This window comes from Dama dama, chromosome 3 (genome assembly GCF_033118175.1).
Source record: "Dama dama isolate Ldn47 chromosome 3, ASM3311817v1, whole genome shotgun sequence".
NCBI classification, from domain to species: domain Eukaryota; kingdom Metazoa; phylum Chordata; class Mammalia; order Artiodactyla; family Cervidae; genus Dama; species Dama dama.
The window spans coordinates 41,976,928-42,101,249 of NC_083683.1; the positions used below are offsets into that span (position 1 = coordinate 41,976,928).

General features: G+C 47.7%; 5 protein-coding genes and 1 pseudogene across 9 annotated transcripts; 4 read left to right on the forward strand and 2 right to left on the reverse strand.

The window, feature by feature from the left end:
* The first annotated feature begins 5,207 nt into the window (after positions 1 to 5,207).
* LOC133041546 (glycosylation-dependent cell adhesion molecule 1-like) lies at positions 5,208 to 7,758 on the forward strand. The gene is made up of 4 exons (XM_061122315.1): positions 5,208 to 5,271; positions 6,171 to 6,215; positions 7,006 to 7,230; positions 7,628 to 7,758. The coding sequence occupies exons 1-4, from the start codon at positions 5,208 to 5,210 to the stop codon at positions 7,756 to 7,758; spliced, it is 465 nt and encodes a 154-aa protein (XP_060978298.1).
* Positions 7,759 to 31,659: 23,901 nt separating this feature from the next.
* PPP1R1A (protein phosphatase 1 regulatory inhibitor subunit 1A) lies at positions 31,660 to 39,647 on the forward strand. Its single transcript, XM_061126223.1, has 7 exons — positions 31,660 to 31,817; positions 35,494 to 35,554; positions 36,534 to 36,571; positions 36,914 to 36,977; positions 37,575 to 37,730; positions 38,623 to 38,728; positions 39,515 to 39,647. Exons 1-6 carry the CDS (start codon positions 31,734 to 31,736, stop codon positions 38,697 to 38,699), a joined length of 480 nt encoding a protein of 159 aa, XP_060982206.1. The 5' UTR covers positions 31,660 to 31,733; the 3' UTR covers positions 38,700 to 38,728; positions 39,515 to 39,647.
* Positions 39,648 to 40,592: 945 nt separating this feature from the next.
* Positions 40,593 to 56,583, reverse strand: PDE1B (phosphodiesterase 1B). 5 transcript variants are annotated; one of them, XM_061126181.1, is made up of 16 exons: positions 55,617 to 55,793; positions 53,866 to 53,926; positions 51,159 to 51,272; positions 49,881 to 50,063; positions 49,633 to 49,699; positions 49,187 to 49,303; positions 46,720 to 46,860; positions 46,204 to 46,304; positions 45,992 to 46,117; positions 45,773 to 45,874; positions 44,650 to 44,770; positions 44,265 to 44,346; positions 43,841 to 43,949; positions 43,250 to 43,380; positions 42,444 to 42,562; positions 40,593 to 41,958 (listed from the first exon to the last, which is right to left on the reverse strand). In XM_061126181.1, exons 3-15 carry the CDS (start codon positions 51,260 to 51,262, stop codon positions 42,459 to 42,461), a joined length of 1,488 nt encoding a protein of 495 aa, XP_060982164.1. In that variant the 5' UTR covers positions 51,263 to 51,272; positions 53,866 to 53,926; positions 55,617 to 55,793; the 3' UTR covers positions 40,593 to 41,958; positions 42,444 to 42,458. The 5 variants fall into 5 exon arrangements, with proteins under 5 accessions (XP_060982164.1, XP_060982173.1, XP_060982194.1 ...); XM_061126190.1 differs by lacking the exon at positions 55,617 to 55,793 and adding an exon at positions 54,971 to 55,424; XM_061126211.1 differs by lacking the exons at positions 53,866 to 53,926; positions 55,617 to 55,793 and adding an exon at positions 56,456 to 56,583.
* Positions 56,584 to 59,177: 2,594 nt separating this feature from the next.
* On the forward strand, positions 59,178 to 59,933 carry LOC133041551 (protein phosphatase 1 regulatory subunit 14B-like; annotated as a pseudogene).
* Positions 59,934 to 73,250: 13,317 nt separating this feature from the next.
* Positions 73,251 to 120,004, reverse strand: NCKAP1L (NCK associated protein 1 like). The gene is made up of 31 exons (XM_061126234.1): positions 119,838 to 120,004; positions 118,663 to 118,773; positions 117,891 to 117,983; positions 113,069 to 113,125; positions 112,195 to 112,337; positions 111,196 to 111,286; positions 110,968 to 111,105; positions 110,090 to 110,138; positions 109,833 to 109,989; positions 103,684 to 103,740; positions 103,302 to 103,398; positions 102,608 to 102,717; positions 102,300 to 102,432; positions 101,829 to 101,910; positions 101,595 to 101,653; positions 100,916 to 101,061; positions 99,655 to 99,787; positions 99,222 to 99,341; positions 95,895 to 96,040; positions 95,455 to 95,586; positions 92,411 to 92,629; positions 90,478 to 90,608; positions 87,774 to 87,871; positions 87,553 to 87,646; positions 87,317 to 87,399; positions 86,937 to 87,017; positions 82,780 to 82,873; positions 81,797 to 81,913; positions 81,369 to 81,478; positions 79,353 to 79,442; positions 73,251 to 74,695 (listed from the first exon to the last, which is right to left on the reverse strand). The coding sequence occupies exons 1-31, from the start codon at positions 119,937 to 119,939 to the stop codon at positions 74,564 to 74,566; spliced, it is 3,405 nt and encodes a 1,134-aa protein (XP_060982217.1). The 5' UTR covers positions 119,940 to 120,004; the 3' UTR covers positions 73,251 to 74,563.
* LOC133044679 (large ribosomal subunit protein uL22-like) lies at positions 96,977 to 97,975 on the forward strand. Its single transcript, XM_061126246.1, has one exon. The coding sequence runs from the start codon at positions 96,990 to 96,992 to the stop codon at positions 97,542 to 97,544; it is 555 nt and encodes a 184-aa protein (XP_060982229.1). The 5' UTR covers positions 96,977 to 96,989; the 3' UTR covers positions 97,545 to 97,975.
* Positions 120,005 to 124,322: the final 4,318 nt, after the last annotated feature.

The window sequence follows — 124,322 nt, forward strand, 5'->3', positions numbered from 1 at the left end:
AGTAAAATCAGAAATTAATTAAATGGGACTTCTCTGGTGGTCCAGTGGCTAAGACTCTGCACTCCTAATGCAAGGGGCCCAGGTTCAACCTCTGGTCAGGGAACTAGATCCCACATACTGTAACTGAGACCTGGCACAGCCAAATAAATAAAAATAATGAATATTAAAAAGAATGGTTTAATAATAGGAAAAGTATGAATGTAATCATATAAACCAGTGATCAATAAAGGAAAGCATATGGCTATATCCCAAGAATTCTACATAGGAATTTGACAAAAATTCTACATTCATGCTTTTTAATGATGAGATTATCACTTAAATGATACTCATAATAAAATCACACTCAAAAATTTTGCCACAAAAATTTCTGCTTAGAAAGCAATCATTGAATTATTCAAATAATTCAATCTAAGATGAGTTAAGAGATATGGCAAATGAAAACCGTTAAGTAATTGTTTAAAGGATTAAGGAAAACTCAAAAAGAGTCTCATAGAACTAAATTTATAATATCATAGAACTAAAATTCAAGACAATATCAACATGGTGAGATGTGGGGAGAGAGCAAAGGGAGAGAGCAGCATGAAATATTTGTCTGATTAGACAGAAAAGATAGATCTTCAGCAGGCTTCCCCGGTGGCTCAGCAGTAAAGAATCCACCTGCAATGCAGGACCCCCAAGAGATGCAGGTTCAACCCCTGGATCAGGAAGATCCCCTGGAGGAGGGCATGGCAACTCACTCCAGTATTCTTGCCTGGAGAATCCCATGGACAAAGGAGCCTGGCGGGCTACAGTCCATGGGGTTGCAGAGAGAGTCAGACAAGACTTAGCACGCATACAAGCGTAGATCTTGAACACCTCATTCTACTCGTCAATGTTTCAGCAACTTCCCCACTTTCTTCCTCTGCTGGTGTTGAAGGGAGAGCTCGAAGTTGGGATGGAAAAGTGGAGAAAGTGAGTGCTGAACTGGACGTAGTATGGAACCCCTAATGCCCCAGGCCAGAAAAGTGAAGTCGCTCAGTCGTGTCTGACTCTTTTCAACCCCATGGACTGTAGCCTGCCAGGCTCTTCCATCGATGGGATTTTCCAAGCAAGGATGTTGGAGTGGGTTGCCATTTCCTTCTCCAGGGGATCTTCCTGGCCCAGGGATCAAACCCAGTCTCCCACACTGCAAGCAGACTCTTTACCATCTGAGGCCAGAAACCACCACAATAATAACAGATACATACACACATACACACACACACACACACACACACACGTACTCAAAAGAATAGGCTCTCTGCCTCCCAAAATTCTTATCAAAACAAAAGCTTGAGATTTGCTTGCAAGCTGTTGTCCTGTCTGCCAAAGAGCATCCTCAATGTCTCCAAGTCAGAATGGCCCTAGACACTGGCTTTAAAAATGTGATTTCCTGGGTTGCATCCCAGACTTATTAAATGCAGACCCTGTGTGCAATTCCCAGCGGACCGTGTGCCCTGAAGTTCAACGCTAAGCAACCTAATGCTGCTATCCTTCTAGAAATGGCAATCTCCAATAAGCCACTACCCCTGACCCAAGAGGGTGTCAGATCCTGAAAAACAGGAACCCTAGAGATCCTTGGAGATCCCTCAGGACCCTTCCTCTCCTTGCTGGAGAGGAGATCGAGGCCTACAGAGGGGGAGTGGCTGGCCAAGGTCCATACAATGAAGTCACAGCAGATTGACCCTTGGACTTGGGTGTCCCGACTAAAAGCTAAAATTTAAAAACAAAATAGGCTTCTCCAAGTTTATAAGATTCACTCCAGTTACATCAGCTGACACAGGCAGGAAGGGTGATCAGGAAAGCATCTCAGCAGGCCCTGTAGAGTGTGCAGGGAGCAACCGGCGGTGGGGGTGGTGGGGGCGCGGGGCTGTGAGCCCCTCCAACTGCCCTGGCGACACTCGTCCTGCCATGACATCAGCCCCAGGCCGCGTATGTCAACCTCCCTCTGTCTCATTGCATCTCTCTGCCTCCCCCTTCCTCCTCTGCAACTACCACTTTTACATCTCATTGAGTTCTCATTCTGTCTACCTCACATTCAGAATTCACTGAGAGGGATCTTGTTGACTTGGTTAGAGACCATTCTGTAAGGAGCACCAGAAGTGGACACGTCTCTCACCCAGGTGTCCTCATAAGCCACTGGTCTTCCTTATGTCCAGCCAGGTGATAGCTCTCTCTGGATAGGACCCAGGCTTCCTCACCAAACACGAGTGGCCAGAGGAACAGGGTCATCTGACGCAATCGGGAACTTGTGCGTTAAGAGCCACTGTGACCTCTTTTCTCAGAAGGAAGCTACAGGCCTGGCACCTGGACTCCACTTCGGTCCATTGTTCTCCTGCCTGTGAGCCCGTAGGCACACAGGACAAAGCTCCAGCTAGAAGGGGCAGGCGGCATAGAGTGGAGGCTGCTCTGGAGCCTTGGGGTAGGATTGCCAAGCTTGGCCAACAAAATACACAACACCCAGTTAAATGTGAATTTAAGAAAAATGATAAGCAACTTTTCAGTATGAGCAGGTCCCATGCAATATTTGAGTATATACTTACACTAAAAAAATTATTCACTGCTTATCTGAAATTTAACTGAGCAACTTGCATTTTATCTGGCAATCCTATCTAAGAGCGCAGGAATCCAATCTGTTTTGCTCACTGTTGAAGCTCAAGTACCTATCACATACAATTCTTGTTGGAATATTCAATTATTGAAGAAGACCTCTCAGAGGTCCCTCCCTCCCCACTAACAGTAAACATATCCCCCAGGGGCCAACTTTGAACAGAAAAATTGACTCATTCAATTTACCAAACTGGAGCACTTAGCAAGTGTCGGGATCTGTGCTAAATAAATTGAGATACAGAAATAAACTATGGCTCCTGTCCTCAAAAAGGTAATTGACCAGAGGGAGCAATCGATCAAAGCAGAGGATTACAATCAAGTGTGATAAATGCTAGACAACAAAGGCCATTGAGCCAAGGCCAGGCGATTTTACTCACCACCATATCACCAAAACGTATACCATAGCAGGCACTCAAGAAATAGTACCAGGATAAAATCACAAAAAGACGAAGATATGAACTTTATCATGGGGACCACAGAGGCATGGTGATTAACCGAGGGAATTGTCATGGCGAGAAGGTGGGGTTCACTCGAGGGAGGAGGCATCATTGATGTGGATTACGATACAGGAGCACAGCTGGCAGACAGAGAAGGAAGAGCATTCCTGACAGAGGGACAGCTCGAACAGGAAGAACACGCCAGTGAGCGAGGAGTAATTCAAAGGGCCAAGAGATAAAGTCAGAAAGGTGGAGCACCTCGAACACATGCCCAGCGAGTTTGGACTTTACCCTATGGATGGTGGATGGTCATTAGACACTTTTGAGTGGGGAAGATGGCTTAATTAATCCTCCAGCATTAGCACTAGAGTGGAGACAGACTGGAGGCCAGAAGGGCAGTGAGAAACAGTGAGAAATAGCCTAAGCTGGAGGTGATGGAGGCCCGAACCTTCGAATTATGAAGTGTGTTAGGAAACAAGCCTGCAGGGCTGCAAACATGTACTGGAGAACACTGTGAACACCCTCCTCTGTCCCTTCCCTGTTCCCAAGTGCCCTCTAAGAGGGGAGGTGGCCCATCAGTGGGGGAAACTGGGGAGGAAGGGGAAGTGGGAGGCAGCCCAAGACAGACTGCCTTCACTTCACAGCCCCGCTTAAGCGGAGAGCAGTGCCCAAGCCATTGGAGGGGGACTGCCAGCCCCCTGGGCTCTTCCCTCCTGCAGCCAGCGAGAGGAGAAGGGCCTGGTTGACACAGCTCACAGCCCTCTGTGGTCCAGAGGTGGGGCCTTACCCTCTGTGGGACCCCCACATGCCCAGCAAGCCATGCTTCCTGCTGAGGACAGGAAGCTCAGTCACAGGGACAGCAGCCCTCACCTTCCTGGAGATGGTCCAAAAAGAGGCTCCAGAGAGATCATCAGCTCCAGCCAAAGGAGGGCACAGGAGGTCAACCAGTTCAGTCTCAGGCCCAGGAACAGGCCTCAGGCCCTAGGTGCATCCCCCACCACCTCTCCAGATGCCTCTCTGGGTGTCCTGCTATTCTATCTTGTCTGCTTCTAGAACTACCAGCCCCTGTATGTATAAGACATAGGGTCTAGAGTTAGACTAACATGGGTTCAAATTCACCCAGATGTGTAACATTGTGTAAATTGCCTCACCTCCATGAACATGTTTTTTTTTGTTTGATAAATAGCATATATTTTAACAACCACCATGATTTAAATAAAAGATCCCACTTGCACAAACTCAAAGCAATGTCTGGCATATACTGGAATCCCTATAAAAGCCTGGCCCTGGGACTCCCCTGAAGGTCCAGTGGTTAAGAATTTGCCTTCCAATGCAAGGGATGTAGGTTCAATGCCTGGTGGGGGAACTAAGATCCCACATGCCATGGGGCAATTAGGCCCGTGCGCTGCAACCGGAGAGAGTCCACAACTGGAGAATCCACACATCTCAATGGAAAATCCCACAGGCAACAAAGGTCCTGCAACTAAGACCCAGTGCAGCAAATAAATAAATAAAAATAAATATTTTTGCCAAAAAAAATCCTGGCCCTTTCTTTCCTGAATGCCTGGGGAGTGTTCATCTATAGCCCCAGAGGATAGCCTAGCCCTTTCTTTATTCAGTCACTCTGCTTGTCTAATCTGTCCCTACTCTCCTGGGGGAGATAGATATTAATTTAATGATCACTTAAACAAAAGTAAAATTCTACCAGTAATAAGTACCATGAAGGAGGGAAACTCATACACTGGTAGTTACTGTGAACATGTTTTTTTGTTTGATTAAATTGCATATATTTTAACAACCATCATGATTTAAATAAAAGATTCCATATGCACAAACTCAAGACAATATCTGGCATATAGGGAGCCTGGGGCTGGCTCCCTTGGCACATTCCAGGCCAGGGGGAATGCTGGCTCCTTGCTTTCCTGTTAACTGCTTTCCCAGAAGTTCCAGTTCCCCAAAACAAATGTATACAGAATAGGGAAATGGGGAGGGGAAACCTGGTTTGTTCCCAGGTCCAATTCTGAACCAGATTCCAAGAGCCGATCCCTACCCTCAAATACATAAGGCCCCTGCCAGGCAGCAGCCTCCTCAGCAGCACCCAGCAGCCTCCCCGGGGAAAACAGATACTGCTGCAGCCCCACCATGAAAGTCCTCTGCGTCCTGCTTCTGGCCAGCTTGGCCGCCACCTCTCTCGCCATCCTTAAAGGTTAGTCTGGCTTCCATCAACCTCCCCCTGTCCCCTGGGGTCATTGAGCTGTGGCTGGAGAGACCTGAGTGCTCCAAAGGCCTTTCCTAAATCCTTGTGATGTGTTGTGTGAAGAGGTCAGGAGATGCAGTCAGAACCAAGCATTCACACCTGGATAAACTTAGGGACGGAGGCAGGGGGCTAGGACACATGACTCCAGGAATTCTGCACCCTAGAAAGCCTGCGGCTGGGATGAGAGGGGCCAAACTGAACCCAAATCAAGGCAGACTATGGGTCAACAGAGATTCAGATTAGACTCCTGGTTCAGATGATGCTGGAACCCCCGGTAGAGTCACTACCCCTATGTGGAGCTTTCTGCCTTCCTCTGTACAGTGAGGCCAAGAAATAGACACACATACATTCAACAGCTATTTATTGAGCACCTAATGTATGCCAGACACATAGTTCTAGATGCTTGGAATACACTCAAAATACAGAGATCTCGGTCATTATTGAGATTACAGCCTAGGGAAATAAACCAACAGTGAAGTGAAGTCACTCAGTCATGTCCTACTCTTTGCGACCCCATGGACTGTAGCTTACAAGGCTCCCCTGTCCATGGAATTTTCCAGGCAAGAGTACTGGAGTGGGTTGCCATTTCCTTCCCCAGGGGATCTTCCCGACCCAGGAATCAAACCCAGGTCTCCCACATTGCAGGCAGACACTTTACCGTCTGAGCCACCAGGGGGTAAACCAACAGTAAGCACATTAGATAAATGCCAACGTGTTAGAAGTGTGAAGGAAAAACATAAAACATGGTAAGGGAGAGGAGAATGCTGGGGCAGAAGGGGCTGCGTAAGAGCATCTCACATGTTAAATGTCTTCAGACCTTCGCAAAATTTAACCCTCTTATTTTTCAGAGCCAGAAGATGAAACCCACCTGGAGGCTCAGCCCACAGATACCTGTAAGTCTCACACTGGCATCCTTTAAAGTAAGTCAGTGGTGGTAAAAGATTGTTCAGTGAGTGATGAACAATGACGAATTCTCCATCTGAGAAAGAGGTGGAGCAAAGACAATCCTTTCTGATGTTGGATCTTAATCCTTCCTACAGCACTAACTGGCCAAGCTCTAGGGGCCAGAAGCTCTTTGAACCAGCACTTCATGCTGGTTAGTCATGGGAGATGGGTGTGGGGACCACATCTCACTCCTGAATGCTAGCAGGTGAGGAGTTTCAGCTCACCCTGATGTGAGGATGCTACTGGGGGCTCCTCAGTCCCAAGCTCCCTACCCCACAAAAACCTTGAACATTGCAGGATTCTGCTTTGTGAATTACCCATAAATATGGTTTAATCTCAGGCTAACTTCCTACACACACACACACACACAATTTACCTGGCAAAAGCCAGAGAAGGCAGACTCAAGCGATAGCCAAAATTCAGGAAAAAAAAAAAAGAACCAATATTTACTGAACCCCCTCCTATGTGCCAGACAATGGGACAGGTATTTGCATAGTTATTCTCTTTTTGTTAGGAAGGTAAATTTGCTAAAAGTGCAATTCCTAGTCAAAGGCATCCAAAACCAGGGGCTTGTGGATTTTGATGCCGGCATGGGACATCAACCCTGCTGTATGATAACTGGGCAATGACTCAACCCTGGTGGCCACCAGTGTTATGGGAGATAACACAGCCCTGACTGGCTGCTCCTCACCGTGAGCTCTTTCTCTGCCCTCATCTCCTCCATCATCTTGGTCCCAGCTGCTCAGTTCATCATCAGCAACCTCCAGATCTCCAATGAGGACCTTTCTAAGGAGCCTTCCATCTCCAGAGAAGAGTTGATTCCCAAAGAGCAAATTGTGATCAAATCTTCCAGGAGACCACAGAATCAGAATCCCAAGCTGCCTCTGTCCATACTCAAGGAAAAACATCTCAGAAATGCTGCCCTTGAATCAGAAGAGACTACAGAACACACTCCCAGTGCTGGTAGGAGCTAGGGGAAGGGGTTAGGGGCTGGGCAAACAGTAAGCAGCAAAAGAGGGTGAAAGTGGTTGGGTTAGAAAGAGAAAGCAAGCTGCAGCAAAAAGAAGTGAGAGAGGAATTCAAAGAATAGCATTGAAATATTACACTACCATACATATGTATACCTATGGCTGATTCATACTGATATATAGCAGAAGCCAATACAACCTTGTAAAGCAATTATCCTCCAATTAAAAATAAATGAAAAAAAATTTTTTAAGAAATGAGAGTTAAAAGCAAGTCAAAGGACCCGTTAGTTGCCTTTGCCAGTGCTGTGGAAAGCTGTCGCTAGAGTGTAGGGAAGCAGTGAGGGTGCAGGGGAATAGCTCTACCCTAACTTTTCTCTCCCGGTATTCCCCAGCATCCACCACAGAAGGAACACTGATGGAGCTCGGTCATAAAATCAGGAGGAATCTGGAAAACACAGTGGAAGAAATCATAAAATATCTGAAAAGCCTATTCCCTCATGCCTCTGAAGTCATGAAGCCGTAGTAATGGGGATGCCTACAGCCCAGGCGGGCCGCTGCAAGTACCTGTAGCACCCACACCGCTTGGACCATCACCACCATCTCTCAGCTCCTCAAGTCCTTTACTAAAGCATCACATCCCAAGCCTGGCTCTGTGCTGGCTTTGTAGCACCAGAAAGGAAGACCCAAGGCCCCCACTCTACTGGGATTCTTCCTTTAGTCACCCCATTCCTTTGATTTTAAACTCCTCCCCCTCCTCCTCCACCAGCTTCCCTGGTGGTTCAGTAGGTAAAGAATCTGTCTGCAATGCAGAAGACCTAGGTTCAGTCCCTGGGTGGGGAAGATCCCCTGGAGGAGGGCATGGCAACCCACTCCAGTATTCTTGCCTGGAGAATCCTCATGGACAGAGGAACCTGGCAGACTATAGTCCATGGGGTTGCAAAGAATCAGACACGACTGAGCAACTAACGCACACTTACTTACTTGCTTACTTCCTCCTCAGTTTACAAATGTGTTCAAATCTCCACATCCAAAAATATTCTTTGTGAAGTCTTGGCTCTTCTCTCCAGCTGCCCCTCCACCTCACACACCACTGCCCCCGGGCTCCCTCACCCACCATGCCCACCTCACTGGCCTGAAGTCTGCCTTGCCCACCCACCAGCCTGCAGCAACTGCTCTCCCAAAGCCCACTGAGCCCAGTGAACCCTGTGACTGTTTCACAGTGCTGACACTCTGCAATCTGTTTGTAGAACTGGATAGAACATTCTAGAATGTTCTTCTCAGGGAGATGCTGCACTGGCCTGGTTCTCCAAGCTCCAGGTTCAGGTCCCTGCACATTCTCTGACTGCATTCTGTGCTCCTAGGCCCCATCCAGTGCCTTCTCATTCCTTCTTCACTTTTCTTCCTCATCTATACCCTCATCTGCCAAGACTTCTGCTTCAACTTAGGGTGGGCGACTCCATCCATACACACAACAAACATTCACCAAGTGCTTCCTACGTGCCAGATTCATCTACAAATGTGTGCCAATCTCCCTCAACTGCAGCCAGTTTTCACTGTCAAGGCATATGGAACTCATTGTGGCGGAAAGAACATGGGAAAATAAAGTAATAAATCTCTTTTTTCTTGCAACTGGAGAGAAGACTCTTCACTCCAGGACAGATGGGATGACAGGAAGGGAGACGTGAGATAATAGAAAATGTGTATATTGGTCTCTGCCCCTGGTTCTTGGCACAGAGCTCCTAAAACCCTCATAACTTCCTAGGTGATGAGCACATTTAGGAGCATCTCTTATTCTAACATTTGGTCTTTGGCTCCATCTATGACACAGGGTCCCCAAAACCCTTGTAAATTCCTAAATGATAAGGGCACTAGGAACATCTTTCATTGTATTGAGGCAACTCTGGGTGAGCTCCTGGATGGCAAACCAGGGTTTGAAGCTGGGAATTTTCAGCCCCTCCCCCTACTTGTCCAAAGTGAGGGCAGGGCCTGGAAATGGAGTTAATAATTGATCATGCCTATGTAAGGAAGCCTCCATAAAATCCCGATAGTGCTGGATTCAGAGAATTTCCAGGTTGGGAACACATCCACAGACCAGGAGGGGGTGCAGCCCAACTCCACGGGGATGGAAGCTCCTGCCATCAGGACCCTCCCAGACCTCGCCCTGTGTATCTCTCCACCTGGCTGTTCATCAGTATCTTGTATCACCTCTTTTAATAAGCTGATAAATGTGTTTTCCTAAGTTCAGACATCAGGGCCATTATGTGTCCAGAATCTAGTGCATGGCTATTTGTAGGGGTTTTTTTCAGGGCTAGGGAGGAGGCCAAGAAACTCTTAGTGAGAGTTCAAGATACAAGAGAAAGATATTGTAGAAATGCCTCCTGAATGCATTCTCCACAGAGGCTCTCTAGTGCTGCTGCATGGGGAAGAGCCTGTCTGGTCGGTGCTCCTCTTAAATGTGATCTTCAGTCGTCCACTCATGGCAGGACAGGGGCAGAGAGCTAGCTTACTCAGTCAGGGCAGAATACAGTTGGAACACAAGAGGTGATGGCCAGGCATCTCCACGACAGTTTCCTCCTGACCGGTGGGGGCCCTGAGCTCAGCCAATCAAGTTACCAGTGCCTGCACCGCACCACACGAGAAACTCAGTGGTACCTGGGACAGTAGCACCTCACCAGAATGCTCTCAGTCCATGCCATCTCTCTCCCAACACGTGAATTTAAACTCTAACTGCGAGAAACCTCCAACTGTTACCGAGCCCAAGCTCTTTCTGCTAGCCACATGACAGGTGAATCGGAGACAAGGTGTGGAGTCAGCTCACCAAGAAGATGGCAGACTGATGTCTCAAAATAACCACCTTATCGGGGTCTGGATGCCAGGTTCTTTTGCAGATCAGAGATGGGGGGAGGTGAGGAAACAAACCATAAAGGTCATTAATCTTGTATATATCTCCTAGAATGGCAAGGGGAGGGTGTGGGGAGGGGAAAGGGACGGGTTAGCTTCTTCCTTCCTGCCGTCTACAGGTAGACAGGGTTCTGAAGAAAGGCACTTTAGTGTAACAGCCAGGCAGACTGGCTGGATTCTGAGGCAGACCACTATATGTGATGATAATAACAAAAGCAATGGAAAGCAAGTTAAAGAAACAGTTCCAACCTGGAGTCAGAATTGGCTTTTCTCTGCAACACAATGAAGGATTGATTTTGGTGTTAATTTTGTCATAGCGGGATGAGGGCATGCCTACTATGTCTTCTCTCAAAGAGGGGCACTTCAGACATTTTTGTCATCCTGCAATAAGTAGAAATTTAAAATAATTCTGCTGGTAGTCCCAATTTAACTCAGATGTGACTACATCTATTTCTTGCCTGCATGAATTCCCCTTTGAGTATGTTTCACCTTCTCAGTGACTATGTGTCCTGACTCCACAAATTCCTGGGTGTAGGCTTGGGCAATACACACACCACTCAAATACCCGTGTTCGTTTAAAGTTACCTACCTAATGACGCTCACACTGCTCCCACCAAACCACCTGGTCCTTCCTCCCTCTTGCTGGGCAACTGTCTACACTAGTTTCCTGGGTCCATGCTCCCTCTAGCGGTCTGACTCCACTTTGCATTGTCAAATCTGCCCATTCGTCCTCCTCGATCTAGAAATGAACACTGTGCTCTTTTCTAGTTCCGCCCTTAAAATCATTGATGTGTGAAAATATTCCCTTTTTCTCTTCATACATCTCAATCACGGTCTCTAAAAACTCAACATTTTTCTCAAGAAAATCCTCTTTTCCCCTAGTTTGAGCAATAGAACTTCCTTCTTTATCTCCTTCCCCTTACTTGCTGACTTTTCTCCCTACGAGACCAAGACTTGTATCTCACATGGACCCCATGCCTGCTTGATTTCCTGAATAAGTCTGATTTCTAGAGACAGGATGTTCCAGGTACAAGATTTGTTCATTTCTCTCTTATCTTTCAGTTTGTGATAATTCCAAATTGAGTTTTTTTCCACTTTCACACACATGGGCATTTCCTCCATGCGAAGTGTCCTGGTCTTCTTATCAGTATGAGGTCACCACGTCTGTGGTTAACCCCACACACGTTGTGTGTGGTTGCACAACGTCTGAATACACAGGGCTAACTTAATAAAGATACAACTCCAAGCCAAGTTGAAACAATGTACCAGGAAATAATTCTAGGAACCTGGGGACAGGTTCCTAAGCAAAACCCCTCCATGGTTCCTTCTGTGACCCTAAGTGAAATTCATAACAGCATAGATAATCACGATCTGGGACACCCAACAGAGCATCACTTACTAAAGATTAGCACAAATAATCTGAAGTAAAATTTTAAGTCTTGGGCTCTGTACCCACATGGAATTGTGATAATTTCTTTCCAGCTTCAACTGTACCTATAAAGCTTCAGGCCAGAGGTAACTTCCGAGCCTTTTGCCTTTTTGAATCCACTGTACTGGGTCCTCATGGGCTTCCCCGTGGCTCAGTTGTAAAGAACCCGCTTGCAATGAAGGAGACTGAAGAGATGGAGTTTGATCCCTGAGTCGGGAAGATCCCCTGGAGGAGGCCATGGCAACCTACTCCAGGATTCTTGCCTGGAGAATCCCATGGACAGAGGAGCCTGGCAGGCTACAGAGTCCATAGGGTCACCAAGAGTCGGACACGACTGATGTGACTGAACACACACGCGCGCAGGTACTGGGTCCCCAAAGGCCAGCCCTTGATTTTACCATCAGGGCCATAGGAAGGCCCACCATGTTGTCATCCCTCCCCACTCTGAATCTGGTCAGTGGAGAACACACCCAGAGAACAGAGGGCAGAAGGGAGACAAAGTATCAGTTTTTTTAAAGACTGTACCAGTGCCAGACATCCCACAGCACTCTGACCTCCCTGGCCAGCTGAGCTGGAGAGTGCAACTGAGACAGAAGAGGGAAAGGGGCCTCCTCTCCTTCCTGCCTGCCTGAGCCTCTGCACAGAGAGGAAAACAGCAGACATTCACAGGGAGAGGCGGGGTGGGGAAGCCTATCCGAGGGTGTATGTTTGCATTAGGAGAGGGCAGCAGAGAAAGAGACAGTGCTATTCAGGAACATTCCTGTTTCTGCATTAACTCCACTCCTGGGTGAAACATGGTCCGAGAAATGTTCTGCCTTACCAGCTGTCATAGAGTCTCATCCCACAGCCACCAAGAGAAAAATTTTTTCATCTTGTATTTGTTTTCTTTTTTGTTGAAGCATAGTTGATTTACAATGTTGTGTTAGTTTCTGGTGTGCAGCAAAGTGATTCAGGTTGATATCTGTAGATATGTATGTACGTATATACATACACACATATACAGCGGCTGCACTTTGCTGGAGCAGCTGTGAAGAGATAACCCCCGTCCAAGGTAAGAGAAACCCAAGTAAGACGGTAGGCACTGAGAGAGGGCATCAGAGGGCAGACAGACTGAAACCTCAATCACAGAAAGTTAGCCAGTCTGATCACATGGACCACAGCCTTGTCTAACTCAATGAAATTAGGCCAAGCCATGTGGGGCCACCCAAGACAAACGGGTCATAGTGGAGACGTCTGACAGAATGTGGTCCACTGGAGAAGGGAATGGAAAACCACTTCAGTATTCTTGCCTTGAGAACTCCATGAAGAGTATGAAAAGGCAAAAAGATAGGACACTGAAAGATGAACTTCCCAGGTCGGTAGATGCTCAATAGGCTACTGGAGATCAGTGAAGAAGTAACTTCAGAAAGAATGAAGGGATAGAGCCAAAGCAAAAACAAAACCCAGTTGTGAATGTGACTGGTGATAGAAGCAAGGTCCAATGCTGTAAAGAGCAATATTGCATAGGAACCTGGAATGTTAGGTCCATGAATCAAGGCAAATTGGAAGTGGTCAAACAGATGGCAAGAATGAATGTCGACATTCTAGGAATCAGCGAACTAAAATGGACTGGAATGGGTGAATTTAACTCAGATGACCATTATATCTACTACTCTGGGCAGGAATCCCTTAGAAGAAATGGAGTAGCCATCATGGTCAACAAAAGTCTGAAATGCAGTACTTGGATGCAATCTCAGAAATGACAGAATGATCTCTGTTCGTTTCCAAGGCAAACCATTCAATATCAGTAATCCAAGTCTATACCCTGACCACTAACACTGAAGAAGCTGAAGTTGAACGGTTCTATGAAGACCTTCAAGACCTTTTAGAACTAACACCCAAAAAAGATGTCCTTTTCATTATAGGGGACTGGAATGCAAAAGTAGGAAGTCAAAAAACACCTGGAGTAACAGGCAAATTTGGTCTTGGAGTACAGAATGAAACAGGGCAAAGGCGAATAGAGTTTTGCCAAGAGAATGCACTGGTCATAGCAAACACCCTCTTCCAACAACACAAGAGAAGACTCTACACATGGACATCACCAGATGGCCAACACCAAAATCAGATTGATTATATTCTTTGCAGCCAAAGATGGAGAAGCTCTATACAGTCAGCAAAAACAAGACCAGGAGCAGACTGTGGCTCAGATCATGAACTCCTTATTGCCAAATTCAGACTGAAATTGAAGAAAGTGGGGAGAACCACTAAACCATTCAGGTATGACCTAAATCAAATCCCTTATGATTATACAGTAGAAGTGAGAAATAGATTTGAGGGACTAGATCTGATAGTATGCCTGATGAACTATGGACAGAGGTTCATGACATTGTACAGGAGACAGGGATCAAGACCATCCTCAAGAAAAAGAAATGCAAAAAAGCAAAATGGCTGTCTGAGGAGGCTTTACAAATAACTGTGAAAAGAAGAGAAGCAAAAAGCAAAGGAGAAAAGGAAAGATATACCCATTTGAATGCAGAGTTCCAAAGAATAGCAAGGAGAGATAAGAAAGCCTTCCTTAGCGATCAATGCAAAGAAATAGAGGAAAACAATAGAATGGGAAAGACTAGAGATCTCTTCAAGAAAATTAGAGATACCAAGGGAAGATTTCATGCAAAGATGGGCTCAATAAAGGATAGAAATGGTGTGGACCTGAGAGAAGCAGAAGATATTGAGAATAGGTGGCAAGAATACATAGAAGAATTGTACAAAAAAGATCTTCACGACCCAGATAATCATGATGCTGTGATCACTCACCTAGAGCCAGACATCCTGGAATGTGAAGTAAAGTGGGCCTTAGGAAGCATCACTACAAGTAAAGCTAGTGGAGGTGAGGGAATTCCAGCTGGTCTACTTCAAATCCTAAAAGATGATGCTGTGAAAGTGTTTCACTCAATATGCCAGCAAATTTGGAAAACTCAGCCGTGGCCACAGGACTGGAAAATGTCAGTTTTCATTCCAATCCCAAAGAAAGGAAATGCCAAAGAATGCTCAAACTACTGCACAATTGCACTCATCTCACATGCTAGCAAAGTAATGCTCAAAATTCTCCAAGCCTGGCTTCAGCAATATGTGAACCGTGAACATCCAGATGTTCAAGCTGGTTTTAGAAAAGGCAGAGAAACCAGAGATCAAATTGCCAGCATACTTTGGACCATCAAAAAAGCAAGAGAGTTCCAGAAAAACATCTATTTCTGCTTTATTGACTATGCCAAAGCATTTGACTGTGTGGATCACGATAAACTGTGGAAAATTCTGAAAGAGATGGGAATACCAGACCACCTGACCTGCCTCTTGAGAAATCTGTATGCAGGTCAGGAAGCAACAGTTAGAACTGGACATGGAACAGACTGGTTCCAAATAGGAAAAGGAGTACGTCAAGGCTGTATACTGTCATGCTGCTTATTTAACTTATATGCAGAATATATCATGAGAAACACTGGGCTGGAAGAAGCACAAGCTGGAATCAAGATTGTCGGGAGAAATATCAATAACCTCATATATGCAGATGACACCACCCTTATGGCAGAAAGTGAAGAAGAACTAAAGAGCCTCTTGATGAAAGTGAAAGAGGAGAGTGAAAAAATTGGCTTAAAGCTCAACATTCAGAAAACTAAGATCATGGCATCCGGTCCCATCACTTCATGGGAAATAGATGGCGTAACAGTGGAAACAGTGGCTGACTTTATTTTTCTGGGCTCCAAAATCACTGCAGATGGTGATTGCAGCCATGAAATTAAAAAACGCTTACTCCTTGGAAGGAAAGTTATGACCAACCTAGATAGCATATTGAAAAGCCAAGACATTACTTTGCCAACAAAGGTCCACCTAATCAAAGCTATGGTTTTTCCAGTAGTCATGTGTGGATATGAGAGTTGTACTATAAAGAAAGCTGAGTGCCGAAAAATTGATGCATTTGAACTGTAGAGTTAGAGAAGACTCTTGAGAGTCCCATGGACTGCAAGGAGATCCACCCTAAAGGGGATCAGTCCTGGGTGTTCATTGGAAGGACTGATGTTGAAGCTGAAACTCCAATACTTTGGCCACCTGATATGAAGAGCTGACTCATTTGAAAAGACTCTGATGCTGGGAAAGATTGAGGGCAGGAGGAGAAGGGGACGACAGAGGATGAGATGGTTGTATGGCATCACCGACTCAATGGACATGAGTTTGGGTAGGCTCCGGGAGTTGGTGATGGACAGGAAGGCCTGGCGTGCTGCGGTTCATGGCGTCGTGAAGAGTCAGACACGACTGAGTGACTGCACTGAACTGACTGATATACATACGTGCATATCTGTTCTTTTTCACATTCCTTCCCATAACTGTTTATCAAAGGATGTTGAATATAGTCCCCTGTGCTTATACAGTAGGACTTTTTGTGTATCTAATATAGTATGCATCTGCTAATCCCAAACTCCTAATTTATCCCTCCACTACCCACTTTCCTGTTAAGTAATCATAAGTTTGTTTTTTATGTCTGTGAGTCTGTTTCTGTTTTGTAAATAAGTTCATTCATATCCTAATTTAGATTCTACATATAAGTGATACCATATGGTATTTGTCTTCCTCTTTCTGACTTATTTCACTAGGTCCATCCATGCTGCTGAAATGGCATTATTTCATTCTTTTTTATGGCTGGATAATATTTATTGAGTGTATGTACCACATCTTCTTTATCCATTCATCTGTTGGTGGATTGCTTCTGTGTTTTGGCTATTGTGAATAGTACTGTTATGAACATTGGGGTGCATATATTTTTTCAAATTAGAGTTTTCTCTGATGTATGCCTAAGAGTGGGGTTGCTGGATGGTATGGTAGCTCTATTTTTAGTTTTTCAAGGAATCTCCATACCATTTTCCATAGCAGTTGCACCAATTTACATTCCCACCAACAGTGTAGGAGGGTTCCCTTTTTTTGACACCTTCTTCAGCTTTTGTTATTTGTAGTTGACGGCCATTCTGACTGGTGTGAGGTGATACTTCATTGTAGTTTTGATTTGCATTTCTTGAATAATTAGTGATGATGAGCATCTTCTCATGTGCCTATTGGCCATCTGTATGTCTTCTTTGGAGAAATCTCTATTTAGACCTTCTGCTCATTTTTTGGTTGGGTTGTTGAACTTTTTTGTTACTGAGTTACAGGAATTGTTTGTATATTTTGGAAGTTAAGCCTTTGTCGGCCAATCACTTGCAGATGTTTTCTCCATTCTGTACATTATGTTTTCATTTCGTTTGATTTCCTTTGCTGTGGAAAAATGTATAAGTTTGATTAGGTGCCATTTGGTCTTGGGGTGTTTGTTTTTGGTTTTATTTTGGTTTTGATTTTTCTTCTATGGCTTTGGGAGACTGATCTGAGAAAACACTGGTACAATTTATGTCAGAGAAAGTTTTGCTGAGTTCTCTTCTAGGTGTTTATGGGGTCATCTTTTATATTTAGATCTTTAAGTCACTTTGAGTTCACTTTTGTGTATGGTGTGAGGGAGTTGTATCAGTTTTCTAATTACAAATTACCACAAATGTACTGGCTTAAAACAACACAAATTTATCATCTTATAATTCTGGAGTTCAGAGGTGCAAGATGGGTCTCACTCGGGCTAAAACCAAGATGTCAGCAGAGCCATTCCTTTTTGAAGGCTCCAAGGGAGAATCCACTTTTATGTCCTTTCCAGCTTCTGGAGATCACCCACATTGCTTGGGTCGTGGCCCCATTCTCTCACTTTCAAACCCAGCAACATTCAGCCAAGTTCTCACTTTGCTATCAACCTGTTTCTCTATTCTGAATCCCTCTTCCACACTTAAGGTGCCTTATGATTTCACTGGATCCACCCAGATAATCTAGGATAATTTCACTGTTTTAAAGCCAGTTGATCAGCAACTTTAATTCCATCTAAATCCTCATTTCCCCTTTGCCACATAATCTCATATATTCACAGGCTCTGAGAAATCTCCAGTTCAAGAATCCCACCCTCCATCTACAAACTGCTGGCCGTCCATCTCCTTTACTCTAGAAGTCTGCATGCATTCACCTTGTCCAGACCTCCAATCTACTGATTCTGCCATTATTTTCACGTAGCTAATGACTACATTTCCCAGACTTCCTTGCAGCCAGACGTCACCCTGTGACTAGACTGTGGCCAGTAGGATATGAGCAAATATGATAAAAGCAATTACGGGTGAGGCCCTTGACAAAAGAGGAGTGTGTTCGCCCCTTCTCTCATCTCCCTTTCCCAATGACTGGAGTGAGATGAAAGGTGGGAGTTGGAGCAGCCATCATAAACCACTAAATAGAAGCCACATTAAAAAAACAAACAAACAAACAAACAGTAGCAGAGACTTCTCTGGTGGTCCAGCAGTGAAGACTCAGAGCTCCCAATGCAGGGGACTCAGGTTTGATCACCAGTCAGGGAACTAGATCCCACATGCCACAACTAAAGATCCTGCGTGCAGCAACTAAGGCCTGGCACAGACAAATTGAAAAAAAAAAAAAGTTGCAAGACAGAAAGAGCCTGAGTCTTGACTATGGCAGAGCCACCATACTACCCCAGTTTAACTTTTGTTAAAGCTGCAGTATTATGACCTTATTACTGCGTCTGAACTAGTATCTTAATACACTTGTCCACTTCATCTTGCTAGCTCACTAAATATAACCTCCATATAATCAATTATTCAAGCCAAAAACCTGAGTCAGTTTTGATTCGTGCTTTTTCTTCAATCCTCACATCAATAAGGCTTTGAATTCTATCTCCAGGATATATCTTGACTTCCTCCCTCTCTCCCCTTCTCCTTAGCTGCACCACCGTGATTCATCACTTAGATGTCAGCAACAGCCTCCTGACTAAACCTCCCTACCTCCACCCTTACCTCTTCCAAGCCACCCTCCCTTCAGCATTTAGACAAGTGCTATTTTCAAGGTATATATCTAATCAGGTCAGCCAGTCTGCTGCTTAAACCCTTAAGTGTTCTCCGGTTGCACTTTGATGCAGAATCCAAACCCTTTCCCAGGGCCTACATGCACCCCCCAGCCCCACCTCATCCCGTTCCACTTTCCTCCTCAATACCACACAGCCATGCTGGCCTCCTTCATGGGACACACAGTTTTTGCCCAGCTCAGAGCTTTCATCCTCATGGCTGCTCCCTCTGCTTAGAACCCCATTCTTCTTGCTCTTTGCTCAGCTGACTCCTGCTCATCCTACAAATCTCAGCTCACACATCTCTTCTCAGGGAGAGCCTTCTCATCTACCCGACTCAGCGCCCAGCCCCATCTCCCTTTCCACCAGTTACTTCTGTCACCCCACCCTGTTTATTCCCTCATTGCACTTACTGTGCTCTGACATTATTTATACACTTGTGTACTTGTGTATATGGTTCCCACCTCAGAAAAATGTAAGCTCCATGAAGCCTGAGAACTTGTCAACCATTAGCATTCACCATTTTCTCCCTGGGGCCTTGAACAATAATAACTGGGCAAACAGTTGGAGTCCAACGAATGAAGCTCAAATGACTTCATGAGTGAACTGAATGAATGAATGACTGGATGAATGAGTGGTGAAATTAGCCACTCCTTTCCTAGGAAGGAGCAAGTAACAAACCAAGAGAAGCTAGAAGGGTTCACTCAGATCCTGTCTCCTGAGGAAGAAGGGAGCAAAGTCCTCTAATGGAAAAAGGTGCAGGGGGAGGGTTGCAGATAAGGGTGTCCCTCCCTGAGAGTGGTTGGGAAGAAAAGATCCAGGCAAGGGCTGAGACACTTTTGCTCAGAGGTCCAGTGCTCACTTCCCCAGCCTCTATAGGATTAAGGCAGAGATGAGACCACCTTCCCAGAGAATAAAATACAGCATCAAATGTGCAGGCACTGCAGTGCGGGAGCCTGAGGTTGTGTCTTAAGAAGGGCTTCTCCACACATGTACAGATAGTTGTTTAGTCTCTAAGTCAGGTCCAACCCTTTGTGACCCCTTGAACTGTAGCCCATCGGGCTCCTCTGTCCATGGGATTTCCCAGGCAAGAATACTGGAGTGGGTTACCATTTCCCACTCCAGGGTATCTTCCCTACCCAGGGATCAAACCCACATCTCCTGCATTGGCAGGGGAATTCTTTACCACTGAGCCACCAAGGAAACCTCTGTACAGGTAGGGGAACCCCAGAATCAGGACTTTCTATTACTGGGGGTGAGGGAAGGGTCTTTAAAAAGAATATCCCCCACTAGACTTCCTACATGGAATATGCAATTCCATCCCGGGGAGACAGGAGTGGGGACAGAACAACCTCCACAGAGCCTCCTGCCTGTACTCCCTCACCCAGTGAGACAGGAAAGCTAAGGTGGTGGTCTGGCCCAGAACCAGGACAGACACTGGTTCTCTCCACTGTGGGCTCCATCTCCCCTGTCCCAGGGGCCCTTCTCCTCCAAGGGGAATCACGGAAGCTTCCATTCATAGACTCCAATGCACAGTTTCAGAACAACCTAGGATCCCAGAGAGTCCTTAAAGGTCCAGCTCTGGGCCTAATGTAAGGAGCCTCCAGACAGCCTCTGGGTACTTAGAGGCTGAGATCTCCTTACACACATGCAGCTTCTTCCAGGTTTGGGCAGTTCTGCTTATAAGAGCTTCTTCCTCTGAGCCAGCTGAAATCTCTTTCTTTCACACCAGCATCACTAGCTCAGGCTGGTTGTTCCCACGTGACAACCTTTGAAACATCTGAAGGCAAGTATCATTCTAATAATAAATGCTGCCATTTAATGATGCTTACCAGGCACTGTGCTAAACATTTAATGTATATTATCTCATTCAATCCTTGCTGCATCCCTATCTTGGAGGAATTATTGGTCCCATTCTGGAGATTAGGGAAAAAGCTTGAGAAGTAATCAGCCCAGGGTCACCCGGGTATTGGAAGAATCGGGATTTGTTCCAAGACTGATCTGACTCCATCCAAAGCCCACGCCCCCACTTCTCCTGTTATGCAATGTCATCCATCCCTAACAGAATCATCTTTAGTCCTGGCTGGATGACACCAAATCCTTCAAAAATTTCTTCTCTGAGAAGCTCAGGGCACCCATCTCCCCATTTGCTCAGATAACTTCCAGGTTCAATAAAATCCTTGCATCATCTAGCCTCAGACTCTCTTTTGGAGACTGGAGAGTGAAAAGGGAAGCTCTGCTTCTGTGACAGCAGAAAATGGGAGTCTTCCCAAAGGTCCCCCACTGGGCCCCAGTGCCCCCTCAGTCCTCAAACAGCCCTGATGACCCACCAGTTCCCACTACTCCCACCTCCTTTATCACCTATCAACTCCCCTGTCTCCCAGGATTTGTCAGTCTGGCTCCTCCTTATCTCATGCCTCTTCTACCCCAAAGGTCCACTCATCTTTAAACAAACCCAACTCCAATTTCCTCTCCTCCATGAAGCCTTCTCCAGCTCCTTCCCCTTCCTCAGTGCTCCCAAAACCCTCATTTCTCCTGTTTCCAGCTTCCCTGAGATATAACTGACATATACCACTGCATACACTTAAGGTGTACAATGTAATGACTTGATATATATATATATTATGAAATAAGTACCACAATAAGTTTAGTTAGCACATCCATCACCTCACATTGTTACAACTGTGTGTGTGTGTGTGTGTGATAAGAACATCTAAAATCGATTATCTTAGCAACTTGCAAATACACAATACAGTATTGTGAACTGTAGTCACCAAGCCGTATGTTATATCCCAGAACTTTTTTATTTCACAGCTAGAAGATGGCACCTTTGGATCCCCTTCATCCATTTTCGCCTCCCCCACCCCTGGCAACCATTAGCCAACTCTCCGTTTCTATGGATTTGATACAAAGCGCTTGTTTCTGCCTCTACAGCAGCAGTTGCTCTTTTGCATTTCATCACGTCTCCTGCAGCTCTGGCTAGGCTCCTCCGGGGCAGAAAGTGTGGCTTTAATGACTAGGCCTGTTACACAGTAGGTGTTTGGTAACTGGATGCTACTGTCAAATGCAGACTGACATCTTTGATCCTTCAACTGGAAGAATGGTGGATAGACTGCAGAAAGTCAGAAAGCAGGGCCAACAGTAAAGAGCCAGTTAGATACCAGAAGAGTGAGCCCCTCCACATGGCCCAGCATCTGGGCATCACCTGGTCTCCCGGAATTGAATGAAAGAAGCCAGCCTCTGTGAGTCCAAGTAAGGAAACAAGGTTTCAAGCAGGATCTGCTTCTGCCTGATGACCATTCCACCTCAGGGCTATGTGCTTGGTATTCTTGCCTTTCTGACACAGAGAAGATGCTGGTATGAATTTAAAACCTAGTTCCCCCTTCTCCAGGCACAATCTTAACTGTCCCAAATGATTTTGTAACCGAATATTAAAATCAGAATTTCAACTAGCCACCAAGATACATTTCAATCATCATATGAAGAATTTCAAAGGAAATGTTCAACAACTAGTTTCTGACCCCCAGATCAAGGATACAGAAAGAATCAAGGATACTAAAAGGCATCATTTTAGGGAGAGGAGGTATTAGCGAGACAGTAACAAGGAAGCATGGTGTGCTTAGTCGCTCAGTCGTGTCTGACTCTTTGCAACCCCATGGATTGTAGCCCACTGGGCTCCTTTGTCCATGGGGATTCTCCAGACAAGAACACTGGAGTGGGTTGCCATGCTCTCCTCCAGGGGATCTTCCCGACCCAGGGATCGAACCCAGGTCTCCCACATTGCAGGTGGATTCTTTACCAGCTGAGACACCAGGGAAGCCCAAGAATACGGGAGTGGGTAGCCTATCTCTTCTCCAGCGGATCTTCCCAACCTAGGAATTGAACCAGGGTCTCCTGCATTGCAAGTGGATTCTTTACCAGCTGAGCTACCAGGAAGGGATTGGGTTAAACCAGAGTATGTCATATCCTACAGAAGTAGAATACCACGCAATAAGAGAAATTGTAACATGCACTGGACAAAGTTAAGAACCAGAGCACACATTTTAGAAACTTTCTCTGTTCTCTTTACTGATGCTTGGGAGAAAGGTGAACTATGACCTCCTAGGTCTTCAGGTGGAAAGAATAAGTCTCAGTAATTAATGATTTTAAAAAGAAAAAGAATGCAGAAACAAACAACTATTTTCAGGAAAAGAAGTAACCATAGGAAAGATAATAAATCAGTCTGAAAACATCCAGTTCAGAGACTTCCCCGGTGGTCCAGTGGTTAAGACTCTGCCTTCCAATGTAAAAGACATGGGTTCGATCCCCAGCTGGGGAACTAAGATCTCACATGCTGCTGGGCAATTCCTGAGCCCGGCAACACAACTAGAGAGGAGCCACGGCAGAAAACCCTGCATGCCGCAATGAAGAGCCCTCCAGGTGCAGCTAAGACCTGACACAGTCAAATAAATAAACACATTTTTGAATAATAGTAATAAAGGCACTCAGTTCTGTTTCAAAGGTAAAGATCGACCTGAAGCACATTCTTGAGCTATTCTGCAGGATCCAAAGCCCCTCAACCACTCAACCAGCAGATTCACTGGAGCCCAGGGAATGAGGGTGCTAACCTTGGCTGACCCTCGTGACTTCACTCAATAAGCTGCCTGGATTTTGTCAACCTAGAGTGCCCTGTGCCTCATTTTAATACTAAAATCTCCACTCCAAGGGCTGGGATTGCTGCCATTTTTTAACATGCAACCTATGTTTGAACATGTCACACTGCACATGCATGTCTGGAATTCCACGTCCACATGGATGATCACATTCACCCCTTCGTGAATATGCATGCATTTTAGCTTAAAACTTCCCTGATCCTGCTGTTATGGGAGATAACACTTTGAGAGCTATCTCTGTGTCTCCTGACCTGTCACAAGTAATAAATTCTTCTGCTTTAATCAAAAGTACTTGATGTGTTCATTGGCTAAGCACCCCAAGCAATGGACCCATCGCATCCAGTAACAAAGGGAGGATTTTGCAAGAAGGAAATGCATGGAGGAAGCTGTGCTGTGAACCCCACCCCCTCTCTCCCAGGGAAAGGGAGGGGACCTACCCTCTTACAGCAAACCTAGTGGATGCTGGCATGGTTATCCCAACAACAGAATATGTGGCCCCTAGAGTGGGGGGTTGGAAGTATCATAGGGCATGGATGCCTTCCAGAAGTTTAGAAGGAGAGACAAGGACAAGGGACCAGCCTGTGAGCAGGCTAGCCAAGCTGGTGCCTTGTGATAGCCTGGGCTCCCAGAGTTTGCCTGGCCAAGGAAGAACCAACTACGGGTCCTGGGAGAGAAACAGGTGTGTCCCCATCCATCCATCTTGGGTGCTGTCCAACATGGCTTCCTCAAGGGACAAAGAGACCCCAGCAGCTGAGGAAGGAGGCTCAAGTTCCCAGGATAAGGAAATACAGGTAGACAGGGCTGATCGCAAAGCTCTGAGGAGCCAGGAAAGCACCCATGAGAGAATGGTCAGCAGAGAACATCAGAGAGGAAGGGCAGGGACACTGCCAGCTGATAGAGAAGGAGGCTGAGTGCCAAAGGATGTAGAAACTCACCTACCCCTTCCTGTCTGCTCTGCACCACCCCACCAAACAGGGGTGGGGGGTGGGGGTGCAGGGGAGGAGGGAGAAGAGAAGCCAGCCACTGGCCTCTTCTCAGCCTCCAGCTGAAGCAAGGCCCAGCAGTCCACGGAAGAGCGGTGGTAAATAGAATATTATGCTTAGTGAAACGAGTCACAGAATGACAGATACCAAATGACATCACTCATGTGGAATCTAAAAAATAATAAAATGAATCTATATGCAAAACAGAAATAGACTCATAGACATTGAGAACAAATTCATGGTTACCAAAGGTGAGAGGAAAGGAGAGAGAGACAAATTACAAGCATGGGATTAACAGATACATACTACTATACATAGAACAGATAAGCGACAAAGATGTACTGTATAGTACAGAGAATTATATCTAATATCTTGTAACAACCTATAAGAGAATGTAATATGCAAAAAAACAAAAAAAAAAAAACAAAAACTGAATCACTATGTTGTACACCTGAAACTAATGCAATATTGCAAATCAATTGGACTTCAATTTAAGAAAAGACTAAAAGAATAGCAAGCCAAAAAAAAAAAAAATTAAAGTTTCAGGTTTTGGTTCATATATTGATTGGTGTGGTCATTGTAATTTCTGAATTGAGCCTGTCTCTTATCTGAGAGCAAGCAGAAGAGTTAAAAGGCTTTCCTGGGTTTTCTCCAAGGAGCAAGCAAAAAAATTCTCCCTGCCCACTGGCCCGATAAAGTATAAAGGATTGCATCATGAAATCAAACTCGTCAGATATTCAAAATGCAACTTTATTCTTTTTTTACATGACAAGTAGTGGTTTTCATATAATATATAGTTTATAACATGCACGGTAATACTTGTAATATAGAATATGTACAATGTATAATGTAATAGGGGTTACACTCTCCCCTCCAACGGGACTAAATTACAGGGACCCAGGATTTCCTTCTCTCCTCCAGTCTAGAGCACCCCTACTCCCATCCCTTTGTCTCTGTACCATCAGTAGCCTTTCTTTCTAGGCTTCTTGAGAGCCAGTCCAGCCCCACCCACGGGTCCTGAGCACCTCCTCTCCTCCTTGGGGAGGGAGAGAGACCTCCCGTACCAGCTCCAGCACAGCCTCCTGGAGCACTCACCACCTCCCTGCCCCGCCAGGCACTCTCACCATCTATAGTGGGTCGAAGAGAGTCTCAAAAAAGTTTGTATCTACCTAAAACCTCAGAATGTGAACATATTTGGAAATAGGGTCTTTGCAGATGTAGTTAATTAAGGATCTTGAGGGGAAATTATCCCGGATTTAGGGTGGGTCCTAAATCCAACAACTGATGTCTTTACAGGAAGAGGAGAGGATGCAGAAAGACATACAAGAGGGAAGAAGGCCATGTAAAGAGAGAGGGAGAGATTGGAGTTACTTGTTGCCACAAGCTCAGGAAAGCCTGGGGCCATCAGAAGCTGAGCGAGGCAAGGATTGTCTCTGAGAGACTTCAGAGGGAGCAGGGCCCAGCTGACACCTCAATTCCAGGCTCCTAGGCTCCAAAACTTAAGAGATTAAATCCCTACTGTTCTAAACCATCCAGTTAGTGGTACGTTGTGACAGCAGCCCGAACTAACACACCGTCTCCCCCTGTTCTTCCGGCTGGAGCCGCATTCAAGGGCCAACCCCTGGCAAGAGGAATGCCAAGGCTTGGGCTGGGGCCCAGTGACCTCTGCCAAGCCTGGGAGGAGTGGGGGAGGAGGATGGGCTGTGACTTTCAAATGACCCCCCGATTCCTGCTCCTGCTGAGCAGCCCCAGGAGAAACCAGGCATCTGTTCCCCAGCCACCTACCCTCAACAATGCACCCAGAGCCCAGGGGCCCCTTCCCTCCTACCGCTAGTAACCTACCTCAGTCCAGTCCTGTGGCTGGGGAATTTTCCATCCCACTCCCAAGTCAAAGTCATTAGATTTAATCATTAACAGGGCGGGTGTTAATTAGCAGGACAGGGTGATCATCCATCCTGATGAGGACACAGCTGGCCATCAAGAACAGCTGACCAGACAAGGGTGCTGAGAGCAGGCTCTGGCTAAAAAGGGGCAAGGGGTGTTCTGCAGACCCCTTCCCAAAACCTCCGTTTCTTTTTTTCTTTTTCTTTTTTTTAAATTTATTTTAATTGGAGGATAATTACTTTACACTATTGTGATGGTTTTTGCTATACACCAGTATGAATTGGCCATAGGTATACAGGTGTGCCCTGCACCCTGAATCCCCCTCCCACCTCACTCCCCACCCTATCCCTCCAGGTGGTCACAGAGCACCGACTTTGGGTGCCCTGTGAAGCTCCCATTTCTTCATCCCTGCCTTTTCCCGAGTCAAAGGAGAAAACATTAGCTAAGATGAGCTCCTTGCTACTCATGTTCATTTCTCAAGAGCTTAATGGGTTCCAGGCACTGAGCTAGGCACTCCTGTGGATCCCATCATCACTAGGATAATAGAGGCATTAATACCTATTATTTACAAATAAAGAAACTAAGGCTCAGAGAGGGTAAGCATCTTGCCCAACGTGGCAGAGCTGGGATCTGAATCCAGGAGACTGTTATCCGAGCAATCAGAGGTCATACTGACCTTCCTCCTTCCCCGGATGCACCTCATCCTTGTACTTTCACTTTACAATATCTATCATTTCTAATTACTTAGTTACCCTACTCCACCCAGAGCCCTGCTAGGGCGTAAGGTACCAGTGGACAGAGATTGTTCGTGTTTTGTGCTCCACTGTATCCCCAGCACTGAACACAATGCCTGGGACACATGAATACCTGATAACAATTTGTCGGAAATATAAATTCAACCTGTTAGAGAGTTGAGGTAGAAGGCGAGAGGTGACGATCACAGGGCTAAATCGCATCTCAGAAGGTCCTCGGGTTCATGCCTCTGCTTCAGGTCCAGCTGTGGCCCTGTCATAGCCTTCAAATCTGGGCAAAGTATGGCCTCAGGTTTGAGTCCCTGAGAGAGCTGCTGCGTCTCTCTTGGCCTCAGTTTCCCCTCTTGAGCTCAAGGGGGTGGATTTGGCTGATCTTTAAGTCTCTTCCATCTCTACCAGTCTTGTGGTTCAAGAGGCAAAGCACTTGGGAAATGAGCATCCCTCGGTTTGAATCACCAGCTCTGGCTCCATTCCCAAGAATGCCAGCTGCAAGGGGGTGTGCACCCAAGCCTGGCAGAATTGCAACGATGGGCTTTTTCACAGGCAAACTAGGACCCATGCAGCTGGAGGAGGCTGGGCCTTCTGAGTCATCCCCTGAGAGGCCACACATCTACCCCTGTGGTGCTACTGGGGCTCACAAGATGCTCTGGAAACTTCTCTTGTGGAGATGCCTTCTAGATGGGGCTTGGAGCCCAGGGGACAGATAGTCTCACCGCAGGGCACCCACACCTCGGCTCTAGGTCCAGTTCTGCTCCTCACCTGGTTCCCCTCCTTCTTCAAAAGGCACAACCCCTAAAGTCTCTCCCTCTTTTCCAGAAGAGCAGAGCCACCCCAAAGGAGAAACATTGGCTCCCCAGGAAGGATTTACAGAGCAGATGCCACACATTCTGAGCTTATTCCAAAAGAATTTCCAGAGATGTTTGAGAAACTGCAGCAAATTGGTGGGAACATATGGCTTCCCAGGGGGACCACTTGGCTAGGGTTCTTACTCCTACGGGTGTGTAAAGTCTCAGCTGAGTGTGTGCAAGTGTGCACACATCATGTTTTCAACAGGCAGGAATTCCGCCCTGCCACACTGGCCAGCAGGGAGACACAAAGATAGAGGTAAGGGCTCCACCTCCTGGGTTCTAACCCTAATTCGGAGACTTCCTGCCTGTGTGACAGTGTGCGTGTTCAGTCGCTTCAGGCATGTCCGGCTCTTTACAACCCTATTGGACTGTTGCCCACCAGGCTCCTCTGTCCATGGAATTCTCCAGGCAAGAATACTGGAGTGGGTTGCCATGTCCTTCTTCAGGGGATCTTCCCAACCCAGGGATCGAACCCAGGCCTCTCACACTGCAGGTGGATTCTTTACCATCGGAGCTACCTGGGAAGACCACCCATGTGATGGTAGCATCCCTAACTCAGAATGACAAAAATTAAAACAGGAAGAAACCTGCACAATCACCTGGTCTTCCTTGTTTTACAGATGAGTGTGTGTGTGTGTGTGTGTGTGTGTGTGTGTGTGTGTGTGTGTGTTGGGGAGAAGGGGGAGTGATTGCTCCAGGGTGGACCAGAGAGTTGGAAGCAGGGGGAGGAATTGAACTTTGACCTCCCAAATCCCAACCCAGATGGACCTTCCCAGCATCACCTCTCTACACGCCCTTGCTTTTGAAAAGTAAAATAAAGATCATAATTCTGCCCTCCTTCCTGGTTGGGTGTGGGGATTAGTGAATTAACATGGGAGAAGGTTAGTGAGGAATGAAGAAGACAGACAAATAAAAGCAGAAAGTGCTGAGAGCCACAAAGAGCAGCCCCCATTAAGCCTGAGTCCAGCTCCGGAGAGAGTCAAGAGTCGGAAGGGTGGGAGATGCAAAGTAATTGCATGGCCGCCACATCCCTGTAACCTTAAATATTTCATGGACCCAGAAGTACACCACGTGGAACAGCCACTGCTCCTCCAGTGGGCCAGGACTGCAGCAGGGACGTGAATGCTTGCACACACACAAGCACACCTTGCACAGACACGTGCAAGCGGGGAAGGGCTGGGACAGGGCAGGCTCTGACGCTCGCTCATTCTAGGAAGGGCTCCAAGAGCAGGCATGGCAACTCCCTGCCCCGTGTGTGAGCGACACATGTTGTCTTCTTCCACCCACGAGCAACAGACACCCACAGTCACCCACCCAGCTCTGGGCATTAGAAAGGTCAAGATGACATCACCCAACACCTTCACAGACAGACACCTTCCAGCTCGTGCGGCAACCCCAGCACCCAAGGCTGCAGCCAGCCACACTCCCCTCCCCGCTCCCCATCAGCGCTTGCCCCCGCCATCCGCAGCCTCCTCCCCGAGCCAGAAGCGAGAGCTGCCTCTCCTCCCTCCCCCTCTTGCCTCCTCTGCCTCTCCTCCCTCCCCCTCTTGCCTCCTCTGCCTCCACCCCAGCACCGGCTGCTCCCAGGACCCCTCGTCCCTTGCAACCCCCATCAGCCATCTCTTCAAAGCCTGAGCGCTCCGGGCACTCTCCTGACCTGAAGCTTCCAGGGAAGGCAGTCTGAGAATCTGAAGCTTGAGAAGGGAACATGAAGGGTGGGTGTGAGGTTTTGAGAGGAATCTCGACGGCCAAACCCAAGTTTGAAGGGCATGAAACAAATTGGGTGACAGGGGTGGGTATGCAGGGTCTTCTTATGAGAGCCTGGAGAGGTGACCCCCCTAATTCTGCTGTCTGCCAGGAGATAACACGACAGTAATGGGGTGTGTATGTGTGTGTGGTGTGTGTGTATGTGTGTGAAGTCGCTTCAGTGGTGTCCGACTCTGTGAGCAGTTATCAGTTAATTGAGGGCCTCCTGCATGCTAGGTACCTTACCTCCTATGATAGTCAATCCTATCGTAGGGAAAATTCTGCCCATTTTAAATGTGGAAATCAAGGCTCAGTGAGGGGCATCTGAGGGCCTAGATGTATTGTTGTTCAGTCGTTCAGCCACGTCCAACTCTTTGTGATCCCATGGAGGGCAGCACATTGGGCTTCTCTGTCGGGCTGTGGGGATCCTGACTTCAAGTTCTAGGTTCCAGGGTCCTTGTGGAATAGGCGAGGGGGAGGGAGGGACAAGTCACCTATTCAAAGGACACTTTGGCCCCGGTTCTGTGTATGTGTGGTTAGGAGAGAGGTGAGTGGAAGGAAAGCCAGAGAGCCTGTCCTGTTGAGCCCCTGTGTCTCCCACCCTATCCTATCCTCTTCACTTCAGTGCCCGTACATGTACTTCCACCACGGCCACTTGTGTGGAGGAGAGAAGCAACTGGAGGAGGGAGGTATCTGGGGTTCACAACCAGCTGGGCTAGTCCTGCTACATCAAAGAGAGCACAAAGGGACCATGCAGTCACAGGTTGGGTGTAGGGGGTCATTCCTGGAGCAACAGTGAAACAGAAGTTAGTTCACAGCAGACAGAGGTCTGGCTGGCCTACTGGGTCCCTTATAACCCCAGCCTTGCCCTGAGAAAACAGCCAGGCCTGTGGTGTGTAAAAGGATCCGGTTAGGGGGAAGGCCAGAGGTTATTTTGGTAGGTAAGAGGGAAAGGGGCAATGCGAAATCCAGGCCAGGGAAGGGCTGCCCGGGAGAGGAGGCAACCGAGGATTTAGACTGACTCCTTAGAGGGGAGGATGATCCCAGGGTCCCCAGAGGACCAGGCGTCAATGTGTATAGAAGGGGCCAGTTGTTCGGTTTGAGGTTAAAGAAACAGATCTCTGGCCCAGGCCCCTGCTCAGCCCCTCCCCCAGAACTCCCTGTCCCTGCTCCCTGGGCCCAGTTCTCCTCCTCCCCCAAAGAGGCATCATCCAGCCGTGCCCGGCCGCAGTGCCCAGCACCTCTCTTCCCTCCACTCAGAGGCCCCCAGCCCCTGGCAGAGTGCCCACCAGGTCTGGTGAATAGTCTGTCTCCCTCACTCACTAGTATTGGCATCTTGGTCCTACACCAAACTAGTAAGTTCTTCGCACGGTCTCACCTCCATCTCCTCAATTACGGCAGATCCTTTTCATTACTCTGCCAACAGTGGAACTAGAAACCAACCCCCATCTGTAAACAAGCCACCCCACCAAAGGCGTGTCCCTCTCCACCAGCAAGGAACACTCTCCGCTGGCAGGCCTTCCACCTGCTTTACATCCCCAGAATTTAGCAAGCAGAGAGAGAAACCTATTTCACAAGCATTACTAGCTCCCCACCCGTTTCTCCTCCCTACTAAGTCCCAGATGGTCCTCGCTCCCGGAGCCCTCCACCCACTGCCATCAAGACAGAGGCTCCGGAGACCCTCTAAGATCTTCGTTTCCCCCTCCCGCCTCAGAGTGAAACCAGACCTGTGCCCAGACCCCAGGCCTCCCCTCCAAGCGTTCACCTCCGAGCTAGCCTTCTCCTTTCAATGGAAAGTCCCTCTCCTAGTCTAACTTTAATCCCTCCTGCTGCAAGCCTAGATCCCCTTTCTTTTCTCTTTGAAGCGACCCCTTTAAGATCAGAAAGGAAACCTTCCTCTCGCGTTTGCAGCCTCCTCTCTCGCAGCGCCCCTCCACCTTCCCAGCCCCTCGATTTTGCCCCAGGTTGGAGAAGTTCTTCGTGACCGCTCCGCACCTCCACACCCCACCTCCCTCCACCCTACTAGAACTCAGGATTCCCCGCCCGAGCCGCGTCTACGGCGACCCGGGCCGGGCCACACCCGCCTCGCCCTTCCTCGAGGCGGTGACCCCCGGCAGCCGGCGGCGCGGCCACGACGGGGTTAAGGCTCCGGGCGGGGGGAGGCGGAGGGGGCCGGGAGGGGCGGGGGCCGAGCCAATCGGCGGCCGCGGAGTCCCCTGGGCCGCGAGCCGGGACCGCTGAGCCGGGAGCCGGGAGCCGAGCGCGCCGGGCTGGGGCTGGGCCGGAGCGGAGCGGAGAGGCAGCGCGCCCGCCCCAGCCCCGAGTCCGCCGCCTGGCCGCCCGCAGCCGCCGCCCCCGCCATGGAGCAAGACCACAGCCCCCGGAAGATCCAGTTCACCGTCCCGCTTCTGGAGCCGCACCTTGACCCCGAGGCGGCCGAGCAGGTGCGGAGCGGGGCGGGGCGGCAGGGGTCTCGCCCGGCGGAGGACGAGGGACCCCAGACTGTGCGATCCCAGACCCCCGCTCAGTCCTCCCTTAGCGGTGCGCCCCTGCGAGGGCCAGCGCGGTGTTGGGGGGGGGGGGTCTTCTCTCCCCTCCCCCACCGTGGGAGCCCCATCTCCCCGTCTGTGCTTCTCCGAGATGGACAGAAGGACGAACGCCTGCCCTCGAAGCCGGTCCCCACGAGAATCGCTCCCTTCCTCCCCCAGCCCTGGGGGAGGGGGCTTGCCTGAGGACACGACCCCTCCCCCCCTACACCAGTCTTGCATCGCCCACCCAGTCAAACCCCGCCAGAGTTTCTGAGCTTGGTGGGGACGCCCAAGGCTGTCGGAGGGGTTAAGGGAGACGGCAGGTAACCGAGGGAGTTGAAAGAGGGGAAAGAGCCCACCCCATCCCTGTCCTAACTGGGGGCGACCCTGCCGGGCTCCGGAGAGTGAGGACGCGAAGGGGTTGAGGAGAACTGCGAGGGCTGGGGCTTTGGAGAGAGGAGTGGTCGTGCGTGCAGGCTGGCTCCCCTCTCTGCAAGTCTGGACACGTGGGTCCTTGTTCCCAACTCCTGCCCTTTGGATCGGTAGTAGGGTGGGGGGGTGAGGAGGGCATGGAGAGAATGGCCTTGGGGAGGCCGAAGCGGGGGCTTTCTAGGGGCTAGGGTCCAAGCTGAGCGTAGACAGGGAGAAGCCCTGTGCTGGCCTGGGCTCAAGGGTGGGAGTCCAGGGCCCTGGCCCAGCCTCCCGTCCTGGCCTATTTTTAGCTCAGAGCAGCCTGGCAGAGGCGGCAGTGTATGAGAGTGTGTGAGCAACTGTGTGTGTCGGGGAGAGTGAGCATGTGTGTGGAGACGGTGACCACCCGTGGTGGCTACTACCACCCATTTGCCAAATATTTGCTCTTTGCTCCATCGTTTTTGGTGTTCTCTGTCCATTTGCTTAGACATCCCTGCTCCTAAAGAATATTCATTTCCCACAAGGTCTCTGCCCTGTTTCCCCACCTGACTGCAGGGTCTCCGGCTGGGCCGCCCCCCGCCCCCCAAAAAAGCTCTGAGCTCTTGGGATGGGCTGGAGAGCCTGTTCTTCCTGCTGCTCCAGCTGTTTGGGGAAATAAGGTCTGGATGTGAAGGTTCAGTACACTCCCTGTAACTTTAGCTTCCCAGAGTGTGGGGAGGGGTTAGGGATCTGCATCTTCATCCCCTCCCTAACCTGGTGGAAGCCGCATCTCCAGACCTCAAAGGTGTGACATCAGGGAGGGAGGGTGGGGAGACTGCAGACCTCCTGAGAATGAGTGTGGAGAGCCAGGAGCATGGGGAGCATTCCCTTGGGGTCAGGGAAAAGGCTGATTTGCCTGGAGGCAGGAGACTGGCTAAAATAACCTCAGATCCAGGGAGAGGGGCCCGAGAGTGTGAGTTAGCCAGGGTCTTAGGGGTGAGGTTCCAAACAGAAATGCCTGCCGCTGATGCAGCCAGTACCCGTGCCTGACACCTGCCTCTGTTTGGTGTTAGAGGAGACAGGTGGAGGTGTGTGTTGAGAGGAGGAAGGGGTAGGCCAGCTGGCCTAGAGGTTTAAGGGGACAGGGGAGGAAGAGGAGGCAGTGCTATAGAGCCAGAGAGAAAAAAGGCCTGGGACTTCAGCCTGCTTTTCTCTCCTCTTCAGAAATCTGTGTCTGCTTGGCCTGAAATTCTACCTGCAGTCCAACTTCAGCCCCTCTTGCTATCTTACCCATGTGTGTAGGCAAAAAGCTCCAGGCTTGGCAGGAGTACCTAAGCCAGATCGACCTGAGAGGGTGGCAGGGGTTGGAAACTCTGAGTTATGGAGACAGAGTGGCAGGGGATGGAGGGGTGCCCACAGCTACCAGGTCCTTGGCGTAACTGGTTTGGAAATAAATCAGAGGCAATGGCACCAAGCGTCCTTGAGAGCTAGAATTTGTGATAGGGGCAAGGAAAATGAAAGAGACCGACACTCGTTTCCTAGTAGTTCAGGGACCTGGGAGTACTTCCAGAAGTCTAACTTTCCTCCTCCTGTAGGACATCAAAATTCTCAAGGGCTCTGAACGCTTAGAAATCTTGTCCAAGGCAAGGGATTTGGTTATGGAAGGGACCTGTCCAAGGTCAGAGTCCTCCTGCCCTCTCAAGGCCCTTTCCTATCACACTTGCAGTGTCCTTCTCAGGCTCCCAACACCCTCTCATCCCCACCCACCACATCTTCTCCCTGCCTCAGCACCCCTCCCCCAGGGCGGGATGAGTTCTCTCCTATAAGAATGGCCTCACTCCACATGCAGGAAACACACTTGCCCACCTGAGGGCCCCCAGCACGTTTGCACCAGGAACAGCCAGAGGTGGACTCACAAATATTGTCTGTGCAGCGCATGCGTGTATGTGTGCATGATCACACACACACACACAACTGGTATTGCAGGGACCTTAAAATGTCACCCCAAAAAGACGCTGCTGGCTTCTCCTGAGAAAACAATGCCTACCCCAACCTACCCCTATTCTACACACCCATTTCTTCTTTGGGGAGCCCCTCAATAGACTAACCCTGCCCCCTGCTATGGCCGATACCCACTTTCTGGGCAAAGAAAAGGGCAGGCGTCTTTCTACTCCCACCCCCACCCCTTTACCCCACTCCGGTAATGATTCTAAATAATGGACACAGAGAGATAGGGATGTGATCATTCAGTGTCCTCAGCCTACTTCTCTCAGCCCTGAATAATTTTAGCCTCTTTCCTAGTCCCATTAGTCTTCCCTCCCCTCCTCTGCCCTGGAGGGAGTTGCAGGGACTCCAACCCCAAGGTTCCCTTCACTTCCAAACCTCCAGAGAAAGGGGAAAAACTACACGTCCCAAGAGTCCTTGGACTGGCTTTGACAACAATCAACTTTATTGGCAGCAAGACAAAAGAACAGAGGTGGGGGAAGAGGCGCTCAGAGGCCCGGCAGTCAATCAGCTCTTATCTGTTAATTTCTTAGACTGGGACCCGGGAGCCCAGGATAAGATTTCTCAGCTTAGCTTTAGTCCCTGGCCATGGTCCTGCCTCAGGCTCCTCCTCATATGATATTTACCATGACAAGGATTTCTCCAGACCGTTATTTCTTGACACATCAGAAAGGCAGTGTGTCCAAAGATAGGGAGGAGATGAGGGAGGGAGGGGCACAGGCCAGAAGGAGGCACATTCAGATCAGACCTGCCTTCTCTGTGCTGTCCTCCCAGGCTGGGTGGGGGTGGAGGTGTGCTCTCCGCTGGTGCTGGCCCATAGCAAGTTCGTGTCCTTTTGGGGAGTGGGCTGGGACCCTGAGGGGAACGCTTTGTTCCCTCTCGGGTTATTTCTGACCATTGATCCAGGATGGACGGAAGGACAATGGGCCGGAGATCAATGCATTAGCACAGATATAGATGCTGAGATGGAGAGCTAGGCCAGGACCTGGGGAGATGCAGAGACAGAAAGGGGGGCTGGGGAGAGCAGCGAAGAGTGGGGGAGGTCTTCTGGGTCCCCAGGGCAGAGGGAGGGCCCAAGAATGTCCCCCAGAGACCGAGGGTTCAGTGTAACGTGGCGTGCTAAGTGGGTGGTGTGGATTATGTTGCTGAGTGTGCTGGGGCCATGACGCTTCCACATGTACTTGACCTCTTCCCTCAGATCCGGAGGCGCCGCCCCACCCCTGCCACCCTCGTGCTGACCAGTGACCAGTCATCCCCAGGTAAACCCCAGGTTGGGTCACTAAAGGGAGTGGGGGCTGCTGAAGACAGCTTGGTCCCAGTGAGAGAAGGTGGGTGCTAAATAGATAGCAGGGCAGGTCTGAGGAGCCAGAGGTCTCCTCCGTCCCAGAGGCATGAAAGTAGCAGGAGGGTTTCCTTTGCTTTGGAAAGACCGAGCAGGAGACCACTTGGTTCCTAAGCCCCCCAGGAGTTGGGGTGGTCAGTGGAGTGCTGGTTGCTGCGGCAACAGCCTTCCAGATTTCTCCAGCAACTGAGAGGCCACTGCCCCCATCCCCAGAGGCGGTGACAGCTGTGAGGGGGTGGGACCGCCTCCATCAGCTATTTTCACAGCCCCCAGAGGGGAAGGGGAAGGTTAGAAACAGCTTAGGGAGCAGCTGGCGTTCTGGTCGCCAGTGTCCCCATCAAGGTCTGAGAGACAGCAAGGTCTCAGAGAATGTCAGGGGCGCTGGCGGGAGAGTGGAAGAGAGATGGTGACGCTAAGAAGCCCGACTGGCAATCTGGATGTCTGAGCCTCCAACTTCCCTCCAACTACTTAAAAGGATTGTCCTGTACAGGACAAGTTTGCCGTTCTCTCCTCTGCTTGGTCCAATTCTAGATCCAGGGTAGGGAGAATGGTTGGAAGGAGGCAGAGATGGATATTTCAGAAGGAGGAAAAGAGCAGAAGGACCACAAAGCCTGCCTTCAGGAACCTCCAGGTTTGAGGCAAGGATGTAGATGCAGGCTAACTACAGAGACAAGGACCAGACTAGAAGCAGGAGATAAAGCCAACCAGCAGAGCAGGATGGGGCTGGAGGGAGGAGGCCAGGACAGCCCATCAGGACCAGCTTCCTAGGGGCAGATGGGAGGGACCAATCACAAGGGAGCTGATTGCAGGGGCTCCTCCCCTTGAGAAGTCAGACTGCCCAGGGCCCCCCTGGATCTCCCATCCCCATCACTTTCTCCTCTCCCTCCTTCCCTCAGAGGTAGATGAAGACCGGATCCCCAACCCACTTCTCAAGGTGAGCTGGCCCCTCCCGCTCAGCCCAGTGCAGAGAACCCCCAGACTTATTAGAGGATTATGCCTCCAGCCACTGTCCCCCACCTGTAGGACCTTTTGTCTCCCTCCTGCTTGTGCCCTTCACATGTTCTTGAGTGGAGCTGCATGCACAGTCCCCTACATTCCCCCAACACAGTCTTCTTGCTCACCATCATGGGCAGGGTAGGGGCTGGGGAAGCAAGAGTTTTCTTCCCCCCACTTTCTGAAGCCCACATCTCCCCCCAGTCTCCAGTCTAAAAGCCTGGCAAGGCAGAGGGGAGGGCGAGAAGGGTGGGCGCCCACCTGTGCTATATGCCCTTCACAGTCCACTTTGTCCATGTCTCCACGGCAACGGAAGAAGGTGACGAGGACCACACCCACAATGAAAGGTTCGGAAAACCCTTCCCTGCCACACCTGATGCTGAGCAGTAGCCAGGACGACACCCCTTTGGAAGGAATCCTTGGGAAGTCATTAAACCTGCCTTTGCCAAAGGAGAGTTGCTGGACTCCGGGGGGCGGTGGGGGGGTGGGTGCTGCTTTCCAGCTCTGCCACCGACTAGCTGGGTAGCCTAGAGAACCTGCTTAACCTCCAGGGCCCCTGAATACTACCTCACTTTGGCCGTTAAATAAAATATGTGAAGTCACCCAGCGCAGTGCACAGCACAGAGAAGGTACTCAAATATTTCTTGAATCTAAATGGAGTCTTTTCTCCTGCCCACAAGGGAGACCAGGTATTCCAGCAAGTCAGGGGGATCTTTCGTTCTTAAAGGCTCTCCCCTTCCCCTCTCTCAGCTTTGAAGAAAGTACATTTTATTGTCTAGCTTTAGTCCCTCCTCATTGACCAGTGAATGTCCTTCCTTGGACAGGAAAGTCAAATCACACAGGCAGTGTGCGCAGGCCCTCTAGTGGAGCTGTCGAAGCTGAGGGTCCACAGAGGAGATAGGGCAGTCACGTCCAATGCTCTCCCCTTTTCCCTTCACCCCCAGAGCTCCAGATGATGGTTGAACATCACCTGGGGCAACAGGAGCAGGGAGAGGAGCCTGAAGGAGCCGCTGAGAGCACAGGGACCCAGGAGTCCTGCCCACCCGGGATCACAGACACAGCAGCGGAGTCACAGCCGGGCACCTCTGGGAAAACACACAGTACGTTGAGGCTGGGGAGGGACCAGCCCAGGGGAGGTCAGCCTTATTGGCTGTGGGGAGGGGCCTAGCAGTAGCTAGAAACCATCTTAAGAATATGGATCTTTTGCATAACCAGCATGTGTTTGCATCTCTTCACCTTTCCTTGCTGAATGACACCATCCCCTCCCACTTGGACTTCCCAGGTCCCTGATATGTGGTGGGGGGAGCCTGCCAGAATGGAAGCAGCTTTCTGGGCTGGAATCCTGGCTCTGCCACTACACCAGCCCTGAGGCCTTGAGCTACTTACTTAACCTCAGTCAGCTAAGTGATAATGATGGCGCCTATTGCATTGGGTTGTTTGTGAAAATTAAATGAGACTGATCCTTAGCTCGGCAGCAAATACACACAAAGCATGCAAGAAATGGAAGCTGCATGTCCATGGGTCCTTATCCCAGATGTGGGCGAGAAGTCAGAATTTTTCCAGTGACAACAGTATATATAGTGTGTGTTCCATCATACTCCCAGCAGAGTCCCCCTGTAGTCAAACATGTGAATATTTCTGCAGGGAAATGAATGGGCACACTAAGAGGGATGCATAAGCTATCAAAAGCCTCCTCTCCATTCAGGTCAGGTTTAGCCACACACTGAGATCATACCCAAATGTTTAAGCTTTTTTAGAGGTTTATTGTTTTTGTTTTTTTTTTCCTGATTGCAGATTTCAAAAAAATAGTGAACCTAAGTAGTCGTTGTGACCAGAGAAAACCCCGTAGGTCTTGCCCCCTTGCCCTCAGCTGGTCTTGGGCTCCTCTCAAGGGTTGTTGGAGTATGGGATGGGGTAAGCAGAAGCAGCTCCCTCTCTCCAAGCCCTGGTGAGCACTACCTCTCCCTCCTGCCACCTGTTCTTCCTCCTCAGAGCCTGCAGAATCCATCCCTAACACTCAGGAGAGGGGCAGTGAGAAATCCAGCACAGAGGGACCCTCAAGCCAATGACCACCACTGATTGCCAGGGAGCCAACGTGGTAAGACCCCCAGGCTGCGTGCCCAGTCTGCAGGAGAGCAGGCTGTGTGAGGAGGGCGAGGGCTGAGGTCTAGAGTCAGGGAAAGGTAACAAAAAGGACCAACTTCAGCCTCTGAAAAGCTGTCCTCTATGGCCAGAGGATTTGCATCTCCCCTGATGGACAAATGTGCTTCCCAGGTGGCTCAGTGGTAAAAACTCTGCCTGCCAATGCTTAGGAGAGGCAAGAGACGCAGGTTAGATCAATGGATCCAGAAGATCCCCTGGAGGAGGAAATGGCAACCCACTCCAGTATTCTTGCCTGGGAAATCTCATAGACAGAAGAGCCTGGCGGGCTACAGGCCATGGGGTAGCAAAGAGTCAGACACAACGGAGCATGTGCAATGATGGATAAAGTGAAATGGGATTCAGCTGCAGCAGAGGGTACTGAGGTTAGACTCTGAGGACTTCTGGCTCCTGGAATGGATGATGGAAGTAGACCACGGATTTTCTGATAGAGGGCATTTGGAACCCAAAGGAAGAGCCTCATCTGTCCAGGCTGGATGACCGCTCCAAGACGGCTCCAAGTGGTCTTGCCTGGATCGGAGACAGGGATGAAATGACCTTGTGAGCTCTGATTTGACAGTCTGCCCTCCCCTGTGGAGACTGGATGAGGGGCGAGGGCTTGGAATGGGACGTCATACTTAGATGCCTGACTAATGGGGTGGCTGGGCACCCAGCAGGGGAGGGGACAGTAGGACCGCAGGCCTCTCACTCACTCTTCTCTTTCTACCCGCTTCCCTTGCAACAGGTCTGAGAGTGAGGAGGCGTCTTAGAATCAAGCCCGCAGTTGAGAATGCATGGACACTGGATTTGTTTCTTATTTCCTCACTTTGGGGGAAAAACCTCTTGTTTTTAAAAAGTGATAAATTTGGTGTTAAGTCCTTGACATTTTCCTTCTTTCCCAACTTGAAGAATCTTTTCTCCCTCCCCTCTTGTCCTGCCTTCTCTGCAGCCCCCTCCCTTCTGCCCAGCTGCCTCCAGGAAGGAGGGAAAAGGGAAGCTGGGCAGGAGCCTTTAGAAGGGGGGTGTTTTTCTCCAGCTCTACCCTTACTCGCTGGGAGAAGAGAGCTAGGGATCAGATAGGTGGGAGAACTGCCTTCCAAGGTGCCAAGAAGGCAGGATGGCCCCATGTCCTCTTCATAATGAGGAAAAAGACAACCACCTTCATCTGGCGGTCTTGAACCCTAAGGCCTGGCCAGCTGTGATGGTGCTCTGGGCGCCCTCTGCTGGAAAAAGCAGGGAGCTGCACCCTGGCGCTTGGCCCTTGGGAAAGAGAGGGTGTGTTGCTTCCATGCCTCCTTGCCTGCCCTCCGAGACTTGGTGATTCCCAAACTTCAGGATGTGTTCCCTCTGCAGCTGGGAGGAGACCACCACCCAGATTCCAACCTGTTAGCCAAGCTAGATTGAGGCCATGGGGGGCATTCACGAAGAGGCCCTTGCCGGGAACTGGAAAGGTCACCTCTCCCCTTGTTCTTGACACTGAGGGGCCAGGGTAAAGGACAGAAGCTGAGCAGAGGTGAATAACCTTTCTCAGACTCCACAGCCAGGCCTCTCCTGCCCACCGCTTCTGATTTTTCAGGCAGTGGGGGGAAGGCAAGATTCACCCCTCTTCAGAAGGAGTAGTATGCTGGAGAGAATAAAAAGCACTTCAGAAGTGGAAGTTCCCTTCTGCCAGCCCTGCTGCACACCCTCGGGCAGAACCTCACCTCTCTGGCCTCCGCATATAACAGGGCACACACAGCACCAGGGTTTTATCAGCTTGAAGAGACAGTGCACGTGAAGACGCCCGATGCACTTTCACCCGGCAAACAACACACACAGCCAGGCCTGGTCTCCCTTCTTTATTGATCTCTGGCTATAGCAGGGTTCTGAGAGACCGTGGACAAGGGTCAGTCACATGCGTCTCTACCCCGCTCTGGGTGGGGTAGGAGGGACGAGTGGCAGGTGGCAGGTCTGAAAGACCGTGGATACGACTTCACACGCACAGGGCCCACTGTACAAATGCATGTCTGATATTTACAAGGAAGGAGGAGGGCAGTCACTGGACATGAGCCTTTCCTGGGACAGAGTGGGGCCAGAGGAGCCTGAGGAGAGGAAGGGGCGGGGGCCTGGCTGGGCTGGCCGCAGAGGCGGCGACAGCAGCACTCGGGAGCCCCTGCCCAGCTGCCTTCCACCTGCTACTCCCCACTTGTCCCAGGAAAGGGCCTCCTGGGCCGGGGCTGGGAGGGGAGGGACCCTCTCTGTCAGCAACGCAGGATTACTGAGGACACCTCACCCTCCCCATGCGCCCTGAACCCAACCCAGCTCTCCTGCCTGAGCTCTAGGATGCATCCTGAAGGTGCTTTTCTGGGGAGACCTCAAAGCACTTTACAGACATTGGTCGGATGGGAGCCTCCTGGCCCCAGGGGAGGGGAAGGAGGTGACAGGTTCAGGACTCGGCCGGGGCAGGTGACAAGCCCCAGGGCCGAGACCCATCCCAAGTCCTTGAGGACCCCAGGAGAGGTCCCCCTCTCAGCCCCCGGTGGCTATGGCACCTCCTCCCCCAGTCACCATTCCAGAAGGGGAGAGAGGGAAGACTGCAGAGTCTGGGCAGGGGTGGGGGTGAAGCAGTGCAGGTCTAGGGTACAGAGGATGCCCCATTGCCAGGCCCTAGAAAGGTGCCATGCCCTGAAGGAGCCCATGCCCCTGTGCACAGAGCTCTGAAAACCCCCAGCTTCCTATCCTGTTCCAGCCCCTCCCAGGGGAGGAAAAGGGGGACCCAGACCTGCCAGCTAAGATCTGGGGTGGGGGGCTGAGGAAACCCCCAAAATGTATTGCTTAGAAACTTGGAGGCAAAAAGGATGGGGGAGGGCCCAGGGGGCTGGCATCTCCGACCCTCCCCCCAAGCCCTGGGAAACCTCCAGGAAGCTCCCCTCCAACCAGTCATCTGGCCACGGGGAGAGTCCAGAGGCAGGGGGATGGACACAGTGACCATTGGGAGCCCGAAGTTCCCCAGTCTTGCCACCGGGAGAGTAAAGTGCGCCCCAATGGGTGTCGGGTGGGGAGGGGCCCTTCCCCCAACCCCACAATCTGGCATTCGTCCTTTGGGTGGGTTTTCTGTTCCTCAACGTCCATGCTCCCTCAGAGCAGATGGGGGAGCCAGTCCCAATGGATGGTACTGATGACATCGAACACTCTGGACTCAGTGAAGACCTAAGGGAACAGAGGACCCCTCAGTGCTCTGATCTCTGCCTTCATCTCCAGCCTGCCTTACCTTCTTCAGGTCCGACCCCACTCAGTGCTGGGTGCAGCTGCAAAAAAAATGCCCTGCAGAAGAAGGGCATTGGGGGGTTCGGGGGGGGGGGGGGTTGGTGCTGGAATGAAGTCATGCGGCGCTGAGCTCCGGAGCCTGGGGCCTGGCTGTGCTTCTCCTGACCCTGACTCAGAGCTGCTCAGCCCAACCCCGAACTGGGGAGCTGCCCCCTCTCTTCCTGGAGGGTCTGGACCAAGAAGCAGGAGGACACCCCCTGCTTCCCACTTGGGCCCTGGCTTGGGTCTTTGTGTTCACTTCCTCCAGGTTCCCGCCTGGAAGGAGCAAGGGAGAACCTCACCTCTGCGGAAGCCCAGAGATGCCCCTTCCGAGAGGCCTGTCCCGACACCCGCCTCGCCCTCCTCCCCGCCCACTGCCACAGGCTCACCGGGGCCAGGCCCCGCTAGTCCAGATTCCCGTTCTGGTTGTGCTCATCCTCGGCAGGGGAGGCGGGGGCCTCTTCCTCACAGGGGGACAGCTCATCAATGGACATCTGGTTGGTGATGCCTATAGGAGAGCGGGGAGGAAGCTGGGACCAGGCCGAGCAGTAGGTTTTCCCCGAACCCAAGGGATATGTGGAGAAAAGGAAGTGATTCCCACGCACCCTCTTCCTTCAAGCTGAGCTACGTTCAACCTGTGCCCTCCTGGGGAGAGGCTCCCCAGCCTTGCTAAAATGCACAGCCCTCAGCCCCCACATTAAGGAAGAGACGCATCAGCCGGGGCCACCGGTTACCCCAGCCACACCACTGACAGACCGCCAGTGTGCACGGGGCCCCTCGGGTGGTGGAATACTGCTGTCCCTATCCTCTCTCCAGCCCCCATTCTAGAACATTCCAGGTGGGTCAGCCTGTGCCTGATCCCTTTTCCCAACTCAGGGAAGGCGTCGGACAAAGGGCTGCTCAAGGGGCTTCGGGAAAATGGACCCACTGCTGCTCAGGCTTCCCTGGTAGGTGGCTCAGGTGGTAAAGAATCCGCCTGCAACGCGGGAGACCTGGGTTCGAGCCCTGGGATGGGAAGATCCCCTGGAGGAGGGCATGGCAACCCACTCCAGTATTCCTGCCTGGAGAATCCCCATGGACAGAGGAGCCTGGTGGGCTACAATCCACCGGGTCGAAAAGACTGAGCGACTAAGCACAGCACAGTTGTTCTATCAGCCGCCCTCCCGACAAGGCCTTATCCTCCCAGTGGACCCACCGCTTGCCGCCCGTTCCTTCCATTTCTGCTTGTTCTCCTGAATGTATTTGGTCCAGGTGGAACGGAAGCTGACCACGTCAGGGTTGGGGTCTCCCACTTCTACATCCAGAGAAGGCTGGCGCCACTGGAAGCTATAAGCAGGACCCGCCCACATTGTGGAGGTGAGACCCCGCCCACATTGTGGAGGTGAGACCCCGCCCACATTGTGGAGGTGAGACCCCGCCCACATTGTGGCGGTGAGACCCTGCCCACCCCAGGACGGTCCTCCGAGCCCTCAAGAGTAGAGAGGATGGAAGCCTCATCCTCTTCTTTTCTCTCTGCTGGGTACCCCACCCCAGTCCCCACCTCTCTCCATACCTTCCCTTCTACTAGAAGGAAAATGAAAACAGCATTAGCCAGAAAGGCAATAAGGACAGAGCTAATGGGAGAGATTAAAATATGGTGGAGGGGACGCGGGTGCAGGCCACACCCTCTGCCCCCATCCTTTCGCCCCGACGTCTGACCCACAGCAGAGGAGTCACTGTTTCTCCACCACCCCACCAGTCGGTTCTCTCTGTGGGCCCTCTGGCCACCCCAGCCACCCTCACTCACCTGGGCTGGGTTTTAGACTTGGAGTCGTCGTCCCCGGTGGGCTGGACACTCTTCTCAGCCACATCGGTGAGCACAGAAAACGTGGGCTCCACTATGAAGTCGATGAAGCCTGCGGTGCATGTAACAGGGAGAAGGCTGACCTGGGGAGTTGCGCAGAGGACACGGCCGGCACACCGGTGCCCCCAGCCGCATGGAACACAGTCACCTGGGGCTCAGAAGTTCCCAGTGGGGGCAACCTTTGTGATGATGTCTTTGTGACCCCAGAGAACTCCACCCCAGCCCTCCACGCTCCAGCACAGCAGCTTGCCTTGACGGGAAAAACAGCTTTAGGAATGGGGACTGGGAGCCATCCCGACCCGGCCCAGCCCAGCCAGCATCCTTGACCTTTCCCAACCCTCTCCTCCCTGCAGGAAGGGACACTCACCAATCTGGGACTGCGCCACCAGGGTGGAAGTGCGGTCACAGAGCGGAGAAAAGGGCAGGCCCAGCTCTGCCTCCTTGTCACCCTGGGGGAGCAGACAGGGTGGGGACTTATTTCAGTCTACCTGGTTGGGGTGCAGCTGCGGGTAGCGGGGCTGCAGGGGGAGAAGAGGGAGCTCTGTGCCTTTGACCTGGAAATGAGCGGCATGCAAATGCCACCGCCAGTAATGACTGCTAAGCTTTTCGGAGATGACATTCTATCCCATGGGTCTGGGATCAGGTTGGCAGCTGCAGGCAGCTGAACAAGGAGCTGGAGGAGGAATGGGGAACTTGGAAAACATGGGGGAGAGAAGGCCCCGTGGGCAGGGGCAGGCAAAGATGCCCCCTACCTGGCGGAAGAATTCCTCCATGAGGGCCTTGGTCCAGCGGCTGTGAACCGACCACTGCTTGGTGGGGTGGCTAATGTCAGCAGCATGAAGCAGCAGAGACAGGGCCTTGGACTTGTCAATCCTGTCGGGGCAGGTGGCAAGGGAAGGGAGACTGATCCTTTAGGAAAAGGAAGCCTGGACCATTCCTAATTTCCCATCACACTCTCTCTCTCAGATCTAACGTCAAATACCCTCTGAGACGAGATACACACACACACTCTTACATATGTATAGAAAACAGCCCAAGCTCTCAGAATCAAACGGCCTGGAATCGAATCCTCACTATACATTTCACACACTGGCTGTGTGATGTACAGCAAGTCACTTAAAATTTCCATATTTCATTTTCCCGTTCTAAGTAGAAATCAAAACAGGATCTGCCACAGAGAGTTGTTCTGAGAATTAAATGACATACAACATATAGGTATTTAGAATAGTGTCTGGCACCTAATAAGTGCTCGGTAGACGTTACCTATAATTATTATTATTATAATTATTATTATGATTCGCCAACAATGACACGCTCTGACCCTGCCCACTCTCCCACACACAGACACTGTACATTAACACACACCTTCAGGACACACACAAACACCGTCTGTTCTCTCTTACATTTATATACTCCCACCCACTTTTAAGCAACATTAGATGTAATTGCAACATTTGTTCTGTGCTTTTTTTTTTTTAACCTCACACAACTCTCCCAGTAGCCCTGTTAGAGTGGGGGCTGGCAGTGAGCTGTTGTGGATGGGGGCATACTTCTCACACATAGGGAAACGAGTCCAGAGGGCTGAATGATTTTCCATTACATTCCAGAGTAGGCCTGTCCTAAAGCTTCCCTGAGGACACCAATCTCAGACCCCCAATTCAAACGCTCTCCAGTAGTCTGGCTGCCTGGGCTGTTCACAAACCCAAGGCCAGGTGCACATGTCCATCACATACACCAGATACCCTCAGATACTTGGAGCCAGGAGAGTTTCTATATCCTGGTAAAGACTTAGCACACCCATTACCCTGTGGATGCCCTCCAATTCACACATCCCTCACTCTGGCCTCACCCCAGCCACACCCCACCAGATGTCACCTCTCCAGCTGCTGCAAGGCTGTCTTCATGGACTTCACTTGCTGGAAATGGCAGGACATGTCTGTGGCCAACACCATCTCGATGACCAGAGCCCGCAGCTCTCTGAAGGGACAGAACCCGAGGAGTGATCAGCACTGCTAGACAGGAAGCCTAGGAAGCAGGAAGAGGGGGCTGGGGTGAGGGGGTCTCCGGGGGTGCCCACGCCTGGCTTCTGCTCACACAAACTCATCCTTGGTGAGGTTGATGAAGATGTTCATCTCGTCGTCCTGCATCATTCGGAAAACCGAGCTGATGTGGTGATTCTCCAGCACTGAGCGGTCATTGTACAGGATGGCACACTCCGACCTGCAAAGCACACGGCCACCAGGTCCAGCCCCCTGGACCGCCGCTGCTGCCCACCCACCCCGCCCCTGCCACACCCCACCCCTCACTTGGTCTGGATGTGGAAGCTGTTGGTGGTGCCAGTGTGCTCGTAGTCATGGATGGCTGCAGCAAAGATGATGGCCAGGACCTCAATCTCCGACAGGCAGTGCTGGGAGAAGGAGACAGGCAACGAGAGGGGGCTGACCCCGTCGGCTGCCCAAAGACCCCCACACACAGGCTGGACTGCTCATCCCAGCCCCACCATGCTTCCTGTCCAGCTCTTGGGCTAAATGCAGTCAGATTTCTCAGCTCCAAGAACTGCCAAAGACCCTCTTCCATCCCTACTGACAATATTCCCTCTGCATCTGGCCATACAGCCCCAGTGCTGCCCAGGAAGTTACGGTGCACCCAGGAATTCTCTAGAGTGAATAAGTCCAATCCGACTCTGGAAAGACTTTGGGATGTCAAAGGAGAGGAGCCGAAGAGAGAAAAAAGGAAGTGAGAGTACCGACTGTAGGCTGGACTCCCCGGTTCTGCAGCCGTGAGACCCTGAATCCCAGAGGAGTGACCTCCAGGGCACCTACCACCATCCCTGTGCGGAGCAAGAAGCAGTGGACCGTCTGGGTGACGTCAGCTGCGTGGATCTGGTTGTGGTAAGGGTTCTTGTACTTCCCATAGCCTGTCTCCAAGGCATCCAGGAAAGTCATCAAAAACACAGTGGGAATCTGCAGTGGGAGAGGGGCAACTGAGATTTGTGGAGATGTGCAAATGGCAGGCCACCGACGACAGAGGCCAGTGAGGCCCTTTCATGAAAAGACAACAGCGCTAGGAGAGCACTGGCCCTGCAGTGAGCTGGGCTTGCATCCTGGCTCTACACCCGCTGGCTGTGTGACCTTGGGCAAGTCACGTGCCTCCCTGTCTCTGATGCTTAATTGAAGAATGAAGATACTACCACCTACCTTGAATTTAATGAGATAAGTACAGTACAAGGTACTTAGCAAGTGCTCTCCCAAGAGTAGCTATAATTATTATTATTTCCCTGGAGATTTTGAAGAAGAGGAAAGAAAACTTCCCTCCTACCTTCCAATCACCCCATCCCATCCCCAAACCAATACCATGGAGAGGGGCTCAGAAGCAGGGGAAAGAATAAGAAGACCCGGGGAGGACCCTGAGACCCTGACCCTAGCTCTGAGAAGCCTTCCCCACCCTCTGTCCATCACAAACACACACACACACACACACACACACACACACACACACGCACACTCATGCACCAGGAGCCAGAGCTCTGTCAGGTTCAATCCTGTCTAGGTCTCTGCATATGCCCTGGGACATGTTCACCTCCTTCAAAGGCCCAAGGCCCCCAAAGGGCAAGGCTGGTGTCTGCACCTGTCGCTGGATCTCTGAGGCTGCGAGGAGAGCGGGGTTCAGGGCTTGGGGAACCCTCTGTAGAGATGAGCAGTGGTGGCGAGACACAGAGAAGGTGCCACTAGTCAGTCAGACCCTGACATCCCCCGCCCCCACCCCTGGAGGGCTGTGCCCCAAATTCAGGGAATTTTAAAGGACTGTTTCCATGACAACTGCCCTTGCTTTTGCGTTGCCATGGCGTCCCTGGAGGAAAGGAAGGGAAGGGGAGGGGCAGGACAGGGGCCGGGTGCCCAGAAAGGGAATGTGGAGCTTAAAAGAGCTGCTCCAGCTGGGGTCTCTACTGGGCAAGGACCCTAGAGCATGGAGACCCCTCTCTCTAACTGCCTTGGAGCAAGGCGGTTTGGGGCTGGGCCAAACCCAACCTGATGTAGTGACTCTTGGGGTACCCCAGAACCATCCTTCCTTGGTGTCTGGAGGAAGTCTGCGAACCAGTTTGGAGAAATGTGAGCTGAGAAAAGTCTTAGGAAAAAGAAGACCCTGCTATTCTCTGTCCTGGAGAGGGCAGGATTGGAAAGAAGAAAATGAAACGGCAGAAGAACAGGCCTTAGGCAGGCCCGAAGAGAATCTCAGAGCATCTTACAAAAGTTCTGGGAACTCCCTTGAGAGTTGTTGTAAAAGGAGGAGTCAAGGGTCAAGGAAAGGCTCTCACACACCAATACTCTATTATAGGGGAGTGGAAGCAGAGGGTGTTGGGGGACCTTCCAGGGCCCTCTGGGAGGGCCTTTCTACTGGACTCCTTTGACCACACCTCAAGTCCCTCCATGGGACATGGCAACCCACTCCAGTATTCTTGCCTGAAAATTTCCATGGACAGAGGAGCATGGTGGGCCACAGTCCATGGGGTCTCAAAGAGTCAGACACAATTGAGCAACTGAGCACACAGGCACGCATGCCCCTCAGAACACACACTTTCTCTCTGACCTAACATCCACTGTCACTCCACCCAAGTGCAGACCTAATATCCCCCTCATCCTCCAACTGTGGTTTCTCCGCAAGGAAGTGATTTTTTTTCCAGCCCCTGTTCCCCAAAGACGCTCTCTCCTGGCACAGGATCTGAAGAAGATTTTAATCCCATATTCTTCCCGGCCAGCCACGCTGAAGAGCAAGTGGAGTTTATACCCTCCCTCCCCTCCTCCAGCCCTACCTAGCCTTGCCAAGAGCTGATCCTCTCCATAAAATTCCTTGGACAGAGACTGGAGCCCGAGGGGGAGGGGAGGAGAGGTCCCCTCCCCCCCCCCCAAAAAAAAAAACAGATGGAGAGACATTAATCCTGCAAGGCACCAGCTGACAGTCTCTGGACCCTAGGACTCCAGTGTCCACGGGCAGGAGGGCTGAAATGGGGCTGAATTGCAGCCAGGCTGGAGAGGACAAGTTAGGGGACAAAGGAGGACAGGCCAGAACCCTGGGCTGGACAGCCACAGGCTAGAACCTTCCCCTGGAAAGCAATACATGAAGCCAGAGGCTGGGACTGCAGCAAGTGGAGTAAAGGCCAGACTGGGGTGGACACAGGGTGACTGCCCCAACAGTGAGACCAAGCCAGAAAGCCCACAGAATCCACCTGTAGGAGCAGATTGGTGGGAGTGGGGAACCCTGCCCAGAGGCAGAGGTAGGAGGCTGCCCAACCTTAAAGCGGCTGATGAGGTTGTGCCGAGTCAGCAGCTCAAAAACGATGGTCCTCAGGGCGTGGTCGTCTGCTGCCCGGTTCAAGGAAAAGACATCAAAGCACCAAAGGTCCACGTTCTGTGGAGAAACAAGGAACTAGGCAGGGACATTCCCAAGAGGGACATCCCAGCAGCAGCAAGGGCTGCAGTTAGACCTCAAGGAGGACTTTCCAATTATTATAGACGTATGGGATGCAGGAAAATAAGGAAATGGTAAACAGGCTTCTTTCTTCCCAGATATCATTCAGTATGGGAATGATAAGAAGTCAGGAGTTTGCCTCTCAAGTGGGTCAAAGTTGTTTTGAGAAACGGAAATGACAATTAAAAGAGGAAGTAAAAATCACCCCATAGAAGTCTGAAAGTCCTGAGGACTATTCTGTACCCCCACAACCTTCTCCCCGGAATCACCTTGAGACAGTTGAGGACCGCAGTGGAGTAGGTGGGGCCCACAGAGGTGTATGTTCTCCGGAACATCCTGAGGGAGAAGAAGGAAAGGAGCCCCGGAGTGAGGTCTGATCATGGGGTCTGATCAGGCGGGGCTGGGTGGATGGGCCAGGGGCACATGCAGCTGGTGATACAGTGGAGTCCTGGAAGACCCCACAGGGAAAGTGGGCCACAGCCAGGGGCCGAGGGAGGCAGGGCGCGGCGAGCCTTACCGCTCCACGAAGATGCCCGCCTGCACTGCATGCACGATGCTCCGGAACTTGGGCTTCTCTTCCGCTCGGCGGCCTTTAGCCCGGGTCTGCTGGGTGAAGGTGGAGGCCAGCCAGTCCCGCACCTCCGAAGGCACCGCGTCAGACCGCAGCTCCTGCAGCTCATCCTCCGTGTCCAGGATTTGCCTGAGGCCCCAGAGGGGGAGTCACAGAGGAAAGACTGCAGGTGCTTCCTCAGCCTGGAGACCCTGGGCCCAGCCACACCCCACACCCTGGAAACTCTCACACCAGCCTCTCCCTTCACTGACTCTCCCTTGTCTGTCTATGCTAAGTCTTTTTACTTCTATTTCTCTATAACAGGTCACTCTGTGAGAGTGAGCACCCCAATTCTGGGAGCATTCAAGCAGCCAGTGGCATGGATATCACCTGTCGAGGATGCTTCATACCAGCAATGCTGTCCAGCAGAAATAAAATGCAAGCCATATGTAAGTGATTCTAGGTTTTCTAGTTGCTTTAGTCACGTCTGACTCTGCGACCCCATGGACTGTAGCCCGCCAGGCTCCTCTGTCCATGGGATTCTCCAGGCAAGAATACTGGAGTGGGTTGCCATGCCCTCCTCCAAGAGATCTTCCCAACCCAGGGGTTGAACCCATGTCTGTTATGTCTTCTGCATTGACAGGTGAGTTCTTTACCACTAGCGCCACCTGGAAAACTCAAGTTTTCTAGCAGCCATATTCAAAAGGTAAAAAGAAACAGGTGAAACCTCCTTAAATGATAACTTTCCTTTAACCTAATATGCTCCAAGTACTATCATTTCAACATGAAATCAATATAAAATATATTAATGAGACATTTTACATTTTTTTTCCCAAATCTTTGAAATCCAGCATGTTTTTTGTCTGTACATACACATCTCCGTTCACACTTGCTACATTTGAAGCCCCACTAGCCACATGTGACCCGTGCCTGGGCAGAACAGGTCTGGAAGGCCTCTGCCCTGAGCTTTAAGGCCCCTCCCAGCTCTGGAAAGGTCTCCTCCTCCTGATAACCTGTGTTTGTCTCTCTCTGCAAGTCTCTGTTCCTCTGCCTCCTTATCTCTGCTGATAATTCTACCTATAGATCTATCTGTCCTCACTCGCCGCCTCCCTCCTCTGGCCCTGTCATGCGTGTCTATCCCCAGCTTTCTGTCTGACTCCCCATCCCTGGATCACGGTGTCTGGCTGGCATCTTTCTCCTCTGTGTGTGGGTTTTCTCCCCGCCGCTCCGCGTCACCACTCTCACCGAGTCTCATCTATATAGACGGCCTCCAGCAGAGAAGCTGTGTACTCCAGGTTTTTCTTCAGCTCCTCAATGTTTACCTCCCCGTTCTCCAACTGCTTCACCATGTAGCGCAGCCTGTGGGGGGGGGGGGGGGGGGAAATGGGGTGGGTACAGAGAACCTGCTTAGGCGCCGCTACCTTGTCAAGAGAACAGGATACCTCTAATAGGATGGATGCATGTTCCAGAAACAGCCGCAGCCTTCTATAACGCATTAATCTTTCTAACAGAATAACAGCAGCTAATGTTTTTCATCACAGGCCATTGCCACCACCTGTACTAAGTTTATCTACCCCCCAAAGTTAAACCCCAGGCTCTTCCACAGTCCCCACCCACCTCTGACCTCTCAACACCTTCCCTTTAGTCAGTATTTCCTGTAAACTCTTGTTTAGATTGCCTGGGGCCCAGCAGAATTAGGCAGGTACAAGCCCCTGGGGTGATGTTTTGAGGATGATCTGTTTCATAGTCTGAATAACCAAGAGATGAAACTGCCTCTTTCCCTCTGATAGAGGACTTTGGGAACAACAGCCATCAAAAGGGCCCCCAGCATTCTTTCATTAAGTCTCTTGGTTTGGGTAGGGAGGGGGTACATGTCCACAGCCCCTCTGTCCCTGGCAGGGATGGCGAAGACACAGAACAAAGACCAATCTGAATGCTTTTGCCTGGCCTCACTCCATCCAGGCAGAGCTAATGGATTATGATTCCAGAATCCATCAACCAGGACAAAGCAAGATTAACCCCTGCCTCCCTGGTGTCGCTCCAGAGAGAGCCTCTGGCAAAGGGTGACTGTACCCCTCCCCTACCTCTGCCGTGAGGCAGCTTCACCCAGAGCCAAAGTGGTGAGGGTGGGGTCAGGGGTCTCACTTACTGGATGCTTTGCCTGAAGGGACCATCCCTCATATTTTGCACTCACGAATTCTGGGGGATTAGCTGGGTGGTTTCTTAAAAGTCTGCTTTATGACTGCTGGAGACCAGCCCAGGCAGTCATAGGTACACAAAGCTCTCTGACTTTAGGTAGTGATTTTAAAGAAAGCAATGAAACATTCCCCTCTGGCTCCTTCTCCCAGCTCTGCCCCACCCCACCTAAAAGCAAGGTGAGGTGAAACAGTGGCCAGCACAATTCCCCACTGAGAGGGGCTTCGGAAACCCAAGGTCACCCTATGAGTCAGGGAGAAGAGTATGAGTCAGGGACCAGAGGCTGAAATTAGCATCGATTCCCAGGGATGCTGGGGGAGGGAGAACAATGGCATTCCTGAACAGAAGCAGCTCTAGAATCCTGGGGTCTCAGCAGCTTTGGAATAGGGGCGCCCAAAATAGCCAGCCCAGGAAGCATCACCGGCCAACTCTCACCCCAGGGACCAGCAGTCCTGGCCAAAGACAGGTCTGAAAGCAGATGAGGCAGAAGGGAAAGAGGGAAAATGGTGGGGAAAGAAGCTGGAGGGTGAGGCTGCAGCCTCCTCAGTGGGTTATCTTCAAACTGCACTCCCACCCTCCCTGCTGCACCTTCTCCACGTGAAAAGAGCAGGTTGTTCCACGAGGAAGGGCCCTGGTTCCGTACAGCCCAGCCTCAGCTCAGGCTTCATGAGGGAGGAGGAGTAGAGGCCAACAACATAAAGGCTTTCCAGCCAATGAGCTGGAAATTGGTGACTGAGAGCCGACCAGGGATCACACAGCAAAGAGGTGCCGCTGCCTCTAGGGCCCAGGCGCAAGCTGGGGCTGCCCTCTCCCAGTCAGTCCCCATGGCCAGGGACCCTTGAGTCTGGGGACACAACCCAGGAAGAAGGAAAAGCCCCTGCTCTGATCTTTTCCCATCCCAGCCCTAAATCTTCCACTTCAATCAGCCCTTTTTACAATGGAAAACTCTGCCCACTAGGGGTCAATGCCCACCACCAAAGTTCTGCCTTCTTTCTTGAGCCACCCTGGGAAACACATCCTAGCACAAGCTCCCAAAGTGAACAGCCAAGCCCACGGGTGCTTATTTGCATGTATTCGCATAATCTCTTAACAATGCTGCCAGCTCTACATTTTTAAAAGTGCTTTCTCCTACATTATCTCCTTCTATCCTCACAATGGGCCTAGAGGGAAGGAGGGAGGGAGGGGAGGAAGGCTGTGCAACCCTATTTCCAGTGTAGAAACGCAGGATCTCAGCACAGTTCTGAGAGGTAGAAAGTCCACATACAAGCTTTTCACTTCCTGGATATGAGCCCTGGGCAAGTCACTACTTCTTCATCAGTGTCTACCAAAGTGTGGCCTATGGACCACTGACATAAGAATCACCTGGGATACTGGTGAAAAATTTTATTCTGGGTCTCCCCACACACCTACTTAACCAGATTTTCTAAGGTTTGGGTCCAAGGATCTGTATTTTTAACAAACATCCCAGATAATTCTAACTCACCCTAAAGTTTGAGAATCTTTATTTTCAACCTTCAATTCCTTCGTCTGTAAAATAGGATTATAATAAACTACCTGTGGTGCTCACGTGGGCAGCACTAAACCACCTGTGAAGAGCTGCTGTTTAGTCGCTCAGTCATGTCTGATTCTTTTGCAACCCCATGGGCCGCAGCCTGCCAGGCTCCTCTGTCCACGGGATTTTTCAGGCAAGAATACTGGAGTGGGTTGCTATTTCCTTCTCCAGGGGAACTTCCCAATCCAAGGATCGAACTCGCACCTCCTGCATTGGCAGGCAGATTCTTTACCGCAGAGCCATCAGGGAAGCCACCTGGGGAGAGCTGTTAATAAGAGGATTAAATGAAATAATGCATGCAAAAAGCCTGGCATATACAATGAGGCTCTATAAACATGATTTGTATTAAATTTAACTGACCAGCATCATGCCTGCCCCCACCCAGCTCACACCTCACTCCCTTTGAATCCAGCAAGCACCTGCCTTCTTGATCCCAAGTCCAGGTGAAGAACGGTGAGCCTAATTTGGATGGAGGCTGGTAATTAGGAAGCCCCCTAGCAGAGGAAATGAGAGGATGATAATGACCATGATCTCTCCTTTATAATTACATACCACAATCACCTTATAGGGGTGGTTATATGACTTGTCTAGGGTCACACAGCTTGTCAATCTCAATCAGGCCGGCCAGCCTAAAACTCACTCTACTGGAGCCTAACTGTGCTCCAAACACCAAAAGTGAGGCTGGACCCCACTGAATCATAGCTCTTCAGTGTCAGTCATCTGTCCTTCATGGGGTGATGGTGTCTGAGGACAGACACCATCAGACTCACAGGAAACTGGGGGTGTCTTGATAGCACTCACAATGACTTGTCTGTCCTGGCAGCTGTGCCCAGAGCACATAGTATGTGCTCAGTAAATGTTCATTGAACAAAATAAAAGGGAAAGGGGGCAGATTAATCAGGTGGGGGGCTATCTGCCAGGGCTCACAATTGAGATCTCAGCCTAGGGAGAAGAGCGTGGTTGTAGGCTGGCTTTCAACACACCCCTCCCCTCAAGTTCCTCCCGCCTCTACCTCTCGATCTTGTCCAGAAGTTCTTTTACAGCTCCTGTTGAAATCTGAACCCAACATGATCCAGATACCAGAAGGAGAGGGGAGGGACGGAAAGAAAGATTAAAGAATAAATTTGACAAGCGGGTGTCCAAGGAGGGGGCCTGGACTCAGGCAGCTGGAAGGATCCAGGTGCTAAACCTCCCCCTCTTGGAGTTACATAACTTTCTCCACGACACTTCCGGGCCTGGTAGGATCTCCCCAGACCCACCCAAAATCCTCACCTCACCATTCGTCTGCTTGTATGGGTAGAATGCTCACCCCTGTCCAGTCCTCATCCAGACCTAAGGAAAACTGGAAGCTTCCCAAGAGTCCTCCCACTCCACTCCTAGTGCTGGTTCACCATCTCCACTTCTTTCTTCTTTACCTTCCCCACACCATGGGAAAGTCTCAGGTCCTGACCCCTGGAGGCCCCAGTCTCTCCCAGCTCTAGGTAGCCAGCTGGAAAAGGTAGCTTCTGGGCAGTAATAATCCCAATGCCCCAGACAAGTGCAGCTCTCCAGCCCCCATCAGATGATCTGGTGATTTCCGGCACCCACACTCCCTGAAAGATCACTGTAAGTAGAGAGCTTAGGACAGAGTAGCCTCAAGCTAAGGGACTGGGAGTTGAAAGAAGAATCCTAACTCCCTTTTGGGTTTTTAAGACCAGATGAGATACTGGAGGAATGTGAGGTCTTAAGAATGCTGGGGTTCAGGAGGGAGAGAAAGAGGGAAAATACTGCTAAGTCACCTGCCACTGCTTAGTCACACACACACACACACACACACACACACACACACACACACCCCCATATGGGACTGTCAAGTCTTGATCCTGCTCTTCCACCACACTACAAGTAGTAGACCCGCAGCAGCCTGTCATCCGGTCCTCCTCCTCCCCTCTCCCTTCCTCATCCCTGGAGCCTACCTGAGGATGGGCCCCTGGAGGTGACTCCTCCGCACAGGAACGGGGCTGGCCATGGGAATCAACGTTCTCTACTTCAGAGTATCAGAATGCTGCCCCCCCCAGGCCCCTGGGCTCCTGAGGGGAGTGGTTCCCTTTTAGGCCCCTGACTTCCTTCTCTAGGTCTCAGCAAAAGTGACTGACTGACTGAACAGAGAGAATTTAGGGGAGGGGAACAGGAGGAGCCTGGCTGGAGGAAGGAGTGATGAGGCAGAGACTCAGCCCACAACTGGGTGAGAGGCCGCGGGAAAAGTTTCACATCTGAATCAGACTAAAAACAAGAATCTGTTCTCAGAAGAATCCCAGAAAGGACAGAAATAGCATAAGCCAGCCCCTTGCTCTGAGGAGGTGGGGCTCCTCTTTCGGGGGAAGGAAAGGGTTAGCAGGAGGCTTAAGGGGACAGGGACAGGGGCAGGGAGCCATCCTGACTTTGTCCTGAAGAGGAAATCTGCCGTGGAGTGGAAGGAACCCTCCAAGAGCGCCCCAGCTAGGCTAAAGCAGATTTGGCTCCCTCCCAGGGTCTTTTTCTCTGGGGCCACTCTTCAAAATGAGCTTTAACCCACCTGCAAGGATGGAAACAAGACAGGAAGAGAACTAGAAACTGCAGAAAAGGGGCTTGCTGAAGCTAGGGATCCGGGTCTCCTTACCCAGAGACCCACTCAACAAGGAGGAAAGCCCCCACCCAAGCAGTGACTGAAAGTCAGGACTTGCTCATCGAAACCGAGAAGCTAGGCGACTTGAATACTGCCAGCCCCAGTTTTCTCATCTGTCAAACGGGGACTGGGAAATAACCGTGAACTGACTGGAGAGAGGTCTTTCCAGCCCAGAGGGAGAAGTGACGGGATAGCCCACGAAGAGCCTGCGGGACCAAGGCCCCGTCTCTCGCTTCCAGGCTTTGCTCCCGCTCAGGTTAGGAAGGGAAGAACCCGGCCTCTGCGGTGCGAGGTGGATGTGCGCAAACAGCCCCAGCCCGCCTCCCGATTGGCTATGGGGTGACGTCACCAATACAAGCGCATGGGAGCTGCGATTGGTCAGCGGAGGGGCTGGGCGGGGCTAAAGGGGTGAAGCCTAGCGCCGCGGGTGAAGAGGTTCCGCGCAACTACAATCTCCTTCATCGACGGGTTGATGACGGTTGGTGAAGGGTAGGGTTGATGTAGGGGTGAGGAAAAGTGACTAGAAGGGATGTGTATGACAGAAGAAAGAGAAAAGAAACGGGACCCAGGATTTTATGATGGGAAGTCTTGCTTCATCGCCCACCGCACCCCTACCCACCAAAAGCAGGGAGAAACTAAAATACCTTGTCACTGTGCTATAGCCTTAAAGGATTATAACCAAATCAAGTTTGGGAAATTACTGGGACGAGTGGAAGTTGGCTTCAGCCCCAAAGCGGAACGGAGGTTAAATGTCTACAAAGTTGTGTAAACTCTTGGAAGCCATGAAGCAGGTGTTTTTAGAGAGAAAGGACTAGTCCTGGAGTCAGAGACCTGGAACTGCCTCTCGGGGATAAGGGACAAGTCATCCGGCCTGCTCTGTAGAAAAGCTCCTTTGAAGAGATAGAAGCGGGGTGGGAGTGGGGGCAGATGGTACACCAGCAAACACCAACTCAGGCCACTGCTGCCTCCTCACCTGACTCCAGGCCCAGCCCCCAACTGGCACCAACCCCAACCCTCCTACTGGAAGGTAAGAGATTTCTTAGACTAGAAAAGCTCCAGAGAGGATATCTTGTCCATCCCTCTGCTCCCTTGCCCAGTAGAACCAAAAGTAGTTGGACAGATAACAGCTTACCACATCACCCCAAGTACATACATGCTGCATCATCCCAGTGTGCATCCCACCATGCTCATACCAGCCTGTTATTAACTCTTCCTAATTAGAAAGGACATTGATCAACCTCCATCCCTTCCCAGGGAAAAAAATTTCACACATACCCACTCACCCACACATGTACACACATGCCACACTCTACTTCTGTCTGAGTTAAAGAGACTGAGCGAGAGCAAGAGCATAGATGTGATGACCCCAGCATGAATTTTCCTCTAGCCATTAAATGTAGTTTTAAAATAGCAAGCAGCCCAACTATCATGCCTCCCTCCCTGGTCCATCCCCACCCTTCCTCACCTGCCCTGAAGAATAGGAGTTGGGATAAGGGATGAGCAAAGCATAGGTGACTCTGCCCCTGGTCAGAAAAGAGGGGTATAAGGGGTTGTGGCTGGAGGGATGGATGGATGTTGAGGAATGGATTAATTGGCTGATTTAAAGGCTTAATCTCAGACTGAAAAAAATCAAGGAAATCATCTAAATCCAATAGAAAGAGGATATTAATTGAGATCAGGAGATTTTGCCTACCTTTTAGCACTATGTATGACCTTGAACAAGACACCCTGGGCTCCATTCTCCTTGTCTGTAAAATGAGTAAGTTCAAGCTTCATGGACTTCTCACAAGAGATCACACAAGAGCATTTTGGGAACTATAAAGTGATGTGTAAATGCACAATATTACTATTTCATTTTTGTTTTTGTTAATTCAGCAAAGGTTCATTACAAGTGCTCCATGAACAAAGCCCCCTGTGCCCACCCTTGTACCCAGGGCCCCTGAAATAGAAAAGCCCTGTCTCCCCACCACCACCATTCCAGATGTCAGGGGCTCCTCCCTGGCTCCTTATTCCACAGAGACCAGGGAAGCAGAAACTGGGGACATGCAGAGCACGGAGCTCCAGAAACCAGGAACAGCCAGACCCCCACCTTTCCCAAGCACTGCCACTCCCCTCACTCCCCTGGTTTCACACTGCTATACAGGCAGCCCTGGTTCGGACGGCTGGCTTGGCACAGTGGCAGGGGTGGCTCCAGAGATAAAAATAGCCCCCGTAGTGACAGAGCTGGAGTGCCATCCTTGGAGGCAGCAATCCTCAGGTGGGCACGGCAGCAGTGGTACGAGCTCTCTAGGCACGGGACAGAGGAGCTGACAGAAGGAGGGTGGAGGGTGGATGGGCAGCACCTGGGAAGGCTGGTGGGCAAGGAGAGAAACCCGGCAAGTGGAGTGAGATGAGAGAGAGGGGCAGGAGAAAGGGGCAGGAAAGGAGATTTGAAAAGTGCTGCAGAAGAATGTCTGGGAAACACTGAGGAAGAGGGAACGGAGTCAACTCACACACACACACACACACACACACACACAGTGTGTGTGTGTGTGTGTGTGTGTGTGTGTGTGTGTGTGTGTGTGTGTGCAGGCAACTCCCCCTCTGCCTCCTGCCTAGAACCGTTTCTAACAGGTGTTCCTAGCAACAGCCCAGCGCAGCTCAGATCAGTGAGGAAGTGCGCAATCTAAGTAGCTAGAGCCTTAGCCCAGAATGAGAAGAACCCAGACATCCCAGCTCCCTGCCCAGCACACAGATGAGTCACCTCTCCCTTAGGCTTCAGCCCTTGAAAGAGGGAGGGAATAAGACGGTGGGCAGGAAGGTGAGGGGAAGACTAAGAACTCTGGGGTGGAGAGGGGGCGGGGCGCGGCCAGGCCAGGCCCGGGGGCTCCGCATGCTGCAGCTGCCCCCGGGCACCCCCGCCGCCGCCCTCGCCGCAGAGCCGCGCGGAGCCGAGCTCACGAGCTAACCCGAGCCAGCGGCCGGGAGCCAGCCGGCGGGCGTCCGGGAGGCGGCGGCGCAGGGAGGGGCCCGACGCGCGCACGTGGCCCCGGCGGCCGCCATGGCGGACAGCGGCCCCGCGGGGGGCGCGGCGTTGGCGGCCCCGGCCCCCGGACCGGGGAGTGGCGGCCCAGGGCCCCGCGTCTACTTTCAGAGCCCCCCTGGGGCTGCAGACGAGGGCCCAGTGAGGCGCCAAGGGAAGGTCACGGTCAAGTACGACCGCAAGGAGCTACGGAAGCGCCTCAACCTGGAGGAGTGGATCCTGGAGCAGCTCACTCGCCTCTACGACTGCCAGGAAGAGGAGATCCCAGAGCTGGAAATCGACGTGGATGAACCCCTGGACATGGAGAGCGATGATACCCGGGCTGCCAGGGTCAAGGAGCTGCTGGCTGACTGTTACAAACCCACTGAGGCCTTCATCTCTGGCCTGCTGGACAAGATCCAGGGCATGCAGAAGCTGAGCACACCCCAGAAGAAGTAAGGGTCCTTGACCCAGCTGAATGGTGGCTCCACAGGACAATTGCTGCCCCCTGACCTCGTAGCAACAGCAATACCAGGGGGCCCTGCGGCCAGGCCTGGTGCCACGAGCAGGGCTCCCCGTGCCCCTGGCCCAGGGGCCTCTTCCCTGCCCCCTCAGTTTTCCATTTTTGGGGTTTTTTATTATTATTAAACTGATGGGACTTTTTGTGTTTTTATATTGACTGCGGTGCGGGCCCTTTAATAAAGCTAGGATACGCCTTTGGTGCAAAAAAAAAAAAAAAAAGAACTCTGAACTTTGAACCCAGCTCAGAATTCTGGCTCTGGTTCACTTGTCCACACCTCTTCTCCCTCCCTGCATGATTTAATTCTGCTCATTAAACACCTCCACACGGACCACCCCACCAGCCCTCTGAACCACATCCCAACAGATGTTCCCAGCAGATGCCCTGCTTCTGGGGAACCTAACAGATGTTGAAGGTGGCCTGAGATGGGAGAGTGAGTTGGAAGCTTGGCAAGCGACTGACCGCCAGTGCGATGGGAGTAGCTCTAGACTGTGGATCAGCAGGATTTGGGTTTGGTCCCAGCCCTGCTCCCACTTTACCAACTATTTCTGGGCATCAGTTTCCCTCTCTGTAACACATTATGGTTCTCAGATTCAGTGCCTGGGTTAGAGACACTAGGGAAATAGGGTGCTTGAGTAGGAGTTTATCTTTTTTGACTGACTCAATGCTTCACCCAACTTAGCCTGAAGCTGATGCTTTAAAGGAAGAGTGTGGCTTTCTTCTTTTTCATAGGGAGATTATATTCTAGCCTCCATGAACTTTCCAGAAAGTTCTCCTACATGTCTATCTTCAGTCCATCTTGCTTCAGTGAAAAGAACAGCAAATTTTCTTGGCATTTCAAAGAATAGAAAGGAAGAGAGCAGTCAGGACAAAGAAGGGTTTGGGATGAGTCTGGTGCAATTTGATTTATTATAGTTCTCTCAGACTGCTTGTAGATAGGAGGTTGGGGTTTAGGGAGCCTGGCAACACTGTCAGCATGTGTGCTCACTCAACCCGAGAAGTTTCCAAACATGGTGGGCACAGAGGAGAGAACTAGGAGGATGGTGCCAAGTTAGATGTGCAAGAGCCGATAAACAGGGAAGCAGAGAAGCCAAGGAATAGGAAGGAAAGAAGCTTCTCTGGCCCCCTAAGGTCCTGCCTGCCAGAGAATCATTAAGCCCCCCTGGAAGGCAAGCTCCCTTCTCAGCCTAAATGGTGCCAACACCAGCTGGCCACCTAATTATCCCACTGCAGCCATTGTAATTATTTGCAAGTCTGACTTCTCCCTTGCAGCTGTGGAATGAACTGACCTGGGGACTTGGCTGAATCCAACATGGTACCACCTGAGCACCCGCTTCCCAGCTTTCCTCCCAGCCCTGAGCCCCCAGGCCTCTCCCTGGATATGCCCTTTTCCCCACCACACCTGCTTAGCCACCAAAACCCCATCCCAGCTCCCTCAGTGGACTTCGGCCAGGTCTGGGATGCTGAAGTCATATCCTAACCTGCTCTTTTCTTCCCAGACAGGGAGAAGATGTAGCAGAAGATGCTGAGGGGAGAGGAGCAACTGTAGGACTGGGGACAGAGGGGCGAGGGCATGGGCACTAGGGACCTCCCTGCAGTGGGTGGGTCACAACTCACTTTTCTACTTTTCCCTTCTGAGTAGCCCTTCTTCCCCCTGAAGTCTCCTCTTGGCCTCACTCACTGTTCCCAGGATTCTCTCCCAGTTCTCTTGGACCATTAAGTCTTCCTCCCTTAGGGGACAATCTCATTATCTAACAACCTCCAGTCTCCCAGTGGTCTCCCCTGCAGCCCACCTCTGCCCTGGTTCTGTCCCCCTGTCTCTGCTGCTGTCCTGGGGACAGTTGGAAAATAGCTACTCAACTTCCGTACCTGTGAAAATCAGTCCCCTGAGACCCAAAGGCAATTACCTGGCTTTCTCCCTAGAGGAGCTGGGAGGATGAGGTCACTGAGAAGGCAAAAGAAAGGCCTTGTAGAATACAGGAGTTGAGGCTGGACTCCTAAGGTGGCCTCAAAGTGTGTCTGCAGCAAACTTGCCCTGAACCATCACAAGGACACCTGGGCCTGGAGAAGCCCCACCCCCGGGGTGGGCAGGGATGTTTCCAAACTCCTGGCCAGGGTGAGTGGGGACTAGGAACACTGAAGGCCAGAATGAGGGGGTAAAAGCCAAAGGGAATAGGGAGAGAGAAGAAGAGGGATGAGAGAGGAGAGCACCATAGTGCCCCGCAGAGAAAGAGAAGCCAGAGAGAGATGGAAACAACAGAGGGAAAGGGCAGAGGAAAAGACGCAGGAAAAATCAAAGAGGAAAACAGAGGGAACAGAAAAGCTGAAAGCAAATCCTTGATGATCCCTTTAAAGACACAAACAAGAGGAAAGATCGCTCTCAAATTTCCCAGTTCCTCCATCCCAGTCTGATGGGGGTGTTTGAAAAAAAAGGGGGAAGATGTGAGACAACCCCTGGCTTGCATGGACTTCAGGAGCTCCCTGCATAGGGGGCACATGGAAGGGGTCTAGAGACATCCGTGCTTCCATCCCCCTGGGTCTCTCACCTGGCCTTCCAATCCCAGCTTCATCCCCAACCTACTGCACTCTCCTCCTGGCAAAAGTGCTAAGTGCAACCTCAAATGTAGGATCTCCACGGTCTTTTTAACCAGCCTCCAGGGCAAGCAGAGTGGTATTTGGGTTCTAAGGGACTACACAGATTCTTTAAAATAGAATGTGTCATAGCTGATCATATCACCCCAGGCCTAGGATAAATGCCAGAGGGGAATTTCCCCAGTGCTTTTGGAACTCACCAACGGCAGTCCCTAGGCGCCCTGTACCCACTACATCTTACAAGGGCAATTGCTCCATTCTCTTCTAGTTTGCCCAGTTGAAAAGAAGATGACAGAGAGTAAGTCTGTCATCTTTTCTTTTGACCTCAGAGGCCCACACCTTTTGTGGGACAGCCCTCCTCCAAGCCCACCCAGCCTCCTATTCTCTAAGCTCAGTCACCTGCCTCACCTCCTCCAGACAACCACTCATCACCAAGACTCTTGCAAATCAGGCCCCAGACACCAGGACTCAAACCTACTATAGCATTCATATTCCTGCCTCTTGAATCTTGATTTTTCTCATCATCTAAGCCAATGACTGCCCATTTATTACTATTCTGCTGCCTCTTCACCCAGCAAGCTCTCCCAGGCTGAAAGAGCATCAGAGTTTATCATTTAAAAACCACTTTTATATGGATGATACCAAATAAAGAATAGGGACGCAGAGAGACTACATGACTTCAAGATCATGCAGCTAGCCTTTGGCAGAGTGGGAACAGGAACTCAAGCCTCCCAATATTCCCTCTGCTCCTTCACTGCCACCATCCTGCCTCCCTGGTATCTCCCCTGAAGCCACCTATTCTGACCAGAGGTTTGTGACGTTCTTCCACTGGTCTGAATTTGAATTCCCCCTCTCTCTGCACATCCCCCTCAGCTTACTGCAGGAATTTTCCACACTCAACTATCAAGAGATGCCTCATTCAAGACAAAGTTGATGGGGGAAGTAGAAACCTCTGATGGGAGAGGGGATGTAAAACCCAGGGAGGAGAGATTCCCTTTACCAGGGTTGGAAATAAAGGAGGAAGGGTCGATCCAGGGAGGAAGGAACTAAAAACCATTCCCACCGAGGCCTCAGAGAAATGATGCTCCTTTTTCTCCAGAGGTCCAAGAAGCCACAGTTTATCCCGCAGTCTTCATGGCAGCTCCACAGCCATGTGCAAAGAAAGGAGGACAGCAGCACAGTTTTCAAAACTGGTAAAGAGCCACAGAAGATCATTCCATGGGGCATATACAAAATGAGGACAAAAGGTAGAATAAATCAATGAGGCAACCAGTTCGGTCCTTCAGCTTCTTTCTCCTGTGCATTTGATCTCCCCAGGACTGTCCAAAAATCTGAGTGTGTCACAAACACATACGCAGATCACACATATATACCATTCCATTACCTAGACACACACACACATACACAAATACATCATCTCATTCATACATAGGACAATTTCAGGTATTCAGGTAAGTGCATATTTATTATCACACATACTGTTTATAAACATACAAAGAGACATCAGTATGGAGCTCTGACTTCACCAACTGTCCTTGTCACACACATCAGCCTTTACCTAGATACCCCAGATACATACGTATACATGTCAGGCATTCATAGTCTCATTCTGATACATCTTGTTCACATATCCAGATTGTTTCTGTAACTCCTTCAGTTCCAGGCTCTGTTCGGAGGTTCTCAAATCCCATCACTTTTGAGCATCACCCTCTAAAAACAATAACAAAAACGACCTCTCCTTTTCTCCAATTCCCATGCCTACTCCCCTCCCCCACTGCACACAGCAACAGAATCAGAGACAGAACTGGGCTCTGTGACATATGCAGGTATATCCATTCATTTGTTTGTTCATTCCTTTATTTAAGAGCAGCTATTGAGTGCCTGTTATGTTCCGGGTACCACACTAGATTCTGTTGCAACAAAGATGGGCACAAATAATCCCCAACTGTGTCCTTGCTCCAGCTCCCCGGAAAGGACCTTGAACTGCAGCTTAGGACATTGAGTCTAAACCACGGAAGCCTGAGCATGCACCATGTGGAGAAGGAAAAGAGAAAGGGATTGTTTTATACTATCCCAAGGAAGAGGGAAGTTTTGTCTGTAAAATTTCAGAAGAAACTGGAGCAAAGAGAAGAGAGTGAGACTTGTCCTATCCTGGGAGAGAGAAAGAATTCATATATATGCTTGTACTGTGTATAACCCCCCTCCAAAGTAAGCGATGAAGCAGAAACCAGAATGTTGAATTTTACCACTTGGGTGGGTGTCATAAAACAAGGAGCAGGGTCCTTCCCTACTCTCCACTCTCTTTGATGGAGTTGAACCGTATGACAAGCTCCATAGAATCAGGGACTGGGTCTATTTTGCCCACCACCATACCCCCAGCATCCAGCACATCACCTGCCCCACAGGAGGCACTCGATTAAGAGTTGTTGAATGAATGAATGAGCTAAGGATGGCAAACCAATCTCCACTTGTAGTTTTTCTTGTTTTGCAAAAGACACCGAAAAACCTTTCCATTTCTGCTGGCCCTCCCCCACATTCCTCAAGGCTCTCTGGTCTCCGAGAAGAGTGGGCAGACTAGCCCAGTCCTTCATCTTAATGTTAGAGATGCTGAAATTTGCCCTGGTTCACCCATTGTCCCTGAAGTGCCTGGCTCAGTGTCTCTCCTGCCTCAGCTTACGAGTCTGCTTAGTTAGGAAAATTTCCCCTAGGTAGAGGTGAAATCCAACAGCTAATATGCTCCAGATTCTGGATTTATCTTTGGCAGAGTGCTAGTATGGAAAACAGAATTCCTGGATGCCCTTCCCAAGAAGAAATTGCCCTGCACTATTATATTCATATGGGCTTTTTTAACCAGAAGAAAAAACACCAGGCCCAGTTTCCACTGAGAGACCCTCAGTGTCCCAGATTAGAAATCAAAAGGGTAGTTGGGATGGAGGAGATAGGACATGTTGAGCAGCAGAGTATATATATCCCATCTGTCTTCATTTGACTCTGTGCGACCCCATGGACTGCAGTCCACCAGGCTCCTCTATCCATGGGATTCTCCAGGCAAGAATACTGGAGTGAGTTGTCATTCCCTTCTCCAGGGGATCTTCCCAAGCCAGGGATCTAACCTGGACTCTCCTGCACTACAGGCAAATTCTTTACTGTCTGAGACACCAGAGAAGCCCATTCAATATCTAGTCCTGAGATAATCATGCCCATCTCCCTGTTTCCAGACTAAATAGCCCCTTCCCACCTGGGCCTTTTTGGGTACAGGTGGTGAATGGGGTGGGGGTGGGAGTTCTATTTCTATTTAAGGTGGAAATGCCCTCTTTGCTCACCTCTTCAGAAACAACTCAACCCTGAGAGCTGTCTCCCTCTCCTACCCAGCAAAAATCCTCAATCCTTTGCTTTCCCTTCATCTGACTGGCAAAGCCTCCCCAGGATTCAAACAGGGCCAAATCCAGTAAGCTATCAACTTCAGATCTACCTTGGTATCAAGACCTTCCTCTGCTTTGAGACTGGGAATCTATCCTTGGTAATTCATATTGAGGAGATGGTACTTCTCTGGATAAGTTATGACATGTAGCTGGTGCTCTTAAGGACCAGATTGCTGAAGTGAGTGAAAACCAGAACAATCTCATCAATAAGATTAGTGATCCTTGTCCACTGTGATCGCCTGCAAGGATGTCTCAGCTAACAGGCTCTGTAGGGGCAGCTGCCTCCACTCCCTTCCTCCCCTGGGTTTCAGTGCCTCCTTCTGAGGGTCCTGTTTTCTTGCCATAGACCACTTCTCACCCTAAAGGAAGAAATTGCAATCTGCTTCCAGAAAAGCTTTGTGGTTAGAAAGGTATGGGAGAGAGTGAAATGGGTAGACCCACCTCTTTTGCAGGGCCCCTTACCTGGAACGGAGGCAAGGGGAAGATATGATGAGCCACTCATGCTGTGGGAAAGCATCCTAGGATATTTGGATTCTCCTGTTTCTAGACCCTGAGGTCCCTTCTTTGCCTTTCAACCACTTCCTACCTACCCTTCTTGCCAGCTTAGTTACCATCAACAGAACAAGGTTTTCTATCAAGAATCACCTGGGTGCTCCTCCCAACAAAAATTGATTCAACATGATTTTCCATTTCTTCATCCCAGAACCTCATTCCAAGGATTCCTGGAGCCTGCAAATTGCACTGGCCAGAGGCAGCAAAGAAGGGGACCAAAAAGCACATTTGGATTCCAAGCCTTGTTGCCCAATGTGCCTCCATTCTCCCTAAGGCCTTTCTAAGCAGCTGGTATGTAAATCAGACCCACCAGCCCAACATAAAGGCATCATCTTATCGCCACAGGTGAAGTATTTTTAAAACAACACACTCATAAGCATCTATCCATATTCTATGCCCATCTCTTCCTCTGCCGGAACCTAGAAATGAAAAGCTTCAGTGCTCACAATGAGAATATTGGGGAGCAACTGCGTGTTGAGGCTGTATTCCCTGTATTTCCTCACCAAACATCTGCAGCCTCTCTCCTAGGGCCATGGGGAGTCATAGCAGGGAGAGCAGCACTTTCTCTTGTTTTCTGGTTAAGGATCAACAGACTGCAGAGATTATCAGGTGGCAGCTGACAGAGAGATAAACATGGTACATGGCTTGTCTTTGAACCAATCCTCTTCTTCTCTGATAAGCAGGAAGAAAACTTCCTCTCCTTCCCTAGAACTGGAGTATGGGACACCTGAATCTTTCCCTTTCCCATTTATTCCTCTCCACATGCCCTCTTCCTGCAAAAATAAGAAAAGATGCCTAGATATGCTTGAAGATCCTTGGGAGACCCTACAGTGACAAAAAGGCTTTGACAGTTACCTTGCCCCAGTCAACCAATCTCCCCTCACCACCACCCCAGCTCCCAGGTTGGGGCTCCACGCCCTCTCCCCCAGGACAGGGTTCCCCACTTCTCTAGATTCTAGGTGGGTCCCCCATCATTAATATGCAGAGTGTGTTTCCAGGCCCCAAGAGAGATGAGCAGCTTAGGAATGGGGCAACCCCCCCCCACCCCCACCCCCACCCTCTGTAGGATGCAGGAGGCATAAACCACCAATCCCAGCCGAGATACGTATGACCCACAGGTTGGCACAAGTATCCCCATGCACTGGACCTGCATCTGTGTGCAGTCACTCTACAGACCTCTCTGTGACCCTGGGACACTCATGCACACACATGTGATGTGCCTCACATCTACCCAACCCTGCACATGGATACGTGTGAGTCAGCCTGGCACCTCCTGAAAGCTGCCTGTCCGCAGGCAGCCCTGCCAACACCGCAAAGATTGTGCCGCCTCTCTGCGCCGCATGTGTCACCGGGGGGGTCCGCAAGCACCTCGTTAGCTCTGCAACTCCTAAACCCTCTCCAAGCGGCCGGCTTGCTTTGCACATGCCTTGCACATGTGGCCTGGCCACGCGTGTCCGGGCAGCTTATGTCCTCGCACCTGCCAACATGTGTGCCCCAGAGAATCCACCGGCCCGGCTCCAGCTACACCCCCCCACCACTTTCAGGCTCCCTGAGATCCCTTCCCCCAATCCCCCCGGCCCGGAGACTCACAGAGACCGGAGCTTAATCCACATCTTCTTGCTGGGGGCTGACTTCAGCTCCAGGGGTGAAGGGCAGTCCGACTCTAGCATCTCGGGAGGGCTGCGGGGGGACAGCTCCATGCTCAGCCTCCGTCTATGGAACCGAGGGAGGAGACAGCACCGCGGCTCAGCCTCAGCCCCAGCTGGCAGACCCGCGCCCCCCAGCCCAGCCCCTTCCCACCTGCGGCTGGCAGGGACCAGCCAGGCCGGGGTCTCTAAGGCTCGGCCCAAGCTGGCAGAGCTGCAGTTCCTGCGGCTCCTCCTCTCCCGCTGCCCAGCCGAGCTCTGGGCTCCCAGTCCGAGCTCTCCGCGCCGCCGCCGCGCTCTGCCGGAGCCGCCTCCTCGCTTCTCTCCTCCTCCCCGGGCCGGCTTCCCCTCCCTCTCTCCCCCTCCCTTCTCCTCGGCCTGCCGGCTCGTCTCTCACTCCTCGCAGCCTCTCCTCCCCCTCCCGGAGGAACGCCTGGCAGCCGGGGGCACACGGAGACGGCAGCGCCCAAGGGCGAGCGCACGCACCCGGGCGCCGGGTGCGGGAGGCTGCGTGTGCCCCGCGCGGGTGGGGATGAGTGCGTGTTGACAGCGCAGCGCAGGCGGCGGGCGGCAGGACTTCGCTGTGGGCGGTGATGTGGGCTCCCTGGGAGTGTGTTTGGAGTTTCTGTGTATGTGCCGGTCCTTTCATGTATCCCCCGCGTGCCTAGTCGCCGGTGCGTCCCAGGCGTGAGGGAGAGGTCGGGGAGGAGTCCTGACACTCGCTGAGGGAAGCCACCTACCCCCAGCATCCAGCCCCAGACGGGACCCTCACGCGTGTGCTCCTGCCTTTGAACGGAAAAGTACAGCGTCTGCTCTCAGTGGCCATGGTCACCCACTCCTCTCTCCAGTTCCCTTAGCTGGGCTTCCCGACACTCCTCCAGCCTGTGTCCTTCCCTCTGGGGCCTCAGGCAGGTTGGAGTTTCTCCGAAGCCTAACGCTTTCCAGAGAGAATCCGACCAGAGCAGGAAGCACCCTGTCTTGACTTAATTATAGGTAACTCCATAAGGGCCAGGAAATCATTCCTGTCTCATCTCAGCCCCTGCATCTCAACCCCTTTCCTCTTATTCTGTCTTCTCTGAAAGAAATCCAATGGCTAAAGGCCCAACACAAAAAAATTAGCTGCTTAAAACATCTGTAGAATGAATGCTCTGGAATCTGAACTAAAGACCTGTAGCAGGGCAAAGCCTCTTCCATCAAAGTAAGTCCTACCTAGGACTCTGGCAGGAAGTTAGGATTCCTTTAAAGTCTCCTCCTTAATGGCCACCTACTTTGGCACTGGTGGAAATCTTCTGTGAATTGAAAGTGGATGTGTATTCACTAACTAATCCATGACCCGCTAACTAATTAAAGAATGTGAGTTTTAATTTCAAGAACTCTGGAGGCTGGAAGGATGAGTGATGAGGAGAAGGTGTGGACTCCATATCAAGTGGCAACTCCCTCCTTCCCAAGCAATTGAAGAGAAAGGAACAGAAGTAAAGTGACAGGGTGAAGATTCTCAACATAGAAGGATTGCCTTTTAGGCAGTTAAGTTAGGTCAGGCCTTCAGATCTGACAGGATAGAGAAGTATCAGCTGAATCAGCTTCAAGGAAGTACAGAGGCTGAAGGTGACAGCAAGCCAGAGATGGAGACAAAATCAGAGAGAACATTGGACTTCAGCCGCTCTGTCCATATAACTTTAGCACACACCATTTCCTGTGCTGACCAGTGGAACTGTCCTAGCCAAGACATGCTTGCCTCTGAGGTGTGAACCAGATTCCTTCACAATTCGGTCCTCAAAATTTGAGGGCAATCACCTTCTTATCAACTGAGAAAGAATGGGTTGAAAAAGAATTGTGAAATAAAATTAGAGCTAAAGAGCTCTAATTAGGAAATTAGGGTTAGAGCTAAGGAGCTTCCCAAATTGGGCAGATGTTTCAACCAGAAGAGGTGGGAAAGAGGCTTCCATTAAGAGAGGGATCTCTCAATGTCTCTTCTTTTTTCCCCTTAATGTTTCTTGTCAACACAGTGACATATTTCACCCCTGCCTTCCCAGGCCCCCAACTTCTAGCCCATTTTAAGAAAATGAAAACTCATACACACACACACACACACACACACACACACACACACAGAGTTCATGAAAGATACTTTAGAGTCCATCTAGTCTAATCCCATTTATTTAACAAATGGGAAAGAACTTCCCTGGTGGTCAAGTGGTTAAGAACCCACCTGACGATGAAGGGGCCATAGGTCTGCTTCCCTGATCCAGAAAGATTCCACATGCCTCCTGACAACTAAGGCCATGTGCCACAACTGCTGAAGCCCATTCATCTAGAGCCTGTGCTCCACAACAAGAGAAGCCACCGTGATGAGAAACTCGTGCACCACGACTAGCAAGTAGCCCTAGCTTGCGGCAACTAGAGAAGGGTCCACACACAGCGACGAAGACCCAGTGCAGAAATAAAATAAAGAATTTTCTTAAAGTGGGAAAACTAAGTCTAGAAAAGTTATGTGGTCCCACAGAGATTAAGAGACTGATCACCTATGCACAGAGAGTAAGTAACAAAGCCAGGGCCAAGTCTCCTAACCCTTTTCCATTCTGTGTTGCTTTTTTTAATCACCAGTCCTGGCTTTTCATCTCAAGCTCATCCGTCTTGTTTTAATCCAGTCTCATTTCTGCCTTACTCTACCCCTAGAGAGGTAAGAACAGGATATGTCTGTTCCATTTATTGTCTCAAAAGACCACCATTCTTCTCTCCCTGTCTTTCCCCTTGTTCCCCACCCCCAGCTTTCCCAGGCTTCTCCCAACCTCAGCCCTCTCTCTTCAGCTTCCAAATTGCCCCTGCCTCTTGGAGACCCTTCCTCCTCACTCCCCTAATCCCACAACCCCTTCCTACAATCTCTGAGTTTGATAGAGACCAAAAAAAAAAAAAAAAAACCCAGATGCTTTGGCAGCGGGTGAAGGCTGGATGTGATCTGCCTCCTACAGGAATGCTATTTAAAGGGGCGGCCTCACAATCCTCTCCCTCCAAAGTGACAAGAGAAAAGCCTGCTCCTCAATCTCTCCAGAGCTGCAAACTCAGCTCAAGTTAACTTCTGACTTCCTCAACCTGCACCCTGGCCTGCTGCTTCTTTTTCCTATTCAGGTGGGAGGGAGAGGACTTGACAACTGAGGTGTGGGGGCCGAGGGGGGACTCATCTCCGTCTCCTTTGATGACAGGTACTTAGGAGGAGCAGGAGGCCCTGTGGGGCGGAAGACTGGAAGAACACTCTTCCCCCAACCATGTGAGTGACTTCAACCACGTGCCAGCTTCTTCTCAAAGTCAAACTTTGTTGGAAGAGAACTGATCTAGGCAAGAGAATCTAAGGTTCCAGAACTCTTGTCCCTAGCGGGGGCCTCCTTCCCCCCCTGAGTGTCCATGCTTAAACCACAAGTGTTCTTTTCCTCCCTGGCCAAGTGCCAAAGGGTGAGTTTCCCCTTGGCCAGGTCCAGGGATGGCCCCCCACCCCCACCCCCTGCACATGAAGGCTACCCTCACCCACTCACCCGACTGAACAGCGTGGTGAGGGAAACACTGTCTCTACTGCCCAGAGGAACAGGGGCTCCCCTGCAAGCATCTCACCCCCAGGTCTGGTGGGAGGGCTAATTCTGTCTCATTGCTGCAAACAAGTTAATGGAGTTTTTAATGAAAACACTGCACTAATGAAAATGCTGAGGCTAGAACCTACTCTCTGCCTGCGAGACAAAACAATCGGGGTCAGAATTTCTTCTTGATATTCATTCCGCAGTTCCTTTTAGGCCTAAAGTGAGCTGGGGATCTGAGCATAGAAAGCAGTTCATCATGGACTGCATCCCAGACTGTAAGAGGTCAAAGACCCTCCTGGCTGAGGAAGGAAACTGCCTAAAATGCCAATGGGTCCTGTTAACTGAGCCGTCCTTCACCTCTAGACAGTCACCTTTTGTTAAGGTGGTCAAGGCCGCACGTCCTCACCCTCTTCTATTTTTCTCACTCTAGGGTCTCTGGATTCTAACAACTAAGTCTTCCCAGATGAAGAGGCAGTCGGGGCAGGTAGCAAACATCCAGGGCTGAATGTCATCTTTGAGTCCTAGTTCCGAATGTACTGATAAGCATGTGACCTTCATTAAGTCATTTAACATCTCTGAATCTGCTTTCTGGCCTGAATTAGGAAAGCCTTCCCTGGTTACCCTGCACAATTGTCTTAAGGTTGTGAGAGCACTTTGAAAAAGTATATGTGATAGAGAAGTGTGTGTGTGTAATGATATGTTTATGAAAAGACATTATGTCACATGACAAAATTTTATAAAAGAACAGATTTGTGTTGCCAAGGGCTAGGGAAGGGAAAGGGGATTGTGGATGGGACAGAATGGAACAATATGAGGAAGGCCCTGTAGTGATAAAACCATCCTATATCCTGACCATGGTGGCAGATGCCTGAACCTACACATGATAAAGCTGTACATACCTAAATACACACAGTGAAATGAGTATAAGTAAAAACACAGTGAAATGAGTATAAGTAAAACTGGAGAAATCTAAATAAGATGAATGAATTATACCAATGTCAATATCCTGGCAATAGGGACAGGGGATAAATGTGGAGATTGGGGTTGATAAAGTGCTGTTGGCAATTTGTGATTAAAAAATATATATAAACATGAAAAAAAAAAGTCCTGGTTACAGTGGCATAGGACAGTTTAGAAAGATGCTATCTTTGAGGAAAACTGGGAAAGGTACACAGGATCACCCAATATTATTCCTCAATAAAAACTGTAATTTAAAAAAAGGCATTATATGTCTACTCTCTATTCCCCTGCAGCAACTTGTCTTGCTGTTCTCTGGGACGTTCCTCTTAAGCATTCCTCATGCATATGGAAAAGGGATCTCTTGGCTCCTCAAACAGAGGATCCCAGCAGAGATATAAGTGAGTGCAAGGGGAGCTGCTCAGATACTTCTGAGCTTTCTCTTCTTCATCAACACTTCCCTCAGTCTCAGGAGGCCTGACCCCCGATCACTCCTTAGAACCTAACATTCTTTCCATAGCATGGAAGGACAATTAGCTGATGCATGGCGCAGGACCCTCCGATGCTTCTATCCTAAAGAGTAGACAATTGTTGCTAAGAAAAACTTGTGTATTAATTATGGGTGCCAAGTTTAATAAGGATTGACTAAGCCTGGGTCTCAAGAAATAAAGATCAAACACACACATATCTAAAAACAGCTAACAAATAGCTTTAATGAACTCCGGATGGATTTGCTGAAAACCAAAAATGGCTTCCCTTTTATCCTGGAAGTATAGACATGACCCTAATTAATCAATTAGTTACTTTCATTTGCCCATTCCAACCACTCCAGACCTGTGACATATATGATCTGTCCTCCAGTCCTGCCTGACACAGAAGTGATGGATGCAGGGGGCCACTGTTTCCTGCCAGGGAGTTAACTAAACCTAGTTTAGTGCTATCTTAAACGCCTGGGGCTTTGTGACACTTGAAATTCTAATTAGTGCAGGAAAGGGCTAGGTTGAAACAGCTTGTACTCCCTCAAGTATACCCACTCTCAGGGCCCTGTAACCTAATGAGGTCTGTGAAATTTAAGATCCAGAAGAGAAATCCCTGCCTGGAGCAACAGCTGTACCCAGGATGACAAGGGGATTTGGGTTAAGTTAGTCCCTCCAGTTAAGAGGGAGAATACCCCCAAATAGTATGTGATGGAAACTCACGTGACACTGGGCCAATTAGTTGTCCTAGAATTACTCTGGACTGACCCTCTGCTCTGGTTTGTGGCGATGTCAAGGAAAAGAAGGAGGGGTTCGAGTTAGAGATGTGAGAACTTACTCGTTACCTACAAGGTGTGGTAGGGCAGGTGAGGTGGGGGGAGAGTTGGGGCAGTGAAAATCGGGATCCCAGGAGCACTTCCTCATTGCCCCTGCAGGCTGGACAGTTGGAGGCAGACAAACAGACCCATGACTCCTAAAAGAATCCCCACAAAGGAAAAAAGGGGTTCCTCTGCTACGACTTGGCAGTGCAGTAGGAGCGGGCTGAATGCTTGCTGAACACATTTGGAAAAGGAAGAGAGGAGATAATCGTCCTAATGAATGTGCAGGAGACAATAGCAACTCCAGTGGGAGGGTTATAAGCTCATTATGGTTTAATATGATGATTGATCATCTCTGCCCGCCAGCATTATCCTAGAATAGTGATGAAGGTCGGAGAGACCCACGCCAGTCAGAGCTCAAGCTCTAGTCCCCAGAAGATAGAAAACATACTTGAGGGTCACATTTTTTTTTTCATTGTAAAAATTCATACACCTGGCCCCAACACCATAACTCCTTTCCATGAAAAAAGTCCTCCACCCCCTGCCCCAGTTGGCCCCAATTCTCTATGGTTTTTCAGCCCTGGGCTGTTTCTCCCTCTTCACCAGTTCTGGCTGATCTTCTCCCTAGTGACCCCACCTCATTCCCACCCTCTGAGAAATAGCCACAGCTTCCAGTGCAGCACGGGTTTAGGTAGGTCCAAAGGCCTTTCAGTGGGTACTGGCCGACACTCGGTTCAGGTGGAAGGCCCGGGAGACCTCCCGATAGGCATTTCGAAGTAGCACGTATGGGAAACAGGACTCCAGCATGTCCAGGGTCAGGAAAGAGGACTCCTCCACCACCTGGAAAAGAAAGGGCCAAGGGAGATGAGGACCCCAGGTGGAGCATCCACTGTGACACCCTGTCCCTCTTCATCTGGTTCCCTGGGCCCTCTGAGGCCCTTAGCGTTGCAAGTAAATGGGGGTACCAAGGCACTTCTCACTTCGTTTCACTCTCAGAAAGCAATGTTCTCTTCAGCTCCATTATAATGACCCCTGTGCCCCTCCTCAGGGTTATATGCAGGGCTCAGAAGCAGAAGGCAGGAAAGAACCACTTCTCTAGGGCAGAAAAACTCCGTTCTCTCTCATTCTGGATGCTAAATGAGATGTGAGTGGGCAGCACAGATGCAGGTAAGAATGCATAAACGTGCTAATGACAAAGCTCTGCGGAGAAAAAAACAATTAGCACTGCAGGCCAAGCAAGAGGAGCCCCAGAACCCACACGGTTTAGTCTCCTCCCTCCCTTAGTACAGTGCTTGGGGAACAGTATGGATGCTGTATAAAGGAGCAGGCATGATTAATTAGTTTAATTAGAAGGCCTATGTGCTGTGGAAATCCCTGCAGCCCCCACAGCCAAGCAGAAAGATAGATCAAGATGCTTGGGTAAGACGGAGGGTAGGCGGCAGGGGGATATTATCGTAGAGCCGTACAGCCTAGCCTTGGACCGGAGGGTTTCCTTCCCTGAAGAAGGAACGGGGTGTCTTTCCTTCCATACTCTCCTCGCCCAAGAGGCTGTGGGACTAAAAAACACTCTGGAGAGAAGTGTCCCATATCCTCTGGCAGTTCACACAGGTGGGTCTTCCCAAATATGTCTGGGGTTTCAAGTCTTGAAAATTCACTCAGGAAAGAGATCTACCAACTCCATTGTAACGTTTTTCTATCTCTGAAGTCCTTTCAATTTTTAAAATTTGTAAGGTGCTGCAATACTCAAACCATGCACACACAATCCACACAACAGCCTCAGAAGAGCGGACACCACAGGCTGGAGGAGAGAAAATCCGCCCGTAAAACTGTAGCTGTGATCTCAGGTTGGATGGCAGAAAGAATTTCTTGCTAAGCAAGATTTTCAAAACCTTAAGCCAGTAAAGAGATAAGATCTCTTTTCCAGAATATGACCCTCGGGTATGGGGAAATGAGTGATGGCTTCAAGAAGGATCCACTGGTCCAAGACTTCTATTCTCTGCTCTGTTAAGCACAGAAAATCACAGGGCTCCCAACTGGAGGAAATTCACAGCAGTGGAAACAGCTCAGGAGTGAAAGCCAAGAAACGGGTCCTAGTCCCAAATCTGCCCATGTATTTTGGGGGAGACCTTGGATGTTATCTTTCCCTCCCTCTCCTTGGTTTCCTCGCCTAGGAACGGTGAGGACTGGACTAACCATCAGCATCTGATCTGTTTCTGACACCTAGGATTCCATGAGTCTATGAGAGAGTCATTCCTTCCCCCGTGAAACCCACACCAGGAAGTCTGACAATAGTGGGGGTGGGCACTGCCCAGGCTTGACAGCTAAGACAGACCCCAGGGAGAGAAGTGCCTGAACAGGATTTGGGGCTACATGAATAGCCTCTTTACGCAGAACACAGCTCCTTCCCTTCAGTCATTTCCAATTTCTCTGTGGAAACATTTGCATTTAAATTGCTTTGCAGCAGCTAGTCCCTCTGTCTCTTCCCTCCTACAAAAAGTGCCCGGTCTTAGGGCTGTTCCAGCCACTCTGAAGGCCTGTGATGCCACAAGGGGCAGACACCTTGCCACACTTGGGGGGGAGGGGGAAATGCAAAGCAGAGGGAGGAGGCAGGGCTAAGCAGCTGTACAGAATCACCTCCAACCTCACAGGGGTGGAAACTATCCAAGGAAATGGAACAGGCATGCCTAAATCATCAAGAAATAAACTGAGCAGCAGAGAGGGGCAACATTTGTTTAGCATCTATTATGTACTAGGCACTTTTATATAAACTGTCTCATGAACCCTCACCCCTCTAGCATAAGGATGTGAAAGTGAAAGTCACTCGGTCATGTCCGACTCTTTGTGACCCCATGGACTATACAGTCCACAGAATTCTCCAGGTCAGAATGCTGGAGTGGATAGCCTTTCCTTTCTCCAGGGGATCTTCCCAACCCAGGGATCGAACTCAGGTCTCCCACATTGCAGGCAGACTTTTTTACCAGCTGAGCCACAAGGGAAGCCCAAGAATACTGAAGTGGGTAGCCTATCCCTTCTCCAGCAGATCTTCCTGACCCAGGAATCGAACCAGGGTCTCCTGCGTTGCAGGTGTATTCTTTACCAAGAATCCCTGAGCTATCAGGGAAGCCCATCATAAGGATAACTGCCCACTTTTAAGGCTAAAGAATCAGAGTCTCAGAAAGGTTAATTAACTTGCCCCAGGTCATGTTGGGCTTCCCAGGTGGCTCAGCAGTAAAGAATCCGCCTGCAACACAGGAGCCACAGGAGACTTGGGTTCTATCCCTGGGTAGGGAAGATCCCCTGGAGGAGGGCATGGCAACCCACTCCAGTATCCTTGCCTGGAGAATTCCATGGACAGAGGAGCCTGGCAGGCTATAGTCCATGGGGTCGCAGAGAGTCAGACAGGACTGAAGCGGTTTAGCGTGCACACACACAGAGGTCACGCTGCTCTGAAGACTGTGCTCTGTCGCCTTCCTTCGGCCCTCCTTGGCCTCCTCTGCCCTCTCACCTCCTCACCACACCCCCACAGCCTCAGGTCCATTCTCTTCTCTTCCTCATCATGACCCTTAATCAGCCCAACCTAGGCCTTTTCGAGCTAGAAAAGCTGAGACACAGATAGCACTCAGTGCTTGTGTACTTAAAGAAGGAGACCCAGAGGGAGTCCCAGGCATGCCCACCCCTAATACTTGTGGGCCTGGCCAAGAGTGCAAATGGAAGCCCATATACCACATGATAAAATATTATATTCTTTCTTGCAATATTTGCAACATGTATTCATCCCTCAATATCCATGGGCACTGTCAGGGGATTAGTTCCCAGACCGCCTGTGGAACCAATTCAGGGGAGAGACCAGAATCTGTAGATGCCCAAGTTACTTTTATAAAAAGGCATAGTTGAGTGTGAGTGTGAGTGTGAAGTCACTCAGTCGTGTCCTACTCTTTGTGACCCCATGGACTATAGCCCACCAGGTTCCTCTGTCCATGGAATTTTTTAGGCAAGAGTACTGGAGTGGGTTGCCATTTCCTTCTTGAGGGGATCTTCCTCACCCAGGGATTGAACCTGGGTCTCCCGCATTGCAGGCAGATGCTTTGCCATCTGAGCCACCATGCTAGCCCAAAAGACATAGTACCTGCATATAACCTAGGATATCCTCCCATATTCTTTAAATCACCTCTAGATTACTTATAATACCTAATACAACATAAATGTTATGTAAACAGTTATAAATATCATATAAAGGCTATGTAAATAGTTGCTGGTGTGGGCAATTTGAAGTTTTGCTCTATGGAACTTTCTGGAATGTTTTTTAAAATAGTTTCAATCCATGGTTGGTTGAATCCATAGCTGAGAACCTGTGGATATGGAGGGCTGAGTGTACCTTTACAATTTCATGGAAGACAGGTTTGAATTAAGAATTCTTAGACCCCTCAGAGTTCTGTACCAGAACAGGGAGAAGGGAGGGAATCAGCCTCCAGCCTGGCACCCCTTCTCCTCCCACCCCAGTTTCGGGGGTTTGTAGACACACATAATCTTCCTGTCTGCACACCTAAACTCCAGCCATACATTTCATGGGCTCTAGAGCACAGTCTGCCTCAGTAGGATGGACTCGAGGAAGTATAGTACAAGCTCTACATGTGGGCTGGAGCTGCTCAGGGAAGAATTCTGAGGCCCGAGAAGTCTTCAGTGGAGGCTCTGAGGTGGGGCGCAGGCTCCAGGTGGGCCCGTCCTCTCCCCACAGGCCAGAGGAAGGGTCACTCAAACCCAGGGTCCAGAGCAGGAGCCCCTCCTGCCCGCCTTTAAGTGCAGAGCTAACCTGGGGAATCAAACCTTAGAACAAGAGAGAGTAACCACGTTGAAGAGGGAAACGGGATCAAGAGTAAAAGATTTTCTAAAAGTTAACTGAGTCAGAGTTCCCAGAACTTTCTACCAAAGAAGGGGAAAGGCCAGAGCTTAGGAAACAGAAGAGATAGCAGGAGCTGTCTGATTCGTGTCCCACCCAGTTCCCTGCCTTACAGCTTTTCAGCTAAAAATCCCTTCCCTCTTCTGGGCTCCCTCCTCCTCCCACAGCTGAACTCCCCCAGTTGAACCTTCTTCATGGTTCTCTTAAGGACAAGAAATACAGCGGTAGGAAGTGGCCAAGTAAAATCAAAGATGCACTGGACAGGTAGTTATGGATGAGGGACATCGCCATCCATGAGCTCATCCCCATGGTGGGGGTGAGCTGTCCCACCGTACCAGACTCAAGAACACCGCAGGGAAAGGGGCCCAGTCAGCTAGGGGCGGGGAAGACACGGTCCTGCAGAGAAATCCTCAAAGATGCTACCTTGGGATGACAGGACAAGTCTAGAATGTTAACCAGAATGTGAGGATTAGACCCCTTCAGGCAGAATTAAGCTCTTAGTTAATGTTTTCGGGTGATAACCACGGTAGGGAGCCAAAGACCCTATAGAGGATCCTCCCTCTGGCCCTTCCTCTAGACCAACTTAGAACAGATACTTACCAAGCGCATGAGCAGAGAAATGGACTCCCGGTTTCTGGTTTTAAGCTTGTCAGTCTCTTGGCCCAGCTGCAGGAGGCTGACAGAAGCCACCTGTAAGGGAAAAATTTGTAAGGAAGCAGATTTTTATGAAGGTCAGAGTAGGACAGCCTCAGGCTACAGGAAGTCAAGAGCAGATCAAGGAAGTGAGTTAAGAAGTGCTAGGAGGCTCAGGGTGGGAAAGCGGTGAATCCCCCAGGCTTCAGAGACACACACTGCCTCCAAACTAGCCAGTGCAGACAAACAGGCGGTTGCCAAGGATGCTGGAGGAGAGGTAGTAAGAGGCGAAGAAAGAAACTGCAACAGAGGCAGGTAATACTGTATGCCAGGAGATTAATCTCTTTCCCAAGGCGGCCTCCAGACACCACTGTCATCAGACTGTTTACAGCTGACTCCCCACCCGACTAGAGACAGAGCTGGGCCGCTGACTCAGACACAGTGCTTTTGGTATTCTCCTTCTGTCAACTCCCAAATGGCTGTCCTCTCCATTCACCTTCAGGTCCCCAGTAGATCAAAGAGAAAAAAAGAAATGTGACTAATTGCATCCCAGACCCAGGTTACCTGTGTTTAGCAAACAGAGAGGGTAAAAGAGGCAGTAGGGGGGTGACTCCCTTCTCACCCCATCTTAGAGGTCTGGTGTGAATCCTCTGTATATCTCAGATGCTCGAAGCCCATTCTGTCTGGTCTGCTGTCCCAGTTGAAAGAGAGACCCTCTCACTAAGCTTCCAAGTTCCTGACATGTACTTCTTGGGACCAGGGTGTGATTCCCTAGAGAATATGATCTACTGCTTCCTCCTAGAATATGATCTACTGTTTCCTCCTAAAAGGAGACAGATGAGGCTCTAGTTTTTTAAATCAGACTACGCTTTGCAAAAGAATAAGCTCCCTTCAAACTGGTATTCTGTTAAAATCTAGAGGGATGGGAGGGAGTGGGAGGTGAGAGGGAGGTTCAAGTGGGAGGGGACATATGTACATCTATGGCTAATTCATGTTGATGTATGTCAGAAACCAACACAATATTGTAATTATCCTCCAATTAAAAACAAATTAATTTTTTTAAAAAAAGAATAAGCTCCCTATTGCTGAGAATGCTCAAGCAGTCAGTGGGCATTGGACCACGTATCAAAGAGTATGGATTCCTCCATGGAGGATTTAGAATGGAAAGCTCTGGGACCTCTTTGAACAATGGAAAGAGATTACTTATTCTGTGTTTTTCCAGAGGCAAAGCTTAGATCAATAGTGAGAGTTGCAGGGAGTCAAACTTTGGCTAAAAAAAATTTTTAACAACTTCTTTCAAACAAATTGAACATAACCTACAGTAAAATCAGCTTCCTGACTGTGAGTTCCAATCCCTAGAAATCTAGATCAGGGGACTCTCAAAGTAAGATCCCAGGACCAACATTACCCAGGAACTTGCTAGAAATGCAAGATTTTCCAGCCCCACCACTAACCTACCGAATCAGAAATTCTCCACGTGATTCTGATTCACAATGAAGTCTGATAATTTGAAAAAAGTTTGACTTTTTATCAGTATTAGAGTTGAAAGGAGCCTCATAGATGATAAAACTCAGTGTCTCAAGAGTCTATATTTTAACAAACTCCTCAGGATATTGTAATGCACACCAAAGAAGTACATCACGGATTTGGTTTAATATCTCTATTTAATAAGTGGGAAAACTGTGGCCTCAAAAGTTTGGCTTTTCAGAGACCACGCAACTTCTCAGTGGCAGGTCCAAAACTAAACTCAGATTTGCTAACTCTTAGTCCAGTACTCCTTTCAAGTATTGGGCAGAGGCTGAAATACCAGCTGTTAGGGAATTTAGACCCTGCCTTTCACAAAGCCGTCTCTCACTACTTAATAAATAAGATGGGAGGTTAGACTCCGAGGCCTGCTCAATAATAACTGTCTATGGATTTAAGTCAAACCACTTGCCACCAGACTTCACAATCGTCCATTCCTTATAACCTAGACCCACTCACCACGAGAAATTCCTTGAGGTGAGTTTCAATGTTCTTGTTGTAGACTGTGAAGAGGGCAGCAGATACCTGGATGATGGCTTTGGTCAAGCAGTGAATATTGTTGCTGTAACCTAGATTATTATCGACAGAGGGGGAGAGAAAGGAAAGGAAATTGAACCACGCCAGGTGACTCCAACTGGTAAATTCCCATTTTTTCAGTCTGGGCCAGCCCTATGTGACACCAAAGGACTAGGAGCCATTCGAGGATTAGGAGAAAGATAGATAGTCTGATGAAATTTCACCTGAATTTAATTTTACAGATTTTTCATTCTCAAGAGCTTTCTGAAACAGAACTTTGCATCTGAGTCAGAAGTGTGTATTTTCCAGATAGATGGCTTGGTCTCACCTCCTGACCCCAGGACCCTAGTCTGAACCTCCTCCTTACTTACCATCCTTCTCAATGCTGTAGAAGGAGGCAGCGTCCATGGCAAGGAGGGGGAGGGAAACAGCCAGGAAGATCAAGAGCAGGCAGGCCACCTTATATTCTTCCTCAGGGGATGACAAATCTGGGAAAAGGAAAAGAGAGTAAGGTCAGTAAACAGGAGCTCTCTTCCACAGGGTCCTACTTCACAGAATTCCGAGGAGGGTCACATGAGAAAATATCTGTGAGAAGACTTTGTAGAGCGTTATAGGCAAGTCATTACTGCTGCTAGTGAGAGGCCTGAGTCCCGGAGGCTTCCACTGGTGACTGAGCAGAGCTTTTGGCAAAGGGCTCAGCTGACACGCAGGCTGAGGGCACTCTGTCAGCTGCCTGACAGAGTGGAGAGGCAGGAAGGAGAGGAAAGATTCTCATCAAAACCGAGAGAGAAGAGGGAGAGCCAATCTGGCAATTCAAAAAGGCTTCATACCAACCCCCTGGTTTCATCCTATTCGGAGTGTGTGCAAGTATGAATGTGCTAATCAGAGGAAAAGTGTAATGGAAATATAAGAGACAAGTGTGAGACCAGGGGAAGAAGTGAATGGTGTCAAGGTGATTAGAGGGGAGGGGAGAAAGTAAGATCATTCTGGGGAACTGGGACACTATATACCACATAACTAAGCATGAAATCATGTCTGGTTCCCTCGCTGTTTCATCTGCATTAATCTTATTTCCCCAACCAGATTGTAAGTTCCTTTGAGCACTTGCTGAGTACCAGACTCGCTTAATACTTTTCAGCTGATTGACAGATCAACTGGTTGGAACCTGACTAGAAATCAAAATTGCCTGTGGAAGTATTTTCTGGGGATTAGGGACTGTGCTTTAAGTCTTTCCTTAGCTCCCAGTTTCTACCCTCTGAATTCACAGTCCCAAATAAAGACTTCTTTGACACTGACATTTTCCCACCCCAAAATAGGGCCCAAGCCTTCCGTCGCCCCTGTTCCCCAGTCGTACCGGTTTTCAGATTGGCAATGGCAGCCACCAGGGCTGGATCAATGTCACAGTCCACCCCCGCAGCGGATGCCAGCTCAAAGATGCTCAGGGTCACCTGGTGGAGAAGAAAACAACATTCTGGAGAGTATTCCCTGGAGAGAAGTACTTGGCAGAAGCTACAGGTGGTTAAGACCCCTGGATCACAGATTTTAAACTTTTGGTATACTATCATCTTTTCTAGGTATTCCTTTCATAGATCTCCCTAACCTGTAGGGAAAAGAAAAAAAAAAAAAAAAAAGCCCAAGACTTTAGCCAGGCCTTCAGATTCTCCACAGCACAAATTTACTTTTCCAACTTTATTTCCTCAAACACTTTCTACAGACAATGCAGCCAGAGTGATGTATTCACCGTCTCTAAGCTACAACTTACTTTCTTCTTTTCATACTCTGGTTCCTGTGCGTCCCTCTCCTGGAGTGTCCTTTCTCCTTGAGAGACCATAGGAAATATATCAGTCTCTGCCCCTGGTTCCTGACACAGGGCTCCTAAAACCCTTATAATTCCCTAAGTGATAAAAACAGTAGGAGCATTTTTTGTTCCTATGCAGCAACTCTGGTTGGGCTCCTGGCCAGCTCCTAGATAGAGGCTGGTCACCAGAGAGACCAAGCCTTGATTAGAAGCTGGGAATTTTCAGCTCCACGCCACCCCCCCACACCCACCCACTTCTGCAGAGAGAGGAGAGGGCCTGGAAATGGAGTTAATCATGCCTATGTGAGGAAGCCTCCATAAAATCCCAACAGTGTGGGGTTCAGAGAGCCTCCAGGTTGGGAACACATCCACGGACCAGGAAGATGTTCAGCCCAAATCCAGAGTCAGAAGCTTATGTCATCAGGACCCTCACAGGTCTCGCCCTGTGTATCTTTCCATGTGGCTGGTCTGAAGGTAGAAGTGAGTGTTAGGCGCTCAGTCATGTCCGACTCTTTGGGACACTATACACTGTAGCCCACCATATCTCCTCAGTCCATGGAATTCTCCAGGCAAGAATACTGGAGTGGGTGGTCATTCCCTTCTCCAGGGGATCTCTCCAACCCAGGGATCAAACCCGGGTCTCCTGTATCGCAGGCAGATTCTTTACCTCTGAGCCACTGGAAAGTCCATATGGCTGTTCTTCTATATCCTTTATCACATCCTTTAATAAACTGGTCAGTGTGTTTCCCTGAGTTCTGTGAACCACTCTAGCAAATTAATGGAACCTAAGGAGGTAGATATTGGAACCTCTCACCTATAGCCAGTTGGTCAGAAGCACAGGTTTGCAACTGGCTTCTGAATAGGGGGTGGTGGTAGGTGCAGACTTGTGGAAGAGAGCCCTAAACATGTGTGATCTGACACCAACTCCAGGTTGAAAGTGTCAGAACTGAGTTAAGCTGCAGGACATCCAGCTGGTGTCACAGGAATTGGTATGAGGACATCCTCCAAACACTTGATGACCAGAAGTGTCAAAAGTGAAGTGTTCTATGTGACAGTAAAGGAGACTCTCAGGAGAGAATCACAAAGTAGGGGAGAACTGGGTTTTTCCATAATAGGAAGGGAAAAACACAAGTTTTTCCTATTTACTTCTCCTCTGCTTATATCCAGCTGACACTCACCCTTGGGCCTACCTTGAATCTCACATTCACAGTAGAGCCCTCCTGTTGATTACAGCTCATGCTCATCTTTCCCTCCTTAACTTGGCACCACTTACTCGGCACTGATCACAGGCAGCACCTAGTATCATCGGTTATCTTTTCAGATTGGAGGGAAGATGTATGGCTTATCTCACCAACAAGATTACAATATGTTTTTAACCTCATAAAGAGGGGAGAGAAAGGCCTGGAGTAAGAGGATCTGGGTTCAAATCCTAGTACCACCACTTACTAATTGCGTGACCTTGGCTAAAAGTTACTTAACCTCTCGGAGCCTCCATTTTCTCATCTGTAAAACTGGAATAAAAATACTCACCTTACAGAGTTGCTGTGAAGATTAAATTAGATCACATATGTAAAAGGGCTTCCCTGGTAGCTCAGCTGGTAAAGAATCTGCCTGCAATGCAGGAGACCTGGGTTCAATTCCTGGGTCGGGAAGATTCCCTAGAGAAGGGATAGGCTACCCACTCCAGTATTCTTGCCTGGAGAATTCCATGGACAGAGGAGCCTGACAGACTACAGTCCATTAGATCACAAAGAGTCGGACACGACTGACCTTCACTTTCACTTTTTACATATAACACATCTACCCCTAGTTGGGCTTCCCTGGTGGTTCGGCTGGTAAAGAATCTGGTAAGGAATCCACGATTCTTCTGACCTCATGCGGGAGACTTGGGTTTGATTCCTGGGTTGGGAAGATCCCCTGTAGAAGGAAAAGCCTACCCACTCCAGTATTCTGGCCTGGAGAATTTCATTAACTGTATAGTCCATGGGGTCACAAAGGGTCAGACACAACTGAGCGACTTTCACTTTATTACCCTAATGACTCACAGAATCACTGAGAGACTAATAAACCTTGTCTCTTTCTGTCTGCTTCCTTTCCCTCAAAGCCAGGAGCTCTGCATTTCTTTCATCCTCTCTAGTTTGGAACACAATGCTAAGCACATAGAAGGCATTTAGTTAATGTTTATCGATTGACTCCTGTATCCCTCATTGTACTTAGAATCAGATTCCCAAGATGTAGCTACAAACACCCACACCCACAAAAGTACTTGGACTTTTGAGGTTAAGAAAAAGACTTCAAAATGTTCAGAGAGAACAAGGATAACTGTTTTAATAGTAGATAACTAAGTAGAGTATCTTATGCAAAGAACCCCACAGATACAACAGTAAACACACACCGCCTATCAAGCTAGACACAGAAGGTAAACCTCAGCATTCTGCTCCACCCTGTTTAAATTCCCTACTAACTAAATAACCCTGCTAGTGGCAACCGTGACTAGGAGATCGGGGATTTGGTCCATAACCTGTGGTTTTCTGGAGGAAGAAGGCGATGGTTGAAGGAAACTTCTTCACCTTTTAACCTTCTTCTCTTCTCATCTTCTCGCCCCTCAGAGGTGGTAACAGAATCTCTGATGGACAGGCCAGCCCCATCTCCACACACCTGCTTATCCTCACAGGCAGGCAGAGCCTAAAGCTCAAAGCTGCCAGGAAGATACCAGCTAGACACACTCCTGACAGACTAGAGCATTCCTCCCCAATATCAACAGCTGCCAGACACCCGGGGCCCACAGTGAAATCCAAGCCAGGGCCTGAAGGAGCAGCCATCCAGTGAAAAATCACCCCTCATGGCCCATGACCACTTGGCCCTCATCTGATTTCAGGCAGAGAGAGGGGAAATTTTCACGATTCTTCTGACCTCAAGGTAAGGGAAGCTGTTTTTTCCCTTAGCATCTAACTACTTCCCATGGGGTCGCAAAGAGTCAGACACGACTGAGCGACTGAACATCTTCCTGTTAACCAATATCCTCTTCTCAGAGTCTTCCCTCCATTAATGAAGTCAGTTATAAGAGAAGTACCCTGCCCCATGCACTGTGCAGCTGTATTTCCTGCAAAACATACTTGTTTGTTTCAGGTGATTCAAAAGGCAAGCTGACGTGAGGAGGGGGAGGGAAAACGGATGTTTAAATGGGGTGCTAACTGAGGTCCCTCCCCCTTTCCCCATGCCTATAGGAAATGAGGCCTGAGGCAGGTGACACACAGACAAACCAGAAAGTTTCAGAGCTAGGAGCAAGACCAGGCCAGAAAAGGAGAGGAAAATCTAAGGGCCGGCAGGGTGGCTGGGAATGGAAGAACCAAATTTTACAGAAAGTTCCCAGGCTCCTGACTAAAGAGGGGACTTCTCTGCACATAATTCAGAATCTAATTTGCACATCTTAGGAGAAAACCTATAGATACTATTATCCTTGCCCTTATTGCTCTCCCTCCAGTAATGTTCCCCAGCTCCCACAGGATCTCCCCAGGGCTTCCCTACTCTGAACTCTCTTCTCTGACCAAAACCCCTCCCTCCATAACACCTCCCCAGATATTTTTCTGTTGAAAACCTGGATCTTCTTCCTATGGTATTCTTCAGAGCCCGCTCCTCCCTTCCAAGATCCTAGCTCTATCCATTGTCAACAACAGAAATCTGGTTGGATTCCACTTTGCATTCCCCGATACCTTGATATCTGTGTCTGGAGTGACAAACTCCTTCAGGCATTCAATGGGACCCATGAGAAATGGGCAGTGGGAGGAGAAAACCTGGAGGAAAGAAGACAAATGAGTCCAAGAACAGTGGCCAGCACCTTCAAACATAGGTGGAAACAAACAAAGCAAAACAGGTCCTCAGCTTAGATGAGAACTTAGCCAACTTTCTGTGTTACTTCCCTCCTACACGTCCAGATTTCTTCAGCTCATCTATCCTCAGAGATCTTCCAGGACTTCTACTGGATTAAGCTCCTTTCTCCACAATGCTTACCAACCCTTTCCACAACTTCTCACACAAGCCCCACCCAGCGCTTTATTCTGTTTATCCCGTGGCACCCCCCACCCCCACTCACCTCCCGAAGTCCCTCTTGGGCCATGGCCCTAAAACTGAGGATAACTCCAATGATGGTCATGCGCTTCAGCACATTATCAGCCCCTGAGGAGAAAGAAGAGCATGAGAGAAGAGAATGTGGGGAAATGGCAATGGTTTTGCTTCTTCAGACCCAGCTGAGGCCTCATAGCTCCAAAAACCCTTGTGGTCCACAGTGCTTTTCCCACAGTCCCTTCTCCCTTTAGGGGATGTGCTCACCTGTCAGCTGGGGCAGCAGAGAAGCCATCAAGTCCGCCTTGTTGAAGTTGGATCTGATCTGAACAAGTATATCCATATTTTCTACCACCAGCTTCTGCAGTCAGGACAGAGACATTAAGCAAGAAAAATGAGACCCATGTTGTATCTCTCCACAATCTCCTACTCCTACCCCACTTCCCCGGAGGCTGGACCTTCTTCCCGGGGCCTTGTATCCACAGTACCTTCAGCTCCACAATTTGCGAAGTCACATGCCACATCAGGTTTTCACTCAGGAACTTCATGCCGTACGGGCCCAAGAGTTCAGCCAAGGCCCGCATCTCTGGAATGGAGTTACAGAGGCCCCAAGTAGGACCTAGGGCACTGATGCATTTGCACAATAGCTATAGGATAGTCTGAACATTTCTAATGTTTTTCAGCAAGGAAAGAAAATGGCAAGGAAGGGAAGTAGGGAGAAAATGTGGCCTGAAATCCTGCATTCCGGTGACAGGTCTGGCCTGCCTGTGGGACAGTTAACCTTCTACCCACTGGTACTCACACCAAGATGTACCACAAATGATAGCTATTTACTTTTCATTCTTACAAGAATCTGGACTTTGCCAAGTCCCTTTACCTGGTATCTGGACTTCCCTCTTGCTGTACTAGCTGCACTAGCTTTATGAGATGTAAGACCATCTCTGAACCTCAGTTCCCTTCTCTGTAAAATGAAGAAATTAAAATCCACCCTGAATACCTCACAGAGTTGCTAGGAGAGCATAATCAACACACACCCCCATTATCCCAATTGTTTTTTCCTCTAAACCCTTCTTTCCTCCAATCGGCTCCGTTACCTTATCCCTCCCTAACCAGCCTGCTTCTGGCCCTTTGTGAATTAACTAAAGCCTGGCTGGGAAATCCCATGTTAGAAACCTGAGGGACAAATTCAGACAGGAAAGAGCTCTAGCTTTGATCTCTGGCTATGGGCCATCCCAGCAGAGAAAACCATAAAGACCAGAAGTAACAAGAGATGAAGAAAGGAAAGGTGAGTTTAACCTAGTTAATAAGAGTTCAGAGGGAAAGGGAAGTTGAGGCCCCATACTCAAGGGTTTAAAGGCAGGACCAGTTGATTTCCACTTCTGCTGCTGCTACTGCTACTAAATTGCTTGTCGTGTCTGACTCTGTGCGACCCCATAGACGGCAGCCCACCAGGCTCCCCCGTCCCTGGGATTCTCCAGACAAGAACACTGGAGTGGGTTGCCATTTCCTTCTCCAATGCATGAAAGTGAAAAGTGAAAGTGAAGTCGCTCAGTCGTGTCCGACTCTTAGCGACCCCATGGACTGCAGCCTACCAGGTCCCTCCGTCCGTGGGATTTTCCAGGTAAGAGTACTGGAGTGGGGTGCCATTGCCTTCTCCGATCTCCACCTCTACCACTGACAAAAGCAGTGGAGCTGGTCACAGTAGCTGACATGGAGTCTCATGTGGAATAAAATACTAGACATTTTTAGAGTCACCTATTTACAATAGGAACAACTGAGCTGAGAACTAGGAAAGGATTTCCTAGTTGGTCACCTTAGATAATGCTAAAATGGCTGACAGGCAGATAGGCTGAACTACCCTTTCTGGAGAAAAGACATGCTGATCCACCAGTTTGGATCCACCTTACTCTAGTCCTCCCTAGGCTAGTAACCCTAGGGCATCCTTCTCTATCCATCTATCTATTTTTGCAGCAGCATTGCCCCATCACCATGGTAACCCTGGGAAATTGGGGTGGGGGTGGTAGAAGGGGAAATCAACATTACCTCCTGCTGCTCGTCAGTTGTCAGCAAGACCTAAAGCTGATTTTAGATGCTGCCTACAGCTTGTGGGAGGAGTTGATGAGAAGGGGACATCTGAAGCCTCCAGCAGGTAGAGAGTAGGGTCAGCTCACTGGTGGAGTCAGTGTGAGGGCAAGAAGAAGGCAGAGCTGGAGAATAGAGCCGTGTGCTCTGACCTCCATAACACCCCCTCCAAGGAAGGGGAAGAATGGAGGGGGCAGCATCACTGAAACATCTCCTACCTGTCTCAGATCCCATGCGGGGTCCATGAGAGGAAGGAGGAAGCAGTTGGATAGTTCATGAATCAGTCAGTAAAACAAATCTATTAAAAAGGATCTGCACGACTTCAAGCCCTCTTTAAAAAGAGAATATCTTCCCAATTCATTCATGACACACTCCTCATCTGCCTGCCTTGAGACACTAAAGCACGTCTATACACTGGGAAGCAGCACGACACAGTGATGAAGCACCTGGGTTCTGGAATTTGACTGCCTTGAGATGAAATTCCAGTTCTACCACTTATGAATGTGCAAACTTAAGCTCCGTCACCTCTTGTGTCTCAGTGTCCTCATTTGTAAAATGGGGGTAATAACAACCTCAAGGCTGTTGTGAGGAGTGAAGGAGTTAACAAATGTGAACATTCAGAACCTAGCCCACACTAAACGTCATTGGTTATGTCATCATCATTATTAAATATCAGTTATCTAAAATGTATCCCTCAGGAAGAAGATGCCACGACATTGGATCACTGTTTAATAATTCCAAACATCAGAATGTCCTTACACTTATCCTTTACCCTTCATCATATGTCCTACTCTCTACTCTTTGTAGAAATGGAAAATAACCATATACTACCCTTTTGAGAATAAGTCCTTTCAATGACTTGAGTGCCCCTGCCTAGCTCTTAACTCCCTTCATCCTCTGTCTCCACCATCAACCCCCAAGCTACTTCCCAGTTCTGGGTCTCACTTGAAATCTCTCCTATTGTCCCTAAGGTAGAGTCTAGCAGAGATCTAGAAGAGTGTAGAATGAGGCTCGGGGAAGGTAGGAGAACATAGATGGGGTCCATCAGTTGGGATATTGTACCGAGGGGAAAGCTCGGCTCCTTGACAGGAGACCAGGCTCTGAGCTCACCAGAGACGTCAGAGAACTCCTCTGCGCTGAAGTTCTGCTCCCCCTCTCTGGGGAGGCTGACGAAGGCCTGCATGGCTGGTGAGAGGACGATGGTCCCGCTGCTTGCCTGTCTAAGCAGACTTTCCAGGTACCTACAGGGTTGGCCGAGAGAGCACAGATGACTGTTCAATCCCTTCCTCCTACCGCCACCAGTGGGCTCAGGAAGAGGAAGTCCACGAAAGGCTGGGGTGGGGAGGAGAGACGGGGGTGGGGAGGAGAAGACAGTACGGCACTCTAATAAACATCCCAGGCTGTGGGCTCAAAAACAACTGGCAGTAACGTGACTCCACTTTGCCTCTACCCTGCTGGACATTGGCTGTGCTGTCAAATGTAATGGTGGACATGCCCCACCGCCTTTTCCAGCTATTGCACACCCCGCACTCTTGGTCTTTCTCTGTCAGGTAAGACAAGCCTAAGCTGACAAGACAAAAATTCCTACTAATTGGGCTCCTCCAAAATATACTTAGCCTCAACCTCCTCAATGAGAGTGTTAGACTAACAGCCTAGGAGCCTGGAAGTGAGTCTCAAGTCAAACCTCCTGGGCAGAGAGAAGCCCAGTGAACACTTGTCATCCAGTCTCCAAATATCCCCTCCTGACCTCTGGGCAAACTAAGAAGGCTTCCAGCCAATGACAGCAGAGGGCTTGGTAACCCCTGTCACTCACCCAGGCACTAGCTCTAGGCCTAGGGCTTACAGAAGTCACAAGCTAACACGGGTAGGTCAAAACCAGCACTCAATGTGAGGGTTTTTCCCTTTTAATTTGAATTCACTGTCAAATTTTTTTAATGGAGATTTTATATTAAAAATAATAATTTAGTGAGGCAGCAATCAGATGGTACTAAGTGGTGGCTGCCCCTTTAGAAGGGCATGCCCTTACTACTCAAAGTTCCCACCCAGCCCACAAGACCCATTTCCCTTACCTGCCAGGCCCAGCTTGATATATGTATTGCAAACCCTGTCTCAGGCTTACCCTCCTTCTCAGGGGGTTCTTGGCAGCCTGACTCATACGAAGCTGATACTGGATTAAGAGCGCCACCCAGTGGCTTAGGGAGGTAGGAATCCAGCTCCTTTCCATCCTTAAAACCTCAAAGGAAGTATTGCTGATTCCTGCCCCCTCCAGTTTGGGGGAGGAGGCCCCTTTCCCTATGAAACTCCAATATTCTTGCCTGGAAAATTTCAGGGACAGAGGAGCCTGGCCATGAGGTGGGAAAGAGTTGGACATGACTGAGCATATGCATGCATGCCTAAGGACTACTAATAGTAGTCCACACATTAGGCTAGCCAGGGCACAGGAGTTACTAACTATAGTACTATTTGCTCAAGAGCTAGGGGAAAACCTTAGAGTCACATAATAATGATATGAAGAGATGAAAGTGAAGTAACATATTTTATGCCTCTGTTAGTATGACATATCATAAGTATACAATCACACTTGTATTTTTTAACAATTAAAAGGATTTTATTAATGAGAAAATAGAAGCTCTCCTGTTGGAAGATGAGGAGACAGTGCTCTGGAGAGAAGGTATGAGACAGAATGGTCTTCAGAGGGAGAAGCTGGATGAAAAGAGAAATAAGAGAACTTCAGAAAGAGGAAGAAAGATCATTTGAAATGAAAACAGTAAGAATCCAGAAAAGCAAGGTCAGGAACTGCAGATGAAGAGGAAAGGGGCGGGTCAATGGGTGTCACATGGAAGCTTGGAAAGAACCCTCATGGTGGAGAGAGGACATCTGAGTTTGCTCCAGCTTATAGCTCTAGTCCTTGGGCAGAAACAAGCCTCCGTTTGGGGGTCTATGACCCTAGGAGCTAAAATGACTGGTCCCGAGGTCCTACCCTGTAAAGGAAAAAGTGCTAATGAAAAGAGTAAGGCAGTGACAGAGGATAAACAACACTGACCAGTTTGTGTAGAGAGTGGTGATAGTCTGCTCCCCACACGAGTCCAGTGGCTGCGTCTGCTGCAGAAGGGCGCTACGGATGACTCTGGACACATCTGCACCCAAAAACTGGGCCAGTGACTGTATGAAGCTGATGTACGCTTTGACTCCTGCCAACAGCTCAGAAGGCCTGGCGATCTCCTGGGTTGTGGCATTGTAGCCAGCCAGCCACACAATGGCTCTGGGTAACAAAAACCATAATCACAGTCATAATGTCAAACATAGTAACAGTTATCACACTTATACTGTGTTCTAGGTGCTGCACTATGCTTTAACTACACACATCATCTCATGTAAACCTCACAGCAACCCAAAAAGGTAGGTGCCCTTATCATCCCCATTTCATGGTGAAGAAACTGAGACACAGAGAAGTTCAAGTCACAGAGCCAGGACTTGACGCCAATAACATTTGATTCTCAATCACCATGTTCTTCTGCCTCCTCTAGGGAAATCAGATCAGGTGGTAAAAGATCAGGCTCCCAAATGTCATCTAACTGTATGAGCTGTCTCATAACCTCCTGTATTCTCAGGGCCAGCATTTGTCTTTTCTCCTTGAAAAGAATTAGTTCCAGTCACTGTCAGAAATGGAAAACCACACCCAGAAATCCTTAGACGTGCAGTGCAATCCTGAGTGGCCATGGGATGCCAGGTGGAGAGAGAGTACACCTGGCTGGCACGCAGCTATAGCCAACCTTAGAGAAGGAAGAAGAACTGTATTATTTCAGGGGCACATCAGCAACACCCCCTCCCCCTTGGACTCCCAGATCCTCCCAAAATACCTTCCCCAGGAACCTGAGAATTCAATTAGAGTCAGTCCTCTTCCTTTAGACTTTCTTCCTTGTTAAAATGTAAACAGGAGGCTTCCCTGGTGATCCCGTGTTTAAGAACCCGCCTTGCAATGCAAGGAACACCAGTTCAATCCCTGGTCCGGGAAGCTCCTACATGCCGCAGAGTGACAGAGCCTGTGTGCCACAATGAATGAGCTCTCTCTTTAGCCGTAACTACTGAAGACTGCATGCCTGGAGCCCAGGCTCCACAACTAGAGAAGCCACTGCAATAAGCCTTCACACCAGAACAAAGAGTAGCCCCCACTTGCTCCAACTAGAGAAAGCCCATGCGTGGCAATGGAGACCAGAAATTAAATAAATAAATAACTATAAAAACAACAATAATAAAAAATGTAAACAGGAGGAGAAAAAGGAACATCAGACCTTGTCAACACAAGCTTTTGTCAGTCATCAGCACATCAATATGAATGAGTCCATCAGGTTCTCCCTAAAGCCACAGGTGTTTGGGAGTTTTGTTTGTTTTGCATTTTTGGAAAAATGTTTATGGGAGGGGAGGGGAGGAACAGGAGCACCTGCTTCCTGGATGAAAAGGAGAAGGAAAACCACTTGAGGGAAAATACTACAGAAAGGACAGACTGGATGCAAGCCTAATCTATTTTAGAGTTCTCACTGAGGCCAAATCTTTAGGCCAACTTCGGGGCTTCAGGAGCAAAGATGTCAATGAAGAAAGTATTAGAGCTGTTCAGGAAAAACTAAAATATCACACCCATGCTGCTCCAGGGCCTAGAAACCACTGCCAGTTTCTGAAGGTTCGCACATGGATGATTATCAAATTGTCATCTTGACATTTTGTATGTGCCTGAGACACTTCCTTCCATATAGCTAAAGTGTAAGGTATGAAAACAAACTAATTTTACTGTCACCAAGGCAAAAACTTAATTGAAAAAACAAGCCTGCCTCTCCTACAATCAAGGTCCAGGCTCCTAACTATTCTCCCTACTCTGTCCTTGCCCCGCTAGGGCAGAGTGAACCTACTGAAATATTGAGTGAGATCGCGTTCCTGCTCTGCTCAAACCCTGCCAAGCCTCCCTGTCTCACTCAGAATCAAAGCCAAAGTCCTGCGGTGGCACAGAGGCACCTGAACATTCTGTCTACCACTCCTCCAGCCTCTCTGACCTCACGTCTTATCAGTTTCCCCCCTGCTCGTACTGGTCTCCTCCATGTTCGCTGAACATACCAGGCACGTTCCCACCTCAGATCCTTCACACTTGCTGTTTCCTCTGCCTAGAATGTTCTTTGCGAAGACAGTCACCCACTTAGCTTTCTCAATTCCTTCAGGGAGTTCATTCAAATGTCACTTTCTCAAGCAGGGCTTTCTTGGCCACCCTGTGTAAAATTCTACCACCACTGCCGCCACTATGCCCTTCCTATCGCCTTCTCCTGCCTTTCTAGCACTTATCATTTTCTAATCTAATACTACATATCCTATGTTCTTATTTTGTTTATCTCTCCCATTAGAAGGAAACTTTATGCGGCCAGGAATCTTCATTTATTTTGTATACTGCTGTATCAACAGCTTAGGGAACACTGCCAACACACAATAGATGCTCAATAAATACTTGTTGAATGAATGTGTAAATATACTAGTATACATATTGCAAAAAGAAACACAGAAGACTAGCAGATTATTCATAAAAACGTCTTCCCCTCATTCTCTAATTTGCTGACTATAGCGCCCAATTTCAATACAAGGAATGTTCCTGCAAATTTAGGGGGCAACAGAACAAGAGGCAAAGTGGGGGGAAGGGAACTTATTTCGTTGAGGCCTATATATGTCACTCAAGATTATCTTTAATGCTCTACCGATTCTTAATTACAGGTAATTCTCATAACAAGGTAAATACCATTATCCTCACTTTATAGGGTAGGAAATTGAGGCTCAAACAAGATAGATAACCTGCTCTGGTGTCTTAGCGAAGAGCATCAACACAGATCTGCTGACTGCAGAGGCCCCATTCACTCTACTAAACCAGTTCTGGTTGTTTATCAAAACAACCTAAAAAGGTTTGGGGTTCTCTTCATTTATTTGTTTTAAATAGAGATGCCTAGGACCTATGCCAGATTAGCTGCTTCAGAATGACCATCAAGATGGAGCTAATGGAACCCAACTTTGAGAATTACCATACTAAGCAAAGAGAAGACAAGGAAAGAGTGATACCTGTTAAATCTGGCCTCCAGATGGCTGCTGAGATACTCAGAAGGAAAGATGGTGTGTTCAAACACAGAGAAGCTCTGTACATGATTCATTGTCAGTGCCAACTCCGTCAAGTTTAGGTGTAGCTTGTCCATGCTGGGGAAAATTAAGAAAGTAAAATGAGCCTCATTACAGGTCTGGCCCTGCCTGCTAGTAGCGGGGGAGGATCTGTCAGGCCCATCACTCCTGGATCCCTCTCATCTTCTCAAAAAACTCATCCTAGAACAGTACACATTAATGCTGACTTCAAACACAAAGGAGAAAAATTCACATTGAATGGCTTTTCCATGTCTGTCATTCCCCACCACCACTTCCGCTCCCTTTTGCTGGCATCACTTTCTCTCTTCCCTGCCCTCCCTTCCTTGAGATAGCGCTGGCTGGCCCTTCAGGGCCCAGGGCCTCACTTGGTGACAATGCTGCGGTTTTTCCGGTGGCTCTCCGCTCCTGGCTTGTCCCTCTCAGGCTCTCCTTTTCTGGGAGCCTGCCTCTGCTTCATGGTTTTCTTGTTCTTGGCCTTGCTGATGGTAGTGGCACAGTGCTTCGGTAGAAGCTTTAGAAACAAACACACATGAATGGAAAAATGAGATTCCTTCCTCAAGCTGCGTAGTAATCCATCTGATAGTTATAAGTAGGTCCTTCCACTATGGCCTGTTCTTTGCTTGCTCTGCCTTTCTCTCTCTTTCCTTCCATGCATCTCTTTCTCTAGTGGGGGCTTACCTAGCATATGCTCACCTCTGTTAGTTTTCATTAAATATCCACCCATGTTTAGCTTCAGAGTTTCAAGATGGCAGTGTCCTTCAGGGACCAGATCACCAATTCCCCCATCCACTTCCTGAGAGAAAGTCTTTCCTAGTGGAAAAATTCTAGTAGAAACAATCTAAGAGCTCCACTCAGTTGTGCTTTCAGGGGTCTTCCAACCTAGGAAGATGGTTTGTTTTTTGCTAGTGTGGAACTACCATCTCACTTGCTATACTCCTTCACAGCCTGTCCCATGGATATGGAACATGGACAGACACCCACACTACCACAACCCTCCAGAGGCTCAGAGTTCACAACATGGCCAGCACTCTTCCCACTTCTTTTTTTATACAATTTTATTTATTTATTTTTGACTGTGCTGGGTCTTCGTTGCTGCACAGGCTCTTCTCTAGTTGTGGGGAGTGAGGGCTGCTCTCTAGTTGTGGTGCTCGGGCTTCTCATTGTGGCACTTCTCTTGTTGCCGAGCACAGGCTCTGGAGCACTCAGGCTCCAGTAGTTGTAGGGCGTGGGCTCAGGAATGGTGGCTCCCGGGCTCTAGAGCACAGGCTCAATAGATGTGGTGCATGGGCTTAGCTGCTCTGAGGCTTGTGGGATCTTGCCAGACCAGGGGTTGAACCCATGTCTCCTGCATTGGCGGGTGGATTCTTTGCCACTGAGCCACCGGGGAAGCCCCCACTTCTTCTTTTTTTAAAAAATAAGACACTGCTTTTCCAGTAGGCGGCCTGAGCTGACCCCTAAAAATGGTGCGCTATTCACTCGACCCAGAAAACCCCACAAAATCATGCAAATCAAGAGGTTCAAATCTTCGTGTTCACTTTAAGAACACTCGTGAAACTGCCCAGGCCATGAAGGGTATCCACATCCGAAAAGCCACCAAGTATCTGAAGGATGTCACTTTAAAGAAACAATGTGTGCCATTCTGTCGTTACAACGGTGGAGTTGGTAGGTGTGCACAGGCCAAACAGTGGGGCTGGATGCAGGGTCGGTGGCCCAAAAAGAGTGCTGAATTTTTACTACACATGCTCAAAAATGCAGAGAGTAATGCTGAGCTTAAAGGCTTAGATGTAGATTCTCTGGTCATTGAGCACATCCAAGTGAACAAAGCCCCCAAGATGCGGCGCAGGACTTACAGAGCTCACGGTTGGATCAACCACTACATGAGCTCTCCCTGCCACATTGAGATGATCCTTACTGAAAAAGAACAGATTGTTCCTAAACCAGAAGAGGAGGTTGCACAGAAGGAAAAGATATCCCAGAAGAAACTGAAGAAGCCAAAACTTATGGCCCAGGAATAAATGCCGCAGAAAATAAATGCAAATAAAAGTAAAAGTGTTGGTTGTCTTAAAAAAAAAAATAAGATACTATATTTCTTGTTATTTAAACATCAATCCTGCATCGCTTCTCTTTAACAAGATACCCCCATTAGCCATACAGAAAATATAAGATAGAATTATATATTCAGATCTCTCCTTCAAGATAATCACTCTGGAATTCTCTCCACTTAGTCCAGTGACACTGACTATGTGCAGAGAAAGACTGGAAACTCCTTATTTGGAATTACTCTTACAATAGGATAATAGCCAGGAGTAAGCTGGTCTTCTTACTTTATGGTCACAATTGGGTTTTTTTAAAGTTCAAGTTCCTACTATTTCCATAAAAATCAGGTCTACCTTGATGGGCAAAGATGTGTCAACCTTGAAATTATGCAAAAGGGTCTGTGGGTAGATTCTGAAAGTAATTCCAAAAAATGTAACTCCAATAGTAATGCAACATCATTAATTATTTATTCAAAATGACATCTTTGGAGGGGCCAATATTCATTTGCAAAAGTTTTGTTGTGTGTGAAAATAATACTCACATTATGTTTTAGTCAACCCTGACCCAGCACTGAGCAAATATCTTTAACTGTGTGCTTTTGCATATATAGTAGGTATTCAAGTTGAGTGATGAATATACCCATAATTGTACTGGTTTACCTATCTTCTTTGCATTAATTATTTAAATGTCTTTCAAACATGTATTTGTACTCCTTTTCCCCTTAAACTGGAACATTCCCCAAGGGTCAGAATTGTGTATCTTTCCATCCCAAAACCCCAGCACAGGCCTTAGTGCCCAATAAATACCAAATAATAGAGCAGCTAACATCTATTGAGAATTACATACCAAATATTTAACATACTCTATTTCATTTCATCTTAATGCTACTTCTACTAAGAAACTATTTTTATCCACATTTTACATATGAGAAAATGAGAAGGTTAAGTAATAATATAACTGGGCATATGTACACACACACACACACACACACACACAAACCCTGACTTCCCTCCTACCAAAGTTGCTACAAAGCCTGACTCAAACCCAGAAAGCCTGGGTAGTCTAGGAAACCTGAAGGACTCCAGGGCAACAGCAGAATGAGTCCCTCATTTTCAAATGTTCTATAAATTTAGGTTGAGCTAATCATGACCAGGTGCTATGAGTCAGTCAAGGGAGGGGAGGGGAAAACAACAGACAAAGACATAAAAGCAACCCGGAGGATAAACACAGAGGAGGTGCCTGAAAATGTTCAGATAGCTACAGATTAGTGTGCAGATGGACAGAACAGTGAGACAAGACAGGTGATCTGGGGGCCGCTGTTCTAAGTATGTGTACACAGGGCAGAGAGAGGAGGAGAAGTAAATGAGAAAGTTAACTCATCTCTTGAAACTCTTCAGATGAAAGACCAGATTTTGTTGAAGTGCAACTGTTCAAATAAGGGTATTTTTAGACACTTCCATCAAGTCCCAAGGGAGTAAAGACTAAAGGGATGACACTAAGAAAAGAAGCCTGCCATAAACTCATGCATACAAAAGCCCTAGCCCTACCTGAAAGGCTTAGAGAACTTGGTGTTTGAGAAGAAGACAGAGGCAGATAGAGGGGAAGGCACGGCGGAGCAGCAGAGGGGAGACTGAAACAGAGGGGGCTGAACCCACCTGCTCACTCAGGTTCCGCTGCTCAGCACAGATCTCCAGGACGCAGTTGCTAGTCTGCTTGGCCAGCTCTTCCAGGAAGGAGTTGCAGTGATGAAGGCCGTGGTTCTTCAAGTGAGGGTACTGTGGCAAAGAGGACCCAAGGAAGAAAAGTGTCATCACCAAGACAGCCATGTCTTCCACATAATACTGTTCTGACCCCAGCCGGAGCCACCCACTTCTACAGAAGAAGAAAATGAGACCCAGAGAGAGGACACACTGCACATAAAGCTGAGACATTTAGGGACTTGCACCAGATATCTACGGGGCTGAAAGATACCCAGGTATCGATGGGTACCCTTCCTGGGGCCAAAATCAATCCCTGAAATTGTGTTTTGAGGGAATAAAATGAGACGTGGTTAGAGAGATGACAGGGTTTGGAGCTCAGGACACTCACCTCCTCTGGGCACATCTCATGCGTGCAGTGGACAAAGTGAGCACAGATCAGGGGGAAAGCAATGGCATAACGGAACATGGCAGGTTCCTCCAGGGTCACAGCAAACATCTTCTCGAAGGTACGGAGATGAAAGCTATGGAACAGACAAGGAGACTCAGAACCAGGGTTTAGGAGCTGGTTCCTCTGAGGTGGAGGGAATATTGATTCTTTCGACAGAAGTTTTTTTTAAAACTTTTTGCTTTGTATTGGTATATAGCCAATTAACAATGTTGTGATAGTTTCAGGTGGACAGCAAAGAGACTCAGCCATACATATACATGTATCCATTCACCCCCAAACTCCCCTCCCTAAACAAATATTTATTGATATTCATCCCTCCCTCTTTAAATTCCCTACTCTTAAAGTAGAGAGAAAACCAAGAAACTCAACCCTTTCAGTCTTTTTTTTTTTAACTGGATCCCAGGGCAGGTTAGTGATGTCTCCTTCCCTTTTCTTGTACAAAATTGCTATTTCTTCCCAAGAACCTCTGCATGATTTCGGCCCTGATTTAGAAGTCTCTCAATACTACTAATTCACATCCCTCCCAAAATTTGACACTCAGGCTCCAGAAAACTTTCTCATTAATTCCATGAGACTGATCTTTCCTCAATCCTGTATCCTTTCAACGGCATGCACATTTGCCATTATTATGTCCTTTTCACATGTGGGTATTATATGTTCCTAACCATGCAGAATGCAGACAGCAGAGCCAACATACTGTATTGTGTTTGATTCCTCAAAGGGTAGAGTTATGCACACCAGTGGTCACTGAGTAAAGGCCGAATGATACCTAAGTAAGACAAACTTATGTGCATTCTCTAAAGGCCCTGTTCCCCAGCCCTCCCAATTATTTTCAGTCATCTCCACTAAATTTCCACCTTTTCCATGTCTCTTTTAAATCACAAGGTCCAAAAAAAAAAAAAAGATGCTAAAGAAGTTTCCAAAGATAACAGTGAAGAACAGACAATTGATGAATTATCCCAGAGAAAGCAAGACTGTGTGAAGTCCAACTGGCTTTCCTAAAGAAAGCCAGCACAAAAGGGAATCAGCTTCAAACTCCTACCACTTGATAAGAGCTGGAATGAAGAAACTGTGGAGTTATAGCATGTGCCTCTAAGGAGATCTCAAAGAAAACAAGTCTTGCCAGTGTCTGGGGGAATTAGAGTGCTCCACAGAGGCCAGGCAAGAGATTAGGTCAACTGATAAAGAGCTCAGGACATACCAGAAAGTAGATAAATCAGAAGTTTCCACCAGCATATTCTCTACTGAGTCCAGCATTCGGGAGTGAAAGACAATGAGGTTCATCACCTTGGCTAAGTCTGGGTTCTCATACAAGTGCAGGGGAGCCTTAGCCACACTGGTATATGCCTATGGTTGGAGGTGGGAAAAGGGGGGAGAAAACAAGATAAATGAAAAAGACTCCCCAGTCTTGGAACTACAGTTTGACTGGGATTTGTCCCATCCAATCAGCAGTTTTTATTCCATACAGCAGAACTTTGGAGTTAAAAAGAGGAGGAAGGGGAGCTTCCTGGTGGTTCAGTGACTCTGGTAACGAAGTCATCTGCCAATACAGGAGACACAGGTTTGATGCCTGGCCTGGGAAGATCCCACATGCCGCACATGGAACAACTAAGCCCATGCGCCACTATTATTGAGCCTGTGCTCTAGAGCCTGGGAACCACAACTACTGAAGCCCACGTGCCCAAGAACCCATGCTCTGCAACAAGCGAAGCCACTGCAATGAGAAGCCCACACACCACAACTAGAGAAAAACCCATCCAGCAATGAAGATCCAACACAGCCAAAAAATAAAATAAATAAAATTCTAAAAAAGAGAGGGAGGGGATTGTGAGGGAGGAAAAACCTTGAGAATGGGGGACCATTAGCAGAAACAGACCTACCTGTAGACGGAACCAGTCCAGTCTCAATCCAGAAAATTCAAATTTCTCTCCATTATCAACTGCAAGAATAAAAGAAGTTTAAAAGGAAACAATAAAACAGCACCTCTATCCAACTGCATGGAATGGTAGGTTCTCTTCAAAGTCATCTTGGCTACTCCCTGGCTCAAGAGACCCATATTTCTAGAGAAAAAAATGTTCGCCTTCACTCTTTCTCCCCCACTTCCCTCCAGTTACCTTGTTTGAGATTCAGAGAGGAGAGAGTACTGACGAATGAGGACATTATGATGGACTCCTCCTCAGGACACACAGACAGGTTCTAAAAAAGAAGGTGGAGTCAAGGGGGCATAAGTTCCACCAGGAGAGAAACGAGGCCCACAGGGCTGGGCCAGTGTATGAAGGTAGAAGGAACTGCCAAGTGTTATAAACAAACAAACAAACCAAAAAGAGGCAAGTAAAGCATGGCAGGAACACCCTGAGTTCAATGCTAACATCCAACTGCCTTTATTTTCTCTCCTGTTAGCATCACTTGGGAGGAAAATTACTAAGATTATTAGTTCTTTTTTTTTAAATTTTAACAAATGTAAAGGAGGAAATTGGGCTTTTGACACACAATCTACAGAGCATGAGATTCAGTCAAGGTGACCCCCAGAGAAAAATGACCAGGGCTCACCCCCAAATTTCCAAAGTATCATCAATTAAACATACTTGAATGATGTCACTGAGCACAAGGGCATCAAATCTGGCCAGGTACTGAAGGTGGTACTGCTGAATCACCTTGATGTGTCTTCGGACCAGAGCCCTAACCTCCTCCAACAGGAAAAGCAGTTCTGCAATGCTCCTACAAAGTCAAGCATGAGAACAGAGAGCACTGTGAGACTGAAAACATGACCTGAGACAAAGACAGTGACAATGGGGCAGAAACTGAGACCTCCCGAGGTCATCCGATGCACTGCTCCCTGTCCCTTTTCCCAGTCCATCTAAAGTCGAGATTCGTAACCATGCCAAGAACTAACGAGTCAACGTAGTCCTCAGGCGTCTTCGTCTTGGTGACATTTTCTGTGTGGCGAACCAGCCAAGTGACTTCATCACGAATGAAGGACAGGGCCATGAAAGCAAAAAGGGCCTACAGAGGGGACAGAGACTATGAGAATTTTCAACTTTAGAAATGAATTTCAAAGCACAGAGAAAACTATCATGAAAATGTGCTTATAGATACAACTGTGTAGCCATACTGACAATAGTGTCCAACATTAAACACAGAGACCCACAAAAAAAGCATACTACAAGAATCAGACCTCTACATACATTGACATTAGCTCACAATACCACCTTATCAAATTAAATTTTAGAAATATTTACTAGGTCAATACCACCTTATCAAATTAAATTTTAGAAATATTTACTAGGTCAATACCAACTTATCAAATTAAATTTTAGAAATATTTACTAGGTATTTATGTGGTTTAAAAAAAAAAAGCAAGCTGTCTCTAATTAGCTCACACTCAAAAAGAGGGTAAGACAAGTACACAAATAACTATAACATATGATACTATATGATAGTGCCCAAAAGAGAGCTACAACAAGTCTTAGGGTACTCCAAGAAGATTCAAGGGAACCACCATATACACACACAAATGGAACAAAAAACTTAGAAATGCAAAAACTCAGGAATGCAAAATCATGTTTCCCTTCCTCTCTTTCTCTTGCCTTGGGACCCAGTAGTCCTGGTTCATCGGTCAACACAGTCTCCATCTCCTTCACAGCTATTCGCAGAAACTGGCGCCGTTGAGAATGAAACTGGCCACTGAGGAGAGAAAGCAGAAGCTAAAGAATATTGCCCCTCCTACCCTCAAAAATCCTCCAAACGCAGAGCAGAAGAGATCTACCTTTAGGAAGGGATGTCAGCCAGGAGGAAGGTTCAAGGCCACAGTTAGACTCAGTAAGAAAAAATAAGACCCTGTGGGGCAACAGCGAGTTCTTGGGTTGAGACAATAAATCTGTACAGAAATAGGGGTGGCTTGGGTGACAGCAAAGGTCAGGAGAGATACCTACTCCATCCCCTCTGGAAGAGCTCATTCTTTGCCTTTACCTGTTTGCAATTGCATGTTCCTTGCTTTCCTTTATGTCGGCCACTCGCTTGCCATACCTGAGAATTGACACAAGCACAAAAGGGTTGGCCACACCTCCGGTTAGAGTCCTCATCCCACCATCCCAGTCCTCGGAGATTCCAAACTACAGTCGGCAGGAAGCATGGACAGCACTCACATTCAGGATCTTTCTAAACACTACTTTCAACCCCAGCCTACTAATAAGAGACTCATGTCACTTCAGTTCAGTCAGTTCAGTTGCTCAGTTGTGTCCGACTCTTTGTGACCCCATGAACCACAGCATGCCAGGCCTCCCTGTCCATCACCAACTCCCGCAGTTCACCCAAACCCATGTCCATTGAGTCAGTGATGCCATCCAACCATCTCATCCTCTGTTGTCCCCTTCTCCTCCTGCCCTCAATCTTTCCCAGCATCAGGGTCTTTTCAAATGAGTCAGCTCTTCACATCAGGTGGCCAAAGTATTGGAGTCTCAGCTTCAACATCAGTCCTTCCAATGAACACCCAGGACTGATCTCCTTTAGGATGGACTGGTTGGATCTCCTTGCAGTCCAAGGGACTCTCAAGAGTCTTCTCCAACATCACAGTTCAAAAGCATCAATTCTTCTCACTCAGCTTTCTTTATAGTCCAATTCTCACATCCATACATGACTACTGGAAAAACCATAGCCTTGACTAGACGGACCTTTGTTGGCAAAGTAATGTCTCTGCTTTTTAATATGCTGTCTAGGTTGGTCATAACTTTCCTTCCAAGGAGGAACCATCTTTTGATTTCATGGCTACAATCACCATCTGCAGTGATTTTGGAGCCCAGAAAAATAAAGTTAGCCACTGTTTCCACTGTTTCCCCATCTATTTGGCATGAAGTGATGGGACCGGATGCCATGGTCTTAGTTTTCTGAATGTTAAGCTTTAAGCCAACTTTTTCACTCTCCTCTTTCACTTTCATCAAGAGGCTCTTTAGTTCCTCTTCACTTTCTGCCATAAGGGTGGTGTCATCTGCATATCTGAGGTTATTGATATTTCTTCTGGCAATCTTGATTCCAGCTTGTGCTTCATCCAGCCCAGCATTTTTCATGATGTACTCTGCATATAAGTTAAATAAGCAGGGTGACAATATACAGGCTTGACGTACTCCTTTTCCTATTTGGAACCAGTCTGTTGTTCCATGTCCAGTTCTAACTGTTGCTTCCTGACCTGCATACAGGTTTCTCAAGAGGCAGGTCAGGTCTGGTATTCCCATCTCCTTCAGAATTTTCCAGTTTATTGTGATCCACACAGTCAAAGGCTTTGGCATAGTCATGTCACTTAGATATTATCTAGTTCTCATCATTATTTTGCTGATGAAGAAAATATATCTAGGAAAGAAAAATGGCTTGCCCAAAGTCACATAGGGTTTTAATAAAGAAGTTGAGAATAGATTTCTTGTCCTCTGCTCCTGCCTTGACACCTTCAGGCCAAAGGACCCTTCCAGGTTTGAAGGCAATACAAAGAAGCAGTGCATCAACATGACACAGGCCCTGCTCTCAAGTAAAAGTAGTTATTCCAGCTGGGTCCCCTTCCCACCTCCTCTTAGAATTTAACTTCATCAATTATCCTTTTGTCACCGTAATCCCCCACTCTCCCCACTGGTTTATTCTCTTCTCCCAACATGCCTCCCTAAGAATTAGGACCCTCAACTGACCCTGACCATCTACTGAACTCTGCCCTTATACCACCAATCTCCTCCAGAGACACTTTTATTCTTTTTCACCTCACCTTTCACTTGAAGCCCATATGACCTCAGACAATAAACAAATTGCTCTCTCTAAGGCCACCATCAACTTCTGAATCACCAAATTCAATGGCCTTTTCATTGTTCTTTGTTTATCTGCAATATCTGACTCTCTTGACCATATCTCTTTTTCTCTACTAGTGACCCATGCTCCAATGTCCCATATCACTTTAGGCTCTGTGCCCTCTATGTCCCTTAGATCTGTCTTCTCTTGTCCTGCATCTATTGCCACCATGTTAGTTGAATTTATAATCTTTCATTTCTCTTCTCCAGACCACCTCATTATTGAGCTTAGCACAGAATCAAAGAAATGTAGAGTAGGAAATTATATTAATCAAATCAGGATTCAACTCCACAGCATTCCTGGTGGGCAGTTATTTCATCCTCTACCTGGTATGATGGAAAGCAAGAGGATTAAGAGTCAAAAGAATCTGGAATGATTTCCTAATTCCATCTCCTATTAACCGAGTGACATTGAGACTGAGCCTCCATTTTCTCATTTGTAAAAGAAGATATTGGGACTTCCCTGGCAGTCTAGTGGTCAAGACTTCGTCCTTCTACTGCAGAGTCTAGGTGCAGTTTCAATCCCTGGTCAGGGAACTAAGATCCCATATACTGTGCGGCATGGCCAGAAAAAAAGAAGGAAAATATTAATATATATGCCTGAGTATAAGTAACATGAAGATCAAATTAGATCATTTATGTCAAAGAATTCCCTAAACAATAAATCTTACATGTTACTGTTGTTCTTAATGATGGGAAACTAAATACCCTTCAAACATCCCTTCCATTCCCTAGAAGCAGGAATTATTAGAAAGTTTTTCTGCATATCAGTATTAATTTACCTCCTGTAACTTCTAATTATTCATCTTAGATTTACTCTCTCAAATCTTGCAATGAATTTTTAATGATAATACTCAGTTGTTGAAAGTATGAGGAATAATTATTCTCATAGACTGTTGATAATATATCTATTTGGAGGACAATTTGGCAAGAGCTATTAAAATTTGAAATACGCACATCCTTTAACCCAGCAAATCCACTTCTAAGAATTTACCCTATAGAAATGTTCACAAAGATACATGTCTAATGAGTATCACAAAGATACTCATCACAACAGTATTTGTAAAGGCTTTTTTAAAAGTGGGGGAGGGGTACAGTTCAAATGTCCATCAATAGTGGATTGGATTAATAAATTATGTTACAACCACATAAGGAAATACTATTTGACTCTTGAATAAGTGTCTATAGACTGATATGCAAAGATATACAAAATACAGTAAGTTTTTCTTTTGAAAAAACTTCACAATATAATATAGAATGTGGATCCATTGCTTTTTATCAATTGCTTACATAAGGCTAAAAATAACACACCCCTCTACATGTTCATACATTTACACAAGCATCTAGAGGACATGCACCAGAATATTTGGGGACATGAGATTGTAGTCAACTTCCTCTTGGTATTTTTTACATTTCTGGTGTTGGTTTTGCAACTACAAAGATAATAAAGGTATTTGACCCCTTCCTTAATCCCTTACCTCCTTCTCATTATAACCCTGTATCTATTCTTCCCTTCAAGGTCAAACTTCTTAAAAGAGTTACTTACTAAATTTCTTATCTCTTATTTGGTCCTAAACTCACTGCAATCCAGGTTTTGACCTCAATACTCAATTGAAGTTATCCATATGCAGGTCAGGAAGCAACAGAGAACTGGACATGGAACAACAGACTGGTTCCAAATCGGGAAAGGAGTACGTCAAGGCTGTATATTGTCACCCTGCTTATTTAACTTATATGCAGAGTACATCATGAGAAACACTGGGCTGGATGAAGCACAAGCTGGAATCAAGATTGCCAGAAGAAATATCAATAACCTCAAATATGCAGATGACACCACCCTTATGGCAGAAAGTGAAGAAGAACTAGAGCCTCTTGAAAGTGAAAGAGGAGAGTGAAAAAGTTGGCTTAAAACTCAACACTCAAAAAACTAAGATCATGGCATCTGGTCCTATCACTTCATGCCAAATAGATGGGGAAACAATGGAAACAGTGACAGACTTTATTTTGGGGGGCTCCAAAATCACTGCAGATGGTGATTGCAGCCATGAAATCAAAAGATGGTTCCTCCTTGGAAGGAAAGTTATGACCAACCTAGACACCATATTAAAAAGCAGAGACATTACTTTGCCAACAAAGATCCATCTAGTCAAGCCTATTGTTTTTCTAGTAGCCATGTATGGATGTGAGAGTTGGACTATAAAGAAAGCTGAGCACCCAAGAATTGATGCTTTTGAATTGTGGTGTTGGAGGATACTCTTGAGATTCCCTTGGACTGCAGGAGATTCAACCAGTCCACCCTAAAGGAAATCAGTCCTGAATATTCATTGAAAGGACTGATGCTGAAGCTGAAACTCCAATATTTTGGCCACCTGATGAGAAGAGCCAACTCATTGGAAAAGACCCTGATGCTGGGAAAGATTGAAGGCGGGAGTAGAAGGGGATGACAGAGGATGAGATGGTTGGATGGCATCACCGACGCAATGGACATGAGTTTGAGTAGGCTTCGGGAGTTGGTGATGGACAGGGAGGCCTGGCATGCTGCAGTCCATGAGGTTGCAAAGAGTGGGACATGACTGAGTGACTGAACTGAACTGAACTGAATTGAACAAGAAGGGGACTAAGATCATCTTTACTAACAAATTAAATAAATATTTTCCAATCCTCATTTTATGTGACCTCTCAGTACTGTCAAACACAGATAACCAGTCCTTTCTTCTAGACATATCTTCTTCCCTTGTCTCTGTTATTCCTTTCACTGATTTCTCTGCCTCTGCTGGCCCTTACATTTCAATGTCTCAGAGGTTCTATCCCAGTCTTTTCTCACTTCACACATTCTCTATGAGTAATCTCACCTACTCCCATGGCTTTGATCACCATTTTGCCAAACTTAATCTGAATCCAAATCTCTCTCCTAAATTCTACAACCAAAAGATAAAAAGTCTAACATACATCTATCTTCAATGTTCTACAAATACTTCAAATTCAAACTGCTCAAAACTGAATTCACAATCTTTTCCCACAAACTAGCTTTTTGTTTTGTTTGTTTATTTTTTAATGCTCTTTATTTTCCATCTTACCTAAAGTGAAAGATTCTGGGAATAGTATGGCAAAAACCACTACAATATTGTAAAGTAATTAGCCTCCAACTAATAAAAATAAATGGAAAAAATATATATAGATGGAGCCCAGCCAAGTACAGGGTCCTATGGAATATTCACAAACTAGCTTTTATCATGTTCTCTATCTTAAGGAATGCCAAGTATCTATTCCAGAAACCTTAACTTCATCCTCAGTTTCTCCCAATTCACTTCATCAATCTCTGCCTCTAGTTTTTTCCATCTGACCTCTTTTCTTCCCTGCAGCCAGAGTGACTTTTTCTAAAATGTAAATATGATTGTGTCACTGCCCTGTTTAAAAATCATTCAATGACTCCCTATTCCTTTTAGAATAGGCTCAAATAGAATAGATGGCAGGGCATCCAAGGCCCCAACTTACCTCTCCAAGTTTGTCTTGACAACTTCTTCATTTCTGTAACCAGAGCTACATGAATTTCTTAGAAAATGCTATGCTCCCTCTTGCCTCAAAACCTTGACAGTTTCTCTGCCTAAAGTATCTTTCTCTGCCTTAAGCAACTTCCCTGCCTCTCCATCCATGCCCCCACGACTCCTAAACACACACACACACACACACACACACATCACTTGTTTAATTCTTCAGGTCTGTCTCCAGGTTTTGCTGCTCCTCCAAGACCAGTTTAAAGCAGTTTGTGTTTATACATTATAATCCCTTATTATATCACAACAGTTTATCCATTTTTCACTAATTTGCAAGCTCTTTGAGAGCAGAGATTCTGTCCTTGTTTAAAAAGCACACAGATTGCATTAAAACATACCAAGCACTTTTCTACATGCTTTATAAATAGTTACTCTTTCATTCCTCCTAACAACCCTAGGAGGTAGGTCATAGGGAAGTATTATCATTATTTATAGATAAATTGAAGCCTGGCATAGAGAAGTTAAGTAACTTGCCCAAGGTCACATAGTCAATCAGTGGCAGAGCTGGAATTCAAAGTCAGGTAATCTGGTTTCAGGGTCCATGATCTTAACCTCTATACTATCTTATTAGTTACTCTATCGAGAGAAGTACTTAGTAAATAGTATGTATTCAATAAATATTTCTTTGATAATTAGAACTATTTCTGAATACCTATACTCGGGACACTCATGGAGACTAGAAAAGGATGTTAGGAGGGGCTAAAAATCCCCAAAGAAGATTAGCTTGGCTCTCAGGTCTCACCCTTTCAAACTGCTAAACAGGTCCTCGGTGACTTTGTGCACCTGGAGCACATCCTCCCGGATGAGGGTGATGTACAGGGAGCCCTGCAGACACAGCTTCCACAGTTTCTGGCAGTCGGCATTGGAGTTGAGGCACCCGTGACAAAGAAGAAACCCAACTGCAGGTGGGTAAAATAGTGCAAAGGAAGACTTTTAGGACTAGATCTCCATGTAACATGCTGCTAGGTCTAGTCCCATCTCAACCCACAAAAAACTTACTGACAATCCAACGCTCCATCACTTCCACAGACAGGTACTCACAGGCCATCTACGAGAAGGGAGGCAGAGATGGTTTAACAGCTATTTAACTTGGTCTAAAGACTAAGGCGGTCAAGACAAGGGCAATCAAGCTAGAATCTGAGTATCAAACACAACTCTTATTTTACCAGACTGGATCAGGATACTTTGATAAGTCAATACCTGGGAAAACATGCCTATAATGGAGGTGAGGCACTAGAAGTGGATTGAGGGGAAAATATATTTGATGGGGGGAAAGGAACTCAGGCTAGAAGTCAGGACAAATAAATGGTTTGACATAACTTCTCTTCAATAGTTCAGGAGAGTAAAACTCAAAATCTTATGATTTCCCCCTCCCTTGGATTCTTTCACCATGTAAGATATAAATCACTTGTCTGGTGCTTCTCATACATCTTATACCATCAGTTCTATTTTTATGACTCCATGGCGTATCTTCCTACTAGACGAGAAATTCTTTGCATCAAGGACCTTGGGCCAATAGTTATTGAATAAAAACATTTGTTAATTAATTGACATCTATGCTCAAGTTCCTGCTGGGCTAAATAAGTGCCTAATGACTCAGTTTCATCCATTCATTCATTCTGTGAATATTTATTAACTTCCTTCTATGGGAAGGCACTTCCTAATCCTGATCCAAAAAAAGCTTCAACCTAACCATGATTTTTTTTAGCCACGTAAGGTGATCAACACAGAGGCATATCCTAGCAGAGGGCTAAAGCACTCTTAAGGCTGATATTTCTTGAAAATAAGAAGCCTCTACAGAAATGGCCTTGGAAAGAGCATGCTTCCACTGACGGAAGTGGAAAGCATCTCTTTCCACTGAGGAAAAGAGAACTCACTGTGTCTGAATTAGCAGGGTTAATCATGGCTGAGGCCGTGCCAATAAGACTCAGAAGCTGGACACTGCGCCACTGCTCAGCCCCTTGGTTCCTTCGGACAAAGAGGCAGTACAAAGAGAGGAGGGCTTCACTCACAGCCTGTGAGGGAAAACAAATGAATCCTTAAAGTCAATGATGGGGACAACCTACTTCTGCCTGAGAAATTCTCCGATCTCTCAAGAAACTTGCCTTTGTGTGAGGCCCAAACTCCTCTGTCAGCTTCTTCAGAGGGTGGTCATACTCCAAGACCATCTGACCCAGACGGGCAAAACTGGAGTCACTTGAAGAAAGCATAGGGAAAATGCTTACAGCCCTCTATTAAGCATGATGTAAACTCTCATGTTTGCATATAGGTTAAAGGTGTGTACATAAGCTGGTATTCTCTACCACCTGCAAAGATACTAAACTGTAAGTTACATATAAAGATAACCCACCCTAGGCCCAGGAATACTAAGACAGAATCACATGATTTGGGGCTGGTCCATGAAAGTTTCTTCCTTACAAGCAACTGAAATAGGGTTGAACACACGATAGGTACTCTACAAATTTGTGTTGATTAGTTATTGCTGGACTCAAATCTGTATACAGACCAAAAGGATATACACACACACACACACATTCAAAGCAAACGTAAGTCATGTGCCTAGGTACTCATGTAGGCACGTAGGACTTTACATCATACACAGAACAATGTTCAACAGCCCACTCTGATCTCTCTGGTCTTCACTTTTTTCAGCCTTTAAATGCTTTTATTTGCACTAACAGAAAGGCAAAGAATTGTACATAATCCAAAATCCACTTATATTTGGCTTCAAATGTATTATCACACATTACTTATCTCTAAAGGCTTTAACTTTACTAATATTATTCCTACTAATATTAAAAAATGTTTTCTTTGCTTTCTGCAATAACCTCAGCCCAGGATTAAAAACTCATTAGAGATAATGTAGACTGGATAGCCCACTAGCAGATATTCAAGAGTTAACCATATGTAGATGTGTATGCCCTTATAAGTATTCTAAATTGTTTTATTTTGCCTGTGTCGTCATGTAGATTATAGATTATATAATCTATATAGATTATAGATTCTCACATGAGAAAGCATGCCATCTACTTCCTTTGTATCCACTTTTACCTCATAGCACCATGTATGAGAGTCATCATCTTGTATACATCTCCTTAACTCACCTGTGTCCATGCAGCATCTCATGGGCACAGTTGAACATGCCAATGAGTACCCGTCGATCCTCAATCCGTGACAGAAGCAAAATAACTGAAGTGTAAGTCACTATCAAGTCCAGGTAACTCCGAGTGAAGTCAAAGTTGAGATTCTACAAGGAAAATACATAGAAACCCAAGAATGGCAAGGCCTATTAAACTCGATTTCCCCAATCATTCCGGACAGTGCTAACCAGACTCTGGAAAGGTAGGTAGGTAGGTAGGTAGGTAGGTTTGTTTGTTTGTTTATGTATGTATGTATTTATTTGTTTGTTTGTTTGTTTATGAAAGGTCTATTTAGAAGAAGAAATTGGGGACTTCCCTTGCGACCCAGTGGCTAAGACTGAGCTCCTAGTGTAGGGGGTCTGAGTTCGATTCCTGGTCAGGGAACTAGATCCCACATGCTGCAACTAAGACCTGGTACAGTCAAATAAATAAATATATATATTAGAAAAAAAGAAGAAGAAGAAATTGACAAGACTGCAAATTCAGAAGAAACTTGGAACAAGTTCAGGGGCTAAAAGCGAACTCAAGATATAAGGAGGCCAGGAAATTAGAGCTGGCCTAATTAGGTGTTGGATGAGGTAGAATAACAAAACTTTTATGTGAATTTTGTATTAAAAAAATCACAATGCTGATCTGCTTAACATGTAAATGCACTTTAACGTCCACATTTTTACAGAAGTATAGTCCTGAATTAACAGCCATTCATTCATTACACAGCATATACTATATTATAGTCCTGGGGGAACAGCCATTCCTCTAGTCCCATCTCACCCCACACTGTCCCAACAGAGACCATTTCCATGGCTCTGGGATAGAAGAGAATTGCAAAGAATCTTACGATATCAAAATGGCACTGGCAGGCATCAATGGTGTTGAGAAGTTCATACACATGATCCTGGGGGTAGAATTGGAGATGAGAATCAGTGAAGAAGAAAGAGAAGATGACAGGTACTACCGGAATTTGAGGGAAAGGCGCTCTTCCTTGGAGGTCCTAAGGAGCCACTGAATAACGTACAGGAGGCTTGCTGAGTTCGGGAAGCTCCTCCTCCATGAGCTGTCGCTGGGCCCCGGTCAGGCTACCCTACCGGATGCCCATGTCTCCACAGGCACAGGTCCCTACTACACCGTGCACGCCTTCCATCATCTTACTGTCCCGGTACCCTCCTCCTCCACACACACAAAAAAAAAAGGTTACAAAATGCAGATTATCTGATTGTTTGTTTCTAAAATACCAAAAATCAGGACGCCCCTCCCTTTTTTTTAAATTGATGAATCCCAAAATCAGTCTGTTCTTTGATTCTATCTCCTGTTCTCTTTAACAAATGGGAATACTACCAAACTTTCTACATGTTTCTACTTACTGATCACCTACCACAATATATGCTAAGTACTTACTAGGTCATTTGCATATACTTCATTTAACCCTCATTCCAGTGTGAGAGGGATTCTTTTCTTTTCATACCTAATTTTGCCTAAATAATAAGCAGTTTTACTGTGGATACTTCTCTCCTCCCTCACATCAGCACCGGCTCTACATCCTTTCCAACCTTCAGGTAGACAAGTTTAACAACCTAGTATGTCCTTTGTTAATTTTCACCCTATTTATATAATCCTATTCAGGCAGGGAGAAAAAGAGAGAGGGTTTTTTTGAAAATCATTTGTGTTAAAAACTTGAGATAATATCACACTCTTATTACCATTTTACTTTTTTTATTCAATCATACCTGCTAAAAGTCCTCAAGTCTCTGGTAGAGCCCTAATGCACTTCTTTTTAATGGCTGCATGGTAGTCCATGATATGGCCAATTCATTCCATCTTTTCCCAACTGATGCCCTAGTCACTGCACATTGATACTGTCAATTCTACACAAGTTGAGCTACTAGATCAAAGAGTATATATATATTTATTTTTAAAACACATTGCCAAAAGATTTGAATAGGCTCTTTACAATTAAAAATATAAAAATGGTATGGCTCAGTCCCTTTGCTGTTATCTGAAACTCACAACATTGTTAGCCTGCTATACCCCAACACAAAATTAAAAGTTTAAATATATACATATAAATGACCAATAAGAACATGAAAAAATGTCCAATAATACTAATCATCAGGAAAATGCAAATTAAAATCACAAGAAGATACCACTACACACCCAATGCAGTGCAGTGCTCAGTCATGTCTGACTCTTTGCAACCCATGGACTGCAACCTGCCAGGCTCCTTTGTCCATGGAATTTTCCAGGAAAGAAATACTGGAGTGGATTGCCATTTCCTCCTTCAGGGGATCTTCCTGGCTCAGGGATTGAACCTGCATCTCCTGCATTGGCAGGCAGATTCACACACCCATTAGAATGACTAAAATTCAGGAGTTCCCTGGAGGTCCAGTGGTTAGGACTTGGAACTTTAATTGCAGTGGCCCAGCTTCAATTCTGGTCAAGAAACTAAGATTCTGAAAGCCACTCAGCACAGCCAAAAAAACAAACGAAGAATGACTAGGGACTTCCCTGGAAGTTCAGTGGTTAAGACTTTGCTCCTAATGCGGGGAACATGAGTTCAATTCCTGGTCAGGGAACTAACAGCCTACATGCCACACAGTGCATGGCCATGAATGACATGAATGACTAAAAGCAAGTTTGATAAGAATGTGGAGCAACAGGAACACTAGTATATTATGAATGGGAAGACAAAATGGAACAATGACTTTGGAGAAAATTTTGGCAATTTCTTATAAAATTAAACATAAACATACCATATGATTTAGCAATTCAACTTCTAGAGTATTTATCCAAATGAAATGAAAAATATGTCCCCACAATTATTTGTACTCAAATGTTTATGGCAACTTATGCATACTGGCCAAAAACTGGACACAATCCAGAAGTTCATCAACAGGAAAATGGATAAATAGATTGTATCCATACAATGAAATAGTGCTCAGCAAAAATAGGAAATGACTTGCAGGTACATAAAACATAAATAAATCTTAAAAACATTATGTTGAGTGAAAGGAGCCAGACACAAAGGAAAACATGGTATATAGATCCTAATTACATGTATGACCCTCTAAAAAAGAAAAATCTAATCTGGAATGTAGATCAGTGGTTGCCTGGGGACAGGATAAGTTGGGATTGACTAAGGATAAAAAGGTGCAGGGAACCTTTGTGTTACTGAAAATTATCCATATTTTATGCTGGCTGTTACACAGGTGTATACATTTGTCAAATTTATTAAATGTATGAGAAAAAAATGTTTCCAAGCTATCTTCCCCAAAAGGCTGTATCTAAATTAACATGCAGGGAAATTGAGGCTGAGAGCAGTTAAGAAACTCACCACAGATCACAAAGTTAGTAAGGACCAGAATTAGAACCCAGAGCCCATGATCTTCTCTCGTACTACATGACTTCAAGACCTCTGTCTAGGTCTATGCTGCCTCCTTTGCTGGGAGGGCCAGTCTACAACTCCTTGCTGCAACCAAATTCCCAAGGGATAATATAACTGAGGTTTGCTTCCAGCCACTCACACAACCGATGTCACTACCCAGATTTTATACTGTAAAGACAGAGTCAGAAAGGAATAGATTTAACATCTTGTTGGCCTATTACTCTATTATACACTAAACACTGTGTTAAGTGTTTTCAATGTGTTGTCTAATTTAATTTTTACAAATACCCCATGTAGTAAATCTTATTTCCCATTTTACAAGATAAAGAAACTGGGATTCAAAGAGTTTCTTACCAAAGTCATATAGTTTATAAGTGATAAAGCTGAGAGCTGAAACCAGGTCTGTCTGATTCAGAGCCTACCTACTTCACAACACACAATACCTGTATGTCTATTTCCCTTCCAGCCCTGAATGAGCTGTACTAAACTCCTTGGGCTCAGAAGTTTACCACTGCAGCAACCAGAAGGTGTCTTTTGGACTCCTAGTGAAAAACTTTTTTATATGCTTCCAGCAATCTTCTACTACCTCCACCAGTGCCTACCTTCTTCCTAACCATGACTCTCAATTCCAAATGAATAACCTCTGACCTGACCCTCCTTCAGAACCTACGACCTTCTGTGTCCCCGCTTCTATCTTCATTGCATGATCTGATGACCAGACTGGATTAGCTCCCTAGACAGCCAAGGCAGGGCTCCATACTCTTGTACTAGCTGAAGAAATACTGTGATACCATCACAAACTTACATGACTCAAATAACTAAAATTTTTTATTTCTTGAATATACAAATAATGTGTTCATTGTAGAAAAATCAGAAAACACAAACATAATTTTAACTCATTTTTAAAACCACTCATAATCTCACCATACAAAGTTCTAACCTTCTTCATATGCATTTTTATCTATGAAAATATACATTTTAGAGACATCTCCTCTGTTAAGCTATGTTGCAATTTGCTCTTACACTAAAGAACATGTGAAGAGCATTTTTCCCATGCCAAGTAATATAAATATGTATCATCTTTAGCAGCTGTATAATATTCACTTATAGACACATACTCTGAACTTTTAATTAAGCCTCCAGTTATTGAACATATCAATTATCAAGTTGTCACTATCATAAATAATGCAATAGAAATGCAAGAGAGTACATTCTTGTACATATACCTTAGCACTTCTGACTGTTTCCTTAAGACAAATTTCTAGAATTAGAATTATTACATTTAAAAGTATATTTTCTAAGACTATTAAAACATTATATCAATCTTCCCTTCAAAAACAAAGCACTAAATATTTTTTTACAGTTTATGGCTACAAAACAGTACATATTCATTGTTTAGAACTCAAATAAAATATCATCCATATATTATGCTACCAAACATTGTTAATAATTAGATAAGCTCAAATTGAGAGAAATTCTGAAAAATAATTAGTCTGAACCCTTCAGAAAAGTCAGTGTCATGAAAGACAAAATAAGACTGAGAATTATTCTAGATTAAAGACTAAAAAGAAAAAAAAAAAAGACTAAAAAGATGACAACTAAGAGACATAACATCATGAATTCAATGTATGATCCTTGAGAAAATTAGAGGAATGTGAATATGGGCTATAACTATAACATTGTAGCAATTTTACATTTCCTGAGTACAATAACTGCATTAAGGTTATGTAAGAAAATATTCTTGTTCTTAGCAGATGTATGCTAAAGTATTTATGGAGAGAAATGTCATGGTGCCTGCAACTCAAATGGTTCAAGGGAAAAAAAAAAAGATAAGCAAACATGGCAAAATATTAAAAATCAGGAGATCCAGGGGGAGCATAGACCAATATTCATTGTACTATTCTTGAAATTTTTTAGTAGATTTTGTAATAAAATTTGGGGGGAAAATACTTAAAATTTTAACTCAAAGAATACAAAAATGTATAATGTAATAAATTAAAGCCAATCATAATAATCCAGCTCCAAAGTCAGGTATTTTCAACAGTTTAATGTATAATATCCCAAATCCCTCCTACATATATACTAACACTATGTGTATTAAATTTATGTATCTTTTAAAACAAAATAAAACTGTATCATACACTATTCTACAACTCACTTTCACTTAACAATACAACTTAAATATCCTTCCATATCAATACATCTGATATTTTAAAGAAACAATAATAAGGAACATACACGAACATCCAAACATTGGGTACTTGGGCTAGAGAGAGCTCACCCGAAATTCCATAACATCCACAAATGACTGGTAGTAGTTGGTAAGGTATCTAATTATCTCAGATTTTTCCCGCTGTACTGGTCCTAAATGTTGCTGAAAGAAAGTAAGAAGACAAGTGATCAAAGCAACCCAAGACAATAGGGGTTACACCTAAAACATTCTTAAAGAGGGTTAAAATATGCAGACAGAGGAAGCTGGAAGATCTCCAAATTCTGAAGTTTCGGAGAGCATATTCTCTTATGGTTGCATGTAATCCTGACTAGATAAAGAGTGCTAAATGAGAGAAAATTTCAAGGTCTCTTTAAGTCAAAATGGTTTACTATTCATATCTAAATCAAAAGTAGCTGAATGAGAAGATGTTTTAAGTAAGATGGTAAGAAATCTGGGGGTAACATTTAATAAGGGAGAAGTAAGGCATATGCCACTAGATGCATAACTCTAAGACAGCAAACAAGAAAACACTGAGTGGAAACAGGAGCAACAATAAAATATATGCAACTGCTGCATCAGGAGAGCTCTCCTTCTCAGTAAGAACAAAGTGTTCTTGTGAATAGGGTCAACGTTTTGCTCCAGCTTACCCTTAGGAGAATCTCATCTTATCTCAGAAATCTCAAGACTACAACAACCTGAAGCCCTGTGGTTTAGCTTAGGAAAACTAAAAAAAGGCCACTCCATCCTCTGGCAAGTTCAAAGAGAGGCCATCAAAAGAGAGCTTGAACCATTCAAGCACAGTTATTTTGGAGAAAGGACAGAAGAGGGACATCATTCTTACCGTGCTGTTTCGGATATCTATGTTGGGAAATTTTTTGTTGATGTACTTGAGAGATGATTCCATGGACTTTTCCAATAAGAACGGGGGCTTGGATTTGGGGTCTGAACAAGTCTGCACAGATAAATAACATTATGTTTATCAACCCTTTCTCCTGTTCCTCGGAAACATACCTCTTCCCACACTGTGCATTCTTACACAATCTCTCTTAGGGAAAGGGGATCTGAGGATTATAAAAGAAAGAGAGTAGGTCAGGTAAAAGTTCCATAACATTAAGCCAACCATCAGAAGAGCTAAATAACCTGGGCATTTCATCTTGCTGGATAAAGTCTAACGTCTGCTTGGGCCCAGCACAAAGAGGAAGCTCTCTCCACCCCTCAGCCGAAGCCGGAAGAAGTGAGAAAAGCAGCTGCTCAGGAGCTAGACTTAGTGGGAGAATTAGTGTCATAATTACGTCCATTATATAAGCATATCATCCCAAGGGCATTTATAGGAGGCATGGAGCTGAAACTGTGTCCCAGTGATTTATTATGAAATGCACCAAGGTCCCCTCCCCCAAGTCCCCCATTTTCGTTCCCAGAAACCCCACTCCCACCCATCTTTATTTCTTAACTTCACTAGGCCCAGCACTAGCCCACCTCTTGTCACCAGCTTCTCCCAATTCCACAGTTCCTATCCTAAACACACATAAATAAGACCACAGTGAGACCTGTCTCAGACTCTAAGTAACTCAAAGGTAGTTACTCTTTTTTTTTTTAACTCAAATTTCCTATCTATTTTTTCCTTTCAGGGAAAGTACTTCCATTTAAAAACTTTTGCCAGACACCCAACTCGATTTCTTCAGAGTGTGGGGGCCAGCACTAAACAGTAAGACCCAGGATTCTAGACCCAGACATTTATCCAGGCGACTCGGAACATTATTTCCCATCCCACCATTACCCCCAGGAGAAAGCAGACGTTCTCTTTGGGGTGAGAATCAGACCCAAAAAGGCGGAAGCCCTGAAGAACAGCCTCCCCTTCTGCCTCCCAGCACCAGCTGTCCTACATAATCTGAGTGACTGAAGGCCAGTTAAACCAGTGGGAAAGAGAAAGGTCTAACAGCTGGACCTGCCAGTCTCAGAGGTCCCCGCCCTACTGCTGTTGGAATAGTTAGTGCTAGTCCAGTTGCCCACACTTACCTTCTTGATGTTATACATCCGGATGAGGACCCCCTGACCTCGATCATTCAGGATAGTGAGCTTCTCTGCTAATTTATGCTGGTAGGCAGAGGTCAAAGACATGATGGCCACTGAGAGAGAGGAGCATCCAGACAGCAATGCCTGATCTCCCCAAACACTTTCAGCTAAAGTGGTGACACCCTCTGGGTGGAGGCTCCCAGCCTGGTTGGTGCGCTGGTCTTCCTGTCACCTCTACAATTGGCTCGTGGCTGAAGGTAGTCATTACGCCTCATAGGCCCTCAGAATCTTCTGTACTTCCTCTTGCACACTCAGCAGGGGACACTTCCTCTTTCTAGCTCTGCAGTATTTTTGGTAAGACTGTGAAATGAGTGGGGTGGGGGAGAGGGGCAGGCTTTCAAGGCTCTTCATAGTCTGGCACCAACCTTTTTGACCTTAGCCTTCCACTAGTGTCCTATAAGGGGCTTCCCAGGTGGCTCAATGGTAAAGAATCTGCCTGCCAATGCAGGAGACATGGATTCAATTCCTGGGTTGGGAAGATCCCCTAGAGAAGGAAATGGCAACCCACTCCAGTACTCTTGCCTGGGACATCCCATGGACAGAGGAGTCCAGCAGGCTACAGTCCATGGGGTTGAAAAAGAGTTGGATATCACATAGCAACTAGACAACAACAATGTCCTATATAAAGCTCCACAGCAGACAAACAAGTCCCATCCTCCTTTATACTTTCCCTCTTCTATATCCCCATCAAGAATGCCTGGGCTTCCCAAGTGGCGCTAATGGTAAAGAACCAGCGTCCCAGTGCAAAAGACATAAGAAATGCAGTTTCGATTCCTGGGTTGGGAAGATCCCTTAGAGAAGGAAATGGCAACCCACTCCAGTATTCTTGCCTGGGAAATCCCACAGACAGAGGAGCCTGGTGGGCTACAGTCTATATAGTCGCAAAGAGTCAGACACCACTGAAGTGACTTAGCATGCATACACACATGCAAGAATACCTGTTATTCTCTCCTGAAGCTTAGGACTATCCACCTGTCAGGGCCCAGATTAAATCCCAACTCCTCCAAGCTACCCTATTCAATATCAAACATTATATACAACATGTATTCCTTGTTATACTGTTAAGTGTATGTCTTATCTCCCCAACTACATCATAAGTTCCTTAATGACAGGAATTGCACCTGATACTTCTTCATCTCCCTCACAATGCTCTAGCATAGTGATTCTCAAAGGGTGGTCACATTAGCATCACCGAGAAACTTAGCAGACATGCAAATTCTCAGGTCCTAACCCAGACCTTGGAGAAGGAAATGGCAACCCACTCCAGTATTCTTGCCTGGAGAATTCCATGGACAGAGGAACCTGGCGGACTACAGTCTGTGGGGGTCACAGAGAGCCAGACACAACTGAGAGACTAACACACACCCAGACGTACTAAATCCAAAGCAGTGGCAGGGTCCAGCACTCTGTTTTAACAAGCCCTCCAGGTTAACTTCAATGCTCTCTCAGGTTTGAGAATCACCACTTAAGTACAATAATTTCTTAAGGGTACTTAAGAAACAGATCAGTCCCTGTCTCCTGAGATTCAGGATTGGAAGGTCTATAGGTGGGGTCTAGAAGTCTGAGTTGACAAGTACCCTAGGACGTTTTGGTGCAAATGGTCCACAGGACACATGTTAAGAAACACCGATCTAGACCACCTCTTAGACACAGTAGCCATTCAATAAATATGCTGATTTATTTGCTGAATTATTAAGACTAAATTAGGGGCTTCCCTGGCAGTCCCTTGGTTGAGAATCCACCTTGCAGTGTAGGGGATACCCGTTTGATCCCTGATCCAGATTCCATGTGATGCAAAGCGACTAAGCCCATGAACTACTAAGCCCAAGGGCCTAGAACCAGTGCTCGGCAACAAGAGAAGTCGCTGCGACATAGAAGCCTGAGCACAACAACTAGAGTAAGTAGTAGCCCCCACTTGCCACAACTAGAAAAGCCCGCACACAGCAACAAAGACCCAGTGCTGCCAAAAAATAAAATCTATTTTATTTAAAAAAAATAATAATACAATAAATGTCATAAAAAAGACTAACCTGGGAAACAGGTCCCATGAAGAAGAATGAAATTAACTGAGATTAATGAGGGGAAATTAATGACAGATTTTAAATCTTAGAAGACTAGGTAAATTTTAGCACTAAAATATTCTTGCCATTCCAAATTAGGCCTTATCAAGAAAATCAGCTCCCTTTCAAGTTTATTACAAGGCAAAAAGCAGAACGTCCTCAGAAAATTCTAAATCAGACAGAATTGTCTTCATATCTACCTCCTTTCCAAAACCTTTTCAAAGAAACAAGAAGACAGAATAAAATTTCAAATATCTCTAATGTAGGCTTTGCATTTTCAGAATATAGAATCTGCCTTCCAGTTTATTTCCTGCAACTGAGTCCCTAGAAGGCTATGGACCTAGTGTAAGGTGATAGTGGCCCCAGATATCTGAATCACTTGCTATTACCAAAGAAATTCAGTTTCTCTAAAGAGATTAGTGAGGTTTCTATTGGTCTTTCACCTTGATGGAGGAGAATAAAGGGCAGGCAGAAAGACACCAATACCTAGGGAGTTGAAAAGCAATATAACAGCAGCAGCCTCCCTATAGGTTAATATAGTTCTTATTGGATCTTTCTCACTTGCATTTCTTTCTCTTTTTTTAAATTTATTATTTATTTTGGCTGCGCTGGGTCTTCACTGCTGTGCGCAGGCTTTCTCTAGTTGCAGCAAGTGGGGGCTACTCTTCATTGCAGTGCACAGACTTCCCGTTGCAGTGGCTTCTCTGGTTGCCAAATATAGGCTTTAGGTGTGTGGGCCTCAGTAGCTGTGACTCTTGGGCTCTAGAACACAGGCTCAATAGTTGTGGTGCACGGGCTTAGCTGCTCTGCGGCATGTGGGATCTTACGAGACCAGGGATCCAATGGGTGTCCCCTGTATTGGCAGGCAGATTCTTGTCCACTGTACCACCAGGGACATCCTCTCACTTGCATTTCTTATCCTCATCCTAAAAATGTTATTGAAGACAATCCATGTCAAGCCAATCTTGTATTCTGCTGTCCCCTAGTATGTCCTAACTTAATGGAGACCAAGTTCTCAGTCTATAGTCAGTGTCCTATGTTCATTTTTCATTTCTGCCTTTCCCATTTATCTATGCTTTCCCTCTTGCTAAACTGAATTCCTAGTCAGTCGTCTGGATCTAGCACAAACAATCTGAAGTCCAGCCCTTGTTGAATTCCTACAGCACTTGGTCTATATCACATATTTTACACCTAAATTAGTTTTCACCTTTTAATTGCCTATTTCATATTATACTGCCACCTCAGCTGAACTGTAAGATTGCTAGGGCCTGGAAACACTTACTTGCCTGTACTTGACATATGGGAAAAGTCTACATTGTGGCATCAGACAGAAATTTGAGCTCAAAGTAATTGAGTACAGTGGACTGAGCCTTAGGACTAGGATCCCAGGTTCTGGAGCCAGGTAATTTGAGTTCACATCCCAACTCTATCACTTAGCAGCTCTGATCCAGTTTCCCTGAGTGCAAAATGGAGATGATATTGATAATAGTTCCTATTTCTTGGGTGTATTGTTTCTATTAAATAAGTTACTGCATGTAAAGTGATGACTTGGTTATTTACTATGTATCAGGTCCTTCAAGTGCTTGACAAGTATTACATCAAATAATATTAATAATGATACTCAAACACTCATTTTGTAACTTTAGGCTATCCATCACCACTGAGTTGGTTTCCTAATCTATACAATGGCAGCAACCCCTCATACAACTGCACAAGTAATTGTATGACCTAGTATACGTACATATTTGGCTAAAAACCTGGTAGCTGGATTAGGAAGACCAAATACAATTTTTTTCTTTTTTTAACATGTAGTGAGCTTATGTTGCTGTCTGCAGAATTCTATTTTGCACCCCATAAAGAAAAAGGCCAGGTTTAAGGGTGAGACTAATCATGCCAACAGGTAATCTTTAGTGCAACTCACTGGAAACATTATGTGGCAGTTTCTGCTGGAAACTGGTGGCACACTTTGAGAGGTAATTTAATTACCCCAGAGGAGGGTCTAGCAACCCTGGCTACAAATCAGAATCCCCTGTGGAACTCTTTTAAAGCCACAGTTAGCCAGACCCCATTCATGAGGATTCTAATCCAATAGTTCTGGGGTGGGGTCAAAAGCTCTGTCACTTTAAAACTACTCAGTGATTCTCAGGCACACACGACTGGGATGGAGAATCACTTCTCAAGATTTAACTATGACATCAAAAACTTTGAAACCTCTGAGAAACCACAGAACATACAGTGGGAGAAGAGGAATTCGGTAGCTCAAACAGAAAGTTGCTTCACATCACCTGGACTGAAAGGTACTGTGCTTTCCCTCTTCAGCTATTTGCCCTGTTTTGCCTTACAGAAGGGTCTTCCTCTTCAAGGCACT

Bases quoted from the DNA above. Each gene is read 5' to 3' on its own strand.
- LOC133041546 (XM_061122315.1), top strand. From the start codon at position 5,208: ATGAAAGTCCTCTGCGTCCTGCTTCTGGCCAGCTTGGCCGCCACCTCT. The intron at 6,216-7,005 runs GTAAGTCTCACA...TCTTGGTCCCAG, and splicing joins GGCTCAGCCCACAGATACCT to CTGCTCAGTTCATCATCAGC. The intron at 7,231-7,627 runs GTAGGAGCTAGG...GGTATTCCCCAG, and splicing joins AGAACACACTCCCAGTGCTG to CATCCACCACAGAAGGAACA.
- PPP1R1A (XM_061126223.1), top strand. From the start codon at position 31,734: ATGGAGCAAGACCACAGCCCCCGGAAGATCCAGTTCACCGTCCCGCTT. The intron at 35,555-36,533 runs GTAAACCCCAGG...TCCTTCCCTCAG, and splicing joins CAGTGACCAGTCATCCCCAG to AGGTAGATGAAGACCGGATC. The intron at 36,978-37,574 runs GTTCGGAAAACC...CTTCACCCCCAG, and splicing joins GACCACACCCACAATGAAAG to AGCTCCAGATGATGGTTGAA.
- PDE1B (XM_061126174.1), bottom strand. From the start codon at position 55,669: ATGGCCAGCCCCGTTCCTGTGCGGAGGAGTCACCTCCAGGGGCCCATC. The intron at 46,305-46,719 runs GTAGGTGCCCTG...TCCTTCTCCCAG, and splicing joins TGCTCCGCACAGGGATGGTG to CACTGCCTGTCGGAGATTGA. The intron at 45,875-45,991 runs GTGAGCAGAAGC...CTGTCCCTTCAG, and splicing joins CTCACCAAGGATGAGTTTGT to AGAGCTGCGGGCTCTGGTCA.
- LOC133044679 (XM_061126246.1), top strand. From the start codon at position 96,990: ATGGTGCGCTATTCACTCGACCCAGAAAACCCCACAAAATCATGCAAA.
- NCKAP1L (XM_061126234.1), bottom strand. From the start codon at position 119,939: ATGTCTTTGACCTCTGCCTACCAGCATAAATTAGCAGAGAAGCTCACT. The intron at 113,126-117,890 runs GTGAGCTCTCTC...TTCTACCCCCAG, and splicing joins TGGATGTTATGGAATTTCGG to GATCATGTGTATGAACTTCT. The intron at 87,872-90,477 runs GTGAGCTCAGAG...ACTCCATTCCAG, and splicing joins GGAGTTCTCTGACGTCTCTG to AGATGCGGGCCTTGGCTGAA.